The sequence below is a fragment of the Camelus dromedarius genome, chromosome 9, assembly GCF_036321535.1.
Source record: "Camelus dromedarius isolate mCamDro1 chromosome 9, mCamDro1.pat, whole genome shotgun sequence".
Lineage (NCBI taxonomy): Eukaryota > Metazoa > Chordata > Mammalia > Artiodactyla > Camelidae > Camelus > Camelus dromedarius.
The window spans coordinates 19592850-19737028 of NC_087444.1; the positions used below are offsets into that span (position 1 = coordinate 19592850).

General features: G+C 44.9%; 1 protein-coding gene across 2 annotated transcripts; it reads right to left on the reverse strand.

Moving 5' to 3' along the window:
• Positions 1-68886: 68886 nt before the first annotated feature.
• NGF (nerve growth factor) lies at positions 68887-119962 on the reverse strand. Of its 2 annotated transcripts, none has more exons than XM_010980705.3 (3): positions 119876-119962; positions 76241-76364; positions 68887-69784 (listed from the first exon to the last, which is right to left on the reverse strand). In XM_010980705.3, exons 1-3 carry the CDS (start codon positions 119926-119928, stop codon positions 69044-69046), a joined length of 918 nt encoding a protein of 305 aa, XP_010979007.2. In that variant the 5' UTR covers positions 119929-119962; the 3' UTR covers positions 68887-69043. The 2 variants fall into 2 exon arrangements, with proteins under 2 accessions (XP_010979007.2, XP_031313737.1); XM_031457877.2 differs by lacking the exon at positions 119876-119962 and adding an exon at positions 119712-119785.
• Positions 119963-144179: the final 24217 nt, after the last annotated feature.

Genomic DNA, 144179 nt, shown 5'->3' on the forward strand with positions numbered 1-144179 from the left:
GATCTCCCATTACCTATGAAGCTCCAGCTACTCTGGTATCCTCTCTGTTTCTTAAACACACCTTGGGGTATCTGCAGCTCCCTTTTGCTCCTGATTTTTACATTATCTAGCTCCTGCTTTTCATTCAGATCTCAGCTTAAATGTCACTTTCTCAGAGAGGTCTTACCTGACCACCCAACTTAAAGAGAACACTCAGTCATTTTCTATTATATCATCCTTTCTGAATTTCTCTTTATATATTTGCTTCCCTCTATAGAATGTAGATCTGGACTGGTCTTTCTTGTATATCTCTGACACCCAGAATAGTTGTTTTCAACTCTAGAATAATCCTGGCCCATAATAGGCACGTTATGAACATTTGTTGATTGAATGAATGAATGCATGTGAGTAGCAGCAAAGGCTAGTTTCCGTCAGAAGATCTTTTGTGGTGTTCTCTATGACCCAGTCTTTAAGGGTAGAGATGTATACTGTTTTGTGTTATCCATATCCAGATAAAAAGAAGACAATTCTAGAGATTAATACTGCATCCAAGGATATAAGTCTAGTCAGTGGTAGAATTACAACTAGACCAAAATTCTTTTTTCATGAGACTGCTATCATCTTTCTCATCTTACTTTGCCTCTACAATGTCACTGGCTTGCTTTGTGAATAGTGAAGCCCTCTTTACCCTCATCAAATAGAGATATTTCCTTCTTTGTTTACTCTTAACTCTATTTAATTTGCCATGCAGTCATCAAAAATATATACGCAGTATTCACTATTTGCAAGCACTCTGCTATGATGGTGGAAGAGGGTCTGAGAAAAAAAAGTCACTGATTGTAGCTTCTTGGAGGTTTCTGGCCAATCAGAACAAACACTTGACCAAAGAGTTGAGTCAGCCCCCATGAGACTGAGAGTTGGCCTTTGGGGAGAATGCTCAAAGACCCCACTGCCGTACAACATCTCCCTCCCTCTAATTATCCCCAGTGTTATGTGGCTCCCACTGTGTGTGTGTATCCCCATGGGACTCATAGTCTGGGACTCCTTCCCTCCACGAGTCCCCAGCTTGGCAACCAGGGATCTAGTTGTAACTCTACAGTTGTTTATAGGTGAAGGCAAATGGAATAGCCAGGGCAGACCTACAGTGGAGTTGAACTGGACTCTGACCTTTTTAGTTACCTATTTAGTACTTTTTCCCAGTGTCCTGCCCTCCTCCCATCTTATATACCCTGAAGAAAGAAATTGAACAATATACTTTGAGCAAATGACACATAAGGGAGGCCTTTGCTGACTATCTTAATTACATTTGTAGCCCGGCTCCCCACCCCAGCACTCCCCATCCCCTATCCCCAACCTGCTTTACTCCATAGGGCTTATTACTCTCTAACATAATAGATAATAACTTCTTCCTTATTAAAGCCTCCCACTAGTGCAATGTAAGCTCCTCCATGAGAATAGAGGCTTTTTGTCTGTTTTGCTCACTGCTTTATCCCCAGCACCTTTAAGAGTGTCTGAACCTTATAGGTGATTAGTAATATTTGTTGACTGAATGAATCAGTCAAGTAATCAGATACTTTGAAATGTTCAGTATTTCTGACCCAGAAATTTTATTTCTAGGAATCCATTTTTTTCACATATGATCTTGAATAGGGTGGAAAATATGTGAACTAAGATGGTTCATTTCCTCATTATTTATAAGCATGAAAAATGAGAAACAGCCTTTTAGCAATAAGGGATTATTTAAATAAATTGTGGTATATCCATACAATAGAATGCTATGAAACCATTAAAATTCACATCTTAGAAGAATATTTACTAACATGGGAATATGTTAAGGTTGTTACATTAAATGAAAATAGTATTACAGAATTTGATTGTAGCTATAACATGACTATGATATATATGTATTGAAGAACTAGTGGATAGGTAACAGTATCTGTGGGAGATAGAATTATCTAGTTATTTGTGGGAGGGAGGAGTACGGATAATTTTAATTTTCGTTTTTTGTGTTTTCCTCTGTGTTGAAATATTCTGTGAGAAGAGGAGGCTGGTGGTGGTGATGGTGGGATGTCTCCCTGGAGTCTGGGGGTTTGGAAGAAGCGGCTGCCTCCTAGTTGCCTCCTGTTAACCAGGCCCTCAGGTAGATCCCTCCCACATTGACTCTGGGTTAGGTCTCATGACTTGCCTAGGACAATGGGAGTTTAGCAAAATCCAGGGGCAGTTTACACTTATAACACGTCTCAACTCATACTGGCCACATTTCAAGTGCTCAGTGGCCACTGTATAGGACAGTGTAGGTCTAGAATGACCTCACTCACAAATGTCTGAGGTCTCACACGGGGTGGTTGGAATGGCTGGAATGGCTGGAGCTCCCTCCAGCCCAGATTTGTTTGTGTGATAGAGGAAGAGTTTCTATCAGTGCTAGAACCTCAGTACACAGGTGAGGTCATTCTAGACCTGCACTATCCTATACGGTAGCTGTTGAACCCTTGAAATGTGGCCATATGAATTCAGATGTGCTGTAAGTGTAAAATGCACACTGGATTTTGAATACTTGTATAAGAGAATGTAAAATATTTCATTAATATTTTTATATTAATTACATATTGAAATAATAATATTTTGGTTATATTGGGCTAACTTATATTATTAAAATTAACTTCACCTGTTTAAGTTTCTAAAATGTGGCTACTAGAAAATTTCAAATTACAGACATGGTTTGTATTATATTTCGATTGGGCAGCTCTATTCTAGACCATCTAGCCACAGACAAGCCATCCCAGACCAGAAGAACTAGCCAGCTGACCCACAGAATTGGAGCAAATAAAATGGTTGTTGCTTTAAATCACTAAATTTTGCCATGTTTTGCTATGTAGCAAAAACCATTTGTTGCCGGAAGCATACTGTGATTTACAGATCGTACCAGCTCAGCTCCTTGACCTTTATAGGAATGAGCCAGAGTCCCACAGAAGTTTGTTAAGAAAGCAGGATATGATGGAGACAGATGACCAGTGACCTGGTGCGGGAACCGGGAACGTCGGTGAGAAGGTTGCAGGGCTTGGAGGGGGTGGGGGAGGCTGAGAGATCTTCACCTTCTTAGAGTCCCAGTCTGGAAGGCACACCTCCTCAGCCTGCTGCCCTGGAGAGCAGGGGCTTGGGAAATCCTAGAGAAACTCTTTCTCCTCTTTCCCACTACCACACTCCTTTCGTATCTGCTCTCTGTGTGCTCTGCCGTCGTATCCCACAGAGCTTTGTGGGAAAAACACTACATCAACAACAACAAGATAATAAAGGGCATGTCAATGAGAGAACAGGAGGTGGGGGGAGAGGGTGATTTTGGCAGCAATACCCCATCATCTAGGGCCTCTGTGCTTCCCTCTATTCCCTCCTCCCTGAACCAGATGGGATTGGCCGTCAGAGCTAGAGGAAGCCTTAGAGATCATCCAACCTAGCCCCTCTCTGTTACATACGAGGAAACTAAGGCCCAAAGATGTTAAATGACCTGCCTAGGGTCACACCAGAAATTAGTGGTGGTCAGATCCAGAATTCAGTTTTCAGACTCTCAGTCCAGTGCTCTCTGCTGCTCCCCATGATACTGACTCATTGGGTATCAGTCATGCTACACTCAGCCTGGGCTTTTGGAGGCACATTCTTGCCTAAGAGCAGTGTGAGTGCAAGGGTTTCTCTTTGCCTGAGCACCATGTCTCTCTCTGAACTCATCCCTCCCCTACCTCTCAGGCTGTCTGCTACTTAACTTTTGCTCTAAGACCTGAGAGGTTCAGAGGCATTTACTTGAGAGCATTCTTTCCTCCCTGTGGTCCTCTTTTGGATGGAGTCATACTCATGTCCCCCTTCACCTTCTGCTGAGTGCTGATGGAACAGAGCTAGGAGCTTTTGAATATTGAATGTTCTGATCTTTCTGTAGCCAGAACACAGAGGCATATCCTGAAGCATAGGGGCAAGGACTAAGAGCTTTCCCGGAATCTCTCTGGTGGTAGGATACAGGAGTGGGATGGGTTGCAAGTGGTGGGGAGTAGGGTGAGAAAATCCTAAGGCACCACTTCTCTCTCTCTGGGTGCCTGAATGATGAGCTTGGCCGGCGTAATCCTTGCATCTCCTCTGCTTCTAGACCATTATTCCACCATCTTCGGAGTATAGCATCTCTTAGGAAGGCCAACCCTCTCATACTGCCCCATTTATTGCTTTGTTGTTTTCATCATTTGGCTTCTTGTGGACAACCTTTGGCTGTTCTCCATGATTTGAGCACAGGTTTATATGTGCTAATTATCCCTCAGACTTTGGCATCCATACAGAGACATCTTTGCTCTCTCAGCTCTGTTCCTTGATGGAGTCAGTACCAACGACCATTATCTCTGTTCTCTTTAGTTACTTGTCAGCCATATCTTGGGACTGACTGCTACCCCGTGGCTGAACTCAGAATTGCTTATCTTCAAGATTTCAAACTCTCTAACATCCTGTCCATTGTCTTCTCACCCTCTGCTTCTGGGAAGTGTTCTCCTATGTCTCCTCTGTTCTGGCTTGATCCCCTTCTAAGGTGAAGGCACTCAGTTCTTCCTTCTAGGGGCTTGCCATCCTTTCTTGGAACAGAAGAACACTCACCTGGAAGGCTGCTTGTTTTTGACAAAGCAGCATGCAAAGAGATGTTGAAACCAATAAGCCCCCAAAAATATGAATTAAAAAAAAAGTCTGTTATATGTCTGGAACCTTGTTACCATGATGCTAAGCATCATGATTTTCTGAAAAGATTTTCTTCTTTTCACTCAGATGTTTAAAATCAGGAAGATGCGTCCAATATTGTGTTACTACAAAGGTGCTCACTCTCTCAGTATCAGGAGGCAAATGATGAGAATGTGGCCCAATCCAGGGAAATCAGACAATGGCAGATGACGGCCATCAGTGATCTAACAGGCTGAACTTTGAGTTACTTCTGATCTACATGACAAGCGTTCAGCTGAGTGTCTTAGTCTGTTCTGGCTGCTTTAACAAAATACCACAAACTAGGAAGCTTATACACAATGGAAATTTACTTCTCACAGTTCTGGAGGATGGAAGTCCAAGATCAAGTTACCAGCAATGTCAGGTTCTGGTGAGGGCCCTCTTCTGAAATGCAGCCTGCTGACTTCTTGCTGTAGCTTCATATGGTGGAAGTTGCAAGGGGTGTCTCTGGGGTCTCTTGACCTAATCCTCTCCCAATCACCTTGTGGGTCAGGATTTCAGTGTGTGAATCTTGAGGATGGGCACAGACATCCAGACCATTGCAGTGAGGAGGAGCAGAAAAGCTGCATGAGGTAATGAAAAAGTTGAAAAAAGTATGTGATACTATCCAGGAACCATCTAAGGAAAAAACTCTTGTGAAGCAGATTGAGAATTTTAAAACAACACTCTCCCACCCAACTGCCCCATGACATCTGTTAACACAAGAGGCAGAGCTATTTCCTGGAAAGGCTCCTTGTGTTTACAAGGGTGAGACCCTCTTGATGTTTTTGCAACTTTAATTAAAGAGCTGAGGGATGGATTTACATCCCCAGCGGTTCCCATGGGGGAACACACGGGCTGGTTGTACACAATGCTGCACAGTCAAATGAAAAGAGAAAAAGTCAATCAATTATCCAGATGTTTTAGAATTTTACATAAATGTAGCCACAGGGGACTTGATCCTTGATAATAACGAATTATTCTTGCATAATGGTGGAGACAAAATGTTCTCGAAAGGAAGAAGAGGATGTTTTCCTAACAGTCTTTTATTCTTTCTTCTCATTTTTGAGTTTATATTTAACAACGTCAAGCACAACAGAACATGGAGACCGAGGACAGAAATCAGAAAGTAACATAGAACATGCCCCCTTGCCCAAGAAGGCAGTGGGTGCTCCTGGTTGGGGCAGAATAGTCCTGGGGTGGAGGGTAAGGTGGGGAACGATACTTTGTCAGAGTCTGGCTGCTCCCGGCTGTGCAGACCGTGGTAGTGCTCAGAAAGCATTAATGGCATTCAACATAAGCATTTCTCAAATAGTCCTTTAATCTTTCTTTTTCTGAAGTTTCGCCATTAGAAATCTAGTTCCTTGACTTAAGGAAAAGGTTCTCAGACATTAGTGCGCGTAAGAATCATCCTAGAAGCCATTGCAGGCTTCTTGGCCCCTCACTCAGATTCAGATCCACTAGGCTTGGAGGTGGTACCCAGGAATCTGCACTACGAACAAGTACCCCCAGTGGTTCTAGCATCTGGTCTCTGCCTTGTGAAACAGTGAAGGCACTGCCTGCTCCAGCTGTTCTCTTTCAAAAGGAGACACAGAGGCTGAAAAAGCAACTGTCCAGCCCCAGTATGGGAACCACATTCCGGAACATTGGGATCTAGTCCCAATTCCCATCCTTCTAGCTCTGTGACTTTGGGCCAGACATTTAAACTCTGAGGTCCTCAATTTCCTCATCCATCAAACGAAGAAGAAAATTTCAGCCTTTCTAACAAATGGGCCAATATATGAAACACTGTCAAGTGAAATGGTTAATGTAACAGCCTTGAACACTGTTCAGTGCTTTGATAAGTATGTTAGTCTATACATATGTAAAGTGTTGTTATTGTTATTTTCCATTAGCATCCATTAACACATCCTTTTGAATTAGCTTGAGAGATTAAGTGATGGGATGAGGGGTGAACTTGGAGCTCAGGCGATTGCAGGGGAGCGGGGGTTAGTGCCACTGTCTCCCGCCCAAGGCTGCCAGGAAGGCTCAGGAGGGTACCAGGGTGATGAGAGAAGCAAGCCAAGTGTGTGTGCCTGTTGGGGGCAGGAGAAGTGCTGAGTGTGGGAGAAAAACTTCACTTTCTTCACAGTTTTGTTTCGAGTTTCAGATTATTGGGCACTAATAACATGCCTGGAGGGACTTCTGTGTTTTTTATCCTCAACATTTTTTAATAAGCCTTGAGAGTCACAAACAGGAGAGTATGAGAGGATACTTTTTCATGGAAAAATAAATAAAGAAAAGGAACATTATGGAAATCATATGGGAAAAGAATCAACTTCAGCATAAAACTTAAAGAATGTATTCAAACCAGCCACAGATGGCCTCTCACCTTCTGGATATTCTCTCTCTCTTTTTGGACAACAAGAAGGGTCAACTATCTTCATATCCCCCAGGCTGGTTTCAAAATAGCCACTTCCCTTGGGAATGCAAACCAGAAAGAACCCTGCTTTCCAGGGACTAGAACGGAGCTGTGTGTGCACATGCATCTCCTGCAAATGTGGAGGGCGCCGTCTGCATCTCCTCTGCTGTTTGTGATTAGCAGATTTGGGAACAAGGGATTATGCCTGTTCCTTTCTCAGCACAGAACATCAGAGACTGGAAGATGTGATTCTTAAGGGAGGGGGAGAAGGTACAAAGGTGGAGGAGGGGACAGACAGTCACATGAGGAGCCCCTCACCCCAGAGGTCAGGATGTATCAATTCTGGATCCAGTGGGTTCCATCTTGACTGGTTAGACTGCACTCTGAATGGAGACAGTGCTGGCAGCTCAGCACCCTGACTGGAGTTTGTGTGGTCACTTAGCACAGCTCCGTGTGTCCCTGGAGGTCATCCATCTGAGGGTGGGAAGTGGCAAACTGTTTAAGAGTCAGTTTGGAGAGTGAGACAGGAAATTTTGTGGAGCAGGGAAACAGACAGAGATTGGATTATTGGCTCATATTGGGTCTGGAAGGCCGAAGGGGTATGGTCCCACCTGTCTGCAGGACAAAAGGTCAGGGAGGCCTCCTGTGGTCAGTGGGAGTTGGCCCAGAGGCTTGGGCTGATGGGCTGGATGGGGACACTGCTTTGCTAGTGAGGCCCCAGTGAAAAGTCTCTGGTGCATCCTGAGCTCAGAGAACTAACGAAAGGCACCATGCAGGGCAGGAGCTGTTTTCTCATACATAATGCATAACACTTCCCAGATGGGCGCTGCCGAGAGTCAGGTCTAGTTGGGTGAGATTCCCACCATTTGCCCTTTTCTAAAAGAGCCACGGAGTGAGCTGTCAGACCTGCTTCTTGAAGCAGGGTGGTAAAATGTGCCTCAGTGCAAGTGACCCTAGGGGAACAGTAAGGTGGATAATCTCTAGCTCCGGGGTATGTGTGTGTGTGTGTGTGTGGTGTGTGTGTGAACAATCACATATAATTAGCTTTGAAATGTGTGCGTGTGTTTGTGTGTTTGTGTGTGGAGAGTGAGCGGGGGTCGGGGAGAGAAGGAGACTAGCGGTTGAACTGTATTATGCTTGCTTTAGCTGATAGTAAAATGCAGAAGCATTCCCTGAATCCTCACTGACTCATGGCAGGTGCTAGGAGGCCCTGTGGATTTTGGGGCACAAGGAGATGTCACCCTATGATGGCAGATGAGGTGGAAAATTTGTAAAATCACAAAGTTATACATGTGTAATGAAGTGTTTACTGCACTTGAGGTTTTCTTAAAAAAAAAAAACAAAAAACTGATAGTGGTGGTTACCCTTCTGTTCCTCTTAGTTCTCTCGGTGATCTGGGGTGGGGGGGCTTTCTTCTATATGTAAAGTGGGTTCTAAAGCTCCTGAAGATGAGCCCTGTCCTGGGGGCGATTACAGTGATTCGTTTATGGATATATTCCTGGGAAGGGAACCTTCCAGAAAGAAAGCACAGATGGACTTGTGAGAACTTTGGCAAAAGTCCCTGCAGGAGTGTGTGTATGTTGAGCCCTGACTTGAGAACAGCGCTTTCACACCCCCGGGACGGCACGCTTGTTACACGCTACCTGTAACAAGACACATTTTGCAGTGCTGCAATTTTGCTGGACTCCTGGAGGGGAAAAATCCTCTGGCTTTTCCATTGTTTACTTTTTACGTTGTTTTACATTGTGTTAACTTTATCCCTTCTGGGTTGAGTGTGGGATGGAATTTTCTGATCTGTTAAAATGTTCTACACCTTGTTTCCTTGGGCAATTTTTAATGTAGTTCCCCAACCCCTATTTCTTATTTTACACAGTTTTTTTGGTGGGGGGAAATTTCTAGGGAGGTAAACTGAAGTCTCCCCTAAACTTTCATGCAGCCCAGTCAGTCAACCCACCCCGTCCACCCAGTGGGTTGGACGGATTCATGGAATATCTGCTTTAGAGTCTCTGTGGGCAAGGCGGACTCGAAGTATAACCTAAGGCCCCTACTCCCCCAAAGATTATAATCTTATAAAGAGGGTGATATATTTGGTAGACATGCAAATAATTGCTTTAAAAAAATGGTCATAATATGCTGTAGTCTGAGGTGGAAGGTGAGTAAGTTCTGGCTGCTTCCCCTAGGACATAAGTGATCTTCCCACTCATGTAGGAGGTTTTCATAGACTGATGTGGTTACCATACCCTCTGGATGTTCCACAGCCATCAGAATGTAGATTTTGGGTAACTTTTTAACTTTTGGCCCTGATGATAGCACCCTGAGTTGAAGTCCCTGGGACCCTAGGGATACTGGGATAATCATTAGACTTTCCACAGAGCCGCCGATGGAATTCGTTCTCTCCTCAATCATGGAGTGGAAGGTGGCACTGCCGAGATCCGACTCCTTACTCCATCATTTTTATTTAAGTGAGCCTAGCCTTACTGATCTATTAAGTGAGAGCAATACCGTCTACTTCCAGGGTCGCTGTGAGGATTCGAGTCAATGAACGTTAACTGTCCAAACACACGGCTCATAGCAGAGCCTCAGTTGGTAGCAACTATTACCACTACTGTTCAGCCCTAAACTCTTGAGACAGGTACATCTGCTGCAGCCAGTCACGGAAATCAGCTAGAAAAGATGATGAGAAATTGCTGCCGTAGAAACAAATGAATCGTACCATTGTATCACCTAATAGCTCTGGGTCTGAGAATAATACACAGTCTAAGTCCCAATCTCTCATCTGTATTACCTGCTTCACAGGTTTGTTGGAAGGACTGGAACAGCAATCATGAACTTGTTTCCACTTTAAATGGAAAGCCTCCAGATATTATTTGACTCAAATTTGCTCCAATAAGTGTGTTCCTTTAGCAAAGCTGAAGAAATCTCAGGTGTGTCTTCATCGTTCTGAAAGCAATTGTCGGGCTAGAAGGGAAATGGTTTTTGCAATTCTTTTCATAGAAGTAGAAATATTGAGACTTAGCAAAGTTGTGACATGCCCAAGACTGTGACAAAGCCAAATAGGAACTTGGTTCTCCTACCTGGCAGTTTCTGTCAGACAACTTTAAGAGCAGGGGACTGACGAGTGTCACTGTGAGAGTGCCTCCCACCCTCTCCACTCCCAGTATTCCTGAGTGAGGTTTGCCCTCGTGCTAGCCAAGCATGCAGCCCTACTCTAGCAAGAGTTTGTCAAATGGCTCTCTTGTCTCGGAAAGTTGACACTAGATAGTTTCAAGTAATCAACAGGGATTGATTTTAGTCTCACATACTGTAAAGAAAATACTTTTAAGGTTCTTCTAAAAATAAAATTCCTCTGAGATGTTTGGCCTGTGGCTAATGTGTTTGGAAACCTGTTTTCTATAAAACTCAACCTCATTAATCTACTTGCAAATCCAGAAAGACAGCTTTCATTGCACACATCAGGGCTTGTCCCAGTTTCCCCATTCACAGTGAGGGATGAAGAGAAATGAACCACAGGCTCAAGGTGCCTCTATCTTGGCTTCCCTCAAATAGTTCAGCAGTTGAGGATTTGGGTCTAGTGTCGAGCCCAGCCTCAGCTCTGGAAGCCAGCACTGGAGGCCCGGGCACCAGTAGGGAAGCCATTTTTACCCCCGTCTTAGCACTTCCCACCTCCTGTGTCGTAGGGGGAGCTTGGAAGGGACTGAAAGCTGTCACCCTCTTACCAACTAGGTAGAGTCCTTCCTCTCCAAGAAAGGCTTTTGCCTCCCCCTCACCCGTCTACCCAGTGTCTTAGCTATTTCCATGTCTCCTGAGGAATCAACCTGTGATGTTTCAATTATTCATTCATCAGAACTGTCAAACCTTGTGAATCTCTTCTTCCTTCCTCTGGGTGGCTCACTCTAAAACACTCATCCTCCTCAAGTTTTGAAATCACTGAAGAAAGGGAACAATACAAAAACTCAATTGCAACTAACACTATAATTTACTGCTGTGTAATTGGGGGAGTTGCCATTTAGTAAATGGAGGTGACTGTCTCAAAAAGGAATAAACTGGTCAGGTGAACTCAAGCATCAGGACCTGAGTGGTCACAGCCTCCCACTTTTCTTCTCTGTTTTACCAGATTGCTGCTCCAGGGAGAGAGGGACACATTCAGAAGATAGAGATGGGTGTTGTGGGTCTCAGCAGAGTCCCAGCTGCGTCCTTGATGAACAAGGGTTGAGCCTCACATTGGACAGACTTTGTCAGCGTTCATCATCTTTGCTCAATACACTCTCCTTCAATATCATGCCTTGAACTGATGTCAGTACTTTCTTGTAATAAAAGGGTTAAAATCTATCTTTCTTGATCTACCTATTCCACTTGCAGTTAAGAAGGTTGTCTTAGGAGCAGGAGTTTTAAATTGGGAAATCTGAGCCTGGATTGTGTGTTGGGGGAGCTTTATGAGGCATTCCGCAGTGTCTAGGTTTTAATTTTGCTTTTATTTCTGTGTGACAAGATGTGTTGGACTGAGATGTCTTTGGGCTCTAGCCCTGGAATTTATGAAGAGAGAATGCTGCAGGGTTATGGCATGGGTGAGGCTGGAAGATGTCACCCACACACAAGGGTTCAGCACAGTAACATATGTTAGAAGAATAAACTAACTTTGGAACAGTAAACACACACACACACACACACACACACACACACATGTAAGATAGACAGCAAGGTCAGTGTCAAATCCTGGACACCTCTCTTTGGGTTCTCAGGCCTGCCTTTTCCTCTTAGTCTGGTGGAGGTTGGGGAGCAGTTTCACCCATCAGTACTGTCCTTTCGGTCTCCCTCTCATGTGCAGGAATATAAGAGGACAGGAGTCAGAATCCAAGTATTGGCCCCTTCAGCCGTTCTTCATTTCTACTTATTATTGGAAGTAATTCATCACGACTCTGTCCTCTTTCGAATCTCTCTTGAGCCTTCCCCTGAGCTGCCTTGAAGGTGGCAGGTGACAGGCAGCCTGGCCAGGAACAAAGTCAGTTATCCTTGGCTGCCACCTGTCTCCCTAGAGCACCTGCCCTGACTTGCTGTGCTCCCTCCACGCGTCTAATTGACACCACAGGCCCTCTGGGCAGGGGCTCTTCTTCCCTCCCAATTCTCTGCTCTCTGTGGTTAGACGGCTTATGTCTGATGTTTAACTTCTCCACCCCCACCCCCACTCCTCTTCATTCTTAAATAGTGCCAACAGAAAAATCTTTAAAGTGAACACATTTGGTTGTTGTTAGATATACAGAAAAAAAGGGTAAAATGGGTCCTGGGAGGTGCCGTGGGCTGAATGGTTGTGTCCCTCTGCAATTCACATGTAGAAATCCTGCCCCCCAAGATGGTGTTCGGAGGTGGGCCCTTTGGAAGGTGATGCGTCATGACAGCAGAGACCACTTGAATGGGATTTGGTTCTTTTAAAGAGGCCCGAGAGAGCTCCCTCACCCCTTCCACCATGTGAGGATACAGCTATCTATGCATCAGGAGGAGGGCTCTCACCAAACATTGAATCTGCCGACGCCTTGATCTTGGAGTTTCCAGACTCCAGCACTGGGAAATGAATTTCTGCCGTTTATGGACAGTTTATAGTATTTTGCTACAGCAGCCTGAGCTAAGACAGGAGGTTTTTTTTTGATGGCTGTTGGTGGATACCTGAGAGCAGCAGGTGATTGCCAGGGAGAAGAGGGGTTAGTCAAGAAGAGGTCTCCTCAGTTTTACTGAGAGTGATAACCAGAACACAGACCAGAACCATAAGCCCAGGTCCAGGCCCTCTGATAGCTTTGCTCAGAGCAGAGTAGACTTCGTGATTGGGACCTTGATGTTGGCAGTTTCTCGTGATAAAAAAACTGGCTTCATGACCAGAGAAAAGTATCTTTATTTTTTGTTTGTTTGTTTGGTTTTTTAAATAGAAGTACTGGGAATTAAACCCAAGACCTTATGCATGCTAAGCATGTGCTCTATCACTGAGCTATACCTACCCCCAGAAAGTACCGTTCTTAAGTACTTTTTTGAGTACTGCACTTAAGATTCTTGTACCAGATATAGGAATTTAGGGTTAGACAAGGACTGGGGCCTGGTGGATATCACCGTTTTTGGTTTTTTTTAACCCATCTATCCATCCATCCATCCATCCATCCATCCCCTCATCCACCCACACTGACTAACTTCAGTGAAACAAAAGAAAATTTTAGAAGATAAGCATGGCCAACATTCCCCCAAACTTCATTTACCTCCACGTAAGTCACGGCAGTGTGGCTAAAAGATTAGAGGGCTAAAATGAAAGGAGAAAGACAATGATCTGGGCTAGGAGAGGTCAACTTGGAAAGGTTTCCTAGAGGATTAACTGAGGTAGAAGAGAAGGGATATGAAGGAAACAAAGCATTCCAGATTGGGAGAAAGACTTACAGAATGCTTGAGGGTGGGGAAGAAGGGACTGGTGGACACAGTCTGGGGCCTGGAATGGGCTCTTCTCAGGTAGGGCACTCAGTAATGAGTGCAGTGATGACAGCTGGGGAAGAGCTAGCCGAATAGATAAGGATGGTGGGAGCTGCCGAGTGCTGTTGAGAGTCCAATGAAGAGGTCCTGCATTGCAGCTCATTCAGGGAGGTGAAACAAACAGAGAAAAGGTCCTCAGTGCATGCAAGGATGAGCATTACATATCAGGCTGTCTGCCCTACAGCGGAGGCCCACACTTATAGCTGAGTCTGTGTCTGTGATGGAGGAAACAGTCTGTTTGAGATACGGACAATGTGTAATGTGTTCATGCCCAAAGGGCCAGGGGCCACTTCTGTGGCACAATGAAAGCATAGAGAGTCAACAGTCCCAGATTCTAGGAGCTCTAATGAGATGCCAAGACCTAGAGAAACAAGAGTTGAGCACTTGCCATGAAGGTGCAGAGAGCTGTGGTCTCAGCCCTTAGAAACAGCATCAAAAGAAGCTGTTCAGAGCAAAATGCGTTCCATGTGTTGGCTCGGCCCATGTGTTTCTTGTCAACAAGGCTGATCTTCCTGGGTTCGGAAGGATTTCTGTTTGAAATTTTATGAGTCTTGGCTGGGAAGCAGCACTTACCCCTTGAGTTGTGGGAGTTAATGGCCTTTTCTGGCAGCATGACTCTGGGGCCTGGGGGAGTTCCCAAATGCCAGGCAAGGGAAAACCCATAGCCCATATTTCAACTTAAAATTGCACTTTATTTCTAGGTGACCAAGGACCAAAGCCCCCCAAGAGCCCTTCTTCAGCATCAGCTCAGAATCCGATGTGGTATATCTGGGCTCACAGAGTCTTCCTTGGGTCAGCACTCTTATGAGGAATATGCCCAAGTTAGGGACCCTTCCCACTCCCATGCCAAATAGGGACATCAGCCTGCATCCAGCGCAGGAGCTGTGTTTGTTCCTTAGTCTTCCTACTTCATATCACTTAAGTCGAGATGTACTTAAATAGAGAAGCCAACACTAGTCATTGACACACTGATGCCTACTTAATTTACTTCGACCAACATTTATGGGATAGAGACTGGGAGCTGATCATTGTACTGGGCACCGTGGTGGACACAAAGGGACGAGGAGGGGATGGGCAACCCAGAGGATCTTGGTTCGAGCCTGCCTTTCCATAATCTATCAAATTATGTCACTGTGACAAATCTTTGCCCCTCTCTGGGCTTCTGTCTCCTCACTGTAAAACAAGAAGCTTGGACCAATTAGAACAAGTGCTAAAGAAATTCAAAGTAGTGGAAAGATCCTTAGGATATAAGTCTAAGAAGAGTAAATGAAGGAGGCTTTTGGAATTTACTCAAGTATTGGTGTTTTGTCTGAGTGTCACTTAACTGCTTATTATCTGTGGTAGATTATCCACTTGGGACAGCCTAAGAAAGGCTTCTTACTGCTGCCCAGCTTGGCTGTCTGAGACCCCTTGCCATCCCGCATCTTTATGCCAGTCTAATATCTCATATACTAATTCCCTACAGATGAGCTGCTGTTTACGGCAATGATCCCAGACCAGGTTCTTGACCTGTACCCATTCCAGTGTTCTTTCTGCCTGGGCCTGACTCTTGGCCCTGCCTGCTGTTTACTGTCTCCTACCCTTGGACTTAGGGTTGCTCTTTGTTCTTCTTGGCTTGACTCTTAGCTTCCCCTCAAGGTCTTGGCTGGGATTCACCCATGGACTCAACTCTTTCCAAACTACTTCAGGTAGAATTTGAATGTCCTGTTTGATCCCTCATGACTCAACTCCTGTTGCTGGGCAGAAAAGAATGAAAAACAAGGGAATTGGAAACTCTTGAACATAATACTGCTAGCTGGACAATAAGTATTACACCAGAATTTTAGCCAAAAGGAGCATGTATAAAGGAAACTATATAAGGTGAGTTAAAATATGACTCCCTGAGGGTTCCAACCATCAGTCCTAGTTCTCTCTTTTGAGATCACACATGAACAAGTCTAATTCCTTCCTTATCTGCCAACTCTTCGCGTATTTAATTACAATGATCAAGCCCTCAACCTTCTGTTATCATCTCACACCCCTGCCAAGTCAGCTTATCCCCAGGCAAAACATGTCGAAATTTCCAACATTCCCCAGATATTATGGTTTTGAATATTTGTGCCAACCTGACTGCTCTTCCTAATCCTGTTCAACTGATCTCCATTCCTCTTCCTCTGAGGTGCCTGGAGCTGCATGCCACACTCTAGATCAGGCTCTAATCAGCCCAGGGAGCTGGATTCCTTTACTGTAAGTCATGCTTCCCAAAGTGAGTTCCATTCATCCCAACGTCTGTGACATCCTCTGGGGTCACAGATGGGAGGTCAATTAGTTTCTATCAAATACGTTTGGGGAATCTTGCAGATTATCCTCCCTCTTGGAGATTTTGAAATGTACATTAGCATGCTAAAGGACCTGAGTAGTTCTGTTTACCTTTATGCTAGTGTTTCCCAATTTTATTTGACCACAGAGCTATTTGTTAAAGTATCACACACATTAGTCTACCTAGTGTGCCATGAAGACTTCAGAAGCACTGCTTGACTTCTTTTATGTCACCTGAAGTCATTTATTTTTTTCTTCTTCTTTCTCTTTTCTTTTTTCTTTCCCTCCTTCCTTTCTTTTTCCTTCTAACCTTCTATTATGTCATATTGAGTTTAGTATCAGTCAAAACTCTTAGATATTTTTCAAACCTATTGCTGATAAGTCATGGCCAACTCCCCTGCACTTGTTCCTGTATTTGGAAGGTTGTTATTGGCTATTACCCACTTGCATATTAAGCATGCCTTACATACCTTAATTTAAGCCATTAATAAAAATATGGAGCTCAAGAAATATTTGTTGAAAACTTAAGTATCATGCTAAGGATCCTTTGGATATGGTAATTCAATTATTTATAGCTGTCCTAATTATACCATCCAGCTAGTGTGTCTTAGTATCTAGCCCTTGTTTTCCTATGCTTGTTCATGAGGCTGTCTTGAAATGCTTATCAAATGCTTTGCTGCAGTCATATTCATTACAAAGTCAGATTCTCTAACCTGCCAATCTAGAATAATCCTGTCCTAGAAAGAGATGAAATTGATTCGGCGGGACTTTGCACTTCAGGATCCTGTGCAGAAGTTTAGAAATAGAGGTGAGCCTTGAAGGGTAGGTAGGATTTAAATAAGCAGAGAGAATCAGAAAGGGCTAGGGTAAGCAATGAGTAATGCTACCCAGAGTTTACTGCTGTAAGGCTCTATGCAGATAACTGCAAGGAAGGGGATTGATTGAGATGGATAAATAGCTAATAAGTTAGCTCTATATCACCACTTAGAGGATAAAATGTGGTAAGTGTTAAGCAAAAGTGTGAGCAAAGTAACACAGAACTTTTGTTACTGGGGGAACTGGGGAAACTTCACGAGAGAAGTGGCCCCTGAGTTAGCCATAAAGATTGGGCGGTCTCCACCAGGCAGGTATGAAGGGCTTCAGAATTCAAACCTTTGGTGATGGAACAGATTCCCCCTGATGATGAGCTCAGTGTGATTAAGGGGAGACAAGTCTGGGTAGGGATGGAAAGTCACTGGCATGACCTGGCCATATGGCATGAGAAAAGACCCCATCCTGCAGACAGCATAGGAGGGAAGACATGGGTGGCAGGAAGGTCATAAAACAGGTGCAAGAGGAGGAGGGCCTGGGCTGGGGTTATAGCCATATAGAAAGAAAACTAAGAGCAAATGTAAATGTTTTTCAGAGGAAGAAATAGCAGGATATAATGTCATTGGAATCAGGAATAATGGGAAGAAAGAGTAAAAATGCTTGTTAAGCTTTCAGTCTATGAGGCTAGAAGGGGAACCATGGGAGGGGGTGTCAGGGGAAGAGGGGAAGGAGGGCAGGCAACGAATTCAATGACAAGGAGGGGACGTCTGTTGGGAAATGCCCTTGCTACCCTCAAGTGGGTGAAAAACCTGGAATTAAACATTCTGAACGTTTAGAGTTGGTCTAGGGCCAACTGTGATTTTTATTTTGTTTCAAACATTTCTGGATGTGGTAAAGTTAGCTCGTGTCATTTATATGAACCAGTCTCACAGAACAAAACACATTTTGTGTTTGTTGAACATATGGTGGTACAGGAAGTGAATCTGGTATATGTTGCCCTGGAGCCAAATGGCTCAACAGGGTCTTTTCTTTGGGGGTTTTCCACTGAAGAACTTTTCAAACATTCAAACACTTTGACTCGGTTCTGAGGCTGAAATGGGTCCAGGACAAGTCCATGTAGATCCCTAGATCCTCCACACTGGCTCCCTCTTGCTCTTCTCCATTGATGCCTCTGGCGTCAAACTGTTGAAAAATCAGCTGGAATAAGTGCAATTAATTGACTCACTGATTGATTGCTTCTTTCATTCAAGAATGTTCTGCCTGCCAATTTCTTATTGGTCTTTGTGGGAAAGAACAGCTTTTACTTCCTCCTGGTCATTGCTTGCTCTTACCTTCCCCAGAGCCTCACATCATATTTTTTGTCTGTTTTCCCACTTGTTTCCATTCTCTGGATGAGGACTGTCTTAAGAGGAAGCCTGAAGGCGAGCTGTGGAACAGTGATGTCTGTCCACTGTCACCCATCTTTCTGTGCGGCCATATGCTTATCACTTCTCCATGCCTAAATATGCTTCAAGGTCTTGGAGGACCATCAAGGTGGGAGAGGGCAACTAAGGGATAATGAAGAGCTTGTGCGGCTTACTCTGTTCCTCATCTCTTGCAAGAAGTGACTGGCTGGCTCTGTCCAGGCCAACGTTCCATTCAATAGCAGCACCAAGAAACCAGGGGAACCAAGGGACACTGTGTGAGAGTGGCAGACCCCTCATCCATGGTCACAGTGATTGTTCTTTAGGCAGAAAGATGCCCTAGAGTGATGCTTTCTGTTCAGGAGCACTGGTCTCTGTACTCCCACCCCCTCCCAGAACTTCAGCCCTTCTTCCCTCAGGGTCCCTGACTCCATTCCTGCACCCCAAACAGAGAAGCTCAGTTGAAATCTTTGGGGAATCTGGGGACTCTGTGTCATCCATGCCTTTCTTTTTTCTTTTTTAGAGGGGTGGTAATTAGACTTACATATTTATTTTAATGGAGGTACTGGGGATTGAACCCAGGACCTTGTGCATACTAAGCAGGCACTCTACCACTGAGTTATACCCTGACCCATCATGTATTTCTTTTATACAGTAACACAGAGCCTCTCCGATATGTCTGTTTGAAAGAAAGCAAGTTTTCTTCTGGTGGGAAATTGTGGGGGACTCAAGATTCATTTATGGAAACTTTATATAAACTAAGCTGAATGTATTGAACAAGAGTGTAGGCTTTGACGCAGGATTCACCACCAGTTTGCAAAACAATAATACTTATAATCTAATAGCACTTACTAAGTGAAATATCTTTGCATTATTTCATTTAATTCTTGCAAAAACCCTCTGTGACAAGTGATTAGCCCCATTTTACACATGAGCAAAGATTAAAGAGATAGGAAGAGATGGAATAGCTTTCTAGAGGTGAAGGAGTTAGTTAGTGAAGGAGCCAGGATGCAGATCAGGAATGTGCCACTTCGGGGCTGTGTTAGCTTCCACACTGCAGGTCAGCCCCCACACTGAGGGTCAGCCCCCTGTAAACCTGAACTGGTTCCACCCATCTTCCTTAGAACATATTCTTGGGGTGAATCCTGACTTTCTCTCCCCTTTCGCCTAGGGTGACTTGTAATGTTGGGACAGTGAATATCTTTCAGCTCTATTTCCTCCACCCAGGTCTGGGTTGCTGGTGGAATATTCTTAGGTGATTAATTGCCAACACTTGGCTGTGAGTCCCACTTCCCAGACTCCTGACCCTTTGCTCCTCCCAGTGAAGCTGGGGCCCCAGGTTTTGAATTAGTTTGGAGAAAACTAGAGGCATACTTGCCCTCTGTGGAGTTTTCGGGGGTGAGCAGCGTTCTGCAGGAACTGCTCTCCAGGAGGCCTTTGGCTCCTTACAAGGCTGAGTGGATGGGGCTGGGGCTGGGGAGGAGGTGAGGGAAAGGGCCACATGCAGCCCTAGGCCAAACGCCAGATTACGCCTTTCTCAGATCCAAAATGTTTAGGGATTTGGGGATTCCGCATGCTTTCAGGACATGAATTATTAATAACTAAATATCAGAGGAAATAAATAGCAATTAACCTGATTTAATGTTACCCTGGGGTCACTATTAAATTCCGTATTACCCACTTGATTGTTGTTGAATGTGTGGCTTTGGAAAGAAGGAGTGGGCATGCTTCCCAGCGGGTGGGACTGTATGTGTAGGATGGGAGAGGAAGGGGAAGGTGAGAGAATCTACTGGAAAACGAGTTGTGCAGACAGAGCTAGAAAGTGCTGATGTGATGGGGCTAGCAGTGCTGCTTGGATCCCACTGACAAGGACCACTCTTCCCCAGTGCACTAGGCCCTGTTCACACACTGGGTCAGACACCCCCAGAATACAGGCAAGACATGGTAGGTTTTTACCTACCATTGAGGCCACTGTTTCATTTTATCCATGGGGAATCTCTGGCTCCCGGAAGTCTTTTCCAAGGTCACCCAGCTAGTTAGTGGCAGAATAGTAGCTAGAATCCAACTTTCCAAATTTCCAGATTCATGAGCTCTTTCTTGGACCTGGGTGAGGTCCTAGGAACCTTAGACAGAACTGGGTTTTAGAGTCACACACACCTGTGATGGAGCAGTCACTTACCGGCAGTGTAACTTTGGTCTTTGCCCCTCACTTTTATCATTTCTAAAATGAAGATATTAGTACTACAGTGGTGGTGAGGATTGCATGAAAATCGTACATAAATTTCTCACCAACTGGAGGTGTTTAGTGAACCTTCTTCCTCCCCACACACGTTGGCATCCTCATTGTGTGTGGGCTCTATGTGGAAGAGCTGGGAACTGTTGAAGGAAGCTTTCCTTTCAGCCTGACCCAGGGCAGAGACACCTGGGCTCAGAACTCCTTCCCTAGCTTCACCCTGATGAGGCTGCTCTCCACCAGCCTGGGTGGGGCCAGCCTAGTGGCCAGGAGCATCGGGCACCTCCTCCCCATGGACTGCAGTGTCAATGCCATTGCCTTCTGCTCCTGCACCTTCTCCTTCTGGTGGGCGGGCCCTGGCTCCATCCCTGCCAAGCCCAGGGGACACTGGGAGCTGGAAGGAAGGAGGCTTTTTCTCCTTTTTTATATACTAAATAGGTATATAATATATAAAAGAAAATGAATGCACTTTACCCACTCCCTACTAAAAATATCCCAACCACTCCAAAGAAGGAAGGACAAGCAGTGTTTTGATCTGTTGACTGAAAGGCCTGGACCCAAACTCTCTTAGATGTTTCACTTCATTCATCTCTGACTAGTTTATTGGCATATTAAGCCCTTAATAATAATTGGTACTAGTTATTACAACAATAATAGCAATAGTTAACAATTAGTGTTTTGTGCAAGGCTATATGCCGGCGTGAGGTAGGGATTACTATTCTTGTTTTACAAAAGAGGAAACAGGCTTAGAGAAGTTAAGTAATTTGCTCATAATTGTACAGCTAGTGAGCAGCAGAGCCTGAATTTGAATTTAGATTCAGCTGACCCTGGAGGGAGCCTCTCTCAGCCATGGTGGTTGGTACAACACACTTAATAGATCAGTCTCTAAGGAAAGTCTACTGTGAACCTGCCACCCTAGGTTAGGCCCGCTCTGCCCAACCCTAACCCCTGATCTCAGATCTGGAGCAAGCTGGCAAGCCCGGCTGGGTCACCTGCCAGGAAGGACTTGTCTTCATCACTTCCACAGATGCTGCAACAGAAACAAATAAAACATGAGGAGAAGGCTTTCCAAAGTGCCTGGCCTCCCTGATTGATTGGGCTGGCTGTTTTAAATCCTTCAGCCACAGCATGATGGTCATAAAATGGGAGGGCTGCAATTTCCTCCCTTCCGCACTGGCTCTGGCGGCATGAGGAATTGATGAGGCAGAGGAAGCAGCATTCTAGTAAGTTTTGACTCCTCACTTAGCAGGCCTGGCGTGTTTCATTGGCTGTGCTGTAGTTGGGACTGAAATGGCATTTCCATCTCTGGGTTCAAAAGGTGGGAAATGGTGTCTAAAAGAAAATCACCAGCACAAAAACATTTTGTAGAGTTTTCTAACTTCAGAGCATTTGTGCTTTATACCTTGTACCTGTATCTCCTGATAATTTCCCAAGTTTTCTGGGCCACGGTTTGTGAGTCTTTCTGACCTCAAGTATTGAAGTTCTCAATAAAGGCTAGAGAGTTAATCAAGAATGTTGTTAAATTATTTTGGCCCTTTTTCCCTTGAAGGACCACTGGATTAAAAGTCAGAAGGATTGGGTTCTGAGCCTTAGTTTTCTCTTCTGTAAACAGGGGGTAACACTGACCTTGCCTGTTGTACATGGATATTGTGAATATCAAATGAAATGCATGTAAATAGGTTTTGGGAGCTTTAAAGCCCTAAAACTATGTAAAATATTATTACTACTACTTATAATGCATGTATTTAGCTTTATATTCAGGCAACACATATTTTTCACTGTCCATCCTTGAAATTTATCTTATCTATATTTTTCACTGTAATCCGTTAACTTTTATTCATTGTTCAGTGCATAAGCTTTTTTAAAAAACACTTTTATTTTTTAGAGAAGTTTAAAATTTACAACAAAATTGAGAGGAAGGTCCAGAGATCTCCTTTGTATTTTCCACCTCCACATATGCATAGCCTCTCCTATTATCAACATCACTCAACAGAATGGTACATTTTTTGCTAAGGATGAACCTACATTGACACATCATAATCACTCAGAGTACATAGTTTACCCTGGGGTTCACTATTGGTGTTATAAATTCTGTGGATTTGGACAAATGTATAATGACTTGTATCCATCATTATAATATCAAACAGCTTATTTTCACTGCCCTAAACATTCTTTGTGCTCTGCCTTGTTATCTCTCTCCACCCTCCTGCACACCTGTCAACCACTGATCTTCTTATTGTCTCCATAGTTTTGCCTCTTCCCAAATGTCATACAGTTAAAGTCATGCAGTTTGTGGCCTTTTCAGATTAGCTTCTTTGGTTGAGTAATATGCATTTAAATTTCATTTCTGTCTTTTTATGGCTTGATAGCTTATTTCTTTTTAGCATGGAAAATATTCCATTGACTGGATGTACTATAGTTTATTTATCCATTCACCTGCTGAAGGACATCTTGGTTATTTCCAGGTTTTGGCCACTATGAATAAAACTGCTGCAAACATCCATGTGAAGGATTTTTTTGTGAACTTAAGTTTTTAACTCCTTTGTAAATACTAAGAAGTGCGGATTTGTGGATTGTATGCTAAGAGTATGTTTAGCTTTATAAGCAACTGCCAAACTATCTTTTAAAGTGGCTATACCATTTTGCATTCTCACCAGCAGTTCCTGTTGCTCCCTATCCTTGCCAGCATCTGGTGTTGTCAGTGTTCTGGATTTTGGCGATTCTAAGATTCTAATAGGTGTATAGTGGTATCTCATCGTTGTTTTAATTTGCATTTCTTTGATAATATCTTAATGTGGAACATCTTTCATATGCGTATTTGCCATCCATATATCTTCTTTGGTAAAACATCTGTTAAGGTGTTTGGCCCACTTTTTAATCCGGTTGTTTTCTTACTAAATAGTAGTCCTTTATCAGGTGTGTCTTTTGCAAATATTTTCTCCCAGCCTGTGGCTTGTCTTATCATTCTGTTGATATTGTCTTTTGCAGAGCAGAAATTTTTAAAGAAGTCTAGCTTATTATTTCTTTCATAGATTGTCTTTGGTGTTGTGTCTATGTCATCATCATACCCAAGTTCATCTAGGTTTTCTCCTGTGTCATATTCTAGGAGTTTTATTGTTTTGTGTTTTACATTCAAGTTTGTGATCCATTTGAATTAATTTTTGTGGAGGGTGTAAGTCTGTATCTAGATTCATTTTTTTTTTTGCATGTAGATGTCCAGTTGTTCCAGCTCTATTTGTTGAAGAGACTATTTTTGCTCCATTGTATTATCTTTGCTCCTTTGTCAAAGATCAGTTGATTGTATTTATGTGAGTCTATTTCTTAGCTCTCTATTCTGTTTCATTGATTTATTTGTCTATCCTTTCACCAGATCCATACTGTCCTGATTACTGTAGCTTTACAGTAAGTCCTGAAGTTGGGTTAGTATCACTCCTCCAACTTTGTTCTTCTCAATATCATTTTGGCTAATCTGGGTCTTTTGTGTCTCTATATAAACTTTAGGATAAATTTGTTGATATCCATAAGATAACTTGCTGGGATTTTGATTGGGATTGCATTGACTCTATAGATCAAGTTAGGAAGAACTAGCATCTTGACAATATTGTCTTTCTGTTCATGAACATGGGATATCTCTCCATTTATTTACTTTTTCTTTGATTTATTTATCCCTTTTCTGATATCCTATAGCAATAATGTTCATTTAGCAATAAATCATATATTTTTTCATGATATCTCAACTATTATTTTGAGCTTTTATTATCATTTAGTGTTTTATGTAATAATAATTCATTCTTTTCCAGTTATATTGTAAATGCCATCCTGGTGAGAAATGAATTTTTAAAAGCTTTAATATCCTATCTAGTGACACATGTGGCTCACCTAGGTAAGAATTATTTGAAAGTGGCAGCTTTGCTGAGCTTCCTTTTCTTGGCACTACAGCTTTCACAGCAAATGTCAGCGTGGTCAATTTTACATAGTTCCTAAGAACATCCCTCCAAACTCTTTTATGTTGACTTCATTAAAAATACAAGAAGATGAGTTCTTCTTAGATAAGAGCTGGACCTATACTACAGAATGAACCATGTAGAATTCATTAAGCAATTAATTTAAGAACATGGTGAGTGTATGTACCCCAAACTATATACACGTTAAATTAAAAAAAGAGAGAGACAGTAGTACATTTCTGGTTCTGGTGTTTACTATTAAAAAACAAGCCTGTGCTCTGTAGGTACTCTACATATTTCATAATATAAGCATTTTTTTCTGGTGGATTCTAGTTCTGAGCCTCTAACTCCGCTCTCTTTTGGGTGTCAGAATGATTCAGGACAATACGTATACACTGGTTACTTCCTTCAACTGATTCCAAGGGTTTACATTAACTGTGGAGAATGGTCCTACAATTCTCTGCCTACAGTTGATTTAAGGTACAGAATTACCATCCCCTTTATTACTTCAGTCTTAATTTTGGCCCTGCTGTTTATTGCATGCCTCTGTATAATACTGGATCTTAAGAAAGAAGGACTTTGCTTCATAAGAAAAGAACAACTTCAGGACTGAATGATGCTACTTTCATCTTCCCCATTGCTTATGGTTACTTTCCATGCATCGCCAGACCCTCCCTTCTCACCTACTGAAGTGGGCTAAGTGTTTGTGGTTTAACAACTTCATAACTGCTGTCCATCCTGCAAGTAAAATTCCTTCATAAATTTTGTTAATGTGGTTTCTAGCTTGGTTTAATGACTTCTATTTTATGGTGTGTCCTACACAGAATTGACGTTGGGAAAACTCTAAATGTCATTATGTTGTTCTTTGTGCCTTTCTATCTTTCCCTTTCTTTGTTCTTTACCCTGGAAGAGGGTGGAGGGCACAGTTCCAGGTGTCCAGTCGTCTCCTGCCACCTCCTCAGATAATAATCTGGGGCTTAGGACAGCTTTTCTGGTAAATCTATTCTCAGCTAGCTGTCAAAGAGAGAAGGTAGTCCCCACTGATGCAGGCTCTATATAAAATCCTGTGACTCTCAGGAGGAAAAGGCAAAAGGACCTGAGTAATGTGCCATTATGTCCCAACTTATCAGAAAGAATAAATGACTTCTGGACTCTTAGGGTAGAAGCAATAAAGCAAGACAGAAGTCAGAAAGAAACATATTCTGAGAAGGAAGGCAGGGATCAAAACAAATGCTAAGACCTAGAGAAAGACTGCAACATGGGGAGAGAGAGGGGAGATAGAAGCAGTGTCTTTGGAGCTACGTATACATGGCAGGTGTTGGGGGGTATGCCCTAAAAGGTGGTGCTGAAGTGTCTGAAGAAGCAGAACATCTGACAAATTCTAGGTAAAATGAGTTGAACGGTCACTTTGGACTTAATTTTTTTTAATGTATTGTTTTATTTTGAAAAAAGCATGGGAAAATACCAAGAATAATCTACCAAAAACGAATGTACTAACTAACCCCCAGAATGAACAGATATTACTGCTTTGAGATGTTTGTTCTAGACTCTTATTAGAGAAGTAAACCATTTTTAGATCAAGTGTAGCTCCTTTTAGATCCCCACCTCAGTTCAGTGTCCCCTGCCGCTCCCCACAGAGACTGCCATTGTTTTGAATTTGAGAGAGTCCTTCCAATCTCTAGAGTCAAAGGTGATTCATAAGAAACAACTAATTTTGAAGACAAGGAAATGGCAGAAAATTGGGGGTGGGCAGGGAAATAGTCTTAGATGGAAGTAGCCAAGGATGAGAACCTTGGCACCATCCCTAGATTTAGGGAAGCAGGTGTCATAGAAAGTCAGGTGTAAATCCAGGGCTCTGAGAAGCACTGATTCAAAAGGCTGGGAGAATCTAAGAATTATATTTGGGACTGTTCAGCTGCAAATGAGCCTGATAAGGAAGGAAAAGGAAACAACCTTTAGAAATAATTTAGTTGCCATATGAACTCTCTTGGGGTTCAGCTTTCCAAGGGCACATCCAGGAGATGTGGAAGGAAGTGATCTATCCAAGGTTAGCACCTGTAAGAAGAGTGTCACAATTCCAAAATTACTGTAGTGCTGAGAACAAGAACAAAAGGGGCTGCTTTTAGTAGTATGGTCAGTCAAAAGGAAGATCAGAGGAGTCAGAGCCCACTTCTTGGGACAGCTGGTGAAGTATAAATGGGCAATAGGAAGAACCCAGATCTACTCAATTTCTGGTTTTGTTCATTTCTTACGTTGAGGAGGATATCTTCCACATAGAGAGAAAATGCAGACCACTCACAGTTACGGCAGAGGCTGAGGTCTGGAGCTGGTAAGAGAGCACGTGGCACCTCCCAGTGAATCACAGTCCCAGGGGCAGATGAATTATGTCCCGGGGACAGATACAATTGCAGATGTAATTGTAGAATCTGTAGTGCTTCAAAACTTGGAATGGGCAGCTGTCCTAATTTTCAAAATGGTGGGAAAAATATACCCAGGAATTTGAAGGCCAGAAAACATGCATTCTTTCTTAACCAAGGTGTACAAAGTGTGGTATGGAGAGAAGCTTGTTGGGGCAGATCTTTGCGCAGGTTTTCTCCACTTGAGCCCCTTTGGCTCCTGGTGGCAAAGGGAACAGAAGACATAATCCCGAGAGGATAGCCCTGCCTCCAGAGGGAGAAGTTCAGGGTCGGGCTACCAGAACACAGTGAGTTCACCCAGACCTTTGCTGCCCATCCCTTAGGGATTCCTCACCTCTGTACCTCTTTCTGGAGGAGTTTCCAGAAATCTTTACCAGCCCTTTGATTTGGCAGGCACGGAAGCTTGATGGCAAGGTCCAAAGAGAAGAAGCAACCTGGCCAAATTGACACAGCTGTTAATGACTGAGCTGGGATCAGAGCCAAATGAGCTGATTCACCACCTGGAGTTCTGCCCCTTTATGCTACACTTACACTGCCTAGCATGCACTTCTCATCTAGCCCTACGTATCTTTTATCTCCCCAGTAAGACTGCATTCATTCCATACTTACTGAGCATTTCCTGTATGGCAGGCACTGCGCTAGGTGTTCCGTAGCTGCCAAGATGATTAAAATCTGGCTCTTGGATTTGACGAACTTCTAGTGTAGTAAGGGACATAAGCGGTGACCCATTTATGGTGTGATGGGAGGAGGACCAGGTAGGGTGCTATAGGGTGACGGGGAAAGGCGCCGTTGTGATCTGGAGGATCTGGGAAGGCTCTACCAGGAGGCTCGAGCCTTACGGGCAAGGAGACTATCTAACACAACTCGGTGTTCTTCACAGAGCCTTGCACAGTGTGACAGAAGCCAGGGAAGCTGCACTGCTACGGTCATCGGAGACCTGGCAGACCTTCTTACTTTAGAATTTAGAGAACTGGTGCAACCTGCTCTTGACCTCTACTCTGAAGAACACTGGAAACCAAGATACTTCTCTTTTTCCTTTCTCTCTTAGTTTTTGTATTTCTCATGCCACTTAGTTCTTCTGGGCTCCTCTTCAAAGATTCAATGAAGATTAAAAATTGATTTTTGAGCAGGATGTGTCACTAGCTGGGAAACGAGAGGCTAATGAATCACAGGAAGCCGTGAGTTTCTTGCTTGCACTGGCTCTGTGGCTGGACTGCTCCCAGGACTGCCTGCAGGGCTGAGAGGAAGTTATGGGGCAGAAAGCACTTCATCTTGGGGCCTTCTCTCTGACAAAGCATGGAAGCACCCATGGCCCAGTCAGGAAATTCAGAGAAAGGAATGGAATCGACAACATGGATATTAGAAATGCATTCTTTCCCGTTGAGGCCTGCTCCCTGGGGTGCAGGCCTGTGGAGCGGTTTGGAACAGAGACAGCTCCCTGGGTATCTGGATTGGAAATGACTAAGGTTTGGCCTGAGGCTCCATCAGGTTCCAGAGGCCAATGGTGAACACTAGGATACTCTGGGAACAGTCTGTTGGGGGTCTCTGCCCCCAAGCCAGGCACCCATTAACCTGTACTGGGTGTCCACAGCAGGAGCCTGATCTAAACTAGTTGGAGGGGGGTTGAGGAGGGCAGAGCTGTTAGAGTCACTAGGTTTTAAAAGTCAACATTATTCTCTTATTAGGTTGACCTTCATTCCAAGGGCACATACCTAATTCCTCAGGGCTAAGAAGAACTTCATGTTGCTGCTGGATTGTTAGAATCAAAAACCTCTAAAACTCTTTCCATCTCAGAGATTCGGGATTCCATTAAAAAAAAAAAAAAACAACTTTGAGAAAGCCAATTTATCTCTTTTTTGTCTTTGTCACAGTGTTGTGGTCCTCACTTACTAGCTGTGTAACCTGGGGCTCTTACCTTCTCTAAGTGTCAGTATCTTCATTTGTAAAATGGATGCAATACTTTCTACTGCCCTTGGTTGTCACAAGGACTAAATGAAATAATACACATGAAGGTGCGTGATTAATCTTTGAAGGATGAAACTTCCTCTTTTTTTGCTTCTTCTTTCCAATATCTTAAAAAGATACCACTGCAGTCAAGCGTGTATATATACTGAAGCCAGCTTTATACAACTGCCTAGGTGAAAAAACACTAAGAAGATCCACCTTGCCCTACCCCAGACAAAAATTTTATCTCTTATTGTGCCCTGTGGTAATGATTGTGATAATGCTTGGTGAGGTGTCATTAGTCACTTTTTTGGTCATATGGTATCATACTGTACATATTAGTCATTAAAATCTTAGTGGGAAATAATTTTAAAAACATAGCTTCTCAAGATTGGAGGTCTCTTTGTCCAACGCGCACAAAATTATTTCGGGGGTCATCGAGACTTTTCTTGAAGAACTCCAGTGATAAAGTGCTCACTAGTTTATTGAGGTCGCCTATTCCATTGTGGGGCAGCTGAAGTAGATAATCCATCCTTTTCTAAGTTGAATTAAGTCTGACTCCCCAAAACTTCGTTTCATTGGCTTGAGTTTTGTGAAATAGAGCAAACAAGGGTAAATCTGCTCCTTCTTTCATTTGACAGCACTTTAAGTATTTAAAGATAGAGGTCTTCTCTTTTCCAATGTCTATAACATAGTTTAACCAATTGCTTCTCCTGTAACAGTTTCTAGATCCTTTACAACTCTGGTTGCTCTTCTCTGAAGATGCCCTCATTTTCCAGTGTTCTCCAAATGTGTCATCTGAATGCTACCCCAAGAGGGGTCTAACAGAGTGGAGGATGGAAGGTTAAAATCTCCTTGGTCTGGATTTAGGCTGATAGCGTTACAGGTTTTTTTTTTTTTTTTTCCAGTCAGATTGCATAGTTAGTTAATACTTAGTGTTTGATAAATTAAAACCTCAAGACATTTCCACAGAAACTGCTATCAAATTGTGCTTTTCCTGAATAGATTATTATATTAAGCAATTAAATATTTTAATCTGAATGCAGATAATTTTATTCTTAGTTAAGAATCTCTCTCCCCTTTTGTTTGTTTCAGGCCATTGTTCTTGTTTGTTCACTGAAACTTAATTTGTCAATCCATAAAATAGTTCTTTTTAGCTTTGTATCATCTATAGATTTGAATAAGCAGGTCCAATGAGAGAGCCCTTTAACCCAACACTGAAGACTTTCTTAAAACTGGCGCCTATTTAATCATCCCTGCATAAGTTTGCTAAACTAAAATAATTTAATAGTTAGGCCATTTAGGCTACAATCTTGAGAGCTCCCATGCCTGGCCACTTCCACAATCATTTAGTTAGTAAGGGAAAGTTCATTTATTAATAACCTGAGTGGGGTTCTTAATATGTGTATGCATTGGCAAACAGTATTAATCAGAATGAGGTTTCTGGATGCCTGTGATGCTACCTACCCAGATGGACTGATACAGGAATCGTTGCTCTGGCTTGGAGGCAATGTACTCATTCACTGAATAGTAGGAACATTGGGAAATGCACATGAGAAATTCTTAATTTGCCTTGATGTCTCAGAACACTGATGAAGAGCTGACTGGACTTAATTCTGATAGCAAAAGGAATCCTGACCCACCCAAAGGCCAGGATGCCCACTCTTCAAGGGTTTCTTTGTTTTTGCCTTATCCCATTAACCAGCAATTGTATGAGAGGCTTCTGCAAGTGTGAAAAACTGCTGAGAAATTCAAGGACTTGGACAGTAGGGGAAGGAGGAGGTGTAGTCATTGGGAAGAAACCTAAGACAAAGGAAACTTTGCACACAGGGCTCCGTGTTGAGAGAAATAGACCAGGGGCTAAGGGCTGAGGGAGAAGGAGATTGTGCTATATGGTCATTTTCCCAAGACCACAGAGTTAGCTTGGAAAATTAAGTTGATTCTTTTCTGCATCAACTGGTATGCATTATTGTAAGAGACCAGAGCGAAGCAGTCACCACTGTCAAATCTGACCCCAAATATTTAGAATCCCTCAGAAAACTGGGGGAACCAGTTATGAGGGTCCCAGCCTCCTTTAGAAACATTTACCAACTTATCAAAAATGTGAAAGACAGGAACTTTGAGTGAAAGGATCATATTTCCATGTAATTTGTGAAAGCCAGGGAAGGGTACTTCTTGTTGAAAATGGCATATGGCTTGCACTTCCCAATACAGCTTCTCAAAATATCCCAATGACATAAATACCTCTGAAAGACCAGAAAAAAATACCCCAGCTAAACTAAAATAGACTAAAAATGATGGACACCCTAATGCTAGAAGCTAAGAAGAATCTGTTAAGTAAAAGGGTGATGAAACAAAACTGGAGGAATAGATCCTGTGTAGCACACAAGTTTCACTTAACTTCATGGAACAGCACATCTGGGGGGGAAAAAGTCTCACTATAATCCCTTGACTGATCAGAGGCTGAGGGTTTTCACAAACCAGAAAATAAGAAAATATTCCTTTAGGGCATGTGGTGTGCACTTTGAGAGTTCCTAAAAACTGTTCTCCTACACTCAGCCATCTTTCTCTATTCATAAAAAGACAGATATAGTCTCATCAGTTATGAAAATGATATCAGTGAGTGCACTTCGGGAAAGCTACTGAACCCCTAGAAAATAGTTCCGGTGGCAAAAATGGATAGGAACTGAGGAAGAGGATGGAGGGGAGGTGTGGAGGAACTGGTGCTGGAACATTGCATTTAAACAAGTGTTCTCATAAGTAAAGTAGATGCAGGCAGAGAGGAAAAACAATGTTGGTAATAGTACATGCTGGAAAGTATAGACTCTCTTGAATCACATTTGTTTAAAATAAAAGGGCCTTGGACAATGATTAGAGGTGAAAATGCCACTGAAGCTGAATTAGATGAAAGTCTGTTAAAAATTGTAGCAACTTGAGCTGTGAATATCAACTTGCCCTTCAGCTGTAACACTGAGAGGAGGAGTCATTCATTAGCCCAGGAGTCTGAGTACAGCCAAAGATAATTCATACATCCTGTTGTTTGCAAAGATTCAGAATATATAGATCACGCCTTATATGAGAATGAGTGAAGAGAAAAATTGTCCATGGAGACTTGCCAAAAAACACTATAGAACAAAATTTAACATTATTGTGGGAATTCAAGAAAGAACTTTTGTTTCTAATGACATGGCAGGGACCGGAGGAACTCTCCAAGTTTAGAACACCTCAAGATGATAAATAGTTTGTTTAAATGCTTTGCTGGGTTGGTGGGAAAGTAAAAGAAATCTTCAAAACCTAAAATGACAAGAAAGTTCTGGACAGCATTTGTACACGGTCATATGTGGATTCCTAGTTTTCTAGAGCTTAGACTTTAACTGGGCAGAAGAGCCCTTGTAAGGTGAGAGGCAAGTCAGATCTGAGACTCCTGCACAAAGCAAGCATCACTGAAAGACAACATCCCTGGTGATAAGTAAGGGGAAAAAACAATGCCACAGAGATAGTGGGGATATTTTTATGTCTTAGCTTTGATGCTGAGTGGAGGAGGAGAAGGCAAAGTCTTCTGCAGCAACTCCTAATCCCAAGCTTACCTTCACATGTATCTGGGACCAAAATTCACAATAACTCTAAGATTTGAAAACCAACCTCCAGGCTGAATACTTGTTTTAAAGAGATCTCAAGATTAGTTGTCCACCCAGGTCCCTGAAAGGATCAAATAAAAATCCTCTCTGTGGGAATATTTTTTTAAATTTCAGAACTCAAAAATTACTATAGATACATTTTAAGGGCTATGAACTTAAAACCATGCATGCATGCACACATAAAGAAACCACCATGTGCTAAAATTAGAAGACACAATAATAACAAAACAGAAGGACAAAGCTTGAATACATTGGCATTGTCAAAAATAGAATGTAAACTATTTTTAGTAAGCTTAAAGAAAAAAGAGGGCATTTAAAATGTTACAAAAGGGAAGATTATAAAAAGTGACTAAGAAGAAATGAAAAGGAACAAAATAGAATTTCAAGTTGAGATTAGAAATTCGGTGTGTGGATTAAAGAAGTTAAAGAACAGTTTAGAATCATCTAAAGAGAAAATTAGTGAATTGAAAGATAGACTGAAGAAGTTACCTGGAATGCTGCACAGAGATCCAAGAGAAAAAAAAAAAAAAAGAGGTGAGTGTGTGGGATATTGGGAATCATGGAGGTTAGCATGAAAAGGTATGCCCTTATCCTAATCAGAGTTCCACAAGGAAAGATGAGAGAATGGGTGGTGGTGAGAAGTAATATTCAAAGAGATAATGAGTGAGAATTTTCCATCATTACTAAAATATACCAATTCTTACATTCAGGAAGCTAACACAGGATAAATAGAAAGAAGTCCACACCTAGATACATCATAATAAACTACAGAATAACAAAATGAAGATCACTAGATCAATAGTCTGCAAAAGAATGCCATTTAGACTTAAGCAGACTTTTAAACAGGAGCAATGATAATGAGAAAACAATGGAAAAATGTCTTCTAATTATAAATGTAGAACTGCATACCTAGCAAAATTATCTGTCAACAATGAAACCAAAATAAAAACAGTTTCACAAAAACAAAAACTGAGAGTGTACTACCAGATGATTCTTATTAAAAGAAACTCTAGAAACTATACATAAGATGGAAAGAAAATAAATGGCAAAATAAGATCTGAGATGTGAGAAGAAATGGTGAACAAAGAAAATAACACATAAGGGAAAATATAGTCATCAACTAAATAAAACAATTATAATAATGTCTAATTTTGAGGATAAATATGATAAAACTAAACCATGGAGAAAAACACAAGTAAATGGGGGGAGGGGTTTATAATTAGCATTACAGTGTTCTAAGCTCTGTAGTCAGGAGGATGGAAAGAATATTGCTTAACTTCAGACTTTTCAAAGCTATATGTGCATGTTAAAAGTTCTAGGGTAACCAACAAAAGAATAGAAATTGTAAGAATTTTAAATTAAATGGAAAAAATAGAAAAAAAAGAAACAAAACCCACAAAATATGAAATTTGAAATGAATAAAAATATTTTCTTATTGGCAATAAATATCAATGGACTAAATGAAAAGTCAAAGGTTAGATTTCAGGAGATAAAAACAAAAGGAAAATCCAGTTATATGCTGTCTATAAGAGAGACATCAAAATTTAAGGCCACACACAGCAAGATTAAAAATAAGAGAATAAAGAAACATGCTACAGGTAAATAGCAAACAAAGAAAAGGGAGGATAGCTAAAATAATATAGATTTAAAGGAGAAAACATTGCTCAAGGTAAAGATATTGCCATAATTTATAAATGGTTCAATTTACCAGGAAGATAAAATAATTCTAGATTAATATGCATATAATAACTCTACATAACTGTATAACTCTCTCTTTATCATCTACCTATCATCTATCTAATTACTATCATAATGGGAGATTTTAATACATATTCTTTCAGTAATTGATAGTCAAGCCAACAAAAATAAATAAAGATATGAAATATTTGAATAACAATTAACAGTGCACCCAAGGACTGCAGAGTGTATATTTATTTTAAACACACATGAAACATTTAAAGGTTTGATCACAGAAAGCAAGTCTCAAAAAAGTTAAAATGATTAGCATCCTAAAGAACATAATCTGAGCACAAAATAATTTAGAAGTAAGTAATAAATATTATTTGGGGAAAAAAAAGACCCATGGATCAAAAAGAAAGAGGAAATTAAAAGTTACTGAGAACTGAATAATGAAAATATACGCAGTAAAATGTGTGGATAGAGGGGATTTATGGAAAGTGGTGACTGCATAGGTTTAGTATTTTTCTGAATACCCACATAAAAGAGCAGAGAGAGAAACTGGATCGTAAAACCAAAAACCCAGGTATGAATGACATTTGCAACCAAACTAGACAATAAGATATTTCCTCGAACCCTGAAGTACAATTACAAGTACCACGACCATAGCCACAAGATAAACATGGTACTAGTGACTGTCTGAAAAGAAAAATGAGCTCAAGAAGTCCCTGCTAAGGTCTGAAGGAGCTGGAGCAGAACTTTCAAAACAGACCTGCCAGGACTTTCTTCTAAGGCAGGGCCCTACACTCAGGAGGAACGGCTGGAAGTGGAACAAAAACTGAGCAGGATAAAGGCAATGGAGACACAGGAAAGAGATGGTTCAGATAAGAGTGGAGGAGACAAATGGACCTAGGAATTCTCTCAAAGCAAGTTACTGAATTTTTTTTTTAACACAACATGAAATTAATAGAAGAGGAAGCTCTGTAAACTTAGAAAACCTACCCTGAACCACATCTTCTTCTGAAACTGAACAACAGAAATGTATTGAGGTTCAATTCCATACCATAAAAATGAGCAACAGGGAAGTAACCAGGTCAAAACTCATAGAAAGTTATTATATAAAAGAATAGAATACAGAACAGAGAAACAAACCTACAAGCACTGAATGCACAGTAGAGTGACATGCAGGCCCATGAAATGAAACCAAAACTATAACCTACTGTTTCAAAGTGAGCTAATGTATCAGTGTTAATTTTCTGATTTTGATGGTTGTGTTGTGGTTATATAGAAGAGTGTTCTTTTTAAAAGGAAATACAAATTAGCATTGAGTTGGCAACTTATTCTCAGATTGCTCAGGAAAAAAAAAATTCTTTGTGCAATATACACAACTTTTTAATAAGTTTGAAATTGTTTAAAAATTAAAATCTTTAAAAAAAAAGAAGAAAGAGGAAAAAGAATTTCAGATGAAGCAATGGATATTGAAGTTAGGCAAAGAAGATACAACAGAAGATATGAATAATAGCAGTCCCTTAAGAAGAAACCCAAAGCATGGACACAAACAAATACTAAAAACTGTAAATCAAGAAAGCTTTTCCGTTTATGTAGTTTTCTGTATCTGAATTTTATTTTACAATAGAAAGGTTCAAATTTGAAAGAAAGAACAACAATAAAACAGCAGCTTGTGGGGTATGAAGTTGTACCCACAGGGAAATTTGCAATCTTAAATGTTTACATTAGAGGAGAAATTAGGTGATAAGTAGTAAATTGAGTTAGAAAAAAATAAGGCAAAGAAAGTAGAAGGGAAATTTTAAAGATTGGAACTGAAATTAATGCAGCTAGAAACTAAGATAGTAAACAAAGCCTAAGCTTAGTAATTGGAAAGAATGATAAAACTTAAAAATCTCTGACAAGATTGATTAAGAGAAAAGGAGAGATGGTGTATTTAAGTAATAACATAGAAGATAAGAGTATATAGTGAAAAACTTTTTGCTGATAACATTTGAAACTTATGTGAGTGGGAAAAAGTCCTGGACTCAACATTGTGAAAGCTTACCAAAACTGAAAAAAATAGAAAATATTAATGTCCCTATAACTATTTAAGGAATTAAGTATTTAGAGATTTTCCTAAAAAGAAAATGGCACATTCAGGCTGTTTTATAGGCAAGCCCTTGAAAGTTGCCTCTTCCATCACTCTGTTCAACATTTTGCCAGAGGGCTTAGCCAGCAAATTAAGACAAGAATTATATGTGACACTTACAAGGTTTGGAAAGGAATACGTGAAACTATTTTCAGATGTTATTGTTATCAATATAGAAAACTAAACTACATAATCTACAGGCAAATTATTAAAATTAATAAAAGATTTGTGAAGTTTTCCAGATATGTAAATGTCTATTGTGTGTCTGTATAATGGCAACGTCCAGTTAGAAAATGCATTCATATTGAAGTTTAAAGAAGCCCAATTAATAGCACCCTTCTTCCTAGCTGAGTTCTGAACCAGACAAAAAGAGTAGGCAGATAGATGCTGAAACACTATTATCAAAAACATTGATTTTGGAGAATACGGCTTGTATTTATGTATATGAGAGATTCATAATCCTGAATTCCAGAATTAGACAGCCTTATCCAGGGAGTCACTGGCAGCATAGGAACTCCAAAGGCCTCTTCTATAGGGGAAGAGTTATTTCTGTTAAGCTTTCTTCATGGCTTAGGGTAATCAAGACCACATGTTCTCATAGATAGAGCAGCTCCCAAGAGGAAGAGAAGAAAGGTCTGAGAAAAAAGCCAAGTTTATCCTTCCAAACCATTAATCAGATTATGTTGCTTCTTCTCCCTCAGGGCCAGCATGAGTGAGGGGTGGAGACAGGCCAGGACTGTTTCACAGGTGAAGTTCCCTCCACATGGAAGGAAGTCCTCAGCACACAGAAGGAGTTCCTCCTTCCTTCCCACAAAAAGGAATTTATAATATTACCCTTCTCCCACACACCAAAAAAAAAAAAAAAAAAAAAAAAAAAAAAGTTCAGCCCCTAGGAAGAGATTTAATAAAAGATATGAAAGGTATTTATGTAGGGATGTATAATAACTTATTGAAAGACATTGAGAAAGACCTAAATAAATATATTTGTTTGACATGAGACATATCCTGGCCACAGACAAGAAGACTCAACATTGTGAAGCTGTTAATTTCCCCAGAAATCTACAGATTCAGTGTAGTTCTAATAAAATTATGAACAAGGGGTTTGAGGAATTTGATTAGCTAATTCTGAAATTAGAGGGAGGGTGTAGCTCCATGGTAGAGCTCATGCCTAGCATGCACAAGGTCCTGGGTTCAATTCCCCAGTACCTCCACCAAAAAAGTAAATAAACAAGTACACCTAGTTACCTCCCCCTGCAAAAAACAATAACAACATAAAAACCCCTAAACTAAAAAAAAATTAATGTGGGCAAACTAAATACAATTAATGTGAGTCATAAATAGCTAATACACTCCTAAAGAAAAATGTAAGAGGACTTGTTCTACCAAACCAAGTCTTATTTCAAGCTATGAGACGAGCTATTAAGACAGAGTGGTTTGGGTACAGGGATAGGAAAAGAGCCCAAATGGAATAGAATAGAGAGCCCAGAGACAAACTAAAAAAAAAAAAAAAAAAAAAAAAAATTATATGAAAAGATGGCATTGAAGATCAATTGGGAAAAGATGAACCATTTAAGAGATCTCATTAAGACAACTGTTACCTATGAGGAAAAATAATTGGATCTTACTTCATATACACAAATGTAGGACATTGGGGATAGCACAGGATTTCTTAAAAGAGAGTCAAAGGGGCAAGCCTTATAAGAATTAGATTGATAAATTTGACTGCATTATAATTAAGAACTTTTCCTTCGAAAGAAGGTAAAAAGATAAGCCATAAATTGTCAGAAAATAGTTGCAACTTATTGGGCAATAAAGAATTACTATCTAGTTTATATCACAAACTCCTATAAATTAACAAGAAAAACATAAACAGTGCATTGGAAAAAATGGTCAAAATACATGAACAAGCAATTCACAGAAAAGAAGCAGCACTAGTCAATATACATGCAAAGATGTTCAACTGCGTAAGGAGTATCACAATTAGCACCTCTTATTGCCCAGATTTACAAAATTAACAAATCTTACAATGCTAAGTACTGTCAAGGATATGGAACAATGGAAACATTAAGACACTGCTAGTTGGAGTGTAAATTGATGCAACTGTCTTAGAACACCCTTTGGCATTCTTTGGTGCAATGATGTGAATATCCTGCGATGCAGGAATTCCACATCAATATACTTTTCCTAGAGAAATTGCACAAATGAACTAAGAACCATGAATAAGATTGTGATTGTAGCATTATTTGTAACAGCAAAAACTGGAAGCAATGCAATGTTCATCAATACTTGGATAGATAAATAAATTGTAGTATATTCACATAACAAAATACTATGCCAAAGTAAAAATGAGTGAACTACAATTATATGCACTAACGTGGATAAATTCCATGTTGAGTGAAAATTAAGTCATTAAAGAATACATATAATATGATTCAATTTGCATATATATAAAAAGGCAAAACTAAACAACTTATTGTTGGGGATACATTGATATATGGTAAAAATGTAAAGAAAAACAGGAGGTTGATTAACAGCAAATTCAGGACAGTGTTCACCTCAGGGTCAGGGATGAGGCAAAAAGCTCACATGGAGTTTCAAATATATTGATAACGTCCTGTTTTTAAAACGAAGTGATGGGTACATGTGTGCTTATTTAATAAAGATTCTTTATGCAGTACACATAAATTACACATACTCATTTATAGTACTGTATGTTTTATTTAAAGAGTGAAAGAACATGCTCTAAAAAATGAAATACTGAAGGACTCAGAGTAAATTTCAGTAAATTACTTGGCTTCTTTGGTGAAATGCAAGAAGATATGGGTTCTATAGCAAAGAAGTAGAAAATTCTAAGGGGACAACAGGCTAAGACGAAAAGACAGAAGGCTGAGATACAAAGACAAGGGTGTACGGTAAATTTGGAGAGGGTGGGATAATTGAACAATTATGGAAAATTAAATGCAGTAGCTCAGGTAAAATCCATATTGGAAGCAATAAGGAAATGATTTTATGGTTTGGAAAATTAAATAGTGTGAAGAACAAACGTAAGCAGATCTTAAGGTGAATAATGAAACTGATGTGAGAAGATGCTAGCTGTGGGTGGGTGAGGTTTCCTCTTTCAGTCCTTTTTGGACATCTCCAAAACTGGGTTTCTTGTCTCTCCCTTGAGCTCCCATGGTGACCTACATTCTCCTATTGAAGTACTTATCACACTCTAGTGTGATTACCTGTTTGCTTCCCACCTCTCCTGTCTTGGAGGTTAGCTTCTAATATTCAGAAACTCTATCTCATTCATGATTTATTGCCAAATGCATGTTCAGGACTTGCTATGTAGTATTTGTGTCCTTCAGAGTGCACTTAGTTGTGTCTAGCAGAAAGTCCTAGTTAAAATGACTTAAATCAGGAGTCAGAAAACTTCAGCCCACAGGTCAAATCCCATCTGTAGCCTTTGTTGCAAATAAAGTTTTTTTGATACACAGCCACTCATCCATTTATGTGTTGTCTATGACAGCTCATGCTTCAGTGGCAGAGTTCAGTGGTTGCTACAGAGCTCACAGCGTTTGCAAAGCATAGCTATTTACTTTCTGCCCCTTTACAGATAAAATTTGCCAACTCCTGGCTTAGATAATAATGGGATTTGTTATCTTATGTATCAAGAATTCTAGAGATGGTGTGGTTCCAGGATTGATTGAGTGGCACAGTGATATCATTAAGAACCAGGTTGCTTCTGTGTTTCGTCTTTTCCATAATCAGCATGTTGGTTACCTCCCTGGTCACAAAATGGCTGTCATAGTGCCAGACATGAATGTCCAGAGATTAAAAAAAAAAAAAAAAAAAAAAGACTCCCTGGCTCTTTCTCGTGTCTCTTTTAAGGAATTAATACATATATATATATTCCAAAAGTTCCCCAGAAGACTTCCTCTCATGTTTCATTGGTCAAAACTGAGCACAAATCAGCCCTAAACTACTCCCTATCCTAAATCAATAACTGACAAGGTGTATAGAGACGCCATGATTGACCTATACGAAGCAAGATTAATTTGAATCATTTGGGGGAAGAACAGATATTGGAGACAAAACTAGAGTTCCATGAAAATTTAGGAAGAGGGAAATGGCCATTGAATGTGCAATCAACAGTGTATGCTGTAACTCTCAATAAATATTTGTTGAATGAATTAATTCCATTGAAAGCTCTAACATTTGAATAATTGATACTTCTGAGGAGACGAGGAAAAAAATGAGCAGAAGTAGTCGGTGATGTAATAAAAGAAAACAAAAGAACATTTTCCTGCTCTGAAAAAAAGGACTGATGTATGCAAATCTTCAAAGGTTTTTGTGTTCCAGGAAACAAAACAAAACAAAACAAAAAAAATAAAAAGACATTCTTGGTTAGATTTTCTGACTAAAATTTTAAATTACCTGATAAAGAAGTAACAATATGGAAAAATATTATAATACAAAAGAACCAAGATCAAACTGTCTCCAGATTTATACTCTTCAATATTAATTACCAGAAGACAGTGAAGCAATGGACACATACATAAACACTAAAAAACTGTGACTCAAGAGCATTTTCTCAGCCAAATTGCCTTCCATGTGTGAAGATAAAAGGAAACTATTTTCTAACATGCAAGGGCTCGGAAAATATACCTATCTATGTCTTCTTGAAAAATAATTTCCAAAGATGTACTCTTATCTGATTTAAAGATGAAAAAAATTAGGTGATCAGCAGTGATGAAGCCATGGTATAAAGACTCTGATACTTGGTGTTTGTCAGATGCTTGGGCAGCAACTGTCAACCATGGAGCATGTCAAAGTATGTGCCTTCATTCCCTGAGGAGATGTGTCCCTGGCCTCCTTCTACCTCCAACTTATAATCGGTGTGTAATGAGGGGTGGTACTAAATCTAGAGCCATCTAAGGCAGTGTTCCTCAGCACTGGCTGCCCTGTGGAATTACCTGGGGAGCTTCTGAGAAATATCAATGCTTGATCCCTCTCTAGAGATTCTGGCTGGCTTTGGGGTGGGACCCAGTCATGGGTATATTTTTAAAGCAATCCAAATGTTTAGAATACGCAGTCAAGGTTGGGGAACACTCTTCTAGAGGAAGAAAACTTACATTAAGTGTGCCAATAATAACTTGGGCTACCATAACAAGCACCACAGACTGGGTGACTTAAACGATAGGAATTTATTGTCTCAAGTCTGGAGGCTAGAATTCCAGGACCAAGGTGTTGGCAGGGTTGGTTCCTTCTGTGGCCTCTCTCCTTGGTTTGTAGACAGCTGCTTTTGTGCTGCATCCTCGCATGGTCTTTCTTTTGTGCATGTCTGTGTCCTAATATCCTTTTCTTACAAGTACACTAGTCATACTGGATAAGGGCCCACCCTAACAAATGATCTCATTTTAACTTAATTATCTCTTTAAAGATTTGATTTCCAAATACAATCACTTTCTAAGGTACAGAAAGCTAGGACTTTGACATATGAATTTGGGGTGAAAATGCTCAGCCCATAACAAAACCTTTGGCTCTTCCATCTCCTAAGGAGTAGGAGGGATACTAAAGAGTCACCAAATTCTAGGGAATTTGGAGCATAGAACTTATGGTGCTGTCTACTCTCTCCTGCAATCCTGAACCTTAGTAATTCCACCTTCATAGTAACACATTTTTGGCTTCTACTATAGGGCTGATGGAAGGACTAGAACTGACTATTGCCTCTGCCGAAAATTTCTGTGGCAAGAAGCTCTAGACACTGGGACTCTCTCTGTCTTTGTCTAACCCACCCCACTCCTGCCACTTGTGCTGCTGGTGAGGTGCGGAGCCCAGTGGCTCTCTCTCCATCCTGCTGAGCTCTGCTCACTTGCCTTGGCTCTAGTAAGCTTGTGTACTTTTCTCCTTGCCTACTGGTATGCCTTGGGCCAATTCTGCTTCCCACCAAAATAGTAAAATAGAGAGCAGAGGTTTGGCTGTAGATGTAGGTGGAAAGGGGAAAGAGTGAGTTGTTTGACTTGCTTTGGGTCTAGGCCCAAGGCTCTAAGGTGCCTTTAGCCCTGGCAAAAGAACTACATGTTCCAACCTGATGCCCTGGGGGGTCCACACTGGGGTTTGAGGCCAATGCCTTGGAGTAAAAATAAACATTCATTCACTTATTATTGAGCACCTACTCTGGGCCAGGCACTGAGGGGAAAAGTGACAAAGTAGACTAGATGTTTTCCTTATGGATTGATAGGGAAGACAAATAATTATACACTAGATATATAATTTCAAAATGTGGTAAGTGCTCTGAAAGAAAAGCAAAGAAAACTTTGAGAGTGTAATGAGTCCTTCACTGAGGTGTCATTTAAACCACTTAAGTTGGATGTCACTAACACAGTGCCTACCATATCGAAAGCACCTAATGTATATTTTTTGAATGATTCTCTACTTCTACCTTCTCCATTCATTCAACAGAGATGTACTGGGAACCTTCTCTGCGCTAGGTATTATTGCAGGTTCTAGAGATACAGTAGTATCTCCCTGTAGAGGCATAGCCAAAAAACAAAGCAGGTAAATTATATACTACATTCAAAGGCATTGAGATGTCCTGAGAAACGTAATGTAGGAATGGAGGAGGGGAGAGTATTGGGAAGGTGTTGGAATTTAAAATAAGGTGGTCAGCAAAGGCTTTGTTTCTTTAAGACTGTGACATCTGTGACATTGGAGTAAGACTTGAAGGCAGTATTGGAGCAAGAAAAAAAGGGTTAATCTACAAAGGTAAGCACAGATACAGTTAAGGGGAAATTGAGGCCCAATTTCAGTAAGAAGAAGCAGTTACTTCCAGTTCAAATGTCCAAGTCCAGAGAACACTTATCCTAGAATACATATAGAATCAATCCCACTAAAACAGAGTCACATAAGTATCTGTCTTTTAAAAAGTAAGAAAACATAGATTCTGACATTGACCAACTGGTTAGATTTCTCTGTATCCTTGGCAGAATTCTAGAATACATCAACAAACAGGTAATTTGTGAGCATTTAGAGAAGGAAATAGTTATTGGTGCCCAAATATACCCTACTATATAATATGCCCCAATATCCCTTTTTTTTTTTTTTTTGGTTTATATGTGCAGCACAGATTCCACGGTCAACTAATTTGAAATTCTACATAGAATATCACTCTAACTAGAGCTTCATAATGCACATTAGCATATTAAGAGTGCCACAGTAAATGAACTGGCTTAATTTTTTTAACTCAAGAACCACCCCCCCAAAAAAAGAAAGAAAGAAAGAAAAACCGCAGAAAACTATTATCTGGAGAAAGGATTGTTCCATAAAACACACTTGTAGGTACACTCTGTGAGAAGGATCAAAGCTGGGATTAGAATGCCTAGGAATTAGACTAGGCTGTGGAGGGTTTTTGCAGCAAGACTGGACTGGACTAGACTAGAATAAGCAGAACAGCCCTCTGTGAGAACCAGGAGCAGCTGAGGGTGGTGTTGTAGGGGAGCCAGGCTGGCTTAAAGGGCCAGAGGGAGGGCAAGCAAGCACTAGACAGCATAGATCTTTAAGAACAGGCCATTCCAAACGAAATCATTTTTGATGAGTTTATTGAACTTGCAGATCAAGAGAGTGTTATAGACACTGTACATTTTGGCTTCAGAAAGCATTTGACAGAGTTCCTTACAATATATGTATGGAAAGAAAGGATGGAGAGCGGTTAAATGATAGCACAACTGTTCGACTTCTAGCTGGTGAACCCAGTTATTCCTGAAGAACATCACTTGCTGGGCTAATGATGCCAAACTGGCAGGAAGTCTCTTGATGTCTTCCAGCAGGGGCAGTGCAGAGCAGCGGACAAGATGATGGGCTCCGGAGCCACGGTGCCTGGTCTCCAATCCTGCCTCTGCCATGTGTTAGCTGAATGGCCTTGGGCAAGTTACTTAACCTCTCTGTGCTTCAGGTTTCTCATCAGTAAAATGGGGATACTAATTATAATTAATATTAGAATTGATAGGAGGATCATATGTGTTAACTCATAAGAAGGGTTTAGAACAGAGCCTGGCACATGGTAAACATGCAGTGAATGTTGTTAACCGTTGTATATTCTGTCCTGGGCTCTCTTGTATGCATACTTTAAAAAAAAAATCTTAGGCTCTGATTAATATACCAAAGTCACTTTTCTCCTCAAGCTGCAAGAAACAGATGATATGTTAGATGACAAAATCAAGATTCAAAAAGATTTCATTAGGCTAAATTAAGCCTTTAAACTGGGAGAATAAAAATGTCAGAGGTCAAGGTCCAGATCAGCTCTATGCTTCAAAAAAAATCAAAGTCCAGGATGAGGTGAAAGTAACTTAAGAGCCAGTTAATGCAAACACACACACACACACACACACACACACACACACAGATAAACCATAGAATGCTACAATTGTCTCATTTTTTAAAGAACAAAGGGTAAGAGCGGTAATGATTCCAGTGTCTTGAGTATTCGGCAGACCACATCCAGAGGATTTTCTTCCTCTCTTGGAGCTCCCTGCCTGCATCTTCAAGCAGGAGCATGTCCAGTGGGGCCGCCTGAGTGAAAAAACCCTGACAATCCCATCAGGCACGGGCCGCTTTCAGGGAAGTGGGATTAGATAGCCCAAAGAAATGAAGACCCGAAGGAAACCCGGCAACTGTTTTAACGTATTTGAATGTCTGCCATGGAAAAGAGGGACATGATTTATCCTTTAAGGCTTCACAGGGTAGAACAGGTCTGATGGTTTGAGTTACAGGGAAGCAATTTGGGGTGGGATATGGGGAATAACTAATAAAAAAGAAAAGGCCTAAACTGTCCCTTTAGGTGACAAGTGCCTGTCATTGGAAGACCCCCCTCCCCACGCCACAGTGGGGAGAGAGCCCCCGACCGGAGGGCCTGGGGACAAGGAAATTGCTGCATGGAGAGGAATGTCCCGCTAGGTGGCCTCTCAGGTCCCTGCTGATTCTGAGACTCGCCCTTCTGGGAACATAGTCTGGTAGGTTTAGGAGAATTTTCTGTGAAGAAAAGCATTTTATGATTTTCCATCTGCAGGGACATGCTTGGGGGCCTGCGGGAGGTGGTCTGCTGGGTCCTGGAAAGACGGCTGTGAGAGGCCACTGCCCACCTTCATGTCCCAGCCCACTCGCCTGGAGCCCATCTCTTCACATCATGATGCCTTGGAGACAAAACCATTTTTGGAAGAAATGAAATAAAAGAGGAATGAAGCAAGTGTGTGAGCCGTAGAAGGGGAGCACTTGTTTGAAGAGTTTGTTTCATTCTCCTCCTTTGGTTATTTTCGAAGCAGCTCGGTGGCAGACCTATCGGAGATGGACGGCTTCTATGCTCTGGAGTGTGAGTTTCCAAGCAATATAGACACAGATGTTTTGGAAATCTAAACAGGCTGTCTAAAGCTGCTTTTTAAAGTGGAGAACTGTTTTTAAGTAGTGTGGCAATCCACTTGAACTGGGTATTTTAAAATATTCCGTGTTTGTATAGAGAACAGTTTTAGCTCCATGGCCTGGACATAACTTCTTCATGGAGATGATGGGAACTTCTGTGCTATTGAAATTTGGGGCCACAGAGACTGATTTTACAGCAAAAAAAGAATGACCCCCAGCAACCCTGTGTTTCCGCCGTGGGGGACTTTTCTCCTGCCTTCTCTCATTTCTGGGTGGATTTAACAAGGCTTCTGGGTCCCTGGTCCTGAGTGATAATACAGTTAAATGGAAAAATGGGACCCAGGTCTTCAGGAAGCTTAAAATCCAAATTGGGAAATAGTAATACCTGCCTGAAGTGACTTGAGGATAATTGTAAAGCAATTAACAGATGAGCAGTTCTGGCCATGGCCAGGAAGGAGGCAAGCCACGCTCACTACCAATGCAATAGATTGGTAGAACAATTCTTATTATGGTAGCTTCTTAGGAAACACAGTTCCAGAGAGGGGTGGTTGCAAAGTCTGCTACATAAATCTCAAAGAGCCATAGCTAATGCAACTGCTCCCCTTGGCCTCTGTTCTTCAGGAGGCAAATTAGAGGGGAGTATCAAGGAAGAACTCGGTTTGAACTTGCTGGCAGCAGAACATGTGTGTCTTCCACTTGGCTTTGAGCAGAGATGGAAAGTAGGAAGGGTTCTGACAACTACATTCGGTAGCCCTGTAATTCATGCTCGTCAGGTGTGTTGATACATATTGTCATTCAAGATTCATTTTCTGAGTATCTCTTATGGCCTAACATCTGTTAAGTGTGTACTACCTGACTGCAGGAGAGATCTCATTCCCCTGGAGGAGACATCTTTGTGAACAAAAATTCCAATATCCCGGATATCAAGAATTAACCAATGCATCCTGTTTTCCAGCCATAGGCCAAAAGGAATTCTCTAGGACTACTTTGCTTGTCAGGTGTTCCAAATGGAACCTTAAAAGTGTCTATTTTTTCAACTTCTGATACATGATGATTTTTTTTCAAGGACCAGAATGAAGGGGGAAAATGATAGGAAGGGGTAAACACTGTTTATGAAGAATATGTCTCTTCTTTTTCTAGGAAGAATTACCCATGTGAAGGGATTATGTCATTATTTTCCCAATCCTCATGAACTTCACTAATGACAATGCTTCCTGCATAGTGAAATTATAAAAGGGGAGGTAAACTGAACATAAGTTTCATCCTCTTAACTCTAAAGTCTTCCCTGCTATGTCTCTTGCTTGAAGGATGGAGCTTGCAGAAAGGCGGTTAGGTTTGGTTAACCAACGATACATAATAGTTACATTTTGTTAAAGATTGCAACATTATGCAGCCATTGTCCCTTCTCTGTCAGGATTTTCCCCCTCATGACTTTCATTTCTTCACAAAGTGTTGGGACCATAGTCCCTGGTTTCAAGCTGCATTGTATCCTTCTCTTAGAGCTTGCTGGTCTGTGTTCTAGAGGAGACTGTCCATCTGACTGCTAAGTATGCATTAGCATTTCATTCAGAGTCTTTAAAAGGGAGCTTGAGTTATCTGGTTCCTTGCCCCAGAACTTTTTCCTTTAATTTAATGAGCTATACCTGCTACCTCAATTCCTCTGCTCCCAGCTGTCTGTCTGCTGAATGAGAACTGACTATCAAAGAGAAAAGAACTTTGATGTGGATGATCCTTATCCAAGACCCTGTTAGTCTTTGTTGTCTCCTCTGTAAAATAGATTGAAGGAATTTAATGGATGCAACTTAGAAATGGTAAAGGGCTGTAAAAATACAAGATGTTATTATTAAATGTGCCCCTAGAATATTGCAATGACAAGAAGTTTCTTATCAAATTCACATTACCTGGAAAACTTGGAGCCATCTTTGACTCTGCCTCCCCCTTGTCACCTCTATCTAGTTTTCCAGCAAACCCTCCTGGTTTGCCTCTGTAGCACTCGGCATTTTTCTTCCCACTGTTGCCTCTCTAGTCCAGATTCTCATCCCACCACCATATGTGTCATCGCATTCCCCTCTTGTCTTCTTACATGCAGCTGGAGTGAAGGTCCTGCCCTGTTGCTCAGAGAACCTCTGTGCTGCTTACTTCTGATCCCAGCAACCCCACCTCTTCTTTCTGGGCTCCATCGCCTACCATCAGCATTTCTTAGAACCCTTCTCACCACCTCAATTCTCCTGATCCATTATCATGCCCTCCTCACTCTTAAAAAGAAAATATATTTGCCACTATAGGAATCTGATTTCAAATGTATGATTTTGTATGCCTTTAACACTTTCAGTAAACACTAATTTTTTTTTCGTGTGCCAGGCATTGTGCTCTGTGCTGATGAATCAAAGGTCTATAAGATGTAGTCTCAAGGCAATACTCTGGAGTAGGAAAGTTCTGGTTTCGATTCTTGACTCTGACATTTACCAGCGGGGTGATCTTGGATAAGATGCGCAGTCTTTGAAGGTAAGATTTCTCATACGGTGTTGTAAGGAGTAAGGGAGATAATGTGCGTGACTGATCCATTTTGTTGGTCTTCTATAAATGTTGGATGTGTGTTGCTATTGTTGTTGTTGTTGTTGTTATGCCAGGTCAGCCAACTCCTGGGATTCATCCCCTGTAAATAATGCAAGAAGGAAGGAGCTGGCGGCCCTGCCTGTGGCAGACAAGAGGTCTGCGTTTGAGACAACGGGTGAACTACTCCCTGGTGACAACATGAAACAACTGAGAAGAATTTGGTGGGAAAAACCAGTTTATTCTTGTATTAGGTCCTGTTGAAGCTGGTGTGGTTGGGAGGCACTTCAGGGTGTGGCCATTCTCCTAGTCACCTGAGAACATCAGGCCACCGGTCTCCCTTTTTTTCCCTTGCGACCTCCACCTACCTTTACAGTGTGTTTCATATCTTGACGCTTTGTACTTCTGTTTCTGCTCTGAGACAGCAGAATCTGCCTATATTACAATGTAGCTCTTTAATTTTATAAGGTTTTGTCAACTCCTAGAAGACGGAATATTTTACTAGTATTTACGCCTCCTGCAATATTACAGAAGTAAGTGCCCCAAAACTATGTTGTATATACTTAAACTGAACATGAGTGATTCCCCCATGGATTATCTTATCACTTCCAAACTCAGCCCACAGTCAAAATCCTTCTTCAGCTTCATCTTCCACTATTTCTGGGGCTGCTTCAGACAAGCTAGTCCCTTCACAGTTGTGGGAAAACAATGCTTCTTGCTTTATTGGGGTAGAGTAGAAAATTTCACAAGCTTTGGAGCCAAGGACACCATGTTTGAAGGCCAGCTCTGTATTTATTGGAGGTATGTTTTGAGAAGAATAAAATTCAAGGTCAATCTGAGACACAGTCTCATCTAGAGTAGGGATGATGAAATGTAAGTCTTCCTACAAAATACTCGGAACCTCATAGATGATTCATAAATTTTTCTTCCCTTCCCATTTTTCTCTGCTTTTCTCACCTTTTCTGGAAATGCTACTTTCCTCTTTTTACCTCATACCTGCTCACTTCCTCACTTTTAGTGGTGTGTTCATGTCCTACCTCTGCTCTGAAATCTTCCTTATTGTTCAAGTCACTAGAATATCTCATTCATTCATCGTTCATTTAGCACTTTCTCATTTAGCCCTGATGACATACTGTGTTACATTGTTGTCCAGTTGTTGCATGCATTTGTGATGTGATAGACATTAGTCCTGCTCATCAGTACTTCTAGTTCTCCTCCTTGTGGGCACAGTAGAATTGCACTTCCCAACCTCTTGTGAGTCATGCACGTGACTTGCTTTAGCCAACCGGGTCAAGCAGAATTGACAACAAGCATCACATGCAGGCAGAAGCTGAAGAGTCAGTGTACGACCCTCTGCCTTCTCTTCCCACTGTTGCAGTGACCCGTGACACTCCACAAAGTTGCCCCTCTGTCAGCCTGTATCCCTGAGGAAGACATGGAGCGGAGTCCCACCTCCAGGACTTGCAAAAGACATGCAGCATGTATGAGAATGTAAGCATTGATTGTTCTAAGTTTCCAGAATTAGCATAACTAGTTGATCCTCACCAACACAGATGTCTTGTTTCCCAAGTGAGGCTGAACACAAGGACTGAGTCTTCACTTATTTCTACATGTCATGGTACCTCAAGGAATGTAGCACACATACCAGGCTCCAGCATCTGTTACATCAATCCAATCGCAGCACTTTGGAATTGAAAGGGATAACTAGGGTCACCTAATTCCAGCATTCATTGTTTGAATCTCTTCTATATTTTATGCCTGGTGTTTAGTCTGTTTAAACAATTCCAGTGACAGTACTCACTCTATTCAATGCAGATTGTACTTTTTACCCCCCAGAAAATTATGCTAGAAAATTCAGTCTTATGTTGACCTAAAATTGATCTCAGTGCAACATCCTGTCCTTGGTCTGAACTACTTCTCAAGCTGTAAGGAAAACATTAGCCCATGGGCCCTGTTCCTTACCATGTTGGTGCAGAGGAGAGAGGTGGCTCTTACCTGGGAAAATTTATGGCAGTGATTTCTATGACCCAGGCTGAATTTTCCTCCCTGTTCCAGAAAAGCCTCAAAAGCCCCCAAGTCACTCACAGAACAACTTTCAAACATATTGCTATGGCAGAACCATCACATGAAGGAAGAGCTTTTCTGTGGCCACCCTCAAGTTGCGTGACACATTGGTGGGGGTTTGAGGAAAATCGGGAGTGCTCTGTGATCATGATTTGTGAGGACAGATAGTCACTACGTGGGATTCCACTGATCTTTCCCTTGGAAGTGATAAAGCAACCTCAGCTGCTGGCCACAAAACCAGGCAGAGACGCTCATCTCACCAGCCCTGACCTCATCTGTGCTATGTCTGGCCACAGACCCTACGCTTTCTCTAGGGAAAGTTCCATGATTAAAAAGCTGCGGAATGGTCCACTTGCAAGGATGCTGCTGAATGGATCTGAATAGAAACTTAGGGGACAGTGATTTATTTCTCTGAGTTGCATCTCCAGTTCTGTAGCCAGTGGTGGGCTCTGCAGAGAAGCGAAGCTTTATCCCCCCAAGAGCATTCACCACCCTGGAGCTCTTCCAGCCTCAGAGGAGTTTAGAAAGTTGAAAGCTCAGCAGAGGAAATAATATCACAAATGAAATGGTTTTGAACCATAACAAAATGAGTTTTCCTTGGAAACTGTCTTGTTTCTTTAAATAAAAAAAATAAAACGTCTCAGACTGCAGAAAAACACGACCCAGAGACTGAGGCAATTTGGAGAGCTTACGCACTCCTTCCCGCCCTGCCTCGTGCCCCTCTCTCCATTTGTTGGGTCAGATTGAACATTGGTGAGAAGCAGCTTCTTTGACAACTGGACAGTCCCCAGAAGAGCCTGTGACCTTCTCAGGCCAAGAGATTGAGTTTTCTTCAGGAGGATAGAAAGAAGGGAATAGAAAACTGTGATAAATTTATTCAGTTCCCCCAAACAACTATTTAAGCAGTCTACTTTCCAGGCACTGGAGATGGGAAGAGGAATAAGACTCAGTCTCAATTTTCAAGGTGGGAGAAATACCCATTCAATAAATAATTGTGTTTTCATATATATATATATGTATGTGTGTGTTTATATATATGTAACACATAATATATATCATTTTGTATACACACACACACACACACACACACAAACAGCCTAGTACGTGTAAAACAGCTTCCTTAGGAATAATTAACATTTGTTGAGTGCCACTATGTATCAAGAATTCAGCATTTCTCACTAAAACCCAATGGAGGTAGAGGTACCATTACTAGTCTCTCCTTATAGATGAGAAACTGAGGCATAAAGTATCTAAGTAACATGCTCAAGGCCACAGAGCAAGTGAGAGGTGACACCAAGACTAGTACCGGGTCTGCCTGTTTCTGTCACCAGTGGATTTATCCTTGGAGTTATAGACACACATCTCCACAGACCTGATAGGTAGGAATAAATGGCCTTGCTTTACTCAATGAAGACATGGAGACAGGGAGATTAAGTAATAACTTGCCCATGGTCTCACTCTGTATAATAACTGGTACTCTAGTGAGTGGCAGAGCCAGGGCTTGACCCCAGGTTTGTTTCTAGTAGTGAGCTCTGGAGGATGGTCCTCAGTACCCGGTCAGGACAGACCCATTCTATCAGATGTAGAAGAGCTTTCCATGTCAACCAGCACCCAGCATGGTGTCTGGCACTTGCTCTCTGGAGGTGTTTGTTGAATAAAATTTAACTTAAGCTCTACATCAACATTCTTATAAATGAAGAAGCTGAGATTCAGAGAGGTAAGTGATTTGTTTGCATAACTAGTAAACACAATGAACAAAACTGGAGTATAAGAAGGCTTTTGCAAGAAGAAGACAAGAGCCTGGTTATTGTAACTGAGATGAGGCAGTATTTATCAAGATAGGCTAAGTTATTGTATGCGTGTGTGTGTGTGTGTGTGTGTGTGTGTGTGTGCTGTGTGTGTTTACAGTATCTCCAAATCTCAATGGTTGAAAGGTTTATAAAACAAACATTTATTTCGTGTTCATGCTTCAACCCTGTAACCCTGTAGGTTGGTAGGGGACTCAGCCCAACCTGGTCACTCAGCACCTAGGCTGACAAGGGCTCTGCCATCTTATGATTTCACCATCTGGACAGAAAGCTTTGGAGTTCACTGCAGCACAGGAGGAGAACACGGATAATTGCACACTGGTGCTTAAATGCTTCCACCAGAACATGACCCACATCACCTCCACTCACTTCTCATTGACGAAAGCTGGTAAGGTGACCACTCTTAAATTTAAGGAGGCTGGTCAGTACAGTCTTTCCTTATGCCTGGAGGGAGCAGAGAACTGGGAATACTCATGAGTACTAGTGATGTCTTCTTCAGTGGCAAATGGTTAAGTGCTTAGGCCCTGGAGTTGGACAGTTAGATCTTTGAATTCCATCTGAAACACTCACTGGCTGTGTGATCTTGACTCGGTCTCTCTCAACAGTGCATTCCTCTTCTGTTAAATGGGGACAGTAATAGTAACACGTAAAGCACTTAGCCCAGGGTCTGGCACCACATCAGCCCTCGCTGTTGGCTACGTCTGTGAGGTCAGAGCCACTTGGGAAGTATTATAGTAATATTTGAGTTTTAAGTAGTGTATGTGGGGAGGGAGAGGAGGGCAGGAATGAGGGCAGTGGGACAGATACATCAGTGAGGAAGCTCCTGCAATATTCCAGGCAAGAGAAAATGAGGGCCTGAAACAGGGCAGTGGTTGAAGGGAGAGAGAGAACAGATCTGAGAAAATAAGAAGCTAAAATTGGCAGGATGATTGGTGATTCTGAGCTGAACCTTAAGGTTGCTTAAATTCTTTCCACTATGTTGGCAGTCCATAGCTGGTGACCATAAGGAGGAATGAGGCTCCATGGCAAAGTCCTAAAGGGAAAAAGACTCTTACAGGAGATGGCAGGAGTGACAGATTGGAAGTAGCTGTGGGAGCCCAGGGCCACTCCCTCTGCACCCCCACTTAGCCTGGGATGTACAGGGACTGGAAGAATGAGAAAGCCTGGAGATAGTGGTAGGGGGCATAGGGTCCTCAGAAAGTGTCCGAGTTCAGCTTAGCCCAGAGGAAAAGAGTGCAATGAAATGAGGTTTCCTAGGATGCAAAGGGATGAGAGGAGGGTAACTGTGCTGATAGGAACCAGGGCTGAATAAGACAGTGCCATGAATACTTGGCAAAGGATTGGAACCAGTACCCATTGGGCTGTTGACTCCTCCTAGGAGAGCCAGAATCTGCAGGCATGAGATCTGAGGGCTGGCAGTGCTGTGACCACAGGATCTTGTCTTTTCCCTAGTGGTCCCAGAGTCCTGCCCAGGGCGCAGTCACTGTCTGATTAGTGTTTATCAAGTTGGAAGGGAGACTACCTGCAGAGAAGAGAGACAGCCTGCAAAGCCCTCTCCCTGGCCAGGCCTGAGATTGTCCTGCCAGTAATGTTAGACTGAGGACGTCAGACAGTAAGTGACACCACTGCCCTAAAGCTGGACTATTCCACAAGTCTATTCTTGTGAATTCTTCAGACATTAAGTGCTGTCACTTTTGTCACTGTTTGTCTTTGAGCAGGACAGGGAGTGTTCCTGTGAGTGAGCTGAGGGTTCCTTGCACAGCTTCCCCAACATGGAACTGATAGAGCTTCTGTGGGTGAAACCTTGGGTGTGAGCATGTGGAAGGCTCTGCGTGTCCCTGTGTTCTGGAACAGCTCTGACCAGACCCCCCACACAGCTTGGGTCAGGGTAGGAGAGTGACTGGATCAGCTCAGCTGAGCATCAGTCAGCCTTGTGGGCAGTGCAGAGATAGCTCTGCCTTTCCACCCAGTGGTGGCCCAGGTCCTGTCCGTCAGCTCTGCAGATTGTGTGTGGCCATTGGTGGCCCTGGGTCCTCTTTTCAGAGTACTCAGTGCCCAGCAGCACTCTCTTCTCTTGTGTTGAATGGTGTCAACTGGATAGGAAATGTATCTAGAAACATTATCAGTCACACACACGTTCCTAAGTTGCAATTCAAAAACCAAATAAAAATATTATTGGATCAGCTGTGCCATTGCTCCCCTCCCTTGTGCAGGTTATAAAGAATCAACTTGCTTTCCATCTCCCTTCCCTGTTTATTTATAGAACCTTTATTCTATTTGCTCATTTAAAAAATTATTATGGTAAAATATATGTAACATAAAATTTACCATTTAACCATTTTAAGCGTAGAGTTAAGTGGCATTCAGTATTCACATTGTTGTGCAACAGAATCAACTTGCTTTTACTTGACTGCCAAGAACCCTGGTTTCTATCTTTTTCACATTCCTGCAAATGCAAAACTGTATCTAGCAGCCCCTCAGTCCTCCCTGTGTATGCAGACCATAGGAAGGCTGGCACCATGGGAATCACGCTGAAACACCATCCTCTGCTCGGCAGGCAGTGGGCACTGTTAGATTTCCTGTGCTCTGGGACCTCTGGCATTTTGCATGTTGATTACACGCCTCTTCTCCTTGGAGTGGATCCCCCGCCGTGTGGACCATATACCATTCAAGATGTAAGACGCCTCCCCTCTTCTTATGTGAGAAGATAATCACACCAAAACTCATAGTTATGGAAGCTGGGAAAACAAAAAGCAGCTGAGAGTAACACAATATAACACTACTGTAGCTTACATTTCTCTAACAAAATTGATAAGCCTGAGTTAATATTATCATTAAAAATTTCCGAAGGCCTCTTTTTGGGAGGCCATCCTGTGGGTCTGTGGTTACTGTTCACTTGGCTTCCGAGTAGTTCAGTCCAGTGTTGTAACGAAGTAGAAAAAGGGAGAGGAAAGGTTAACATGTGTCCGTTTTGGGGTTCCACTGGGGTGGCTTTGCCAACTGGTATCATTTCTCTGTTGAGACTGGCAGTTGACATCTCAACGAGCATAAGGTCTTCACACCGTGCCATCGGGCTGTAACACAGAGGGTCATTTGGCAAAGATATTCTGTATCCACATAGAACTTCCTTAGGAACCCGGAGGTCAGAAAGATTGGTGATGTGGAGGGAAGCTTAATTCAGAGAATCTATTCAGCCATTTGTTCAGAAAATCTTGACTGAACACCTATTGTGGCGCCAAGTTCTTTGTGAATCGCTGGAGTAAGTAAGATGAATCAGATGATTCCTACCTTAGAGTCCAGGGGGAGGACTCAGTTTATCTGTGTGTGGATGACCTTGACCACCCATTTGCTGTGCTTCAGTGCAGAGTGACTCCCTACACTCTGGCACCGCACAGCCGCATGTCATAAGAAGATGCTCTGAGCTACCCGTTTCTGTGTGTGGAGTAAGGCCTAGGGCTTTCTGTTTCATTCATACCTTGGTCCCAGCTTCCTGGTCTGTCTGTGCATTTATTTTGGGACCTGATCCCCTACTGGATCCTCCTTTCAGGCCCAAACTTGATGCTGGACTCAGGTTCTTTATCCTGACACTCGAGCACTCTGCTGTGGTCATTGATCTCCCTGCCCCTCTCTGCCCCTGGCCACTCCTCTTTATGACCTAGCCTGGCTCCTTGAACCTCCTCTTTACCTTGGTCAGGCCGGCTGGTACCACCTACCTCACCTGGCCCTTTCTCCAGGGGAGGGTTAGATAGTGGCATGGCCAGTTCTTGAATTATAAATTAATTCCTCCCTGCTGCCTGGCTGCAGATGAAACTGCTTTCTTCCTACTATTTACTTGCTGTGTGCTCGGAGAGTACCATTTTCAGCCCATTTTAACACTAGTCCAAGGAAAGCATCACAAAAAGAGAAGCAAGCGGCTATATCTGTGTCTGTACCTACCTGCTTCAGACCTTTGATGCTTCTTGAAGAAATACAGAAACGCCTTCTTTGCTTTATCTCATTTGGGTTACCTAGAAGGCCACTCTACTCCCTATGGGTAATAACCTAAATATGATTGGCAGATATTTGCCCCTGTTTTGACGTCTACTAACACTCCATAGAACTGGTGTTCTGTACAACACACTTTGGGAAAAAAAGAGCCAACTCCAGCTGTCTTTTTAGAGATTCTGTGATCTTCAATAAGGTTTAGGTTTTCTGTCAAATAAATCAAAGTAACACCATATATAAACCACCAAATATATATGGACTAACCAGTCATTGATGTCAGATGTGTTAAAATTCTCGTTGACTCTTCATGATTACAAATTATCCTCCACGTGACTGTCTGAATGATCTGTCTAAAGTACAGACCGGAGCTTTATAGGCTCACTATTGCCTCTGAGATAAAATCTAAATTCTAGACAACAGTGTTCAAAGCTCATCATGAGTGACTTGTACCTGCTTTCCAGCCTCACCTCTCTCCTGACTCCTAAGGACATCTTGGATTCTGTCCAAGCCACCTTCCTGCAGTTACCCACTATTCCGATCTTTCCTTTGCCTCCATGCCTTTGCAAATGCTGTTTTCTCTGCCGGGGACTTCTTTTGTCCTTGTAGTGTGTTCTTACTTATGTGCCAAGCCTCAGCTCAATGCCCCTCCTGTAAAAGGCCCCCCTTGCATCTGGAGGCAGAGTTAAGAGCTTTCTCTCATCTCATGTTACCATTTTTCATACTCATATCTATTCCATTACTCACTAATTGGATCATGTCTGGTTTTCCCACTTGACTGTGAGCCCTCAGAGGGCAAATACTCTTGTCTTACTCATTTTTTTATCCTCAGTGTCTAGCACATAGTAGAAACTTACTTTGAGTTTGTTGCAAGAGTGATGATTAAGTAAAAATAGATTGGTTACAGATTTGTGGCCAGTGTTCAATAGTCCTGGAATGAAGAGAAATGGGTTTACAATTACATGGTCACTAGTTGATTTCTTACCAACAAGGAAAAACATTGAACAAACGCAAAGCATTGCTGAATGATGTGACCCTTAGGGAATAGTGAAACCATTCAGAGAAAGGTATCAGGGAAGCCCCTAGTGTTTCCTCATGAAGGACTTTGTTTTTCACCCACGTCAAATCTTCTCTAGCACCCACAGTTTCTCCCTCTTTGCTTCCTTATGGTTTTCAGAAGGTTCAAAAATTCCATGTTAAGCAAGAATATCAAACAAAAACCCTCTACTCATGTTTGAAGTTCCATCTCTAAGATCCATGATAGACCCAGTCAAGGTCACCATACACGCAAAATGTGTTTTTATTCCCTCAAGGCATTGATGATGTAGCGCATGAAAGCCTTGCAGACAGGAAGGATAAAGTAGTTATTTGACCATCAAGTTTGAAGAAAACTGGTCGTAGATCAGACTTAATCTGGAGGCAGGATTTTGTGACAAGCCAAGCAGCTCTCTTCCGTAGCTGCATCCTCTTGCAAGCTCCCTCTTCTGTGTTCTGTTCTAGCCATGCTGGACTCTTTTCAAGTTCCAGGACTCCCTAGGCTTTCTTCGGCACCAGGTCTTTTGCATAAGGCCACTGTCTCTGCCTGCAAACTTCTCCACTTCCGTCATTACCTGGTTAATCCTGCTCTTCCCTCCCCTCACATGTGACTTTCTCCTCCCCAACCAAGCCAGATCCGTCTGTTGTGGTGCTCATGGTCCCACATACTTCTGTATGTAATACTCATCATGGCTGCAGTTTCATTTATTTGTGGGCTATCTTGCTCCTTCACTAGACTACAAGGAGATTTTTCTTTTCCCATGTCTGATTTTTCTCACTAGTGTATTCCCAGCTCCTATACAGTCCCTGGCTTGGATGAACAAATTTATGCATAAGAAAGCTAAAGTCCAAGTTAAGCAAATGCAAGACTTGGAAGTCTGTGGAAGTGTGCCTGGAATCCACAGCTGATAGGAGCAAGCAAATAAACAAGGTGAGGGAGGTAGTGCTCAGGCGAAGCAAGTTTGCAAAGACCTCCTTGCACTAAGGTCTCATTGGTTGGTATTTCTTTTGAGAGTTCTGGGTTGGCCTGATCCTTCCTCCATGTTTGAGAGGATCTGTCAGTATGTTGGATTATGAGATTAAGATTCATAAAGAACAAAAGATCATTCAAGTTATTGAGCATCTCGTATAAATCTCATGCTGTAACCTCTAGGGGGAGCTCAAGGCTTCCCCCTCCTCTTACAAGGTGCCCAAAATAGAAAGGGGTGGGGCTTTTAGCAGGAGGAATAATGCAATTGTAAATGGAGCTGGAGTGAGCAAATGCTCTTGTATTCACCCCTTTCCACAGTTTGCTCTTGTGTTCTTTTCTTTTCCCCTTTCTTTTCTTATTCTTCCCTGCTGTGTTTACTATCAGATGGGCTTGTTTGAATGAGTTCGCAAAAGTCCTACTGAAGTCAGAGATGCTCCTGTTCAGGTTGCCAGGGTGGGAGACGTTAGAGGGATTGGGGGCCAATGTTATAATTAGGAGTAAAGATCAAGTTTTTGCCTGGTGCACTCTTGGTGCCTTTGTTCCTTAAGCTCTTATCACAGTGGGAGACAGTTGGTAGAAGATACAGCTAACGTATGAGCAAGCCAGGTGCTGTGCTAGGCTCTGAAATACTGTGATGAGTTAGACATAGTTCCTGCCCATGAAGACTTTAAGTCTCACCATTTAGTCAGCCACACGCCTGTGTTTAAGCTAAATAATCACTGGCAAAAATGGGAGATGGAGGAGTCCTGGTTTAATGATAGTAAGAAAACAACAAAACAAAACAAAAAACCAAGCAGTTATAATTTACCATAAACTCAAAAGGAAAATCTAGAGTGATGTGGCAGATGAAAAAGTTTTGTAATTTTAGGCTACATTAATAGAAATATACTGTGTGGATCAAAGGAGTTAATAGTCCCATTGTAATTAGTGCTGGTCAGTCCACATCTGGAGTATTGTATTTCATTCTGGACACCACATTTGAAGGGGAACATGGACAAATTAGAGTGTGTCCAGAGAGGGCTGACCAGGATAGTAAGGGGGCTGGAAACCCTATCATACTGGGATGACTGAAGGACCTGGGAATGTTTAGCCTGGAAAATAAAAGACTTAGGTGGGGGACATAATAGCTGTTTTCAAAGATTTGTCATATGGAAAGGAGCATGGGCCAATTCCATGTGTTATTCCAGAGAACACTTCCTAGGGACAGTACTTTGGGGAATGCGTGAAAATGTTGGGGAAAGATTTTTAGTTCACTATGAGGAGAAACTGTCTAGCATCCAGGCTGTCTAACAGTAGACTGGGCATTCTCTTTTCTAAGCATTTCACTTTCTTGTCTCTTTTTCTGCCTCTCCTTCTCAGAGTAAGAACTGTTTTCTAGGTTCCCCTTTCTTCCCTATCTCAAACCTCTGGTCCTCCTTGGTCACCATAATGGAACGAAGCCCTAGAATTTGCTTCTCTGTGAGTGAAACTAGTTCTCAACAACACCATGCTAAGCACTTTACAGAGGTGATACTGGATGCTTAATGCAAAGGTATAGGGTAAATATAATTATCCTTCCATTTTACAGTGAAATAGAGCTTAGACAGTTTGCTCAAAGTCACATACCTAATGCTATGGACTAAATGGTGTGCCCTAAAATTCATATGTTCAAGCCCTCACCCTCAATGTGACTATATTCTGAAATGAGGACTACGAGGAAGCAAAGTTAAATGAGATCATAAGGGTGGGGCCCTGATCCAATAGGATTAGTGTCCTTATGAGAGCTCTTCCTCCCCTGACTCTGTCTCTGTCTTTCCTGCCATGTGAGATCACAGTGAGAAGGCAGCCATCTACAAGACAGTAAGAGAGCTCTCACTAATGGGCCAGCACCTTGATTTTGGGACTTCCTCACCTCTAGAATGTGAGAAAATACACTGCTGTTGTTTAAAGCTGGTCTCTGGTATTTTGTTATGGTAGCCTGAGCTGACTACTACAGCCAATAAGTGGGAGAACCAAGACTTGAACCCAGGAATTCTGCTTCCGTGGCCTGTTCTCCTAACCACCCAGCTATGCTTGCCTTTCCCCTTCCAAAATATAAATTCTTAGAAAAACAAAACAAAAGAAACCAGTAGATTAGGAGTTTGGATCAACGTGAACTAATGGGGTAGGTTTTTTTTTTTTTTTTACCTCCTTGGTGAATAAGGAGCAGAAGTGTAGGGCAGGGATAAATATGTAGCTTGTGTGTGTGTGTGTGTGTGTGTGTGTGTGTGTGTGTGTGTGTGTGTGTATAAGGGCCGTGGAGCTCAGTGTGTTCCCCTTGGCCTATCACTATTTGCCACCTGAACTGTGTATAGTATCTTTGTTAAAAGAAAACAGTCCTTTGATCCACCCCATAGTCCAGATGGTCTGCACATGTCACCAGGCTAAGAACCCTCTTCATTCAGTGGCACAGTCAGGATTCTGATTTAAACATTGCCTTTCTTTCTCTAACACTCTCCCCTCATTCTACTGGGATCTGAATATTCCATTTCCATTTCATCTTTATTGCTTTACATAGGACAAAGCCTTTTATAATGAATAAGAAAATTGAAAAGCTTTTTCCTCCTAAAAATCTCTGTGACTCACCAAGTACACACAAACCACAACCCAATAAAGCCATGATTAAAGTCTATGTAAAATAAATCTCTCAATGAGTAGAGTTTCAAGTTCTGTCACCACGAGTCATCCAAACCCTTTAATGTATGTTGGGCCCTCTTGCTCATAGACCTGTGTCCTATCATCACTTTCCCCAGCCATGAATCTTATGCCAGTGTGATTTCTCAGTGGAGAAGAAGTCTTGTCTAACAGGAGGCTCAGAGGGATGGCTTCCTGGAACATGTGGAGACAAATCAGGAAAATGACCCAAGTGAAAGATAAATCCAGAAAAAGAAAATCAGCAGCAAATGGATAGCTTTCCCAGCTGAAATCCTTGGCTGTACTGAATCCATCAGCTCCTGGCATAAGTGAGCAAGACTGATTTAGAGGGAACTTTGCCCACATTTCCATCTTCTGGCTTGTGTTCTGTATAGAATCATGTTGTAAAACAAAAACAAAACAAAACAACCTTCAAACAATCTCTAAAACAAGATATTTTCCAGAGATAAATGTATATTTACCACCTGAAGCTGAAAATCTGTAGCACCAAGTACCTAGATGTAAACCAAAGAACTTCACTGAGTTACCTAAATATATGATGTCTGGAATACACATACAACATTCACCTTGATTTTACTGCCTCCAAAAGTTATTAATCCAGAGAGAACTAACTGGCTATCTGTCCTGATAAACTTTAGGTAGCCTGAATTTTTCGCAATTTTTTCCAGCAAAGCCTCTGTTAGGGGTATTGAAAGCCTCATTTCTTCGGTGTGTCCATGATATTTTACTCAGAAGATGGAATTTTTACTTAATGGATAAAAAAGAGGTTGTAATAGCAGCAGCAACCATTGTAGATCCAGAAAGGGGCCAACTCAAGAGAGAAGGAATAGAACTGGTTGTTATTTTTAAGTGACATTCTTCAAATATAACAAACTGTAAATAAACTGTATACTGCCCTTTAAGGGTGGGAACTCCACATATGGCCATCAGGGGATCTGCTTTGAGGTTTCCAAATGCTTCAAGTGACTCCCACTTTGGTTTGACTGAATTCATCTACTTAAAGCTGAAGGGAGACAAACTCTGAGGCCAATGGGAGCTACTTGTTTTCACATTTAGCTGTGACAGTTTTCATTTTTACAGCCACTGGTGATAGTTATATCAAGTGTTATGTAAACTGTCCCGGGTGCAGTAAAAATGGCCCCTCTGGGAAGTTTCAGAACAGTCCACAGTGTGGACTGATGAGAATGACTTTTCATCCCTCTGTTATCAAGAGGAAGAAACCGAGGGTCAGAGAGGAGAGGAAGCTTGCTCAGATTTGAGAGCAAAAGACTCTGCATCAGGCCTCCATTGTGGTGCTTTGCTTGTCCCAGATTCTTTTTCACAACTAGGACCAAGCCCGATGCTGGGTGGATCATGTCTTTCTCTCCTTCTGTCTAGCTACCAAATACACCTTCAAGGCCTGACCCATGCGACCCTGTCTCCCCCTGGGGCCTCCCTCTGGGATGAGTTTCCACCTCCTTGAGACTTGATTGTAGCTCCCACCATGCTCTCCCTAGGATTATATAAGTGAGATCTGCCCCTTTCTGACTTCTTCCCATCAAGGGAGGACGGCAGCACTGACCTCGTAGCCCAGGAGCCTAAGGCAGAGGTTGGATTCCCAGTGGCTGGAGCAGAGCCAGGACTGTTGTACTCAAGGAGAGTTTGGACTCTGAGAACCAAGGAGATGAGTCTGGTCAAAGTTCCAAGTGGGAACTGAGGTCTGCACCACGGGGAGGCTGTGTGTGATCTATGACCTGCTACTCAAATGTGTGGTCCCCAAGTGCAGTATCAGGAGCATCACTTGGGGGCTTGTTAGAAATTCAGGATCTCAATCTCCCATTTCCTACATATTGAATCGGATTCCCAGGGGACTCGGGTGAACATTGAAGTTCGAGAAGCACTTCCCTGGAGAACCCAGGGCAGGGTCAGGGGCAAGGGCATGGGGCCAAGAGTTTGGAGCTCATTAGGGATGAGAAGGGAGTGAGAGCAGGTCAGGAACAAGCAAGTGGAGGCCAAGGCGAGGGGGCAGGGTGATTGCTGCCTGCCTCCAGGTGCTCTGGGCATGTGGTATGCAGATACATCTAGAATAAAAGCTGGAAGAAGGACAAAGATCCACAGTGGGGCCTGGAGGACAGGGAGCTCCTCTTATCCTCTGTCTACTCAGGGCCTAGCCTGGCACCTGATGTGCAGGGATATGCAGTCGGTCCCTGCTGAACTGAACAGGTCCCCTCAGCCTCTGCTGTCAGTCACACGGCTCAGGTGATTGTAGTGGAGAGTAGCCATTGATTCTGCCTTTCCCTCAGGAGTTTCCTGCTGAGATAAAGGCATTTCGGTATTTTCTTCAGTAAAAACCACCCTGCTGGATCAGAGAGGAACCAGCATCATATCCCTTGAGAGTCCAGGCAGTGCCCTGGAAGACCCAGGCTCCTACTTGGGTGTCGAGCCATTTCTACAAAAAGGAAAATGGACCTGCTGATTCTCGCTATTGCTGCTGAAAAGTTCCTGCCTTGCAGCCAAGTCCAGAGCCCTGCTGTGTACTTGGGACTCATCACTGCCAGCCCCTGCAGAACATTAGGAATGAGCTCTGCTTGCAGCAGCCTTATCCTGGCAAGAGTTAACGCTAAGGTGCAGCTGAAGGAATGTAAAGGCTGGAGAGCCAGCTCGGGAGATTGCTGTTGCAATCAGAAGATGGCCCAAGTCCGAGTTCCAAAGTCCTTTGAAGGGATGCCAGCTCAGACACATGTTTCCAATTATCATATGCAATCTCGAGTCAGTGTGCAAGTTGCACTTTCATTATGTCAAAGTGAAAGGAATGGTGAGGGCAAGATAAAGGGGGAGAAGCCGCTAGGCTGGAGACCGCACGTAGCTGTGGCACAGACTGTCAGCCTGGGCGTCGAGCTGGCCTCCATCCCGAGTCCGCCCCTGGAGCCAGGCGTGCACAGTGCCCGCCCTGAGGGCCTCTCTTTTTCCTGCTTATTTTGAGAGTCAAGAAGAGCCCATTGATAAGGCTGGAGGAAACCCCACCTTCAGAAGCTGTTTGAACAGCTCTTTGGCATTTGGTTGAACACAAAGATTCTAAGGATGGCGTACGGGGACTTTGTGTCCACCCACAGGACTTGACACTGTTATTCTCTGAGTTTCTCCAAAGTCTGTATTTGCAGGAGAAGCTGATTCCTTTGCCAGTTTGTAGCTCAGAACGAGATGAGAGACTAGGGGCGGTGCTTCTCTCTTTCCCATCCAAAGCTGGGCAACCTTGTCTTTGGGTTGTACCTTGTTTGTAAATCTGAAAGTCCCAGCACAAACAATAATTTCACTCAACTTCTTTGTGCAAACACAGTTCAGAAGTGGTTTCCTTCGGGAAGTCTTCCCGGGTTTACTCTTTCCACCTGATTGCTTCTTCTCACGGTGGTCATCGTTCAGAAGGTCTATTTGCACTAAATCATCTGTTGCTCTGTGTTTTTAAGTCAGTGTGTGGGTGCATACGACTGTAGAATGTACACTTCCTGGCTGTTTCATAGCTCTTGGGGGGCTCTGTGTGTATTTGTGTATTGTGTCTATATGTGGGCATGCAGTGTATATAGCTGTGTGTGTATTTACATATGTTTTATATACAAGAAATTACCATGTTTTTATATACAAGAAATTACTGGACTAAGAGCCTTACAACTCGACAAAGTAGATGTTATCATCATCATAATCATCTACTTTTCCTGTATAAGAAAACTGAAGTGCAGAGGGAGAAGGTAGTTTGTCTGCTATAACTCAGGCCAGGGTTTGACTGTGGCGGTCTGATCATGCGCTGCGTCATGACACCAGCCCCAGAAAGCTGTTCCAATGGCTTCCATGCAGTGGCTCCGGAAGGTCCTTGCCTTCAACTCATACCATTCACTCATTTACTGCTGACACAGGGCAGGCAAGGACTGGGAGGGGAAAAAAGAAGGAAACTAACTTCTGTCTTTATCCTAAGACAGTGGTTCGGTGCCTGCCACATCCAACATTCGGCCAGGTGCGGAGGGGACGCAGAAAGAGCACTTCTTTGATTGTAAAGAGCAGCCCTTGGGTTGAAGGGCTTCTCCTCAGGAGACGTGTGGGAGGGCCCCCCCCCCTGCCCCCGCCCCCACTGCCCAACTTCATCTTGGCCCTGGGCCCCCGGAGCCATCTCCACAAACCCAGGTGAACTCTGAGAAGACCAGAGCTTTTTAGTTGCAGACCCAAGTGAATTGAGGCAAAACAGAGCCCACGTGCTTGACTCGTGGAAACTCTCAAAGCCAATGGTTTATGAATGTGCCAAGGGCTCGGGGAGTAAACACATCCCAGAGAGCCACAGGGCAGTTCCCTGGCAGGGATGCATGCAAACAGAAAACCCAGCCTTCAGGTGCTCTCCTTAAAGTGGTCTTAGTTTCAGAACCCAGACCTGATGCACGTGAACTGCTTAGTGCTGGCCTAGGGCAAGCTCTTAGTAAACGCTAACAGTCACCATCAGCGTTGCTTGTCACAGAAGGAGCCTGCAATGCCTCTGTAAAGCTGTCTGTTCACAAACCTCCTTGCTTTGTTGAAAGCTATGCACCCTGTTCTAACAACATTTCAGGCTTTCTCAGCCAACTCTACTTTTCAAAACTGAAATTCATTATACACTTCTTAGGTGCCAGGTACTATATATATATATATAAAATCATCCCTATTTTACAGATGAAGAAGTTGAAACTCAGAGAAGCAAAGCAGAGCATCTTGCCTAAGGTCACACAGCCTAAGTAGAAGTACCTCGCTTGTCTGATTCCAAAGCCCGAGCTCTGATGGTAGAACCCCTAGAATCCTGGTGGCCTTCCTGAGCCCAGATTCAAGCAGAATCTGAGGCTGAAGAGGTGCTGTTCTTGCTCTTACCCTTCTGAGACTGGCTATGCCACATCTGTATTCCAGGATGTCCACTAACCAGATTTCCTTTACCCAAGCTCTACCTCTGCCAATAAACAAATATTTAGTAAGCCCCTGCATAGCTGCTACTCTCCTACAATTGACAGTTTAGAGCAAATTACTTTGCCTTACATTTGCATAGGACACGACTGTACTTTCAAAGACATAGTTTTGCTTCGTGCTTACAACTCTGGGATTTGGAATGATTATTTTCATTTCACAGCTGCAGGAACTAAGGTCAAAGAGGAGCTTGCCAATGCTGCCCAGACGGGAATCGGGGAGCTAGGCCTAGAACCTAGCTCAGCTGACGCCAAGCCCAGTGTTCCTCCCATCACACTGGGCTGCTTCCTCTGCACCAGGGCCCCGGGGGCTACCACTGCTCCTTGCAGGCCTGGGAAAGACAGACCGAGGTCACTGCTGGGTTGGGCCCCTGAGCTCTGGAGAGCTCTCACCCCCAGGCAGGTCTGCTCCCCTGCCTCACTGTCCCCTTTCTCCAGGGAGAGGAGAACACAGGCCCTGCCGCTCTGTCCTCTGTGCTCCAGGTCTTGGCCAACCCCCTTCCCCTAATGCGATTATGTTGAGGGGAAAATGATGAGACTTAGGAGGAACGTTCCCATGTTTCAAGGGAATGGAAATAGTTGTTTGGTTGTTGCTGAACATTTGTCTCCCCATAGTAGGTTTTCTGTTAGGAGGGAACTGCTGCACATCGAGGGGAGGCTGGTGCAGTGGCTGAGGTAGCGGGGTGGTCAGAGGGGCAGACTTGAAACAGAAACTAGAACCAGGCACCATGTTGCTCTTGTCTCCCAGAACCAGGAGTTTTGCCTCGAGCTGAGGGGGCACAAGAGTTGTACGAGGGCTGGGGGGCCACGTCAGACGGCAGAGAGCCCTGGGCTGCCCTAGTTCCTGGGGCGGGCAGGCAGGCAGGCGGGCAGGCGCGCAGTCGGAGGGGCTTCGGGAAGGAAGCTGCCGAGGGAGAGGGAGCTGGGCTGTGAGGAACCCTGGGAAGTGAGGCCAGTGAAGGGAAAGCTTGCGGGATTTGCAGCTGCTGCTCCTCAGAAGAATAGAACGGGCAGTTTTGAGCTGTTTTTCCAACGTGTTCAAGGGTCTGGGGCCCTGGTGACCCAGGCCGGCCTCTCGGGGCAGCCGAGGTGGGTCTGGAAGCCACAGCTCCCTGCCGTGTGGGGGGCAGGGGACAAGCTGTAGAAGCCACCAGGCTCTGGGTTGTTTTTGGACTGCTCCGACTCTGTTCAGCCAAGCTGATATCCCATGCATGGTGTGAAAACTTTGGCTCCCACGCTGCGACTCCAGAGCTCAGCCTCGAGCAAATGTTGCCTTTGGGGAAGGCCACAGTGTTAGTGGGGAGAGGGGGACCGCCTCCTACCCCACCATCCTTCCATCCTTCCTCAGCAGTTAGAAGCCGCCTTCCCTCCAGGCGGGCAGGGGGGTCCAAGTCACGTTTCAGATGCCCCAGTGTCCTGCAGGGTTGGCAGTAGCTCTCCAGACTCTCCATGACTATGTAGCTGCTCACAAATGACGCTGTCCCCACGGAAGCTTCCTGAATACCTCCCCAGCAGCCCTGTCTCCCCACATCCAGGACCCAGCAGCCTGTCCAGCCCTAAGAGGAAGGGCCCCCAGGACTTGTTTGTAGGAGGGGCCAGGAAGGCCAAGGCCACTGGCACTGGAGCCCAGGAAAAAGCCACAGACACAGGTCAGCGGGAGGGCTCTCTCCCCACAACCTTTATCTGACCAAGTATCTCAGCACAGAATGTTCTGGTTGGTGTTTCTCGAACATAAATCTTTATTCCAATTGCAGTGGCTTTGATAGGAAAAGCAGGGTCCATTTCATCGTGCTTTCACCCTAATCAAATGTCTCTCATGCCAGAGCTCTCTATGTTTCTAATTTGCCCTGTTTGGATTGGGTTGTGGGGGGCTGGGCAGTGGAACGGGGGAGTTACAGATGAATGAATACCACCGTTTGCTTTTTTTTATCAGAGGGACAATTTGGACCTGTTCTTACAAAAACTAGAGTAAGGCATTTACCCTGGGGGGGAAGGGTGTGGGTAGGAAAGCAAAATTTCCATCTCAGTGTAAGTGCTTAAGTGCTTTGTGTGTGTGTGTGTGTGTGTGTGTGTGTGTGTGTGTGGTGGGGTAGGAGGGGGACTTGTGCCTTCTGGGAAAATACAAAGGACAAAACAAAAACACAAACAAAAATGTTGCAGGGGAAGGTAGCAGCTTAACGCTGCTCCAGGCTGTACCCTGGAGTCCCTGTAACCTCCAGCTTTAAGACTCTCCTTATACAGTCGATGTTGGTGAGAATCCCCTCCCCCCACTCCTTCTCAGAAAAGGGGAAACTGCTCAGGGTATTGGATTTCTTGGAGGCCCAGGGATGCTGATGGTGGTAGATGACACACCTTCCACCTCTTTCTACTCTGTGCTCCCTGTCCTCTGCTCTCCTGTCTCTCCCTTGTTTAGTGTCCTCCGTTTGGGGAGGAGCAGAAAGTCGAGTTCCCTTTTGGCTTGGTCCACCTCTCCTCTGCCCTTCCCCGGTTGTTGGTTCTCACTCATCTTTGCTTTTTCTCCCCCATTTCACCCCCCCTCCACAGATCCCATGACCCCATCCACCTTTGGCCATTTGTGACAATCACTCAGTTAGGAATAAAAAAGTTCTTTTTTGCCCTGTCTCTGTCTTCTCCGATTCTAGGCCCACGCTGGGGCCATTGGAAGTTGCTGTGGGGCTGTTAATGGGTGGCAAGAGTGTTGGAGGCCTTTATGTTTTCTTGGGTAATGAAGTCTTTCTGCAGGAAGCCACTGGGGGATAAATTGAGGGCCAGCCGTTAGAACTAAGGCAATCTTAACATGAAATCAGATCTACCGTGACAGGCCTCATGGGATTATTTTGTTACAACTCTTTCACAGAGCTTTTCAGCAAAAAGCAGATCTCCCCCTGAAAAAACGGGCCAGCCTCGTAGGTCTTTGGTATAAGTCTCCTCCTAGCTATCTAGTGAGTCCCTCCAGGACCCAGCCTGGGCTCTCTGAGGTCGGGGCAGCCCTGTGCCCAGCAGGGATCTGCCTTCTGATGTGACTCCACAAGCTTCCTGGAGTGAAGCAATCAAGGCTCACAGACCCAGGCTGTGGGGCAGGTAATCCAAGGATTAGGTAGCTTTGCCTCTGGAATGCAGAACAAAGTTGCAATCCAGCCGATTTCCCTTCCTAATCACGCCTGGCTTAGGCTAATATCTGAACCCAGTTAGCCTTCCCTGAAGTTGCAGGGCGGGCTGTGGGGGTTGGGAGTGTGAGGGTTACAGGTGGCCCTGAGAGGGAGCCAGCGGATGCTGTGGACCATTCTCCCCACAGCACCCGTCCCAGGACTGGCAGATCGTCACACCGGACAGAATGACTGGAGGGCTGGCACACAGGCTGCTTCCAAAAATTTAATAAATAATGATTTTTTTAAAACTGTATAAACTATAAATTACCATGCAGTTTTTATAATTTAAAATAATTTACAGGTTGAGGTAGGGAGGGGCGCAGGAGAGTGGGTGGGGAGCTGGGGAGGGTGGGGGCTGTCGTGCAGGTCAGGCTCTTCTCCCCGCCTTCCTGCTGAGCACACACACACAGGCTGTGTCGATCCGAATAAACCGCCAGGCAGCCTGCTTGCCATCCATGGTCAGCGCCCTGACGAAGGTGTGGGTTGTGGTACAATACGAGTTCCAGTGCTTCGAGTCGATGCCCCGGCACCCGCTCTCGTCGGGATTGGGGTCCCGGCACTTGGTCTCAAAAAAGTACTGTTTGAATACACTGTTGTTAATGTTCACCTCTCCCAGCACCATCACTTCCTTGCCCTTGATGTCCGTGGCGGTGGTCTTGTCCGCAACCCACACGCTGACGCTGTCGCACACAGAGAACTCCCCCCGGTGGAAGATGGGATGGGATGGTGCTGACCGCTTGCTCCTGTGAGTCCTGTTGAAGGAGGCAGCACGATTGGCCTCCAAGTCCAGATCCTGAGTGTCTGCAGCCACGGGTGGGGGCTGGGTGCTGAATAGCACGCGGGGTGAACGCAGTCGCCTCTTTTTAAAAAGTTTGGGGTCCACGGTGATGTTGCGGGTCTGCCCTGCCACCCTGGCGGCTATCGCCCCAGCCGGGGCACTGTGGGCTCTGCGGAGGGCTGTGTCAAGAGAATGCTGAAGTTTAGTCCAGTGGGCTTGGGGGACGTCGTGTCCTGCTGGGACATTGCTCTTGGTGTGTGGTTCTGCCTGTATGCCGATCAAAAGAGCTGTGATCAGAGTGTAGAACAACATGGACATTACGCTATGCACCTGGAATGAAACAGAAACGAGGATTATTCCACGGAGTGCTGAGTGTTGGACAAAGGCAGTTTCTGGGTCCCTCAGAGTTGATCTCTAAGAGGATGACAAGGAGGTGCCCCTGGTGGCTAAGGGCAAGGTGATCCTGGAATTGACCATTCAAACTGGGACACTTTTGAGAGTGAAAGGCAATGCTACAACAGTTACACTGGGATGACAGGCATAAACAGGGCTGGCTCAGACAACCCAGATGTCTGCACATCACAAACACGGGATGGGACAGAGCCCCTGAAATTCTACCCTGTGACGTGGTATGACCTGGCAGTGCTGTTTACAGAATTCTTTGAGTTCTCTGCCTGTGGGCAGGAGGTATATGCATGTAGTCTTGGCACTGAGATGGCCAGGGGGTGAGTTTGACACCTCTCCCAGCACTGTGTCCTGCCCGGAAGCTTGACTCCTCTGGGAGGGCAGTGGGAAGGGCTGCTGGGGACCTATCTTGAAGCCTCAGCACTGAACACACCCTCTTCAGCCAGCAGCACTGGGTTAGCTCTGAGATCTGGTGACTGAAAATCCATGAAGCATCATTTTGGGGAGAAAAAAAAATGTGTATAGCTCTGGGACCATCTTAGCCAGTCCATCTATTCAGCCTCTAGTTCCCGCATATACATGTGATACTGATAATGGTTCCTCTTTATGTGGGTGAAGTTTTTCAACTTTTCAAATGAGTTTACTTCTAGTGTCTCATTAGTCTGTGAGTTAGGTTGGGATTATCATCTCTCTTTGATATGCAAGGAAAGCGATCCACAGAAGATTAACTGACAGGCCTAAAGTTACAAACAAAAACTAGACCAGAAATAGAATCCAAACCTGACCCCTTACTAAGCCAGAATACCCTTCCATCCTTCCTTCCTCGCCCACTTTCTCTTTTATTCTTAAATGTTTCTTTTTAATTAAAAAAAACCATTTGATCATACATGAAAAGAGACCGAATGGCATAAATCCATCTGACCCCACAAGGTAGTGCAGTCCCTTCTTGAGCATGTGCCAGACGGGGCTCTGCACTGCACTGTACTTGTCGACCAGTGACCTCCCCCAGGTTAACTAGCTGGGAGACGAGTGTTGTTGAGCTCGCTTCCAGTGAGCTCCTATGCACACCTACACATCTACATCAGATATCACCTCCTCTGGAAAGCTTCCCAGATCTTCCTGGTAGGGTTAGAGTCATCCCCTAGAAAGGGTGTTAAACTTTCAATTCTGTCCCTTCCCGTCTCTCTCCCCACAGCTCCAGTCATTTCTGCTCCCTGCCCATTTTTCCAGCCTGGCACAGGCACCACCTCCTCCTTGAGGCCTTCTCAGATCATCCCAACCAAAAGCCATCTCTTCTCATTCTCAACTTCGGAAGTGTGTGTGTGTTCTCTCCTACTAAATCAGTGTCATGAAAAGAACTCTGCACTGGATCCAAACCTTGTTTGGACTCCTGGCCCCGCTACTTGTTAGCAGAAAAAAGTCATGTAATCTTTCTGAGCCCTGGTTTCCTTACTGATAAAAAGCAGGCAATAAACACTATTCCACAGGGTTGTTATTAGGATTTAATAGGTGGTCACACACTTATTTAATTCTGAGTCATTCCAATGTTCTGTGGCCAAGGACGTTGTTTTCTTCACTTAGATTGCTGCTTATTCACTCTCAGAGCTGACTCCATCCATATCACCTCATAGCTCATTGTTTGACCTCTGTCAGGCCTCTTTTTAAGCCCAGTGACTTCAGCCTGTCCCGCCACTGGCCGCAAGGTCCTGGAGGACAGAGCTGAGCCTCATCGACCTGCACAGCTAGTCACTCCACCCCTTAGCGTGCATTCCCTTGTCTTCTGTTTGTGCACAACCTTCTCACCTCTCCTCATGCTGTGTATAATCTTTCATGTGTCTGTCTCCCTGAGAGTGCTTTAGAAGCTGTGCCCTTTGAATTTACAACTTTCTGGGGCTGTGTACAGTGCCTGGCTTGTAGTAGGTCCTAAAAAAATCTATATGGAGAATGAATGAGAGTGTGAGTGGGGATGGTCAGGGCAGCTTCTTTCCACCGTGGTGCCTGGTTCCTTTTGGCTTTTGTGCCTGTGACCACATGCTGCATTCCTAATCCGTTTTAAAGTGATGCATTCTTCTCAGTAATGTGCTTTTATTCAGCTGGAAATAGACAGCTCTTTGGTGAGACACCAAAAATAAAACCGCAAGATTCTTTTCTCTTTGGTTACTTTGAACAACGTTTCTGTTTGCTCCAGTTCTCCAGCCAGCCGTGCAGAGGAGGCAGTGACACATCTGCGTGTTTGACCATCACTGGTTTTGCTGGCTAATGATCTTGCAGATAAGTAGCCAGCTGATTAGTCAGCTGGCAGCCCAGTCAACTCCTTGACTTTTGCTCCTTTTCTTGTTTCACTCCTTTCTGCTTCCCAGCACACATTATCTCTCATCAGGTAGATAAAGGGAGAAGAAATGACATGGAAATTCATCCTTCTATATTCATATTAGTAACACTTAGAATTTGGATAGGGAGCTGAAAAAAGACTCAACTGTAGGAGTTGATGGTAATAAGGGACATACTGCTTCCGATTTCCCATTACTAGAGGTTACCACCTCACCCTACAGTCTCCCCTTCAGTGAGCTCATCCTCTTCCAAGGGGTCAACTGAAATGTCTATGCAGTTCATGTCCACGCGAGGATCTCTAGCCCAGCTTCTCTTTTGAAAGCCAGCTTTGAACCCCCAGCTTCCTGATGGGCGACTCCCCACAGATGTTGACATCTTAAATGCAAGACATCCAAAACAGAAGTCTTCATCCTCATAATCCTTTCTAGGGTCATCACCCCCCACCCCCCGGCTCCTCTTCTTTATGCAGTGGCCACTGCCCCATTTGGGGCCGCTTGATTTACGAAGTAGTTCCATAGCTACTGTCTCTTGCGAGCATCTCTCCCCATCCTCCTGAACATGTTTCTCTACATTTCCTTTTTCTCTTCCTGGAATTCCCACTCTTTCATTCACCAGCTGCAGACCTCAGCTCATCACTGGACTCTGCTCTTTCCTCTGTGCCCTCCATCCAGCCTTTTCCATTCTGCTTCAACAGAATTTCTTGAAATTGTACTTTCTAATCCCACCTCTATGCTCCTGGTTCAGGTCATAGAACAGCCTCCCAACCTTTGTCCTGGCCTGTTCCTCTCTCTTCTCCCAATGCCCACCATCCCTGGCTGCCCCATCTAACTTCCTAAAACCCTGCTCTGATCCTCTCACCCTGCTCAAAGGATCCACTGGTGAGCGGTTGTCCAGTGAGCCACTAGGACAGCTCAGCCTGGCAGACAGATCCTGCCCTCCTTCTCCTCCCTTCGCATATTTTGCATTCCAGGCAAACTGAACTTCTCACAGGCAGTGATGGCTCCGTGCTTCCCCACCGTGGTCCTTAGTTCAGACTCTTCCGTGCCAGGCATACTTCCCCCTGCCCCTCCCCAGGCCTTCCTTGCCCCCTACCTATGCCGGTCAGAGTCCTTCCTGTTGTCTTTTAACTCCCAACTTAAATACTACGTCCGCCGGAGAGCGTATCCTATTTCCAAAAAGACAAATTCTCTCCCTTCTCCATCTCTAAAAGGATTTCCTTAATGCTCTCTTAGGCAGTGTATTCTCCCCTTATCCTGCCCCCTACAGGGCAAAGTTCCCAGAGGCAGAAATGCATCCTGTGCATCTTTGTCGTGTGCAAGTGACCTGACCTACACAGTGAGCTCCACCTCTGAGAGTCAGTGAATGTGTGGACAAGTCTCCTTCCTTCTGTGCCCCTTCATTTCTCCATCTGAGTGGTGATGTTTAAAGTATCTTCCAACCCTCACATCCTTTGAGCTGAAGCAATTATAAAGATTTCTGCTCTGCCTGGCACTCTGCTGGTTCTACTCAGTTGACTTCACAGTTTTTCAAGTCTAATGCTGCTCCTCAGTGCCCTGTCCAGATAACACATGGTACCTGGTGGCATTTAATCCCAGTGGAGATGTGCATCCTGGCCAGATTGTTTCAGTACTGTTGGAAGATGTTGTAAATATATCTCTCATTTGGGTCTTAGAGAAAAGGTTTTTTTCTTCTTTAAATTGACCTACTCATAATTGTGTGCCTCTATAATATTTTTAAATTTAAAAAAGCCTTTTATTTAAAAAATTCATGAATAAGAAGGAAAAGAAAAAATAGTGTTTTCTATTCTAGTGATTTCAAGCACAAAGCAAAGTTTACAAAAGAACATTTTCTCCCCAGTTGATGTGAACCAGGGGAGGAGTTTTATTTCTTTATTTTTAAAAACAACCTTGGAAGTCTATCTCCTAAAGAGATGACAGTTCTCTCTGGGGCTAAGCTAAGCCCTGTGAGAGGAGTGATTGGCTGCGGAAGATACAATTCGGGACTCACATGAAGGAACATGTTCTGTTTAAGGTGTGAATGTTCTGTATTTGTCCCACTCCCATCAGAACGGAAGATAAATGACTAAGAGTGGGGAGACCTGTCAGGGGCCTTTTATCCAGCAACTGATGGGCCACGCAGCAATCCTGCCTGCTCCTGGGCTGGAGGTACATCCTGTGGCTTTCCCATGGTTCATACACTCCAGTCATCAGAGAAACTCCCTGCACCAGGTGAATGAGTTCACACAGGTTCTGGCCCCACCTGAATAGCTGATGAAGCTCCTAGACTGGGCCAAGTGATGGGTCCACCTCCGTGGCCAGGACGGCCTGTGGCGCTGAGAGGCACCTGCCTTTGGAGGTGCATTGTAGAGGGAATAAGAGAATTCCTGCCTTATAGGGAGGGATGCTGAGAGCTGTTAGTGATTCTCAGGCTAGAGATTAGATCGGTGAACTGGGGTCACTCTGTTAGCAGAGAGGAAATCCTTGTGGCTGAGGAAATCCAGCCTTCTCCTCCTCCTCCTCCATCTCACTCGCCACATTACGAGAGCGGGTCAAGAGTCATTTCTTGTTTTACATGTGGCCTCCGCTCTAAACGTAAACTGGCTGCTGCTTTCAGCTGTAAAGACTGGGATACTCTCAGGGTTGGGGCTTGCATAGAGTGAGAGAGGAATTCTAGGGCCCCTCCGCTTCCCTGGGAGGTATTCCCCGGGAGGCTGCAACAGAGAAAGGCATTGACGGAATAAAATCCAGTTCTTCTGCGAGCATCTCCCAGGGTGGATTTACTAGGGGGAAGTCTGGACTGGAAAGAGCTTCGGGGTTGATCAAGGCGAGAGGTTCAGTGCATTAGGATCACCTGGACGGCCTGTTAAACCACAGACTGCCGGGCCCACCCGCAGAGTTTCTGCTTCAGTAGGTCTGGGTGGGGCCCGAGAAGCCGCACAAGTTCCCAGGTGATGCTGATGCTTCTGGTTTGGGGACCACTTTTGAGAACCACTAATCCAGTCCAATCCTTGAACCTTATGGAGGAGAGAAATGGGCCTTGGGGAGGCTCAGTGCAGCTGGTGAGTGGCAGGCTCTGCACATGGACGCCTGGCACTGCTCAGCCTTGGCTGATCTAGAGCAGAGAGGCCCGAGACAGCACACACTGTAATGGATGGGTCCTGGGCTGCGCTTCCAAGCCTCCACCATCAAAATAAAAATTCCATTCAACAGACTGTAAGTTTTACCTTCCCAAAGCCATAAATCAAGAGAGCAGGGAAGAGTTGGCTATTTAATTGTTTTATATCTGGTTTATCAGGTTTCTAGGCATCATGCAGACTTGATTCAAAAGCACTTAAGATGCCCATGATAGAAATATGTGGCCAGAAAGCAGTAGCAGGTACAGGCACCTGTGGATTCATTGTCTACTCCAGAGTGGAATGGAAAACAGAATCTACTGGTCTGAATTCTTACAGACACATCTTAAAATGAGTGAGGAGAGATCATAATTACATCATTATCATTTATTGGGCATAACTGTCTCGTTACCCATCATAACAAACCTAGGAGGTAGGTCTTACTCTTCCCATTTTACAGAGAAGGAAACAGGAGACACAGTAAGAGTAAATTGGTGGAAGTGGGACTCCGAGCCAGGCCTCTGTCCCCAGATCTGGGTCTCTCCCCACCCTCTACTCCATGGCCAAGGGCATAAAGAGTGATCAAAGGCCTTCAATCCCATAAGGTCGCCTGCTCAGACAGACCAGGAGCTATGTGGAGGGAATGAGTGATGCTGACTGTCTGTTGGAGGCCCTGTGTTCTGTTACTTTACAGGTGGGTGGCTCAGACCCTCCACACGCCCCTGGAAGTCATAGGGCCAGCCTGAGAGCATGGGCGGCTTGCTCTCCCAGACGGGCTGGCAGGGCCACATGCACTGGGTCACTAGGAGCCACCTGGGCCCCCACTGACCAGCAGCTGGAACCGATGATGCCGATCCTCACCCTGGGGCTCACTTCCAGCTGTCCTGGCAGCTCTAGAACTAGGAACCTCGGTGAGCAGATGCCCCTCTAGTGCTTACCTCGGTGTGGCCAGGACAGAAAGCTGCTCCCTTGGAAAAGCCGTTATTGGGCCCGGACACTGAGCTGAGCTTGGGTCCAGCATGCCATCCAGCCCCGTGGACTGCACGACTCCGGGCCAGGACTCTGTGGGAGGAGAAAGCTGGCATTAGATGGGCACTTCCCCCACAGTCTCTAGCAGACGGATAGCTGTGCCCGAAGCAGGAGGGAAGGGATGTGCCAACTAGACAAGCCCCATTTCCCCAAGGGCTGGGACTTTACCAGCCTCAGGGCCCAGGAGGAGCTAGAGCTCAACTACTGAAAAGGCCAGGGGCTGAACCTGTGTGGACCTGGTTTCTGCCTGGACACAGTCTATGGCTGATCTTATACCCGGTGTAGGTGCATCTAGCCCCATGTCAGAGTCCGGCTCAGCAGGCCCCTAAACCAGCATCAGAAATGGAATTATTCTGTACACTACATGCGTAGATGTACTAGACCCAACTCTGGACCAGCGTAACTAAGGTAAATTATACAGAAGAAGAAGTCCTGACAATTGAGAACAAGTTGGTGCTTTGATGAAAATCCAGATGCCTAATGGCGGCAAACAAGACAACCTGACCACTTGATAGATACCAAGAGCTCTTGCAGAACTAGGACGTGACTCTCAGAGAGCTGTGCCAAGAGTCACATGTTCGGAATAGGAGCTAGGGAGCTGATATGATGAGAAGAAAGATTCTGTCCAATTTTAGGTTGTAGTTCCTAGAAGCAATGGTAGGTTTCTGTTCTCCATTCAATTCTATAAGTCTCATATATATAGATGTTTCATTCATTTATTCAGCAGTATTTCCTGAGCAGCTACTGTGTGCTGAGTACTGATCTAGGTGTTGGGGACCTGACAGAGAGTGAGACCAACAAGGTCTCTACTCTCCTGGAGTTTATAGTCTTGTGTAAGTAAACAAGTTCTCTTCAGATTCCTGACATGCCCTGAAGGTAAGCAGGGGATGATGATAGAGGTGACTGCAGGGTGTAGTGAGGGCCACTGTAGATAGGCTGCTCAGTCAAGAGTTTATAAGGAAGTGGCCTTCAAGTTGAGATCTGAAGGGTGAGAAGGAATGGGGGAGAGAGTATTCCAGGCAGAAGGAACAGCAAGTGCAAAGGCCCTGAGGTAGAAACAAGTCAAAGATGCTGCGCATGTAGGAAAGAGACGTGGGAAATAAGTTGGAGAGGTAGAAGGAGCCAGTTGTGCAGGGATGTAGTGTGGGACTGTGGTTTCACCCTATTGCCTATGGGAAGGAAGTGGAAGGCTGTAAGCTGGAGGGTGACGTGATATTTTTTATGAATGAATAAATGAACTATTATGTCTATTGCAGAACTTGTTGTAGGATGGGGTAACTCCCCTGTACCCCCTAAAAAAATTCTAGAATGGCATCCTTATCCTTCCTGTTTAGATTGTCTTTTCAACTCCCCAAACCCCTTTCCCCATCCTGTCTTCTCCCAGTGCGGAACCCTCCCGCCTGCTTATCTTCCTGCAACACTCTGTCTCATCCTGTGCTACAGAAGCAAATGTCAGTGAAGCTACCATGGCCCCAAATCACAGAGGAGGACAAGGAGGTAGATTGGGCCTGGAATGGTTTTCCTGCTGCTAGAAATCATGAAATTAAGGATTGGGATGTTTCCATTCCTCTTTCTTACCCACTCTACTCAAAATACCCTTTTTGCTTCAGAACTGTCAGAAAAACTTTCCGATACTCAATTGGGCTTCAGGGCTAGAGATGAATACTTTTTCAAACACCCTAAAAAAGTTAGATTCTATAGCAAAGACCATTTTTAAATCCTCTCAGGGTTGGATTGAGCACAGGAGAGGGAGGCTGTCTGGTCCCCATGGTAGATGGTGGGCAGCCTGGGGTCTGGTTCCATCACTTACAGGAGGAGGATCTGATCTGGTCCACAACCCTGCAGCTGGATGTTTGGCCAAACCTGACTGATCGCTAGACTGGAACCTACCGAGCTGTGTCCTGGTCCAGTTCGCTTTCAGTGAGTCACTGAGTATCTTTGAGCAACTCTGAGCCTCCTCCTCCACAGGATGAGGAACTGGTACTGGTGATAACTCAGATCCCCTCCAGCTCTGATTGCCTGTGATTCTGTGAGCATTAAAGTTCCCTAGCCTGCATCCCTGCTTTGTGCTTAGAAATGCTTTCTCCCCTGCTTAAACACTGGAATTCATTTATTTCATTTATTAAGCACTAAACTTGGAAGTGCGTCACCAGCCACTGTGCTAGGTGCTAGGGATCCAAAAAAGAATGAGACATCGCACAACATCCAAGAGCAAATAAGCTAGAGGTGAGGAAAGCCAGCACACGAGCACCATTTAAAGCACAATGCGATAAGAATGGTGGATATCTGACACGGGATGGAAAACATAGTGGGGGAAGGAACTGATTTTATCTGGCCAGATTAGCCAGAGACATATGTTCACAGAGGAAGCAGCATCTGAGCCAGGTTCTTACAGATGAACAGGAGCGCATCAGGGAAGAAGAGAAGGAAAGGCATCCCAGAGCCCCAGGGCTCAGTAACTGGCTGGAGGTCCAGCATGGCTTAAGATGGGGTCTTGCGGGCGGGTGGGAGGAGTATGTGATGGGCTTATACAGCAGCACATGCTCGTGAGCTTGCAGAGCTCAGTGCTGTGGCCTGTCTGCTGACTGTACCTTCCAGTGTGACACAAAAAGCCTCCACCATAACCTATGGGACAACTAGGGAAGTAAGAGTGACTCTCTGACTATATTCTGTATATTTCACTATCAGCCAGGATGGCCTCCAATCTAGGTGATTAGAAGGAGAAAGAAGGACTATCTAAATGAAGCATTCCACAGCTCCTGGGCAGACCTGCCTTGCTGGGGCATCAGCTGTAGACCAGCCACAATAGGTTCCCTGACTGTATATCTACAACCTCGGGCCAAGCTACCTTCTCATACCAGGGTCCTCTGCCCACCACATCTAGATGCCTGATTTATTTGAGACCCTGTCTTGCATCTTTTATGCCTTTGGCCTTTCCTTGTTCAGCGTAGGAACAGGTAGTTGCTACTGGAGAGAGCAACTTCCTGTCTAGGATACGGAAACAGTAATTTTCATAGATATCGTTTTCATTGTTTTTAGTCTCATGCTAGCGAAGGCTGGGGCTCTAAAATTAAATCTGATTTAAATGTTACTAATTTCTAATGGAAAGATATTAGAAACAAACAACGCAAATGCATATCTATTTTTAAAACCCTGTCTGTTCTCATGTGGTAATCACTTCATCAGTCAGCTTTCACACTTTTATAAATGCATAGAAATAAGTCCCAGCTCATCTCAGGACCACGTTCCCATTCCTTCTCTTAGGGCACGAAGGAAAAACTATTGAAGTCTGGTGTACCCCTGCTAGACCTGGACAACGCTGGCCTGGCCTGGGCCTCAGGCTTCAAAGCAGTGTTTCTCAAAGTGTGCTCCACTGTAGTACTAGCAATATCTTGGAATTTGTTAGAAATGCCAATTCGTTGTCTCCACCATAGGCCTAGCGATGCTGAGTGAAACCCAGCAATCTGAGTTTTAACAGCCCTTGCAGGTGATTCTGATGCACACTTAGGTTTGAGAAGCACTGTTTTGGAGGGTCCCACTCTGGCCCTCCTCTAACTGCGGCCTCCCCACGGTGGGAGGGATCCAGCACAGAGAGAGTGACAGCCCAGAGTCAGTTTACTGCCGTGGGCTGCCTGCTTGACTATAACTTCCCTTAGTACAGTCAACTTTATGTCTAGACCACACCCCAGAGCCCCTGACCAACCAGCCTTGAGTCAGCTAGAGCTAAAGGCTCTTCTGAAGGCCCCTGAAGTTAAGCCTGTGTATGTGACCGTCTCTGTGGACTGCGGACACTTGTCTCAGTGGCCCCTTCACTGTCATGAGGTCTCAGTGATATTTTGGTCAATTTCAAAATACAAACTGCATTATGTAAAGCTCCCAAGATGACCCCAAGAAAAAGCCAGGGCTAAGAATCATGGCTATACAGGATGAATGGGAAACTTGACGCTGGCTTTGATGAGCTAGCAGGTAAGAGAAATTATCAAGAAATTAATATACCTCAGGAAATATTAAGTGTAGATTTGGTCACACTGTAGGCAACAAACAGGTGTGAGACTATGCCCTGCAGAGTCGCTGGGGGATGTTGTCCCTGTCTCCCCTGCCCACCCCACCCCACCCCCAAATTGTCTAGATGTAATTGACATTTGTCAATTGGGAAGTTTTCTTTTTACTCCTTGCATGCCACTTAAAACATTCTTTGGTACTGAAGCTATGGTTAGCATTTTATTATGCCCGAGGATTATTTGCTGACATTTTTAATACCAAAAATTGGAGGATGCTTGACTAAAAAGAATTCTTGGACCACTCACTCCTTGCATATGCTCAGACACAATGGCTAGTCCCGAGAGTAGCTTACACCACATCAAATACGCTAGAGCAGCTGGTGTGAGCTGCAGCCTCCGTCCTCCTAGATGAGTTGGGAGAACTCACGAGGAATGTTGGGCATTAAGAACATGTTCCTGAGGGCGTAGGAATAACTGGTGGCACTGCTGCTGTGGCGTTCGTTCCTGTGACTCTTCCCCTTAACTCGCCCCTCTCTCTCTTAGTGCTTGCTCCGAGCCTTTCCACAAAGAAAATGTGAAGTCTTTTGTGCTGAAAGTCTGTTTTCCTAATTTTTAGCCTAATCAGACATTTTCTAATATGGAATATGACCATGATTTGCTGACTAGGAGCTCTTCTTTGGGGGAAAAATTCAGTTTGGGCCATCTTGCGACGATCTGACGTGTTTTAACTATTTGGTGGTTTTGGCACATCCAATGGGAAAACAGTGCATCTGGCAACAAGGACTTAGGAAGACATTAAGGTTCAGCAAAATCGCTATTCTTTTAGACTGAAAGTTTCAATACTGACAATTTTAAAGGGCCTTGCTGCATTTCCCTAAAAGAGGGGATGGTCCAATGGCTCTTTTGGAGCTTCTGGGATAAATTACAAACTCTTCCCAGCATTTCCCCAGAGAGTCAGGCAGCTCAAGGAAGAAACCATCATGATTGGTTGACCTTGAGCTTCAGAATCAAAGCATTTGCTACAAATGTGCGTGGCCTTCTGGGCCACAGTCTGCATGATATTTCCCCAACTGGATTGATGAGCTGTGGATTCACAAGCTGTGTAATGCCGATGCCACAGAGGGGTTTCCATAACTTGGGTAATTACAATGACATGAATGCGGTAGACATGATAAGACATCTAAACACACAGCAGCCTCCCATTACAGAGCCGAGGGCAGTATATTTTTGCAAGAATGTGCTACTAAATAACAGTCCTTGTAGCATAGCCCATCAGCTTAGTAATACTAACGATATATCTATAATCTACATTTGAGTGCCAAAGACAATCCAACGGTTTTTCAAACTTTTCTGCAACCCTAAGAAAACATCTCCTGAGTTCCAACTGGCTGATCCTTAAACCACAAGAGAAAAGATCCATTTCAGCTCTGCTTTGGGCCTTTCCCGGCTGTTGTTCCCATACTTGGGACTAAGAGCAGACAGAAGTATTGCGGGAAAAAGGAGACTCTTGGGTTGGTTGGAATCAAAGTTTAGATCCAACAGTACCAGCACCTCCAGCCCATTGCAGACCAAGATGACCACCTGGGATGGAATACGTGAATGAAAACAGAACGTTGCCAGTGAATGCTAACTGGGATCCAAGCTCACTCTTCTATTTGCTTTATAGGATTAAATGTCTTCAGCTCGTCTTGAGCTAGCCTTTTCCTCTCAGTGTGTGGTATGTTTTCCAAGCAACAGGTCAAGCAATGTTACGACACATAAGTCTATAATGCAATTCAGATGTAACTTCAGAAATTAAGACAAGCTAAACCCTGAAAAAGACCCAGGAAAAATCTTGGCGAAACAGACAAGCAGTGTTCTCCGGTTTTTGAAAAGTCAGGCATTCTGTCCTTCAATTAAAGAGGGATAAGCGACAAGCCATGGGACTTGAATGTAAAGGTCCCCGTAAAAGGCCACCCTGACTCGTTAAAGTGTCCATGAGATGAGACTACTTCTGTTGAAGCAGCTGGACTTCAATTTCGCTGCAAAAGCAGCTGCACCCCAACTACCCCACAGCCAAGAAAACATGGTTCCAAAGGAGCCAACAGCAAACACATCCTGGGGAAACTGAGTCCTGAGGGCATGTCAGATGCTGCCCCACTCCACACCCCCTGGAGTGACAGCTCCCTCACTCTTCTGAGCTGACATTTCCTGGCTTGTCTGCTGACTTCACATGCAGAAAATCTGACTCCAGGCATGAAAGAGATAACAGCCCAGCTTTGCCCAGGCATGTGGCCCATGCAAATCCGAGGGAACCCGAGGCTAAGATAAGAGCTGGAGATGAAGAATTTATTTCCATGTGTGTGCTTGTCAGGGGGCTCTGGGCTGTTTGAGCTACTTCCTGTGTGTGGCTTTAACCTTCCAGTCCCAGTGTCATATATGCCTGATGGGGAATGTCAGAATGTCAGCGGCTGGTTAACTGTAATGAGGGGCTATTTGATGGGCGTTTTAAAGCTTATTTTAAGGGGTTTCATTTAGCTCTTTCATTATCTCAGGAGGAAAGGTCAGGGGAGATGAAAACCTGCTGTCCTCCTAGTCACGTGATTCTCATACAATTGTATTTCAGAACATTCTCCATCTTCTAGTGTTTCTTCTTTTAAGCTTTATTGGACCATGACATCATGAACGAAAGCAAAACTCTGTACTGGGGAAATTTACTCCAGGGCTAACAAGAGACCCACAGAGTGCATCATCTCCAGGGACCCAGAACATTGTGGCTAATGAGAAATTCCAAAGATAAGGGCAGATTTCCCTGCTCCATCACGACACACACACACACACACACACACACACACACACACTCACTCACTCTCATACGCACGCACACATGCAGAGAAAGAAGAAACCAGGCACTCAGCTACTCATCCTATTGCTTTTAAAGAAGTTTAAATGTTTAAGATTCAGAGAAATAGAACTATTTATTTTAGAATCTTGGTTATTACTTTACGGAATTGTAGGCTGTTAGAACTGTGAGGAAAGGGCCACTAGTGACGCTGCATTTCCCTTGATGGCTGGTTACCCAAGGCCCTGAGGCCTGGGGCTGGTTGCATTTCAACCCTACCGCTTAACCAACTGTGTGACCTTTAGTATGTGACTTAACCTCTCTGTGCGTAAGTGTCTCCTCTAAAAATTAGAAATAATTATACCTTCCACCTTGGATTGTTGAGAGGCTTAAATAGAATAAGCATTTAGCCCAGTGCCTGGCACCTAGCTGATGCTACATAAATGTTAGCTATTTTTATTAATGCCATTAAAGACATTGAGCTATACTGAGTCTGGGTGCAGAATAGGAAGTGATGCCTCGTGTCCATCCCATGTCCTGGTCGGGCTGTCTCTGGCAAGAAGAAATCCCGTTTGTGTCGCAGTCCTTGTTTATGTCCCCATCTTTGTGGACTGGCTGGCCAGGCACATGCTCAGTGGCCTCCGTCTGCGCAAGCGTAGAGCACAGTCTGCAGCTGCAGGACGATTATCTGCAATCATTTCCCAACAAAGATGCTGAGTAACGAACTGAAATACTCATTTTTGAAATGATCCATTTTCTTCAGCCTTGTTGCAGTCAGAGGCAGGAAGCTGCCCTGCCCCAGCTATGGTGAAAACTTGCCCAGCCCTGTAGAGTTAATCGTATCCTTGCTCAGGGTGATTGCTGCCTAACAGGGCAAGTGAATCACAAGAAGAACACAACACGGACCATCTTCATGGTCAAGGCTATGCTCAGTTGTCCAGGGATTTGGGACAAATTTAGGCATCTGCTGAATCACTAACGTCTTGAGGTCTTAGGTGTTTTCCTCTCCAAGAGGATGTGCCAGGGTAGGCACGTGATGAATGTTTATCAAACAGAATTGAACTCTTCCCACGGCTGCACCAGTTTATTCAAAGGCAATCATTAGTTCGTATTATATTGGTAAATAACAAGTGGTCCCAATTTATATTCCTGGATACCTGGGAGAGCCCCCGTTTCACTTCGGCGATGTAGGGTTTTATTTCAGAAGAAGAATGCCCCATTGCCATGCTGACAGGTGCGCTGCTGAGGAACCAAGTATCAGCTCTCAGCAGACCCCGTTCTGCGTTCCTCACAAGCGCTGAAAAGCATACACAGGTGTTGTGCAAAACAAACTCCTTATTTCCAGCTTGCTTATTTTTCTTGTCTAAGAATTTCCTTGGAGAAAGTTATGCGCCAACCCAGCCGCTGGTTGTGTTGTGCAATCCACTGGGATGGCAATCACCTCATTGTTTAGTTACAGCCCACGAAAAGATGAAGAAAAGAAAGGGAAAAGCCGAGCACACACATACAGAACAAGGGTGGAGGCTTTGAGATGATAATGAAAACCATTTGTTAGCAGTCACTCTTTCTTTGAGAAGCAGCTGAGCTCCTGGCACCAGGCCTCTGTCTGTGAAAGGGAGCTGCTCCTCCGAGACCTTCCAGGGACTCATCCCACCATGTCCGGTCTAGAGTGTCACCCTTTGTCCCTAGGAAGGTGGGTTCTTGACAGACTGCCCCAGCTCCCCTTGGCCACAGCCACCAGGCCTGGCTCCAGCCCTCACCTTCTGTCCCAGGACACCTACCCATCCTCTGGGCACCTGGCCTTAGGGACTTTTAAGCTCTGCCTAAAGCTGATTTAGTCCACTCTGTGTACGAAGGGCTCTCCTCTTTGCCTGCACTGTGTCCACCCTTCTGTGTCCAGGACTCGCAGCCCCCGCTTTCTGTCTACTTTTATTTCTTTCCTCAGACCTAATTTTTCTATTCCCCAAATATAGATTCAAATATATTTTTAGGAGGAAAAACAAAAATAAATAAAAAATTAAAAATAAAACAAACAAAAAACTTTGAACAAACAATCCCACCTAATTTACTGCCAGTAAAAGTGTGTATCTGCCTCAACCAGTTTGTTTTGCTTGCATTGATCCCAAGAGAGGAATCACCTCAAAAGGCACATGTTGTAGTTACAGGCAGAGCCTGGTACCCAATGCGCATGTGCTAATGAAGTCCTGGTACCTAAGTGCCCCACCTCTCTCTGCCCACTTCTCAAATCTATCACAGCATTTATACAGGCCTCTTTTTCAGATCCATACAGCATGGCAGCATTATCTCTAACCACCTCCTCCACCACCACGTCCACCACGAGTGCCACCTGCATTGCCAGCACCACCACCACCCCCTCCATCATCATGACCATCACCCTCCTGGCATCACCCATCACCACTACCAGCATCACCACTTCCTCCATTTTACCGTTACCATTACCACCCCCACTATCAATACCACTACAACTATTACTACCATCACCACCATCACTAAAGGATTAAAAAAGACCTTCTTGGAGTCAGGCAGGGAAGTCTGACCAGTGTTCCCCAAGTCCTGCTATTAGGCTGTCAGTAGAATCAGCAGAGCCAGAAGAGGGCCATGCCTGGGGGATCATTTAGTCTGTTCCAAGTACTCAAGTGAATTATTTAGGTCCATATAACTTCCAACTGGGTAGTGAAGAGAGCTGAGTCTATAAATCAATATGCCTGCTTTCCATAGATGTATTCCATCATACTGCTTTCCAGCGCTTATTCTGGAATCTGTTTTTTCCTTGCTTTCCCCTGAGTTTTGTTGTTATTGTTAACTTTGTATTTCCAGTAATGTAGATGACAACATTACTCAGTTTAATCATTTTTTTAACTAGTTTTATCATCTCAAAAGAAGACTATCCATGGCTGTTACAAGGACATTATACACAGACAAACACACACACACGCACACGCACACGCACACGCACACTCCAAAAGGTAGGTAAGGAGTTACGGATCTTGGTCCTCCCAGAAGGAGGTGGGTTCCTTCACTTGTCTGTGCAATGTATTGAGGATAAGTGCACCATTGTTGCTGCATCTTTGAGTTTTTCTATTTCTTCACAATCTGAAGACAAGAGGACTTTGTGTTTAGGCCCCTACCGGAGGGAAAGCTCTCCCTGACTCCTCCTCTCAGCCTCCAGAAGGAGACTCTCCTCTGACTAGTTGGACTCCATGCAGTGATTGGCTCCCACTCAGAAGAGGGGAGTTCCCTGGGAGTCAAAGACTAGCCGGAGAGTGGCTCTCTCTTGGCCCCTCTGTGCCAGAGGGACAAGGGCCCCCAGTGTCCCCGGAGGAGGCCAGCTCCCTGGCATGCTTCTTCCTCAGTCACTTGTTCAGATCCTGGAAGTTGGAGTCTGGGCTTGGCGGAGCAGAGGGCGGTGTAGGATAGAAATCCCCCGAAGAGCCCCTTTGGGCCTCTCCCTTGGGCTGCTTAAGAGGCATCGATAAGGGTGGAATTACCTATATTTTAGGTGTAAGTTAAATGCAATATAATATGATGTATTAAAATATGTTAAATAGTTCACTAGCATAAACCATAGGTTAACAGTGAATACAACTACTACCGCTAATGAGCAATATTTACTGTGTATTATGTGCCAGCCACCCTACGAAGGGCTTTCTAGAGATTGTCTTATTAAATGCCCATTAAAAATCTTCTGAGATCAGTCTCACCCTCATTTTACACATAGGGTAACTTGCACACGGCATGAAGTGGGCAAGTGCAAGGTTGCCCTGCTTAGTGGATGGCATGGCAGACAGCAGCCCAGGTCTTCCTTGTCACCCTTCTCCAGACTGCTCACAAACCTGGCCATCCAAAAGGGCAACAGCTTTGTCCTCTGGGTTTTCTATTGAGTATCGATCTCTGCTTCTGTGATGTGGATAATGTATAGGTGGGATCCGGCATAGCTTCTATTCTTGAATTTACCTAATTGCTTTTAAAAGTCTAGTGCTGGTTTTCTAATTCCTAGAATACCTGGACTTCTCTACTTCTCTGTCATGAGGCCCTCCTTGCTCACCACCATGAGGCGGCCCATAGACACTGAAATTCCCTCCCCACTGAAATACTCTAACCACCAAGACACAGATTCCGGATGGACCCGCCATTCTGACAGAAATGTAGGCACAGAAGATAGATGCTTAAAATGTGAAATTGTTTCTCCCTGAGCAATTTCGGAACATGAGAATGTGTCTATTCCATGTGCTCTCATACATTTTCTGGATAAGGTTTACTCTTAATTGTGAGACCATGAAAAGCAAACAAATGAAACACAGGCAAGACAGGAACTACTCACTCTGGGCTGGAATGCGATTCTCTGTTGGTTGGCTTTTTGGGTGTGAAGGGCAAGCCAGAGACGGATGGAGCCGGCTGGAGTCTGTTAATATTTCCATTCATGGACACGCAATAGAAACCCATCTCATACATTTACAGGAAAACATCAAATATAATATCTTTGTTGCGCTTAATCAGAACCAGAGTAAAATTCCAGTCACCAAGAATAGAATCCTACCCTAATGATTTCATTTTTCATCCAAAATATACAGTGTTTTCTCTGCCTGCTCTGTTTGTCACTTTCTAAAACAAGAAATTACCAAGCTATGACTTTGGTTTGAGGGGTGGGGGAAAGCAGTAAACACTGAACAGAGAGGTGGAGAGATCGAATGTCAAGGGTCCTTCGTGGATGAGCATCTATGAGTGGATTCAGTTTGTGAGTTGTTGAGTTTATTTTCCAGAACTGTGTGAATTACTCAGTCAGGGTTCAATTGTCCAGGCTTCACGCTCTTAGCAGTGAGTACTTCACATAACAAGAGTGAATCAAAGGCAAAGAAGAAGAGGTTGAGTTACCATCAGTGTTTTCGTGTTTGGTTTTTTGTTATGTTTTGTTTTTTAGGAAGACACAGTTATTTTCATTGTTCATGAATGAAATGGTCTTTTCCTAGAAGAATGAGATTCTCGTGCTATGAAAAACAGGACACCTAAACAGAACAGAAACATTTCCTTCTGATTTGCCACATTGAATTGAATAGATGGTTTAATAGTAGAAATCTCACTGCTATGTGTGTAGCAGATGATGGTTTTCATTTTAAGTTGTGGGGTGAAAATGAGGCAGTTTCTTTAGCCCACCAGCTTACAGCCTTCAGAAACTCTCTTTGAAAGAGACAGGGCTGCTGTCTTCTCCTAACTTCTCAAGAACAGCATGAGCAGGAAAGGTGAAGAAGAAAGGAGAAGAAATCACAAGGAGGCTCTTCACCCATGAGCAGTGGCTGTCACCTACAGGCTAAGAGTGACATTTTGGCAGACACATCAGAAGGACACGCATTGGCCGTGAATTATGTGGCTTGGCCCCATCTCCACCAGGCACCATGGGGGATCTGAGTAATGCTGGCACTGAGGATGGACCTGGCTCTGGTGCTGGATTTGCTGCTTCCAATTAGGGGCCAGCCTGGGGCCGGGTCCAGGTCAGGGACAGAGGGAGAAACGCCTCTCTCATTTCCCATCAGCTTGGAGCTTGAAGAGTGTTTGTGGCATGAATGGATGAGCCCTGAACAGATGGAACCAGACCAGCCCAACAACTGCAGTCACTGACTGGGACAGAATCATGAGCTGGGATTCGCCCTGCCCTTAGGAAGTCTGATGTCATCATAGAGGGAAACTGAAGAAATGAAGTGAGAAAGATGGAAATAAAGTAAGAAGCATTTGAGAGAGAGAGGAGTGAGCAAAGCAGGAGGGGAAGGGGGGACCCAAAGGGCAAAGGAGCAGCAGCAAGGACAGGAGAGTGGGCTGAGGCGGGGCCAGGGGAGAAGGAAATGGAAGAAAGGGACACCAGTTGAGAGAAAACTTTGAAGATGGCCTTGACCTCAGCTCCAGTGAGGGGCTAGAACTCCCCACAAATCACAAACAGACTCACACTCTTCAGCCTGTGCTGGCAAGATGTGGATTTCCTTGGGGAAACAGCTCAAGCAAAAGGTAATCAGAGCCATTTATAATTAGCGTCTCCCCCACAAAGAACCCAGATTTCATCAAGCTGGCTTCTGGTAGTCATACAAGAGAATCCTGATGATGTTTCAATTAACAGTCTATTAGAATATGATTTTTGCTGGAGGAATTCCAAATGTGAGCCCAAACTCAATGATAACATTGCCTTGGCAGAATGACACGGTGATTTCATCCCATAGCTTAGGATAAGGCCATGTCCCAGGGTACACAGCACCTTCAACACAAACGTCCCTCATCACAGAGCCACCGTGCCAGACTGGCCCTTAAACATGATCGAGTGACCTCACCATTATCAGAGCCAAAGAAAATGCCTTGGAAAAGAAATGGTGAGTGAAAAGGACAAGTGGACAACAGCAGGGGACCTGGGGCTTCCCACTGAGGCCTAGATCCAGCTGGAATTGGTTATAGTGTAAACTTTGTTTAATCAAGTCCTCTGTCATTAATAAAAGCCCTAACCAAATCCAAACACAGATAAATGATGATGTGCTTGGATTTCACATTGGACTTGCATCACTGCTTCACCAGGTGCCATCCATAAATCTGGGGTGCAGGCTGCTGGGGCTGGGGCTGCAGAGAGGCTGCCTTGGGGTGTGCTTCCGCCTTTCTGCTTGTGCCACTGCCGTTTCCCTTTACAGCTGCTCCGCCAGCCAGTGAACAAGCTGAGGGAGACCACGGGCTCTGCCCAAGACCCACAGGCCTTCTCTTCTCAGTGTGGCAACAGTTAGAAGCAAACCAGGAAGATGGGACATCTAGAAACTAGCCCTTAGTAAAAATGATGGGCTGAATTGGGGATGTCACAAGTTCAGGAAAGCTTTCACCGGGGGGAGAAGAGCTGCTGTCCATTGTTCCAGGAGACACAATTGGGATGAAAAGGCCCAAGTGGAAGAGGAGCAGGTCCTACCTCAACACAAGGTTGCTAATGATCTCCAGCAAGGGAAACGGGCTGCCTGCTGAGGTCCAGTCCCCTGTCATGAGCCATGTTCAATTCAGGCTGAATAACTATAATGGCCTCTCATTATAAGAGCGTTAAACGTGTGCAGATTATAAGCAACTAGAACAAATAGAAGGAAGGGAGGGAGGAAAGAAGGAAGGAAGGACGGGAGGAAGGAAGGAAAGGAGAGAAAGAGAAAATGAACAACAACGTACATAGTGAGGGTGATTCTTCCTGGAGTCCCACCAAACGAGCAGGGTGGGAGGCAGGGATGCCCTTCTTCCTTCAGTGTCAGTCCCCATCACCCTCTCTCTCATTTTGTGAGCCTGCGTGGACTTACTGGGAAAGATTCGTTTGTTTTAAACAACATGGCCCCTTCGCAAGCCAACTACTTCATCTGGTGTGCCACCGAAGAAACAGCAGTCTGTTCCCACACTCGGGGAAAAACCAGCTGGTTGAACTTATTGAGAGGGATTGTTATTGTCCAATGGGGGGCCGTCCTGAGGGGTTTATGAAGGTGAACTGGCCCTCTTACACACTACCTTTAGAACACAGCCCTGCATGAGATCAGCCAAGCTTCCTCTGTTGGGAACACTAGAGGGCAGATAGATGGCCTTTAACAGGAGGTGGGTGGCTGGAGGAGGCTGCGGGTGTCCTGAAGTGCTCATGGTAGCCCCCAGCCATCCCCTGCACTTTCACAAGACCCCTTGTTGTGCAAGCTAGAATTACTCATCTGACTGTCTTTGTGGAGCCTAGTACCATATACAGCGGCTCATTTAGGAATCCTAGTCTTAATAATATTACAACAGAACTCAATTTAGATACATGCATACATTAAAGATAGACACGGGAAAAAAGGCTGGAAGGAAATACAGCAAATGTTAGCAGTAGTCAAGTTAAAGGATGATGGGTGAGTTTGTTTTATTCTTTATACTTTTCTGTATTTTCTAAATATTTTGCAGTGAGCCATGAATAGCTTTTGCAATCAGAATAATGTATTTTAAAACAATTTGACAGCTGTATATTTAAAACCGCAGAAATGTCCATGGAGTTCACCTCTTAATCCCACTGAGACTTTATGCCACAAAAATAATCCTAGGAGGGAAAAAGCTGTACTCCTGACATTTTTTTTTCCTAAATTATTTATAATTGCAAAATCAGAAGCCAAGTGTTCTTCAGAAATGGGATAGTTCATTAGTTCCTTGGCAGAAAATCTTTTTCAAGGACTTCTGTGTAGCTGTTAAATATGAAAACTGTTAAGACAGTTAAGAACAAGGAGAAAGCTTTGTGTGTTGACTTGGGGTGGAACAGGGGGCAAAGCAGGTTCAGGAAGACCATGTATGGAATCACTGCAGCCAAGGGAAATCACATGTGCACAGGAACCAGGCCTGGAAGTAAGTATCTAAAGTGAAAACAGTTGTATTGCATGTTAGAACTTTGGGTGATCTTCCCTTCTCCCCCGTTTTCCAAATGGTTCAGAATGTTGTTATAATGCCTTTATAATGAAAATAAGGTCTATAAATCTTTCCATATGTTCTTTCTGTAAACCCTTCAGGTTTCAGGCAATACCAGATACATTCCTGTGTTAGTGTTCCCCTCAAGGTGCCTGGCCTGGGCTTCCACATTCTGCAGGGGAGCAGTCGGTGTTGCCGACTAAGCCACCAGGTTTATTCTATGGCTTTAGGTGGCTGCAGGTGGGGGACGTGCTCAATCTGTGAGCATCCTCTTTGTTGTCAAGTTACAGCTTTGTTGCCTTGAGCAGAGAATAAGAAACTGATGAATGGTTCCGATGGATGTGGATACACTCCCTATACTTGGGCATGAATGCAGCATGTTGGGGACTTGGATTCTCCTCCATCTATTGTTGACTTAGGCGGTTTTATCCCCCAAAGCTCACATAAGGTTTGTATATAATGTCAGCTCCTGATGATCTGTGGAAGGAAAAAATTGGAAACAAACCACCCGGCTATTTGTAGTACATATCATTTGGTGGTGTTAACCTCAGCTCTGGGGGAAACAGGATGGGAGAGCAGGAGGAGTGGAAGGAGAAGGAGGAGGGAACCACTAACATTGAGTATGTACCTGTCCCTCTCCAGGAATAATTTTAGGAGCTTGTTCGTGTGTGGCTCCCAGACAGACAAGGGAACTGAGACTCTGAGATGTTAGGTAACTTGTCCCAGGCCACACAGGCTAGGAAATAGGAATTATCTAGTTTCAAAGCACAGTAAGATTCCATGCTCTGAGCACATGCTAACAGATAATCCACAAAATGAAAAAAGGAGTCTAGACCTGACTTTAATTGCCAGGGTCTTCTATCATCAGTGGCGATTCTGACCACCATCCCCTCCCCAGTGGATATTTGGCAACACCTGGAGACATTTTGGGTGTCATAATGGCATAAAGGGTTGCTACTTGCATCTCATAGGTAGATACTGCTAAACATCCCATAGTGCACAGGACCACCTACCACAACAAAGAATCATCTGGGCCGAAATGTTAATAGTGTTGAGGTTGAGAAACCTTGCCATAACTGAATAGAACCCAGTGTAACTTATCCCCGCCACATTCACTTCCTTGTTCACTTACAAAATAAAGTTTCTGTGGTTCTGAGCAATTCTCAAATATATAAAGCAACTGAGGTGCTGTCTGTCTACTGATCATAGGATTAGGAACCACTCAGCATATGTAAATCAAATTAATGTGCATAAAATCTGGATGACAATGCCAAGTTCAAGTCTGAAATTTATGAAGGGAGTTTACGGTGAAATTGCCAGCAAGAAATTAACAGCTCCCCAAGTGTTACCAATTGTGGCTAACCCTAATCTGTATTACATTTTGCAAAGAATAGCTACACATTCACTTAAGTCTCAGGATTCCCCCATATAAAATCAAAAACTTGGCTGTTCTCCGATAAAATAAGGTCGAATCCCTAAGTTTTAACACTTAAACTGTGTCCATAAGCAGAGAGTAAATTGCTTTGGTTTGCTGTGGCTTGCCTATCTGGGGGGGCAGCAGATACTAATTTTGTTACTTCTATGGCATTAAGACAGCTGCTGGATAACCAGAGCTAATGAATTACTCAGTAATTTTGTGGTTCACCATAGTGTTATAGGCATAGGGTTGTACCAATATTTGAGAAAAACTCTTAGAAACTCTATAAAACTAAAAACGACTCAGGGATCATCTAGTTTAGTCTTTAATCAATCAACCCGTATTCACTGGTGACCTACTACGCATCCAATTCCATGCTCAGTATCAGAGAGAACACTAGACAAGCATAAAGCACGAGTTTTGCCCTCAAGTAAGGTTAAACAACATAGAGGAGGAGATGAGACAAGTGCACAGGAAATGTTTAGTAAATAACGTGGGTCTAAATTGTGTTGTACAGACTGTTAACAATGACAGGTTCAGATAAGCCTCAGTCACGTGAAATTGTTGATGTTTGTTCATATGTTTACCTCCCCCATTCCACTGACAGCTACCTGTGGAAGCCAACAAATCAATGTCCATTTAATAAGTGAATGAATGATATCAAAAGGAAATGGACCTTGATCTTGGCCTTGAAGTCACAGGAATGTCTAAATCAGTGTTTTCCACCCCTGGAATTTCAAAAGAGGTTTGGTAAAACAAGAGTTCCACAGTCAAATGCATTTATGAATTGTAAGGTTAGAAACAACTCGCTTTAATCGGAACTTTCCATATACCAGTGTGCACTGAGAATCTGGAGAAGGATTCACTAATCTGGGGTCAATCTTATTTGATCATGGAAACATTTTTAAATCAAGATTTGGTAACATAATTTTGAATCAATACACCAAGAAATTCACTTGTGAGAATAATTGGTTTAAATTATCCAAAGAAAATGGTTCCTTGAATTGACCAATGCTTAAAACCCAGTATAATGGAGCCCATAGACTTGTGACTTGGAGATTTTCGAGAGAGAGGGAAAAGGAAGTCCTGTCCTTCCAAGCCAAGCTGTGTGAAGGAAAGGCCAGAACACTTTTTTATGCCACCCTTGAGAAAGCTCTCTTAAGTGGCCTCTTTGCAGCTCTGGTTTAGAGAGTCCTATTTTGACTGTTGTAATGGATGTACATTTTTAAAAAATTTGAATGAGTCTTTTCTTAATATTCCCAATGGGCTTGTACTTTTATTTTTTAAATGTCTTTTGCCCTGAACTGCTCAACTGGGCTTGATAAATTCTCAACAGACTGCTGGCCCCAGCGCCCCAGATGATCTGGGACAGCTGCTGTTTGTTTTTCTGTAAATCTGCACTTACTTTGATTTTGGTGGGTTTCCCTACATAATTGCAATTATAAGGATCACTTATGGGCACCAACCCACTCAAAAGGTAAAAGCAAAAATGCCTATTACATTAAGTTTCTTTCCTTATTAAAAGCTTTTTTTTTTTAAACTTTAATATAGCTTTCAAATGTACAGTTGCTTTTCCTTTTCTAATCAACGTTGGAAACAAGTCTTCCAGATCCCAAAGGGCTTTTATTAAAAGACAAAGCAGTTTAAAAATAATTGATGGTGAACTGGGGACTTGAGTAACATTCTATTGCCATCGGGAGAAAATACAGGCAGACAGTGACACATTTTGTGAATTACTTCATTTAAACATTTGAGCCTGAGGATACAGTTGAAGGCAGAGCTAAATCCATTTCTGCAAGTAGCTTTGCTTTTAAGATAAATTTATAAAATGATTCCTAGTACATTGGGTCATGTTCTAGTCCAACGGATAACCCTGAATTCTGTACCTGGACTCCTTCCAAAGGAGCGGGTTACTGTGAATGGGCCTCATAATAGCACATCCTCATCTATCCCAGGACCTGGGGGCCTGGGGCCTGAGGATAACACTGCAGAAAGACCCCAGATCATACGGCAAACAAATGGATTCAATTCCCAAGTCAGGGAACAAAGTTGTCATGTCCTGTAGAAGTGTAGCAGAATCAGACAGGAGCAAAAATCTGGATGTGTCCGACTCACCAAGGCTGGTCTACATGGTGCTGTGGAGGACATATGGTAAACTCTTCCCCTCCAAGACAGACCCGTGACCCTAATGGCCCATGGCCAGTCAACCCTTTGGTCACATTTGCTTCGGCTGCTTTTCCCAGAGCTTGGCTCTAGAGGCTCAGTTCTGCCGTGACCGCACCTCCCCATTTTCTCCAGCACACAAAGCTCCGTTTGTGCTGCTCCTTCTCTGCAAAGTTGCTGCCTAAGTTCTAATGAGACACTCAGACCATCTCTCAGAAAAATGAACAAACCCTTTGGGCACAGTGCCTCTTGTAGATGATATGAACTGGATTTAAGCCACGTAATTTGTGGCTAGCACTTAATAATTGTTCAATTTAATTCGGCACACATTTGATGAGTACCTGTCCCATGCAGGTGGGCCATGCTAGGACTTGCAGGGATTACAGAAAGGAATAAAACTGGTCTAGCTGGAGCAATAAGAAGAAAACAAATGGCTAAAATGAAACACACAATGAAAGTATATTGTTGATTCACTCGTTCAGCAAATATATAGAGAGCCCCTTCTACCCGCCAAGGCAGTATTCTAGATTTGGGGATATAGCAGCGGACAAGGCGGAAAAGGTCTGTGCTTTAAGGAGCTCAAGTTCTAGTGAGGATGGATAGAAAACAAATAACCAACAAAATGTCAGTTGGTGATAAGTGCTAGAAAAAACAAAGCATGGTAAGATTTTAGGAATTACAAATTGGGGAAGTGCTAGTTTGTGACAGGAAGGTCTTTCCGACGAGGTGATGTTTACAAAGAGATCTGAATAAAGTATGGGAGAGAGCCATGCAGAAATGTGGGAGAAACAATCTAAGCTGAGAGTATGGCCAGTGTAAAGGTCCTGAGGCAGGAACATGCTTGGCTGAAAAGAGCAAAGAAGCCCCTGGGCCTAGGGCAGAGTGATCCCTGGGGAGAGCTGCAGAAGATGAGATATGAGAGGCAAATGGGTCAGTTCTCATAAGACATCATGGACCTTGGTGAGGGCTTTGGACTTATTCTGAAGAGGAGAAGAAGAGCAGAAAGGTGACATGATTTGATATATTCTAAAAGGAGCACTCTAACTGAGCAGAAGCAGGAAAATCAATGGAGCGGCTCTGTATTAACCCAGCAAGAGGTGGTGATGGTCAGGGTTATGATGGCAGTGTAGGGGAGGTGGGAGGACACTGTAAGTGGTAAAAGCTGAAGGAATAGAGTGAACAGGATTCCCTAATGGACTGTGATGTGGAGAAGTGAGAAAGAGGAGAATCAAGAATGACTCCAAGGTTTTAGCATCCAGCAAGATAGAGCTGTGATTTGCTGAGATGGAAACCACTGGGGAAGGAACAGTTTTCAAGGACAGAATCAAGAGTTTGGGTACAGACATGTTAAATTTGAGATCCCTATTGAACATACAAGTGGAAAGTTTGAGTAGGCAGTTGATACAGCAATTTGGAGTTAAGGAGAGAGGTCAAGAGTTGTAAACATAAATTTTGGAAATACAGAGATTTGGAGCTTGTCTGGGATAAGAAGCTTGGAGAATTAACTCTTGAGGTTTACTATGTGATGCAATTTCTGACCTTCATTCTTCTGTAGATGAAATTAAACAAGTGCCCCCACTCCGAGACCCCCTCATCCCCTTCTGTGCCTTCCCTGGTCAGTCTCTGGAAGCTTCTTGAAAGCAGACCCTGTCTTATTTAGCCTCCTATCCTTTATACTGCCCAGCATGCACCTGTCACATCAGAGACTACAGACTGCTGTTGAGTTGGATTGAGCAAACCATTTATCAAATACTTGCTATACACCAGGGCTGTGCTATGCGCCGTGTGATATTATGGGTGGAGTAAGGCACCACTGGGGAGTCAGTATCATTATACATCAGCCAGTAGAGAAACCAAGAGACCATCTGTGAGAGTGCAGAGATGCACAGTCAGGAAATGGTTGGAGACCTAGGATCTGGTCCGGTCTTGGTCACTCTGTGACATTGGGTAAGTCCTCACACATCCGGGCTTGGTCTTCTCATCTGTAAAATGATCTGGACCGATTATTTCTAAGATTACTTATAGGAGTATTTCTAAGATTACTTATAGGAGTATTTCTAAGATTACTTATAGGAGCATTACTTATAGGAGTAACTGGGAAGATATCTAAGACCTGATGGGGGCTATAAAACTTCAGTTGGGCCCTAGATATTTGCTTCACATTCACCTATTTCAGGTAAGTTCAGAAAAGGAGACAATTGATATCTTCTCATCACCCACCTATTCTTTTGCAGATCTTGATGTCATCTTTAAAAGAAAATGAAAAAAATATATATATAGCTAATGAGAGCCAAAACTGGTCAAATATCCATGTGCCAGGTATTGTGGTAAATACTTTAAAAGGATTATCTCGCTTAATGCTTACAGTAGCTCTATGAGTAGTTGTTTGTTTTTTGCACAGAGGAGGAAACCAAGGCCGTATCTATATATTTGCTTCGGTAAATCTCAAAAATCAACCAACCAACCAACCAACCAACTCAGTCTAACAATGTTTTACTCAGATTACATAATTTTAACCTAGAAAAATCTCAAAGTCAATACAATTTAGATTCAACTTTTAAATCTTAGAGCAATTGAAATAGTTTATTAACTAACTAGCATTTTAAAATATATTTTTCTCAAATGGCACTGCATATTAAGAAGAAAAAGATTTCCCCATAACCTCAAGATTTATTTATATTAAATGGAATATAATTTGAGGATTGAGTGTAATTTTCTTGAACCATTATGTACAATTCCAGATATGCCATTGTGCTTTTTTATCCCAATCCCACAACTCAGAGATAACTAATGTTAACATTTAGGGCACACCCTCTGGAATTGTCTTTGGTATTCAAATTTTTATGTGACTTTAGCTATTTGGAAGTACTTTATTTTGACACATGCCCCTCAGAGTGTGATGGAGAAGGGAAGGCCTTTCTCTTGCCCAGTCTGTAAAACTGGAGTTTTGCATGGGGGTGAGGAGATGGAGTCATGGCTCTTGTAATTTTCCAATGTGATGGTGCTTGCGTGGAAGCAGCATCTGGTTGTAGGGCAGCTCCAAGGACTGGGCATCTGATTTCAATAAGCCCAGAGAGCAGCTCCATCCCACAGCGCATTAGCAGGCAGGCATGTCTGCTCTGTCTCCACACCCCACAAACCAACGGAAAGTTGGTCTCGTGGAGCCCGTGGTCCAGCTTGACAGCAGAAGACAGTAGTTGCTGTTGGAGCCTGTCCAATCCCTGTGGAGGTCAAGTTTTGACCCAGAGCCTTCTGGAGCTTAGAACCAACCCAAGCTGGTATTGTTCTTTATCATTAGTTGTGTTGTCTCAATTAGAAAAAAAAAATCTACGAAGTCTGGATGCAAAATTCTCAAGTCTGGAATTCCTCCCACATGTGGAAAACAAGACTCAGGGAAACAATACCACTGTGTTTGTCACCCACATACTTCGGGATCTGACCGCAGAGAATAATTTGCACTTTATCCAAGCTCTCTTCACCTGGGACTGATAAAGAGCTTCCACCGAGCGGAACTGCAGTCAGAAGACCCTGGTTAAGTGACTATGTGGCAGCAAAGTAAACCCTTGGTGCTCACTGTCCAACTGGAAACGCATCCCTGCCCCTTGCAGGAGTCCTGTGGTCACGGAAATGTCTGGTTAATTATCGGTACTAAGATGTTTTATTTAACAATATTTAGACAATGCACATAATAACATAAACTGCTTAGTCGTTTCAATGTTAATAGGGAAGACATCCCTTGATCTTCAGACCTTGTGCGTTTCAGCAGAGTAAACAAATAACCCTGGGCTGGCTCTAGGAGATGCTGCTAAGTGCACAGCATCTGTCTTCACCTTTCCCTCCTGCAAATGCTGCCTCTTCCCTGGTCCCCACGGTACACGTCATCCCTCTTCTCTGGGCTTCCCATCGTCTCTCGAGGTCTCTCTTCTGGGACCCAAGGGGGCTTTCCCAGGGGCAGGCTGCAGCCAGGTCTGTGGAGGCTTTGTGTGAATTAGTGGAAGGTGCCCTTTCCTCAGCAGAGCCCCAACTCATCCCATTGGCTGGTTGCCAGATACAGAACACAAGCTGCACAAGTGCAGTGGAGAATGGAGGCTGCCCAGTCCTGCTGCTGATGGCTGGACAGGGCTCCGCTCTGGACTTCCTCACTGACTTACAGGATGTGGGCCAGGACCCTGGACTTCCTGCGCATTGCCAGAAAGGTAAGTAGGTACCCTCGGACTCCAAGGAAGCGTCAGGAGAGGACAAGGAGGGGATGTAGCCTCCCGGCAGGGTAGCCGGGAGCTGTCTTCACATCCACCCACCTCTTGTATGCATTTCTGTGGGCGCCTCACCCTGTGCCAACCTCCTTCTGCACATCTTCTGTGATCCCCAGCCACTCTCTCTCCTTCATCGTCACCCCCGTGCTCTAACTACACAGCACCTACAAACAGCAACCACTCCAGCATCACCACGTCCCACCACCCTGGCAGCCCACCTGCTGGTCTCCAGCCACATCAGCTTTGGGGAACCTTTCTCCCTCAGCACGGCCCCTGTACCTTGCATGTGCAGTTTGATAATCTGAGAAGTGAACTCAAGACTAGGTGTTAGTATTGCCGCCCTGGTCGCTTTTGATTTTGCTTTTAAGGGAAGCCTTCGGGAGACTCACTGTCAGCCCAAGTGAAGATGCCTAGAATGCGCTATGGGCAGCTAATGTTGGGTAGCTTCGTAGGACCGCTGCATGCTCATGCCCGGCTCTCACTGAGAATCCTGGCTGGGAAGCTTTTGGCTGGTGTCACCCAGCTTTCAAATCTGATTAGAGGTTAAGCTAATAAATGGTTGCTCTTCCATAGCACAGGGGGTGCCCTCCCCAGGATGGGCCAAATGTGATCATCACTGGCTCCCATCCAGGAGCCGGGAGATGATCAGAAGGAATTATCTAGAATGTCCAGCTCTTTTTTCCCAACAAAACCCTAAGGCATTTTCCTCCAAGAAGCTCCCTCTCACAGCCCTGCCTGACTGCCTCATCTGCACCTGCATCCACGGCCACTGTTTGTTCCCCCAAATTCTGTACACGCAGCCAACAGCACACACACACACACACACACACACACACACACATACACACACACACAGGTGCACACACGCCCTGGAGACAAAGGCACGTCCACCTCTGTGATGTCCACCCACCTTGCTTCCTGCCCATCTTCGTAAGAACTCAAAGCTCACTTTTTCTTTTGGCAAATCTCTTTAGAGAACCGGGGTGACAGTGGGGGTACAAGGGTAGTAGAATCAGTTGTTTTAAAAACTTGATGAAATCGTATATATCGTGAAGTCTGACCTGTGCTCCCCTGGTGTTTCCTGTGCCTAGAAACAGACTGGGAGAAACAGCAGTGGTGCCGTCTCTGAACCCCATGCCCTTGGTAGGGCTTTCAGCCCCCCGGTTCTTGCACCCCAAGCAGGCCGAGTTTTCTAAGGAGGAACAATGTCAGCCTAGCAGCCTCAGCCAGGCCCCAAATTCCTGAGGGGTCAGAGCCTGACTTGAGATCTGCCTGGCCGACTGTCTCATGCAGAGCGGGGCAGGCGTGGGCGGTTGATAAATATCATTAGATGGCAAGGGGGTGACGAAGACCACAAGAACGGGTTCTTTCTTAGAAGCCAGATGGCCCAGGGTCTGACATAAACAGCCCCGAGCCCAAGTCACTTGTTGACAGTGCCATTCTGGGAACAGGCTTTGGTAGAGTCTCTGCAGGAAGGGGAAGGCATTTGGCTTAAAGGGCAGGGTCTCTGCTGCCCACCGCTGGGAAGCAGGTGGAACATATATGGAGCCCTTGGTGTGTTGGTAAAACCGGTTCTCCAAAGCAGGGGGCATCTGCTGCTCTTTGGGGTGTCAATACTCCCACCATGGCCAATTTCAAGCTACCAGTGTGGCCTCACTGAATGTGGAGTTGGGAAGGCGAGCTTGGGTGGGGCAGGTGCGAGCCTGTCCGAGCCCGCTCCAGCACTCCACTGTCGGAACAGTCTTCCTGGGTGAAGAAGAGGGCTTCCCTTTATCTTGGGAGCGTCTCTCCTTCTCTTCTTCCTGCCTACCTTTCAGATCTCAAATGAATCATGCCATCCTGCAGGAGTCTCCGCTGCCTGCCTAACACCCCTTCTCTAGCAGCAATGTGGCTCTCACACGTGGAGCACTTCTCAGAGTGGAAATTGCCCATTCCTCTGTGGCATTCTTGGCCACTGTCTTCCTGATGAGTCTGTAAGCCCCATTAGGGAGGGAACTTTGCACAATTTTTGTCCACCTGGTATTACAGGTCCCCGGCACAGCTCCTGGCACATAGTGGGTACTTATGAAATAGCTGATGACAGAGGGAAAAAAGAAATGAACTGAGACCTGAGTAGGGCTTGGCTGCTAACCCTGATTTTAGACAAGGCACTTCACCTGCTAGCTTTTTGGCTTTTTTCCTTCTTTTTAAAATTTATGTCTGTCTCTCTATATAAAGACTGCATGATTTCTCATGATTCCGTCAATGCTAGATTCTATGGATATTGGAGTCAGAAACGTAGTACAGTTTTTGAGTATTTGCATCTGCTTCAGCAACATCTCCACTTTTTGTGTGTGATACGTATGGCGTGTACGTGTGTGTGTGTGTGGATGTGGATGTGTGGTGTGGAGGGTAGACGGGCAGGCGTCAGAAGCAGGAGGAAGGGGAGAAGAAAATCTCATAATGAAATGTTTTCATTTCCTTTTCATGTCCAAGGCCACCGGGTCATAGAAAAATCATTCTGACAGCCAGCCCTGTGGTATTAGATTCATCCCAGTGATTTTTTTTTTTTTTTCCCAAGAGGCTGAATGCTTCATTGGCATTAAAATCAAGGAAGAGCTGCCAATCAGCTCCTAAGTCCCTTGTGGGCAGCCTTAAACGTCCTCACGTCCTCTAAAGCCCAGAAAAGCACAGTGCACACAGTGAGAACCCAGGGACACCTGCTGAGTAGTTCGCTTTAAGACAGACCTCACCATGGTAATCAGAGTTAGTCTTAGTCCCCAGTTTTGTTGGGACCAAAATGCTCCTCCATTTTTATATGTTTGCTTAGGAGCACATGGTAACTTTGACCATAAATGAGGCAACCTACAATTTACTTCTCCTTGAGTCCAAGGAAGCTAGAAGACCCTTGTCTCTGGGATTTCTTTTCTGTCCCCGTCCAGCACTTTCTGGCAAGACCAATGGCAAAAGCTAAGTTCTGGGCCCCTTTTACTTTTGCTGATGGCTGCATGCATTCATTCAGGGTCCACAGCTCTCTTGCTTTTGTAACCATCCCAGGAGGGAGAGGTGATAGCCAGGTGGGCCCACCTCCAGGCTCTTCATAAGAAAGGAAAGGAGCTGTCCCCTGCCTGTACATAGCATGACCCTGCCTTTTTTTTTAATTGAAGTATAGTTGATTTACAATCTTGTGTTAGTTTCTGGTGTACAGCACAGTGATTCAGTTATACATACATGTGCTTTTTCATTATAGGTTATTGCAAGATATTGAATATAGTTCCCTGCGCTACTCTGTAGGACCTTGTTGTTCATCTATTTTACATGCAGTAGTTTGTATCTGCTAATCCCAAACTCTTCATGTATCCCTCCCAACCCCCTTTCCCCTTTGGTAACCGTAAGTTTGTTTTCTATGTCTGTGAATCTGTTTTTGTTTTGTAAATCAGTTCATTTGTATCATTTTTTTAGATTCCACATACAAGTGATATCATGTGATATTTATCTTTCTCTGGCTTACTTTACCTAGTATGATAATCTCTAGGTCCATCCATGTTGCTGCAAATGGCATTATTTTATTATTTTTTATGGCTGAGTAGTATTCTGTTGTATATATGTACCACAGCTTCTTAATCCAGTCATCTGTCAATTTAGGTTGTTTCCATGTCTTGGCTATTGTAAATAGTGATGCTATGAACATTGGGGTGCATGTATCTTTTTGAATTGGATATATAACAGGTATATGCCCAGGAGTGGGACTGCTGGATTGTATGGTAACTCTAGTTTTAGTTTTTAAGGAATCTCCATACTGTTTTCTATAGTGGCTGCACCAAATTACATTCCCACCAATAGTATAGAAAGGTTCCCTGTTCCCTACATCCTCTCTAGCATTTATCATTTGTGGACTTTTTAACAATGGCCATTCTGAGTGGTGTGAGGTGATACCTCACTGTAGTTTTGATCTGCATTTCTCTGATAGTTGGTAATGTTGAGCATTTTTTCATGTGCCTATTGGCCATCTGTATGTCTTCATTGGAGAGATGTCTGTTTAGGTCTTCTGCCCATTTTTCAATTGAGTTGTTTGGTTTTTTGTTATTGGGTTGTATGGACTGTTTGTATATTCTGTAAGTTAAGCCCCTGTCAGTCCCATCATTTGCAAATATTTTCTCCCAGTCCACAGGTTGTCTTTTTGTTTTGTTTATGGTCTCCTTTGCTAGGTAAAAACTTATAAATTTAAACCTGACCATAGAGATGAAAGACTTATATGCTGAGAACTATAAAACATTGATAAAGGAAATAAAAGATGATTTAAGGAAGTGGAAAGATGGATGGGTTGGAAGAATTAATATTGTTAAAAAGGCCAAACTACCCAAAGTGTACTACCCAAGTGTGATCTCTATCAAATTACCCAGGATATTTTTCACAGAAGTATAGAACAAATAATCCTAAAATTTATATGGAATCATAAAACACCCAGAATTGCCAGAGCAATACTGAAGAAAAAGAATAAAGCTGGAGGTATAACCTTCCTAGACTTTAGATAATACTACAGAGCTACAGTAATCAAAACAGTGTGGTATTGGCACAAGATGCCAAACATATGGATCAATGGAACAGAATAGAGAGCCCAGAAATAAACTCACCCAATTGATCTTTGACAAAGGAGACAAGAATATACAATGGAGAAAATACAGTCTCTTCTGCAAGTGGTGTTGGGAAAGCTGGACAGCAGCATGTAAATCAATGAAGTTAGAACACTCCCTCACACCATACCCCAAAATAAACTCAAAATGGCTTAAAGACTTAAACGTAAGACAGGACACCATAAATCTCCTAGAAGAGAATACAGGCAAAACGTTCTCTGACATAAATCATTGCAGTGTTCTCCTAGGGCAGTCTACTCAGGCTATAGCAATAAAAGCAAAAATAAACAAATGGGACCTAATTAGACATTGCCTTTCCACATGATGATGCCACGTGGTGGCAGCGAGGAATGAAGCCCAGAAATCTGTGGGAGTGATTTTTAGCTGGCTGTAAATGCCCTATTGGGGAACAGACCCCTGCAGGTGGAGGAGAGCTGCTCCAGCCTAAATCCTGGAATAATCCTTAGGAGCTCAGGCTGCACCTGTCTATACAGAAGCTTGACCTGAATAAAGAGTTGATAGAGAAAGTGGCATGGGGAAGCCAGGTTGTGATAACAACAATCAGAACAATAAGAATGTGAAACTTTTTGTCACTTATGTGCCTGGTGCTATATTAACTGTTCTATAAGCATTATTATATTTAATAATCACAGTGACCTTATTAATACTCCCATTTGACAGACGGCTTACCTGAGGCTCACCCCACAATTGAACGGTAATCACAGTGACACCATGACACTGAACTTCTGCCTTCCTTGTCTAGGGATTTCCTCCCAGTGTTTTAAACTCCATTTCCTTTCCCTCTCACTTTTTGAAGAACTTAAGCTCCAAAATATTTCCATGAGTCATTGACTGATGTCTGAAATTTTACTTTCCAAGATTTTAATAATATAATGAGAATAACTTCTGTTTGTTGAACAGGTTTTATGTGCCAAGCACTGCGCTAACTGCTACATATATTCTCTCATTAAATCACTGCTTTTTAAAGAAAGTATTATTATTATTCCAATTTTACAGTTCAGGAAACTGAGAATCAAAGGGAGTTTTTGTAATGTATTTGAAGTCCCACTATCGGTGGGAAGGAGGGACCAAGGCCAGCCTTTTGCTTGCTCTGTTGTCTATGAGTGGTTCACTGCCTTCTGATCAAGGGAATTTGATGGCTGCTGAGAGCCCTGGCCCCTAGAATAAGCATCCATCTGAGCCCTTGTCAGCCACGTATTTCTCACTATGAATGAAGGGTCAGAGGTCACCTTTTGATGGAGTAGAAGTCTGAGAGCATCAAACCTCTGTATACCAAGAAGGAGACCTAGTGATGGGAGGGGACCCCAGTGACAAGTTGGCAGATAGATTTTGTGACCAAAAAGTCAAGTGGAGGGCCAGCAGCTTTCTTAGGAAGCAGGGAAGAGATGGTCAGCTCAGGGGTGTTTGATGACTGTCAAGGCTGTGTGACAGATAAACTCATCACCTTAGCCCTACGAGGCACAGCGAGGCCCAGGAGGCTATGAGACTACGTCTGTGGGGAAATTCGTATTTCTCTGGACTGAGTCAGGGCTAAACTAGACATTAGGGTAATGCAACACATCTAAATTTCATCACCATTATCTCATTCTTTAGACCTTGTAAATGTTCACAATGATATTTTTGGTGGTTGGAGTAAGCTGTCTACATTTGAGGTGTATTATTTTAAACCTACGTTAACAGACTAATAAAATAAGGTGTTGGCCGGCTAATTCCCCGTAGTCATATCCTCAGAAGTATCCAGGCAGCAAAATGAGCCAGAGTTATGAGTAAGTGCCTGAGGTGGCACACATCCTGCCCACACGGTGGCACTTGGAGGAGATGCTGGGATGACCAGAGCTGTGTCCCTGGGACCAGGCCTTCCCCTTCCATAGGAGGCTCCATGAGCTACATATGCTGGAATCCTGAGACCTTGGAAAAATAATCCATGATCTGAACCCACCCTCCTCAAGAACTGGACACCAACATTCTTTTTGTGAGATGGCACAGGGGGCTGACCTGGGGTGGGGGGACAACCACTCATCCCCTGGCCTGTGCTGAACACGGACTTTATATTGGCACATTTGGCATTATGGGAATTGAGTTTTTTTAACTGAAGCATAGGACCAGCATTTGACAATGGGTCAGAGTGTTTGAAATCAAGACTATCCTGGAATCATGATTTTCATAATTATCTCATGTAGGACCAACTAGCTATAGGTCAGTATGTCTATTCAGGACACAATCTCTGCCTGGCTGCATGAAAGGTCTGATTTTATCCCTCACCGGCCTTCTAACACCCCAGGTCTGACCCACAATCATCACACTCAGCTCCTAGAAAATTGATAGCAAAAGACCCCCTAGTTACTTCTCAGGAACTACTGTCAGCCCCTCAGGATGAGCTGCCCGGAGATTTTCCCCCGGAGATGACTCCTCCTCCCTCCCAGCCCTCCCCCTGCCCCCACTTTATACTGAGCTCTGCTCCTGAGCTGAGCCAACTTGAGCTCACACTTCTCCTTCCTGCTCCTGCTTTTTTCCCACTTGCCTCTCGTTCCTGACTCCTCTCTTCAGTCACACCTCTCGGACCCCTGAGTTCTCCGGCTTTGCTCTCCATCCTATTGAATGTTAAAGTCCACAGCTGGCTCTAATCTACAAGAGGTGCCCCCAGGGACATTCATGCTTCAGAGGAGCCCAAGCCTCCAAAAGCCCTGCTCTATTTGGGGCCAGCTTAGCGGAAGGGGCGGGACTCCACAAACTTGCAAAGCAGCCCATGTCATGCCTCCTCCAGGAAGCCTTCCCCCCCCCCCCCGCCCAGATGATCTGCTTTCCTAACCTTCTGTAGCAATCCCTGTCTGTGCCGTACTCATCAACCATTCACTCATTCAACAAATACTTCTTGAGCTCCTACTACGTGAGGAAGCACCTGATGAACACACCTAAGTCCCTGTCCCTAGTCTTATATTTCCTTGGAGAAGAAGGATAAACAAGAAAACAAATAATAGAACTAAGTACTGTGAGATAAATAAGGTCAGGTAAGGGAACAGAGTCTACTGGTGGCAGGGTTTGATGGAGTGGGAAGAGCTATATTAAATTAGGGTGCTCAAGAGGTGACCTCTGAGCAGAACTAAATAATGAACAAAAGCTAACAATATGAAGACGATCTGTGGGTAGAAGTGTCCCAGAAGGGGAAATAGCAAGTGCAAAGGCCTAAGATAGTAGCAAGAGTGGTGTGTTGAAGACATGGCAAGAAGGTCAGAGAGGCCTCCACATGCAGGCAAGTGGAGGAGTGATACAGGCTGCTGGAGGCCACACCACATAAAGCAATTCTCCACCTTGACCCCACTGACATTTTGAGCCAGATAATCCTGTGTTGTGGGGGCTGTCCTGTGCATTGTAGGATGTTTAGCTGCATCCCTGAACTCTACTAACTAGATACTGGCATCACTCCCTACTCCCTCCACTTGTGACAATCGAAAACATTTGCCATTTGTGATGTTGCCAGTGTTCATTGGGTTAAGAACCACTGAAATAAGGCCATGGCAAGAGTATGGATTTTATTCTACATGTGATGGAAAGCCATTGGGGGGTTGAGAGCTGGGAAAGAATGTGACATGATTGACATTTTTAAAAGGGCACTCTGACTGCTGCTGGGTTAAAAGCCTGCAGGGGAACAAGAATGGAGGCAGGGGATCTTTAGTCAGCTGGTTGAGAAGTGATAGGGCTTTGGACTAAGAGGCAGTAGTGGGATGGTGAGAAGTGACTGGATTCAGAATTTATTTTGAAACCAGCAAGACTTGCTGATGGACTGGATATAAAAGATGATGAGGAAGGTAGAATCAGGGATGCTTTCTAGACCTGGAGTCTGAGCAACTTTGGGAATAATGATGTCATTATCTAAAATTGGGAAGACCAAAATAAGGCTTGGAGAAGAGTAGTTCAGGGGTCAAAAGTCCTCCCTTGGACATGTCCATTGGATCTCTGAGTGGACATGACAGTAGAAAGTAAGAGCCTGGAGCCTGGGGAGAGGTCCAGATTGGAAGTAGACATCCAGGAATTGTAGATCATATTTAATGCCTGGAGAGGATGCGATCATCTCAGAAGAGAGGGACACAGAAAAGAAAGGATCCTGGATGGAATGCCAGGGTGCCCCCATATTCAGAGGTCAGGAGAAGGGAAGGCCAGCAAAAGAGGACCAGTGAGGGAGAGGGGACATGTCCTTGAGGCATCCTGGCCCTGAAACTGCATCTGCCTTGGACTGTCCTCGGCCAGGTCACCCTTGGGCACTCATTTGTGATCAGCGCCAAGACCACTACAAAACCAGGTTTTGGACAACAAATGCCTCGCAGGAGTCATCTTGTTTAATCTTTACACTGAGAAGTAAGTGCTAGTAGTCCCATTTTACAGCTGCGGTAACTCGCCCTCGATCACGTGTCTTCAGCCCCACCCCTGGGCCTCGAGGCCTGGAGAGTCTGATTCCACGTTCACGCTTTTTCAGGATGCCCTTGGCCTCTGCCTTGCAGGGGCCTGCTCAAGGCCTGGCACGGGCCTCCGTTCCCCCCACGGCGGGGACAGCTCGTTTCTGCCCGGGCTCATGTGAAGTGCTTCCGCATCTGCTACTGCATTTGAAATGGGCAAGCAGGAGCTGAGGTTGCTCACGCGGGGCAAGTGACTATCGCGGTCCCTCACCCAACTAAAGTCAGAGCCAGCACTGGTGCCTGGAGTCTCACACTCCTTGTCCAGGGCTCTCACATGTTGCCTCTTACACCCACAGCCAAGGTGTTTCCCCAGCTGGCAACCATATTCGAGCAAGAGCCCTATCCAGTGTGCAAGGGCAATATTAATATTCTCATTTTACAGATTAAGAAATAGAGGCTCAGAGAGGTTCTGTGGTATGCCCAAGTTACACAGCTAGGAAGAAACCAAGTTGGAAATAAGTCTCCAGTCTCCTAACTCTCAGTATTACTCAGTTGAAAGAAATAATCTATATCTAACTTAACCATTTTTCTTTCTTACATAACAACTTTCCCAATCCATAAAAGAAATCAGCTTCAGACAGGTTTGTGGAATTTTCCCAAGCACAAGTATTGCCAGTCAGAATTCTGTAATAGGGCCATGATCATTTAAGAAGTTGAAATGGCTAGAAGGTGGACAGTCTGTGTACTGTGCCAACTTAAAATTACTTCTTTTGGTTTAATCATAAATACGCTTTAAAAATAACCTTTGAAACATATTTGTTGCTTTCCGAAGCCCTCCACTTTCTGACAGGTCCCACTCCTTTTTAGAAAAATTCAAAACAATACTTAAAAGCTCCACTCCCAAAATATTTTCTTTCATTTCCAAGATACAGAGATGCTGACACATGGGCATGAAATCTGGAGTCGGGCTGGGGTGTCTGACCTCCTCCAAAGAGAAAATGAAAATATTTTTAAGGGTTCACACTTTCTCCGGGAAAGGACAGACACAATACCCTTGAACCCAGATGAAAAGAAAGGTAATTCGTTGCATGTATGAGAAACATTCTTGGTGGTGTCATGTGCTGGGACAATTGATTCTATTTGTCATTGCAAGTTTCAGAAAGGGTGGAAATATACTTTTTTTTTGGTTCCTTTTGGGCACAGAAAAAGTAAGTCAGCCTTTGCTTTTTCCTAAAAACCGAACAAAACCAAACCAAAAAAACCCAAGTGCAACAGCGATGGAGTTAAACAGCTCTTGGCTGCTTTGCTTACGGTCCTGTCAAGCTCCTGGTGCTTGGTTCAATATAACTCACCTGCTTAAGGAGCAAGGGGCTGGGTAGGATGTGACAAATCTCTCTTCTCTGTGATAAATGTTATTCAGAATGTGCAACCGGCCTGGTGATGTTAATTTTACAGGGAATAGTGGAATGAGTGGTGGAGAGGCCAGAAGGAGACTCTTACAGAGCTGAAAATGATCCCAGAAAGTTCTCCCCTTAGGCCCCAGCACCCTGCCACCTCAAATAGAGATGTCTTCACTGCCTAGAAAGGAGCATTAAATCTTTAGTCTGGACAGGAATTCAGCATTTGAGGAGATGTCACTAATAATCCTCTCTGAGTCTGAGTGGTGAAAATGGGGCCCCAGGGGAGGAATTTCACCAGGAGAGGGTTGGAATGAGCCCCCGGGGAGCCCAAAACTGAGGAGGGGGAGAGGGAAGCTTCCGCCTGAACAAAGAGGCAGCCGTTTGTCACTGCCAATCTGTCCTCGGGGGCCGCATTAGCCAGGCTCTCAAGAAAATTGGGACACGTCACCTTTGCGGCCCCAAAGCGGAACCTTAGTGTGGGTCATGCTTTCATGTGCCCTCCATGGGCAAGGGGAGGGCTGGGGTTACTGACAGATTGTGGGCCAGGTTGAGGGCTGGAGCCAGGATTAGGGCTGGGTTTACCCGAAGGTGTCAGCTCCAGCGCCCGCACTAGGAGCCTTCAAGCTGTTTATACCAGAGGAGAAACTTAAATCCTCCGCACTCGGTTGGCCTGGAGTCTCCCTCACAAGAAAATGTTAGGCTCTCGGCTCTGGGCAGGAACCTCTTAAGAATTTGACAATGTCAACATTTTAATGGTATCTTAGCCCTGTTGTCCTTATAAAAATATACTGAGAAGGAAAGATGTGATTTGTGGGAACAGAAGCTCCTTCCAGAGTCACTGTACCACCACATGAGGACCAAAGCATTTGTCCGGGTCACAAGGCCAGGAGAGTCCGTGATACCCCTCCAGTGGTTCCCAGTAACTGGGAGGAGGATGTCTTGGGCCCCTTGGACTATTAGTGTCATGATCATGTCTAGGAATAAAAACATCTATGGAATTACAATGTGTCCATTTCTGGTACTCCAATTAAAAAAAAAAACCCACAAAAAACATCTAGGGAAGTCATAGTTCTGAGGTTGATTAGGCCGAAAGAAGAAGACAAAGAGGGAGGAGGAGGAGGTGGGGGTCGGGGAGGGGGAAGGAGAAGACAGATGATGACAGCGGCTTTTGCTTACTGAGGCCTGCCTGGTGGCAGGCCCTGTACTGACAGACACTTTAGACATCTTTGTCGCTTCATCTACACAACAGCCCTATGAGGAAGCAATTATTCTGACCTTACAGATGAGGACGCTGATGCTCAGAGAACTTAAGTTACCCAAGATCACACAACTAGGAATCACAGAGCTGGGATTTAACCCCCAAGTTTGTCTGGCCTCAGGGCTATGCCCTTTTCGAAACCATGCTGTTGTCTGTACCAGTAGCTTTTAAATTTTTTTAACCATGACTCATAGTGAAAAAATACATTTTCCATCATGATCCAGTTTGCACACATATATGTGGAAACATATACAATTAAAAGTTTCAAGAATACTTTCCTTTGCTACATGCAGTGCATACTGATTTTTTAAAAATGTGATGCCACTTTCATTAGAGAGAGAGAGATCGCTGTACCACTAGACTGATTTCACATCCCACTAATGGGTCTCAACCTGTAGATTGAAAACCACTTTCCTTTCCTCTACTCCAGGGCAGTTGATTGGAAGTGTTTTTCAACTTCCTGCTTGATCTTGTTGGATGCTGGGCAGCATCTCTGCTTCTGAGGCATGCTGCTAATTAGGCGCCCGGGACCATCCCTCTGGTGCGGGGACATCATTAATGAAATATTTCAGAAATTACAAATATCTGACAGAGCTGTTTGCTTGGAAAAGAGTCAGTCCAGGAAAACATCCAGGAAACATAATCGCTGATCTCAGGCACTGACTGGTAACATTTTAAGCAGTTGATGCAGGCTTTTGCAAAAGAAACTATTTTCTCTGCTTTCAGAACCTAAAGGACTCATGTGGCCTGACGGGACGATGTACAGTCGAATGCCCAAGGAAAAGGAAAATGCAAGGCGCTGTGGGGCCTGTGACTGCCACTCCACCATCAAGAGCGGTGTTGTCGCTCTCAGTTTTTGGAGAGTCCCCCCAGGGTCTGAAATGAGACTCCTTTTCAGGGGAGTGCACGTGTCTCCACCGTGGCTTAGGATTTGGGGGGTGATTTTGTTTCAGCAGCTAGGGGCAGGGACAGGGTTGGCTGAATCAGATTTAGATCGTGGAAAGTGAGGTCCCCATCAGGTGGCTTCGGCACAAGCCAGCCCTGATGAGCCGCGGACTCGGTGACTTCACTCCAAGCAATGTGTATGTTAATTGAGAAAACATGTTCCTGTGACGGCCTCATGCAAAACTCCAGGTTTACGTTTTTTTTTTTTTTATTCCTAAGAATTCCTTGAATATTTGCCGTGCGTGTCTATACAGCCTCCCGGAGTACTTTTCCTTCTTACCGAGGACAGTTGTGTTTTTCTGCTGCGGCCCAGGTCAGGCTTTTCAAGGGTGGGAGGCTGACAGAGAGCAAGTGGGCACACTGTCTCAGGGCTTAGGGAGAAGCAGGAAGAGGGTAGGAGAGAAGAAAAGTGGCAACTGAGGCCCAAGTCCTTGGAAAGAAACTGTTCACGAAGCTCAGTGAGGGGCCTCCTTCATGCCTCTGGCCCTTAACGCCCTCTGGGCTGGCCAAGCCGCACCCGCCCAGCCCAGCCCTAGGAACAGGACTCAGGCTCACCGGGCACCCGCTACATTCCAGACTTCCAGCCCTCCCTCCTCTCACCCTCACAGCTGCCCTCCCAGGTCAGCATTATGAGTCCCTTTCACAGATGAGCAAACTGAGGCTTAGAAGGATTAAGGAATGTGATTGTAGAGCCAGCAAGAGGCAGAGCTTGGATCTGAAGCTAGTTCTATTTTGTGGCAGGGCTGCTTTTATAAAATCCTGCCTGCCCGCAGGACATCCCCTCCCCCAGGAAGCCTCCCAGGAGGGCACTGCCCATCCAGCCCTCTCTGAGAGCCACGCAGCTAGCACTTCTTCAGCTGGTCCCCGTTTTGACACTGCTCTCAATTGCTCCAAGTGTGTTAATCTAGAAGACAAAAGAACCTACAGGCAGGTTTTGTTTGGTCTGCCAGGATGTTTTGAAAAGTGAAGAAACTATACATTCAAACTCAAATGTTGACTCTTGGAAAAGTTGGATGATCTGGCCACACTGGACCTACAAACTTGCAAAGCAACAGACTGCCTGTCCCCTTCTGCTGGGGCAAACACTCTCTAGTTCCTGCAGTCCCGACCAGCTCACAGCCTTACCTCATTTACATTATCTGATGAGCCTCTGAAAGCCATTTACATTTTGACTCTAGAGCAAGCTTCTTGGGCAGGATCAAGATTTATATTTATTATGACTCTTTACAGGGCCCAGGCCCCTGGTTAGCATATGAATCAAGGTGCTAACTGGGTGAAGGAAAATCAATCCAGTGGCCTGCTATGCGGTGGATCTGAGTCTCCAGAGGGGAGGGGACTGTTCCCTCTTTAACCACAGGTTATATGCAATTCAGTAACAGCTGCTCAGCCACTGACCCTTGGGGTGGGAGAGCACAAGTGCCTGGCTGCCCTAGAAAAATTCACTTCCTCCTCTTCTCTCTCTGTGAACTTGATAAGATACATAAAATCCTAAGGAAACGAGTTGTTGGAGGAGGAGGAGCTGTTATGTGGGGTAAGGAACCAAAACACTCTTAAAGCTGCCAGTACAAATGGCCATTCTCAAGAAATGCCTTATTTAGAGAGCATTACATAACATTTCTGAAATACAAGTCTGAGGAGAAGTTGGCTCCTGAAAGAAAATTACAGAAGAATATCCACAAGCTTTTTTTTACTTGGATATTATGAGGCCAGGATAACTCTGAGGATGAAATATTTATTTAAAATTCTATCCAAATGAGGATGTTGATTACAGAAGGTCAAAATATAGGCAAATAAATTCCTAGAGAAGCTTCAAGGCTACCGGAAAGATTTCTTCTCCCAGTGCAGCAAAGCTTTACACATACAGAGGCATGAAAATTGCAAAGATGCTGTTGTCCAGCTGAAGTGTACAGTGTGAAGGGAGGACTCCCTCAGATCTCTGCCACCAAGGGAGAGCGTGAGAACATGATGGAAGGGGACTGGTGTTGGTTGAGTACCTACTGTGTGCCAGGCCTGTGATGTGCCACCAACATCATCCCACTTAATGTGCACTACAGCCCGACAGAGCAGGCAGCTCTGTGTCACAGAAGAGGAACACCGGGTCCAAGAGACGCCCTCCTGCATCTCTGCATCTCTGCGCTACTGGTGCTCGTCACCTTCCTCCCTGCTTACCCAGTCTAGCATCCTTCAGGCGGTGAGAGCCCAGCATGATTGCGCCTTCCTTAGAAGTCACAATCTGAAGGGAGCCTGCCTCTCTTGGCATCTCCTGTACAATGTGGGGGGTCAACACATGGTTATTGACAAGGGCAAAGTGGTACCCCAGTGTGTTAACATCTGAGCCAGGTCTCTCAGGTCCAAACACGGGATGGCATTTCACCAGACTGGACCAGTGAGAAACCCAAGTAACTTCAACCACACCTCAGAGCCACAGTGATGGGGGGGGCAGAGACAGGACGTCCCTGCCAGCTGGGCTGAGCTCTCATGGGTTCCAGCAGATGGCCCTTCCTGGGCAAACTTGGAATAGCGTGCAGCGTGCAGACAGACAACACATTCCACCAACCCTGGCTACCGAAGGAACAGCCAAAGGAAATGGGAAAATCAGCCCATTTGTACCAAATAGCAAATACTTTGTGGTTATTGGGAGACAGTTCCAGTAGTAGTGGATTCTAACTGCCCTCGATGTGGGACAGCTTCTGTGGGAAGCTTGGACCATTCATTCCCACCGACTTCAGAGCCAGCTCGTTCCCCTTGCAGAACTCTCCATCTGCAGCAGCCACCACAGGCGATGCCAAACATCTCCATCTGCTTACCCCAGTGGGGAATTTTCAGGGAAACCCTCTCTGACTGACTAATACTACTGCTAATAAAAAGACTTTCTGCATGTGGAAGAGGTTGGCCACACTTGGGCAATTCAAACAGCACTGTTGGAACATATGTAGGTATACATACGACTGAAACATTATGCTGTACAGCAGAAATGGACACAGCATTGTAAACTGATTATACTTCAATTAAAAAAAAAAAAAGCATTGTTGCTAGTCCCACCTGACAGACTGCATCACCAGACCAGTCTCAACCTCCTCCGGGGATCTCTTTAAGTCTCTTATTTCCTTTTTTTTTTGGCCTCATTAGGAATCAACTCCAACTCTGCCAGTCCTACTGTTCAGTAGTTTTCTCTCTTCCACTTGAGAGTGAGTAGCAGGCAATAATATTTGCCAAAGATATTATTCATTTTAGCTCTTTGCACTATGAATATCCAAATGGTCCTATTTTCCATCCTCCAGTGAGACCTTGGGGCAGAGGCAAGGATGTACGAGCTGTTCTCCTTGAGAATAAACCCAGGGCTACAAGCGCCATCCCTCCAGCGTAGCATTCCTAGCCTGCTTTCAGTCAAATGTCACATCATTGATTTCCATTTATTCTCACAGCTTGGGCACAGTTGTATTAATTTGATGTCAACATGTGCCCATGCTGTATTAAGTGCTGCCAGCGCTGGGGAGGGTTCTGCTTCCTCGTTCTCTCATTCAAGGAAAGGCCCTCCTGGTGCCAGAGTGTGATCCATTCAGTGAAAGAGAGAGGGATCTCCCCTCAGTGCTGGGACACCCGGGGCAGGCAGTCTGCCTGTGTATTTAACAGCATATGGCCAAGAAGGAAGCCGCCACGCTCTAATACCGCCTGTCCCTTCCCCCCACCCTTTCTGCTTTCCTTTTCCTGTGGGTCATTTGTAGTCACACTCCATTGACAAAAGCACAGGACGGTGCCTGGCGGGACCACAGCACTGAGGATCCTGCCAGTGGTTTCCTGGAGCCTGATATGCTGGCTCCTGAAGAATGACGCCCACGGCTGGACATCTGAAGCCCCAGTTCAATGATTAAATAATGGATGACCCGACTGTAGGGCCTGAAAGAAAGGCCCTTATTGGTAACTTCCAAGGGAGTTCTCAATCGAGATCAGTATTACCTTTTTAATAAACATTTAGCCATATATGGAGGGGAGGAGGTCTTTGGTTGTCACCGTGACCTCTGACATTTTAGTGGGCGAGGTAGGGATACTAAACTTCCTGCGTCATGTAAACAAAGAATCATCCCCAAATGCCACTAGACCCGCTGAGAAACACTGTTCACCCACTGCCCTTGTTCTATAGACTGCGAAAATAAAGTCTAAGAAGTTTAGTGACTCGCTCAAGGTCGCAAAGCTACTTTCCCTCCTATCTCACAACTCAGGAAACTACTACAGGAAGTTTACCCAAAACACAGGAGTGAAATAGCAAGACATCATCTTAACATTTCAATCTGATTCCTACTGTGTCATAGTCTGAGGTCAACAACCTATAGAAACTCCTGAAAAACATGTAAAGTAACCCATAGAAGAATAATGAAAAAAATCACACACCATAAGACCCTTCTTTATTGTAGGTTTTCATTATTCTGGTCTTGGATGAATTTTGTGGCTCAAGGTCTACCCTTTCGGCCTAAATAGTGACATTTCCATCCTTGGGCACACCCAACCGAAAGGTCAGTGACCCCAAAGCCTCCATTTCTCCAGGGGCATTTCTGCCTCAGGGCCATCCCGGTTTTAATGCTGTTCGGAGTTAGGATGTTAACTGTTTCCCCACTGTCAGGAAGCAAGGTCCCTGGCAGTGGGTTGAGGAAGGATCTTTCATGTCCATCTATTTGCTAGAGGCCACCATATGCTGTTGGGGGAAACCGGTCCATCACAGAGTTAATTTCTCAGGATCAGCTAAGCCTGGGAGCTCAGAGTTTAGCTGATGGTTTGCAAGACCAGAAGTGCCAGTCAAGAAAGAGAACCTCTGGGAACATGTGTTGTCTGCTCAGGATACTCAGATTTTCTGTGACTCCTCAGCACGCCTCCCGCTGCCTGCGGAGTGCACAGAGCAGTTTCTCTGCCACTCCAGAGCAGTTGCCACTGCAATAGGGCACTCCACGGATGTGCAGCAGTAGTGCTCAGCTCGCATTTAAAAGTAAAGTTGTACGATTTTCTCATCTGTTTAATCTCAGTAATGATGAGAAACTTCCCTCGGGCTCCAGCCCTGCCCTGCCCTGCCATGCCCTACCCTCCCTGCTGATGTCGGCAGCTGGGGCCCCCTTCCTGGCCACGGCACAGATTTCTCCATGGAAGAGAAGGAGGGTGTGAGGCCTCATCCTCTGCTCACTCTGGCCCTCTGGGTGGGGGAGATGTGGAGTGGGCAGTAGGAGAAGGTGAGAACCTCACTTCTTGATGAAGGCTAAGGGTGCAGAGTCACCAGTACCAGGATGGCTGCCCTGAGTGGACCCAATTTTCCAATTCTCCAGTGGGCCTGGGCTGCTTTGGCGTAAGATGCTGCCCCAGGGGAAGGCGTGGCACCAGCAGCTGGCTATAAAATCCTCCGAGGGACTCCTACAGTCCTATCAAAACACATCTCCCCCAGAGAAAGACAAATATCAAATGATGTCACTTATATGTGGAATAAAATAATAATACAAATGAACTTACTTACAAAATAGAAAGAGACTCACAGACATAAAAAATAAACTCTTAGTTACCAAAGGGGGAAGATGGGGAGGGATAAATTAGGAGTTTAGGATTTGCAGAGACTAACTACTATATATAAAATAGATAAACAAGAAAGTCCTACTGTATAGCACAGGGAACTACATTCAATATCTTGTAATAACCTATAATGAAGAAGAACATAAAAAAGAATATATATGTATAACTGAATCACTAGGCTGTACACCAGAAACTAACACTACATTGCAAATCAACTCTACTTCAAAAAAAAAAAAAAGTCAAAAACAAACGTGTGTCCTTATGCCCCAGAGACCTTAGTTTCCCAACTGTGGTACCTCCCAATGTTTTTCGCTTCAAGACTGCCTTTTTTCCCACCTGCATAAAAATGTGGGAGAAAGCATGGGGGAGGAGTTTGACAGCATGTGATAATAACCCCAAACCCTGAGAACCACCCACGTATGAGGAACATTCATTTCCGTCTCAGCCCCTAGACCACTCTCACTCCCCGCACCTGAGTCCCCAGTCACCTCTGAAGGGCTGGGAATACCACCCACAATGGATTGACATTTGGGTTGCTCACACTGACATATGACTTCTGCTACAGAAGAGACCCATCCAGACCTAGTGTAGCCTTTCTTCAGTGGCTCTGCAGAAGGGGAAAGTTTCAGACACTCGGTAGGAAACTGTAAACACTGCGCAAGAAGGGCTGGCAGGGCCCTTCTCCACTGCCTTGAGAGGGAGAAGTTGTACCCTCCAGCAGACTTAACTGATAGCTTCAAGAGTTTGAAGATCCTGGAAAGAAGTTACTGGTGGGCCCTCCACTGCCATTTGTGAATTTGAGAATGCAACCACACTGGCGGGGGAGGTGGGGGCTGGCACTGACAGTGGGTGCGCCCAGCGGCTGGAGCCAGGACAATTAATCAAGTGCCTTTTCTCCAGGATTTCCATTGGCCTCAGATGACAGAGGGGGCAGAGGCACCCAGGAGAGCCCTATTTTGGTTTCCAGCTGGGAACGTGCACTAAGTTTTCTTTAATACCCATAGCACCCAAAGACTTTGCTGTAATACACTTTAATGCATGAAACACCCATAAATTATCCGACAAACTGTTACAACTTCCAACCTGGAACAACTTGGAAAAACCAGCCTAGCAAGCAGGCTCTATTTTAATCTCTCAAGTCACTAGAGAAGAGAAAGTTCAAGCAGAAAACACCTTCCATGAGAATCTCAGAGATTTTAAAAAAAAGAAGAAAGAAAGAAAAGAAAAGGGGGAGAGTTGTAATCAGAGTGGAGTCGTTTGTTTACCATGGCTCGAAGATGCCTCTCCCTGACCCGTGTGTCCTCTCTCCCTTCCCTGAGTCTTTGCCGCCTGGACCCAAGGCGCAGCCCAGCCCCACCTCTCCGTGTCAGCTTCTCCCACACCTGGCAGCAGACAGCTGGAGGTGAGGCGTGTGACCCAAATATGCAGGGCCGAGCCTTGGTGACCTCGGTTCAGCGCGGCTCTGTAGAGGTGCTTGGCGAGCAGGCTTCCTCTATCAACCCCTGGGGCCCTCACTCGGAACTCCCAGCCCTCCAGCGTCAGGCGGAGGCGCCGGGAGACCCTTACTCCATTCCCTGCACCAGGTCCAGAGCCCTTGTCCCGCTTGTCCCCTTATCTGGGGGCAACTTAGCACTCGCAGGACTCTGCGCACAGCCCAGTCCGCGCGCGCCGCGCACTCGCCCTCCGCGGTGCAGACCACCACTCCTGCGGCCGCGGTGCGCTCGCAGCCCGCGCATCCCTCTCGCCACGCTCGTTCGCTCTCTCTCACTTGTGAGCTGTCCCCTTCTAGCCCTCGAGCTAGTCCCTGGCACCGCCGTGCGGCGACTGCAGGCGCCAGAGTCGCCTCCCAGACTTCGGGCCATCTGGAGATCGAGAACTCCACGACCTGAGAGAGCGCTGCTCCCCACGACTCGCCCGCCCGCCGAGGCTCCCGCGCTCGCGCACCCACTCGGGACACTCCGCTCACGGCCGCGCTTCAGTCCGAGGGAGCCTCGGGGGTGCCCGGAGATCTAGCCAGACCAAGATCCATGCATACTCTCCCCGGGAGCCCAGCCACGCGGGCCCGCGCCCGTACCCGCGCTGCGCCCCTCTCCGGCTCGGCTTGGGGCAGCCTGACTCACCGCTGCGCTCCCCTCCGGCTCCCAGCGCTCTCTGCTGTGCCGGAGCGCCGAGCTGCTGCTCTAACACAGGCTTCTTGAATTCTTAGCCCCTCCTCCCGGACTCCTGAGTCACCCACTCCAAATCCTTTCCCCCACTCCAACCCTCCCCGGCCCCAGTCCCGCACCTGCTCTGGCCAAGCGGAGGTGCCAGCCCGTAGGGATCTTGGGGACCAGACATCGATCTTTCCCGTGACAGGAGGGGTTCAAACCTCCAGAGGTCAAAGGAAACGCACGGGGGTTGGAGGGTCCGCGCTCAAAGCCCGGCTGGCTGGGGATTTTCTGGAGTACCAGGAGGGGGTGTTGGCCCCCGACGCCAATGGGCAAGCAGGCTGTGGGTGGGCGGAGTTGCCCGGAGCTCCTCGCACTTCCCCGCCCTTCCCTCGAGCCAGCGCCTGGGGCGGGGTGGGGGTGGGGCTGGGGGGGTCTGCCCGGCTCCATCCTCCGTGCCCTAGGCTTCAGCTGCTTCTGCTCCTGGCAGCCAGGGGAGAAAAGCCCAGAGACCTTTTTCTCCCAGGACGCCTCCCGTCACCCTAGGCGAAAAGAGCACCCAGGGTAGCTCCGCGAGATGCAGGTGCGGGGGTTCCTCCAACACAGAGCTGTGGCTCCGAGAACCAGAACCAGCTTGAAGGTCTCTGGGGCAGAGACAAATCCAGCGCAGGAATGAGGGGCAGAGGATTTAGGCTTCAAGTCCTAGAATCGAAGCCTTAACTTAAGGCCCTTTTTCCAGAAGCTTCGTTCCTGGGGTCCCTGACCCCTCTGAACTTGTAGGCAGAACTGTGTGTGTGTGTGTGTGTGTGTGTGTGTGTAATGAGTGCATTTTTCTGGGTTGAGGGTCTGCAACTTTCATCAAATTTGCAAGAGTTTTGTTGACTCTAAACTGACCTAGACAGAGAGCCTTCTGCCCCACCCCAAGCCAAATTCTTCTTTTTCTCCACCATCCAGACTTTCAGTGAGGTGGGATCTCCTGGCCGGCACTCCAAGATTTCTTGGGTTCCGTGGATTCAGAGCCTGCCGGGGGAGCTTGTCTGACCTATGGTCCATACTAGCAAGACCCAGAAATACCTGTAAAGTCTGATTTCCACCAAATGTGCATCATTAATTGTAATAATGTTCTGGGGGATTCATGGGTCTCTGAAAATCCATACCCCCACCCGCTCTGGTGCTGAGCCTGAAGATGTCCTCACTTCGTCCTTGAACAGATTACATGCTGAGCCCTACTCTGTGCCTGATGCCACAAGGGAGGAAGACATGTAGGGAGAGACAGATGAGGGAGAGGTAGAGTCTCCCATTATGGACAAAGCTAAGCCAGCACAATTAAGGCAATGGTCACCCTCAGGTGCTGGGATCTAGTGAAGTACAGAGGTTCCTAATATAAGTCCATGGGTGACTGTTGACTCCAGTGGAGGGCACTTGAGCAAAGTGAGGTCCTGCTCAGGCACTTGACACAGACTGGTCTGAAGTTGTCGCTTCTTCCTGTCTTCACCTTTGCTCCCATAGCCAAGTTCACCCACTTATGCATCCTCTGAGAAGGAGGAGGTAGGAAGAAATCCCCAGACTTCAGCTTTAGCTAAAGGGAAAGGGAAGGGAGCTTTAGCTTTGATCTGACCTTGTTACTTCTCAGCAAAGGCTAGTCCATTTCTGAGTTGTTCAGATATAGACTGGTGGAGGAACACACTTTGGAGATGGGTGCAAGCCTCGGGGACCACCACGAATGGCCCTTTCTGTACAAGTCGCGTCAGAGTCAGGGTGATCCATTAGGAAATTTATCATCATCAATGAAACAAAGGAATTTCCAGACAATAGGACAAATTTGTTCATCAGCCATGCCATGTATAAACTTGTTTGAAAGCACCAGCCCCTAAGCCTTACATAATAGCTGCCTGAGAATTTAGGGATAAAGTTGAAAATTTTGAAATAACAGAATTTGAAGGTTGAATCCAGAGCTTTTGGATGTGTCCTTGTGGCGTCACCCAGAAGGACAAAAGGATTTGAGTCTCTTGTGGTTCTTTTTCATGTGGTGTATAAGAGGGAAATTTTAAAATGATGTAAGCAGGATATAAGACTGGATGCCCCGCCCCTCAAATGATTGGTCACACACTGATGGCACATGTTGGTTTAATAAGAGCTCCTTTCCATCCCTGACTAGCTCTGTTTCTGTCCCTGAGATTTAAGGATCTTGAGTAAATTATAGCATGGAAATAACACACATACACTCCAAAGACAGATTTTTGAGCACAGACTATGTGCCAGGCACTGTGAGATGGCCATGATCCTGATCAGAGAGCTTGTGCTCTTGTCGGGGCTGGATTATCAGATCCCGGCCATGATTATCACCATCTCTCCTGGTCCTTGCTCAGGGTCTGGCACACAGTAGGTGTTCAGTGAATGCTTGTTGAATCCAACAATGATCAGAGCCATTTGTGGCTGTCAGACAACCCATCCACACACACTGGATTGGTTTCCAGCAGGTTCTAGGTCAGACCAGCCTTGGCATCAAGTCACATAGCGAGGTGTCTTCTTCCCTTGCCTCTTCCACTTTCACGAAGGGCCCCCAAAAATGTCTCTCTCCTGGGTCATTGAGACAGGGCCCTTCAGGCCTGGACCAGCTTTGTTGAGAGGAATGAAAACAGCTGAGAGGGCAGTGGGCAGAACGAATGGTGCAGACCAGCAGAGGATAAGCATGTTTTTCTGTACTCGATTTTCTCGAAAGAGCTTTTTATCCAGGGTATCAAAATAACCAGCAGCTGATACATTTGCTGCCTTGGAGGACAGATTGTGGCGTGCACAGTAATTGTCATTATTTCTGAGGATTCAGAAGCCTGCAGCCATTGAGTGCCTCGTCAACAGCACCACTCAGCCTAGCACAAAGCTCCTGCCTCTCCCTTGCTTCTTTCCAGAAGGCCGGGACAAAGTGCACATGCTATTTAAAATACCAGGAGGCTCAGCAGTGATCTGCCAGTACTGATGGAATCACCGGATCTGCTCACAGTACGTGTGAAATAGAAATATTGTCCCAGTTGCTCGAGGAAGTGATAGCTTCAGCTCAAAGCATTTTTTCCCGTCCTTTTAATCAGCGTGGAGAAAAACTTCAGAAGAAGAAATGTTTTCTAATGCCAAGTAAAATAACATGGTTACAGAATCACAGACACGATCACTCCAGCCACCTCTTTTATGCAGGAGAACACAAGTGTTCAGGAAGCCGATTACGAACAGCCAGGATCAGCACCAGAACGTGAGCCTCTTGGCTTCCAGGCAAGTCTTCTTTCTGAAAGAGGCTGAGGAAAAGGAGCGAAGGAAGGTGGGGTGCAGTCAGGGGGCTCCCCCTTCTCAGAGGCCATCCCTGCCTTCTTATGGGGCTTGCTCCTGGCTTTCCCCCTTCTCTGATATCTTCAGACTCTCAGTCTCTACAGAGGGAAGCTTGTGTTTACGAGCACTCACTTGCCTTTTCTCTCTTAAGGAAACCACTGACCGTCCTGCTGCTGGACCACTAGATTTCCCAGATCCTTTCACTACCAGATTCCTCAACAAAGTCATTGACACCCACCATTTCCTTGGATCTCCTTAACTTCCTGCTATCTGGTTCCCATCTTCTTCCCCTCTCCTTCCCTTCTGCCTACGGAACTGATGTTTTCTTCTCCAAGGTCACCAGTGGCAATAACAACATTGCCACCAACATAATAACAGTAGCATGATTGAGCACATCCCTCCTTTCAAGCCCTGGGCAAGGCATCCTATGGCCTGATCAGTAGGTATCATGTGTTTGTCAACACGGAAGCTGAGGACCTGAGAGGGAAGTCTTCTACTCAGCGTAAGTCACTGGTAGCCAGCCAATGGCTGAGCAGAGATTTGACCCGAGCCTGTGAAGCTCTTGCTGTTCAGCACCATGCTTCTTCCTCCTTTCAGCCAAATTCAGCAGACTTCGCCAGTCCTCGGCCTGCTCTCCGATGGCCTCCTGCATCTAACGCTTTTCTTTCCATGCTTCTATGACTGTCCTGTCCCAACTTGCCATCTACTGCTCTGACTTCTCCTTCTGCCCTCGGGATGCCCGTGCCTCCCGTGGCTCCGTCCTGGACCTCACATTCCTCCCCGTGTACCCTCTCCCGGGTGTTCCCTCCTTGCTTTCTGATTCTACCCCCAGCTTCAACTCTGACCTCTCACGCATGCTCCCTCTGTCACTGACATTTTGAATGTCCCTATGTGCCAAGGGCTACCTGGGTTCTTGTTTTAGCCAACGTGCACGTGCACAGGCACCATCACTGACTCTGCTGTCATCCCACCTGCACCCTCAGTGCCTCCACCCAGAGTCCTTGTTCTGAACTCAGCAGCCGCCATGGATCTCATCACTGGAACCGGTCAGGGAACCGAGTGGGACTCAGAGCAGTTCAGCCCTTCTCCAGCAGGGGCACCGCAGCTCAGGAAAGCCACCGGCTTGGAATCGGGAAGACTTAGCTCCTCAAAGGTGGTGCAACCTTGGGAGAAAGATCTATCCTCTTGGAGCCATAATAACTATAGTGACTTGTAATTATAGAGTTACATATATTAAATGAGTAATTTCTGAACACCCGCTACAGGCCAGTCCTGTTCTAGGTGCCAGAGATTCAGCAAGCAAACACAACATCCTCTAGCCACATGGAACTTAAATTCTAGTGAGTTGCTTCACCCACTTCATAAATAGTTATTTAATATACATTATACACCAGGTGTGTGAAAATAAAATTGTGATTTGGGTGGGCTTGATTTGGAAAGAAAGGTGAGATAGATGCAGAAATCAGCCACATTGATAAAGGCAATGATCTCCTTAGGTGCAGACAGAGGCAAGCGGGTCTCCTGGCAGACTGGAGTCTTTCCTCTGCTCTCTTGATGCAAATAGCTGTGAGCCTCCAAGTTCTCAGACTGGTCCAGCTCTGTCCCTACAAGGGCCTCCAATAACCCTACAGCCACCACTCGGACAGCCCAGGTAACACCTTCGTGGGTGCTGTGTTCAGACACCTGAGGCTCTCCCACTCCTCTCCCACTAGGGCCAATCCTCAGCACTCTTCAGGAGCCCATTCCTCTTCCTCTGAGACTCATTTCTTAGAATCTAAGATGACACTTCTAAAAGGTGCTTTCCTCAATCCCAAAAGTCAAGACTGGGTGCCCTTTCTAGGTTCTTCTATAGCTCTTTGTATTGCACAGAGCAAAGGCTTAAGAAATATATGTAAATGAGTTATTGCCGGAGCTAAGCTTTGAGGCGTGGGTAAGAGCTAGGGAAGAGCCAGGGAAGAAGTGCATCGTTTCAGACAGAGGGAACAACTTGAAGTAAGGTGTACAAGTGTGAAACAGCATTGTGCGTGCAGGAGGCTGCAGCCAGCTCAGAATTAATGGGGCACAAAGTGGTAGGCGGTGAAGCTGGAAGAGTCACAGGGCAGGTCAAAGAAGGTGTGAATTTCGGAGGGTCAGACCAAGTGCAGGGAGACCATCTGGGGTCTAGGGTCTTTCCCAGGCAAAACGGTCATTCCTCAGCGGCATCTCTCATGAAAAGTAACGGAGCTGGGGTATTTATCCACCAACTCCCATCCAAAAATTGGTTGAAGGCTGTTTTGGGGGAAGGGAGACTAATCCTCCATCACTAGTAGTCTGCTTCCTGTACTTGTTGAACACACTCTTGCAGCCAGAGAAAGCCCCCAGGTGCTTGTAAAAAAAAAAAAAAAAAAAAAAAAAGTCCATCAGCACAGTGAGATCAGAGGGAGAACGGGCAGCACCTTAAGCTACACTTTCTTAGCCCAATGCCCCAAAGTCTTCCATTCTGTCCTCCCAGTTTGCTCTACTTGGATTGAAAAATAAAGTTCACATCCAAGTGAACAACAATGATGATGGCCCAAGAGGGGAAGTGGGAGCTAAGCATAGCGAGGAGATGCATTCAAAATCAATGTAGGGGGTGAATTTGTCAGGACATGGGAAATGGTTGGATGAGAGGATGAGGGAGAGACAGGGGTCTCCTGGATGTCCCCTGGCTTCCTGATTTGCCTGACCAGGTAAATGTTGGTGCCAGCTATGGAGATGTGGCATCAGTGGTGGAGCCTGTGGGTGGGCTGAGAAGCAGAGATCTTCAGTTTAGGATTTGAGGGGACCTATGGAGCATTCAAGCGCTTATGTGCAACACAAAAGTCTGGAGGTCAACAACGTCAGGGCTAGTGGTCTTTGCACACTGTGTGCAGGCTACCAGGAGCCAGCCACATCCTCCTAAAGTCTCTACTGAGGACCCCTCCCCACCAATGCCATGCTCTCATTCCTCCGCCATATTGGCGCCAAACCTACTGTGGGGCATCTCCCAGAGGCTGAGCCCAGGGAAATAGGCCACTAGCTCCAATATTCTCTGGTTCTCTCCTACCTCTCTGTTTCTATAATACTCACTCCCACCTTTAGGGGTAGGCCCGAGAGTGAGGGAAAATGAGATACTGGCCAATGATCTCCTTCCCTGTCCTGTCTTTCCCCTCCCTTACTCCCCTGTGGGGTTGAAGGGGAGAGCTTTTTCCTCCTCCTTCCCTGTCAGGACTCCTCTTATGTCACACCCGGAGCCCTCCCCACCCCAGGCTTATCCTGAAACTCTGTGATCAAAAACTCCAAGCCTGGCTCTTGATATTTTAATGGGAGCTTAAGGAATTCAGAACTGCCCTTCCCCCACCCCACCCCAATGCCTGGCTTTCAAAACCATTGTCTTGCAGTGGACTCAAAAATCCTATTCTGGATGTGGAAAGCTGAATGTTGACTCTTTCTTTCTCTTGGCATTCAGGCTACAAAAATCCCAAAAGTCTCCTATGGAAACCACATGTCTCTGGAAGAAGAGGGGGAGGTCAAATACTGGGAATGCAAAAGAGCTTGTACGTATATACATCCTTATTACATTTATGTAACAGGCAAGAGTCTACCATGCCCACTAAACCGTAAAATCCTAGGAACTGTAAATTCCCATCATAATACCAGGAATGTAGTAGGTCCTCAACAAATGCATGTTATTGAATGAATCAATTGAAACTCAGAGAGTTTGAATAACCAGGCTGAGGTCACACGGCTAGCAAATAACTAACCTAATCTGTTGACCAACAAAGCCCATGCCTTCAGCATCACACCTTACTGACTAATATTTGGGAAAAAATCTTAAAGAACTAAGTCTTAGGTCTCTAAAGTCATTTTTTTTTTTGGTCAGTATGATGGAAGCTAAGAAGACTGTAAACCAGTTGTGTGCACTGGCTTATTTAATAATTTAATTCCACCCTGACCTTGGCCACGGTCCCTTAGCCCCGCTCAGTCCCAGGCTGTAGTCCTGTTAAATAGCCATCAGTTTGGGACCAGCAGGGAGTTCTGGGGATCCCTTTTGGGGATCTGATGGTGCATCTGCTGATATGCTGCAGATGCAGCAGATGTGAGACACGCATCACCCCTGAAGATAGCACCTTTTTGACAAGGGTCTTGGTACCAACAAGATTTCACTTCTGCCAGATTGTGAATCTGGCAAAAATTGCCTCTGTTTAGGGGACCAGTGATCACCCTCAGGTCCCAATTCTATTCTTGGAAAATGGCCTGGCACAGTCACTAGCAGGGCTAACTTGTAAACTAGGTGAAGAGAGTATTTGGGGGAATACAGAATCTGGGGGTGGGGTTTGAAATCACGTCTCATTTGTTCATGAACAGATTGTGTGGACATCCCTGGATTATGCTTTTCCTGGTCTCTGGGCCTTTGCACATGCTCTTTCCTCTTCCTGGGACATTTTCCCTGCTCCACATCCCCTTCACTAAGCTGACCCTGCCTTGTCTCTGAGACCTCAGTGTAGACATGACTTCGAAGGCAGCCTGACTTCCCTTGTGGCCCCGTCGCCCCCTCTGATTGGGCCCCTGAAGCATGTGCACTAGGCTGTAAGTGTCTGTCTGCTTGTTGGTCTCCCTTCTCTCCCCTGCAACAAGGTTATCTCTTGGGTATCAGGGGCCAGGGCATTCCTAGCACCTAACACAGTCCCTGCACACAGTAGGTGCTCCATTTTAAATCATTGCTTAACTTTACGTTTAGGCACATGCTCCTCAACTAGTTATTTGCCTTTCCATGGACGTAAGTCAAACATGCGTAGTTTCTTTCTTAGCTTATACCGCTCCCCAGAAGAAGCAAAAAAAAAAAAAAAGCCCAGGATTTAGATCCCGAAAGATCTGGGTTCTTAATTCCAGTTTCTTTGCTTATTGAGCCCAATACCTGTAAATTAAAGCAGCCCCTGACCATAAGGCATAGCAGAGGCTCTGTTTAGCAGGTGCTCAGCACAGACGCGGGCACTTCCATGCACACATGCCCCATGCGTGCACACCCCCATGTGCCCTGCCGGGGCTGAGCTGGATGCATTGTAGCAGTACGTGTGCGGGCTGAGGGAGGTTGGAGTGACCGCCACCAGGTTAGAGAGTGGGGGCTGCCAGATGCTGGGGGACAACGAGGTGAGGCTGCAGATCTGGACTTTCCTTCTCCAGGCTCCCCACTCCTCTGGGCAGTGGAATGTCCCCCTCCGGCTGTCTTTCCTCCCTCATCCCGCAGGCCTGCAGAGGGCTTTTTTGTTTTTTTTTTTTCCAGGATGGAGATTCATTTCTTGGCATTCTAATTTTAAAAGTTCCCCATGTGCAGAGCTGACTTTGAGCTTCAGCGGGAGTTTATTTCTTCCTATTAGCATCACATTATACAATCTCTGACAGATTAATCACAGCTATTGTTGTGCTGTTTATTCTACACACTGTATAATTTTACTTTCAAAATGTTATTTTAATTAAAAAGGAAGTACATGAGGGGAAGGCATTTTCCTGACAGACAGGTTTCTCCGGCCCCACCGAGCAGGTGTATACCCTCACTGCCTGCAATGTCATGTCTCCAGCAAGGAGTTCAAGTCCCAGCTGCAGGGAGGAAGACAGTGCTGGGCTTATATGATGTCGTGGGAGGATTGGGAAGGCCTTGGTTGAAGCCGAGTTAGATGTTTTTATAAGAAATTTTCTTCTTTGTCTCTTTTGGAAAGTAGCACACCTTTGTATTATGTAGCATAAAGAATATGACTGACGTTTGATAGAAGACTGTATTGGTATAGGGGTTGGGCCTGTGGCCTTCAAAGTTCCTTTATCCAAGGATGGAGTCCAGCCTGCCTTAACTACTGACTGTCTTTGTGACCTTGGGCAAGTTGACCTCTCTGAGCATCAGATTCCTCAGGGGAGGAAGACCCCCTCTGGAGGAGGAAGATTGGAAGGCTCGTGGAAACACTGGGAGATTTAAACAAGACAGTGGAGATAAAACACTTTGGGATGTTCCTTTGCATCGAGTGAGTACTGAGTGGAGGGGTTATTATTTGATTCCGGGGATGCATTTCCTCCTACTCAGATCAAGCTGAGGTGACAGAGGAGGGAAAGGCAGACCTCGCCAACTTGACGGTTTCCAGAGGGCCCACCCTGGTTTGGAAAGAGTAGCCACTTTGAAACCACAGAATCCAGAAACACATTTCACCCTCACCACGTACCCTCAAGTTCTGAACCCAGAGCCAGACACCAAGCCGGTTGGAGCAGCAAATTCATTTTTTAAAAAAAGAAAAGCATTTTGTGGTGAGGGAAAAAATGCTTGCACAAGAGGCCCAAGAAGAAAAGCTCCAATGTGCGATGTCGTCCCACTGCGCTGAGACGGAATAAAGAGCTGCTTTGCTGCTAAGATCTCAGGGTGGGGCAAAGAGCTGGGTTCCGCTCTGCGTCTGGTGTGTGCTTTGGGGCAGATAAATCCCTGTTAAGCCACCTAGTGTCAATGCCAGTATCATACTGTCAGACCTGATTGGTGTGAGTAAGGAATGAGTCTGTGTTGTCACAGAGCAACGGCAGCTGCTAAAGGACTTTTATCCCTGTGGTAGAACCTCAGAGCCCTCAGACCAAGAAGGTCTGAAGTGAAGTGAAGTGAAAAAAAAAAAAAAAAAAAAAAGAAAGAAATTAAATGAAAGAGAAATGAAAAAGGGGGGAAAATCCCCTTAAAATCCCGATAGGGTCGCAGCACCATCCCCACTTGGAATTCTCTATTAGGTCCCATCAGGATAAAGTTCAAGGGGGAACCACCTTTCTTTTGTTGTGTTGGGAATCTTGTCATTTCAAATATTGAGCCCACTGAGATCGGATATTCAGCTTTTCTCCTGTTTGCGTTGGTGGATCTGAATACATACAGTACGTGGCAGAGACTGAATTGAGTAAAATTATTCCAAGAAATGGGCCATTTGCTTGGGATCATCTGTTATAGAGGAATCTTTGCTGTAATGGGACCTAAATACTGTTCTTTAATAACAGCTGGGATCTGTTAGGGGGAATAAAGGTATAAATGGGGGTGAAAACTGAAGACAGCACATATGGCATTGTCATCAGTGGAATTCAGAATGCGGTTAATATATGAAACAGGCCGTGTGTCCAGAAGCAGCACACAACATCACACGGTTCCAAGTGTGGCTTGAGCGAGCTTTCCAAACTCCTTGCACGTGTGCAGGGAAAGAAAAAAATTGGTTTGCATTGGAAGAAAGGGACGTTTACCCAGGACATCGAGTGCAGAATCTGTAGATCTCTCAACAGGGGAATGAGGCACAGATTATGCCTTTTTATGGGGACATTTCTTTTCCAATGAAAGCAAAATCATTGGAAACACCGTCTTAGTTAACATTTTTATAGGCTTTGATGTACTTTTCGGCACTTTTGTGTAATATAGATAGATATTCAGTTAAACTTCAGAAGGAAAAAGTAACACAATTTCAGTTTATGCTACACATTTTTCTAATACGGGGGCCTGATAAACATTATAAGCTGTCCCTCAGCTGCCAATGGCTCTGAGAGTTGCTATGTGGCCTTGAAGCCTGTGAATCTCTTCTGCAGTATTTCTCTCTTTGGGTTATTCTTTACTTCCTTTCTAGAGGATGAGATTCTGGTCTAAAACTCCTTGTTACCTCTCCCTACTCTGCCACTCATGGGAAATTGCCGGTCGCTAACTACCTAAAAAGGTTGTTTGGCTTCCCTACACCCCAGAGTAGGTCTAAGACAAAAGTCACTAAAAATGGCCATTGTCCAAGATTTGCAAAAGTCAGAGAGGAATTTCAGTATTAATGGTTTCAAATAGCTGTTTTAAAAGGTACAACTAATAATAAAAAATCTAATAAAAATTACAGTCAGGCGCTTTGCAAATTTAAAGCCTGACGTAAAAATGCAGAATCAAATGATTCTAGTTAGGGTGCCAGGGTACAATGTGCTAGGATACTAAGAGGAGTGTTGGCACTGTCTGCTTTTAGCTGCACCCGGCCCATGGGGAGCAGCTCACAGAATGCTTTGCAGGAAGAGTGGCACAAAGCTGGCAGGGCACAAGACATCTAACAAGACGGAGGGGAGAAGGGACTTGAATGTGCTCCATGCTTGCTAATCATCAGACACAATCACAAAGTTGAACAGGATGCATTTTTTTTTTCAGTTCCTTTTAATAATTTTTCTTCTCAGCTTTGGTTTTTGGCTCAGGACCAACCAAGTCAAGGTTAGCATCATGGAAGGATTTGCAACATTGAAGGAAGATGCTCCTGAGTCCTGCTTGGGACTGGTCCACACAAAATAGTGAAGGAGGTGATGCTCCTTTATGTGGCTCCCCTGCTTTTCCCTGCATCCTCTCCAAGGCCAGTGCTTGGCCAGGAGCACCCCACCCCACCCCACCCCACCCCACCCCACCCTCCTGCCCAGGCTGGACAAGAGGCCAGGGAGAAAGCAGGGCACTGGGAGTCAGTTCTTCTCTTGGACTCTCAGCTGGACTTTAATTTCTACATGACCTTGGGCAACATTATTTACCTTTTGGGGCTCTGGTTCCTTCAAATGAAATAAGAGGCTTGAACTAGATGATTTCAAGGGTGTCTTTGAGTGGCTAAAATAAATCCATCCACATTAAACAACTGCTTTTGTGGGTATTTTAATTTTAAAATAAGCTGCCCGAAAGGGCAATGCTTATCCAAGAGGAATGACTCCTTAATGGTGAAATTTCAGGCATTCTGCCTGCCGAATGAAAAGCAGAGTTCTTTTTTTGAAAAGTGTTGTGTGTGTGTGTGTGTGTGTGTGTGTGTGTGTGTGTGTGTGTGTGTTTCACGAAGGGGGTGGTTTGGAGGGTTGAGGGCTTTTTTGTCCTTTTTGTTGCCCATACCAGGAAACTTGAGGTCATCTTGGACTCCTTTCTCTTCCACCCAATATCCAATTCATGAGCAAATTCACTAGCACATTCAACTCAATGTATCTAGAATCTGATCACTTTTCATTATTTCCAATATTAGTGATGATCGAAAACACCCTCATACTCCCTCTTGGAATCTGTATTCATCAGTTTGGGCTAAGTTATGTGGAGGTAACAAATGACACCAAAATCGAAGTGGCTTAACCCAGCAAAGCTTATTTCTCATCCAGCGTTTCTGCCTCAAAGTGACCACATCCCCTCTGCTTCCATTTTGTTGACTGAGAAAGTCACATGGCTACACCTAGCTTCAACGGGACAAGGAACAGCAATCCTATTGTGAGGTCAGAAGGCAGGAAATACGTAGCAGAAATCATGACTACCACTGCTTTTATCTCACTCAGAAAATACCCCATGTCTTCATCACACTCTCCACCACCCCACATGGCATGACATCCCAACCCCACTACCTCTGTCTGTCTTATCTCCTTCCACTTCCCTTTCTCCCTTCACTCCAGCCACTCCACGCTCCAGGCAGGCTCCCTGAGATTTTGTGTCTTATAATAAGAAATATGTATTTGGTCCTCAGCTCATTTCTAGCACAGAGCTCCTTGGAATTGCCTATTATGAGAGTCTCTTGTTTCATTAAGGAGATGGCCTTTGGACCACATGTAAGGACCAACCTTATAATTAGAGGGTTGGGACTTTTAGCCCTACCACCTGACCTCTGCAGAGGGGAGAGGGGCTGGAGGTTGAATCAATTGCCAGTAGCCAATGATTAATCAGTCACATCTATATAATGATGAGTCCATGACGACCCAAAAGGATGGGCTCGGAGAGCTTTCAGATTGGTGAACACCTGGAGATCTGGGAAAGTGGTGTACTAGGACGGGATGTGAAGGCTTCACACCCTCTCTTTATATTTTGTCCTGGGAATCTCTTCCATTTGGCTGTTCCTGGATTATATGCTTTTATAATAAACCAGTAATCCAGTAGATAAAATGTTTCTAAGTTTTGTGAGCCTCTCTGGCTCACAATTAATTTAATTAATTAAACTCAAGGAAGGGGTCATTGGACTCTCCAGTCTATAGGTGGTTGGTCAGAAGCATAGGTGACAACCTGGATTTGGGCTTGGCATCTGAAGTGGAGTGGAGTTGCTGGCGGTGGTAATTCTGTAGACACGAACCCTTAACCTGTGGATTCTGTTGCTCTTTCTGCGTTGATAGTGTCAGAATTGAGTTGAATTGGTGTCAGAGATGACTTGATAGTGGGAAAAGCAACCCCCCCCCGCCAATTCCTACACTGAAATTGAGTGCAGAACCTTTACTCCTCCTCAGGGCCTTTGCACTTGCTGCCTGTTCCTCAGAGTGCTCTCCCTCAAAAACTCACTTCCTCACTTCTTCCAAGTCTTTGCTCAAGTGGTCCCTTCATACTGAGGATTTTCCCAAGAACCGTAATTAAAAATATAAACCACCCTCTCTCACACAGACATTCCAGCACTTCCTGTCCTGCTTCCCTGTTAGTTTTTCCTCCTGAACTTATCACCCCCTAACATAGCACATAATTGACATGTATTTTATGGCAGAATGTGACTGTTGAAAGCGTGGGCTCTGTATCACTGAGGCTCAAACCCATGACTCCTCCACTTCCTAGCTGGTGACCTGGGGGAGGTTACCTGCCCTCTCTGTGCCTCACTTTCCTTGTCTGTAAGTGCTGGTTCACGCTAACTAGTGTCTACCGCAGGGAGTGGTGACGAAGATGAAAAATACGAAAGCCCTTAGAACAGGGACTGGCACACAGCAACAGCATTTGCTAGTCTTTTATTATTTAAGTATGGTTGATTGACAATGTTGTGTTAGTTTCTGGTACAGCATAGTATTTCAGTTATACACATATATACATAGACAGATGTTTTTTCATTTTTTGTTTTATTTATTTATTTACTTACTTACTTACTGAAGCACTTGCCACTTTTATCAGTTGTCTGATTGGCTGCCATGGGCTGTCAGCTCCACAGGGCAGTGATTTTTGTCCTTTTTCAGCACTGGGTCCAGAGCAGTGCTGGGTAACGATAGGCGCAGCATGAACATTGGTTGCACGAGCGAGAGAGTGACCGCTTGAACAGCTGCCCCACCGGGCAAGCCGCCCAGCACTCCCGCTACCCTGGCCCCAAGGTCCTCAGGCCTCAACGTGGGCAGGCCATCCGCAGGGCCAGCTCCCCCTGCCAGGCCAGACTGCACAGGTTCAGGGTCTCTAAAATGCCTGCATCCAGCCCTGCTCAGGACTTCCCTGGATGTAATGATGTGTGGCGGGTGGCGTGGATTCATTTGCCCAGGAAGTATCCTGCTGCTCTTTGAATCTGGCAAAAATGGACCCTGGAGCTCAGAGCGCAGAAGAAAACTGAGCTGCTCTGTAAAGGCAAACACTTCATCACTGGTCAGCCTCACTTGTGGCCTCGAACCCTGTACTTTGCTCCCGCAGTGCCGGACGTGTCTGTTCCTACTGCAGATTGGTCACTTGCCATTGTCGTGATTTGTCTCTGGTGTGTCCCTGTGGGGAGCTCTGAAGGCCTGGCCGCCATCGCTGGGTCAGGTACACCATAGGAGCTCAACAGAGGGTTGTCTGATGAATGAGTCACCAGGTTCGGACACTCACGGAATAGAAGTCAGACTATTCAGATCCTCTGCGGTCCGTGGCAGGGAGCTTTCATCCCTCGGAGTGTGGGAAGCTGTACAGAGCTGTCAGAGCCTCTTTCTCCCCTTGAAACTGGACACATTAGTTCAGCAGCATGAACTTGAAATGTCTTAATAAGGAGCATCTGGATTCTGAGGATGTAGCGCTTTTCCGTCCAGTTATCAGACCTTCCCAGGTGGGTCAGCTGCCTGAGGGAACTCAGGGCAAAGTCAGCGATTTCCTGATCTGTCCCATCTAGGATGCACCCAAGCTTTCTGTGGTGGGACTGGCTTAGGATTGCAAAGCACAGTGTAGATACGGAGAGAAAATTCCTGGCAGTGAAGACACGTGAGGGTGGTTCATGTTCTTAAATATACTACACGTGGCAGTCTTGGAGGGTATAGCTGTGAGTGGAGACCCAGGGAGAGTTCAGTTACCGTGAATCTTAGTTCTAGACTCGATTGTGTTTCCAGCATCTGATGCTGTGTGGGGCCGATGGGACATCTCTTTCCTGTTTGCTGCTGCTGCTCCCAACCTCCCCCATGTGTAAAAAGTCAGTGAGATGGGGAGCATGTTCATAATTGACAGGATGTAAGAAGGGAGAAGCACACGATTCCTTTCTTTTCTATCTCAAAACCTGGTACGGGAACATGATAGAGGACATGTTTGCTCAGATGGGTACGTGGCTGGACCTTCCTTGCGGGGTATCCCACCCTCATCCCACCCCATGCCTGTTCTGGCCCCATTTTCTTACCGAGAAAATGGAAATACTGCTGGGGGCCTGACCCGAGGAACAATTGTGAAGCAGGTGAGGCTTACCTGTCCTCATACTTTTCTATTTCCTTTCCAACCCCTTTGCTGCACAAAAGCTTGTGGGACCCAGGCAAGTTCCTTATCTTGGTTTTCAGTGTCAGCTTCCTCATTGGTAAGATTAATAATACTATGCCTGTCTATAAAGTTGCAGGCTGGATTCAATGAGAGTTCCAATGATGGGTATGTGATATCATCCATACCACCTCTCAGGAAAGGCTCTGACATCACTAATGTGGATGCTTAGAAGTTTAAGCTAACATTTCCCAGAACCATTGCCTCCGAACTTGAGGAACCGAGCAGTGTGGCTGCTGTGGAAAGAGCTTTGGCATCAGGAGAGCACCTGGGAGAGCTGCTCTGGAGGCGGTGGGAGGGGGGCGAGGTGAGCCGCAAGTGCCCCGTGAAACACACTAGGGTGAGAGTTACCTGCTCCTTCCAGGAAAGACGCGCGCTCTGCTTCCCTCCTGAAAGGGTAGCGAGGGAGGGTGAAATAGGACCAGCAAGCACGTCCAAGTCCTTTGCCATCTGCCCTCCCCTGTCTTTTATGTTTGAAAAAGAGCCTCTTATCAAAGGCAGAAGTTGTGTCCCTTGTTGCCCTACTTTCAGATGTTTATGTCATGATCACATTCGTAAATTCATTTTCAGCTGGAAGAGAGGGTTCTTAAAAGATGGCCACACATGCCTCTGGCTGAAGGAAGCCTCTGAGTTCCCAGCCTATTCAAGAGAAAATTCCTAATAAGCACAACTGTAGTTCCAGTACTGATGAAATATCAGCTTTTATCAGCAGTTCAAATAAAATTTCCAAATCAACAAATCAGAACAATCCATGCACAATATATGCCTACTTTGGAATCTGTCCTGATGGCCCCCCAGTGGGGTAGAAGCTGCCAGTGAGAGCTGTTTAACTTAGCCCAAATGTCATGCTAATTGGTAGCATGGAGATACACAGAGGCCTGACCTCTGACCCAACGGAAATTGTATCGAAACAGAATTTTGTTTGTTGGCTCTGGGACCATTGGCTCCTGGAGTCTTTCTGCTGTCAAATCACTGAAGGGCCATTTGTTTATGGAATTTGTTGTCCAGGGAGCAACACAGTCTGGGGAAGTGAATTTAAAGAGATTTAGTCCTACGAGGATGGACTCATATGGAAGAAGATTGTTGGGAAAAGTGTTTTTTTTAGGATCCTTCTGCAGATACTGCTATGTGGTCTGCAGATTTTGGAGTAAGGGGTGTGTGTGTGTGTGTGTGTGTGTGTGTGTGTGTGTGTGTTTAACGAGGCCTCACTTTACAAAAACCCAATAGGCCATGATCCAAACTTACAGAGAAAATTAGGGAGGTTTTTCACACCATAGAAGCATTTTGCAATGCTCTTTTAAGTGTTTCAAATTTGAAAAAAAAATCAGTTTAAATGTTCTATTTCAGGAATAAACGCACAGTGAAAAGTGAGCCATATCTGTAATGATTGCATTAGAAAACATTTCTATAGGATAAACCAGCTCTTCTGCAGGGCCCTGTGAACTGAGTTTAAGATGCGTAAGTTACGGATATTCATTCTAACAAACTCTGCCTTTTAACTTACTATTTGGGATAAAACATCGCACAGCTTAATAATAAACTCAGTGTACAAGGTTACTGAGACAAGTCACAGCCTTTTCTTTGCTGGTATTTATCTGCTCCCTGGCTGAATCCTTCTTTTCTTGGTCCTGGAGGTTTGTTTCTGAGGTCTAGCCTGACCCCTATCCAGGCTCCGCTAATCTATTTTTGGGCGTGTGTTCTTTGTGTCTTCAGCACCCCGACCCCCACCTCGGTCTGTGTTCTTTGGGCGGGGCTAGGCCCAAAGAATCAGGATGAAGCCCGTGGCCCAGGCCAAAGGCAATCAGCATGCCACATTCCCTGGCCGCATAGACTGGTTCAGGAGTAGGCATGTGGCCCCATCAGAGCCAGTGAAAGGCAGTGGGACTTTGCTGGGAATTCTGGGATAGAAGGAGATGCCTTCCAACTTGAACCTGGCTGCCAGTTTTGTTTCACGGGGGCCTGAGCTATTCTGAGAATGGGGCCTTGAGAGAGTAAGGAGAACCAAGATACTGGGAGAGAGAAACAAGGTAATAATGACAGCTCCAAAACCCTGCAGCCAGCCAGGCCTGAAGCGAGACCCGTGTCCTTGCCAGCTGGGGCTGCTGTAACAAGATACCACAGACTTTTGTTTCTCACAGTTCTGGAAGTTAGAAGTCCAAAGTCAGGGTGCCAGCATGGTCGGGGTCTGGTGAGAGTTCTCTTCCTGGCTTGCACATGGCTGCCTTCTTGCTGCGTCCTCACATGGCGAGAGAGAGCTCTCTGATCTCCTATAAAGGCCCTGTTCTCCACATGAGGACCCTACCCTCATGATCTTATCTAAACCTAATTAGCCTCAAAGGCGCTACCTCCAAATACCATTACAATGAGGATGAAGGTTTTAACATATGCATCTGGGGGGACACAGACATTAAGTCTGTAACAACCAGCCTCTAGACTTGTGTGGACCTATGAATCAATGTCTTGCTCTAGACTGATTTTGCTCTTAGTCACTTGTAGTTGAGCCTTAACTGATAAAGAAATACAGCTTGGAAACAGATGTATTCAAGCCCCAACCAGTAAGAGTTTTCATTTGCTCCAGGATTAAAGCTGTTTCTTCCTCCTCCACCCCACTTTCCTTCACCTCCTCCCGAGCACAGGTGTGCCCCATATTGGAACATTCTGCATCAGAATTTTGAATCCTAAGTTGCTTTGTACACCTGCTTCCTAGCTGGAAGTGAACTCAACCAATTACTCAGATAAAAAGGCTTGAAAAGACTACGTTTTGTTTTCATTTTCCTCTCGCTTTTCCTACTCTGTGACCTCCGCAATAAATCTTCATACACTTTGTGTTTATCTGGGGCCATAAATGCTTCCATAGGGCCAGTCTCATAAAGGTTACCATTACCTTCTGTTTTTCAGACTGGGTGGAATAAAAATTCTGGGCCACCAGGGAGCAATTTGCTGATCTAGGAAGTGGTAGTGGATAACCATGCTTTTGGCCAAGATATTCCAACTTTGCAGAGTTGTTTGTATGTATTGGTCAACAGTTAAACTGGCAACTGCACAGGTGGCTGCTTCCACTGCAGTGCTAGAGTCTCAGGCAGACATCGCCAGTCTGGTTTCCAGGGTGGATAGGGAAGCTGGGAGTTCTCCAACTGTGGATTTGGTGTGAGCTGAGAAAAAATACGGCAGATGGTGGAAAAATTGGATTTTGAGGTTGGATAGGCCTGGGTGCCAATCCCAACTCCACTGTGGAACCTTCAACAAGTCACTTAACTTCTCTGAGTCTTAGTTGCTTTATCTGTAAATTGGGAATAATAATAGCACTTAACTTACAGAGCTGTTATGAGGATTTTAAAGTCCCTAAAACACAGCTTGACAGACAAACGTGCAGTAGTTTCCTCCCCTCCACCCCATAAAGCGATGGAACAAACAATGGACCAGGAATCAGGAGACCCCAGTTCAAGCCCCGGCTCTGCTCCCAATCTCTGTGACACTGTGGCAGCAGACATGATATCATTATTGCTATTTTATAGGTGAGAGAAAAAGGTTTAGCGATTTGGACAGTCACACACTAGTATGTAGAGTTGGGAATAGAATCCAGCTTGAAAAACAAAGCAAATTCCAGACATCCACTCATCCACCCATCCACCCATCCATCCACCCCTTTATTGAGCAAATATTTAGTTGAGTATCTACTCTGCAGCAGGCAGCATATCAAGTACTTAGGTTACTTACAGTGATGAACAGAACAGTCTAGGCCTTCAAGGAACTTAATGGAGTCCAGTCATTTCCTTTCGGCCTCAGTGGGTGATTCTGAAACCCACAGGAAAGAAGAGACATGAAAGTGACGTGTTAAGTATAAAGCACAGTAAAAATGTAAAATACTATCCTTATTCTCTATTCAAGCCCATTGCCTTAAGGTTTCCCCTAATGCTGATTTGAAATTGAGAAAACACCTAATGTACAGGTAAAAGGAGTTCGGAAAGTTGAAAATCTTGTTCAAACCCTCAAGCTCTGAAAAAAGACATCAGAGCTGAACCCAGAGGTGGCCCCAGGCAAACCATAAAGAGGTCCTGGCACCTGAACCCAGTGCCTGAGGAGACATTCCGGGCTGTGCTTCGCCTACAGCGTCTGCCTGCCATGGAGTCTGGCGGGAGCAGAGCCTGAGATCTGATGCTCACCTTGCCCCCGACCTTCACGGACCGTCTGCTGCTTCTTGCTTCCGGCATCTGCTTGGCCCCGTCTCTGACGTCTCTTTGGCTCCTCCCTCGCCCAGCCCTGGCACCCAGAACCAAGGACGGACACACTGAGTCTGCTTGTCCTCTAAGGCAGTTTAAACATGAGGAAGGAAACCCAATTGTGCAAAAGCTGCATTTAAAAAAAGCACCTTCCATCTGGCCACTAGTCACTTCATTGGCATCTGACCGACTGCCACTGGGCTGCCGTGGTGGAGGAGGTCCTGGACTTTAGGATGGCCGCCCTGGGTGGCGGCTTATGGATGCCAGGCTCCCTCTGCGCATCAGCGGAATGATTGGGAATGATTTGAGGAGTGAGAGAACAACAGGGCATGGCCTCTGTCTGGCCAAGTGGGACCCTGGGGTCACTTGGGTCTTGTTGTCAAGTTCATGCCCTAGGGATCCTGAGGTGAGCCATTAAATCTGTCAAGTTTTCTGTTTCTGACAGGTGGACCCCATCAACGCTCCCCCAATGCTATCCTCAAAGGGGACTGCATGCCCTCTGCTTTCTGCTGGGTCTCCAGCAGGCGCCACGGTCCTGTGAGCATCTCCCTGCAGGGAAGGAGAATGGGCAGAATAAAGCCTTGTTGCTCCCTCCAGGGCCCAGAGCCGAGGCCTGTGTGCGGCCTTTCCCCTTTTGAGTTCCTTGAACATGGAGCCTGGGGAGGGCTCTGGGGCCCTTCCCTGCATCCGGCTGCTGCCGCTTGCAGAGCATACCAGCCCCATCCTGCCTGCAGGCCGGCCCCAAGGGGATCTTCCAAGTTGGTGAAGATCGCATCGCCCCAGGCGGCTGCGTGCGGGGCGACTCCTGGTGTTCCACAGAGTCCTCGACTGGAACCTGTGCAGCCTTTTAATATACGGCTGGGAAAAAGAAAAATGAACGTTCCCAGTGTTTTCCCATCCCCGTTCCCTCTTCTACCAAGAAGACCTTAAATGAAGAGGGGAGGGGAGCTTCATACCAGAGGCAAGTTTGCAGTGAGAATCTCTGAGTCTATTTTCGTCCAGAACCATCTGGACACAAATCAAGAATCTAATTTTTCCCACTACTTTCTCTCTTTTTTTCCCCGCTTTGTACTTGAGCTGACTCTGAGAGCACAGAGTCTGAAACCGAGTCTGGGCCACAGAATTCCGCTAAAATATAAAGAATAAACAGAAAGGAAATGTCACGGAGCTCCACGGATGACTCCCCCACCTACAGTGCCCGTGGCAGCCGGAGCCCGGAGCCCCTCCTTTGAGGACCTTCTGGAGACATCAGAAATTACCTTGAGAAGTGGCTGATCCCCTCCCGGGGCGGCCTGGCACCTGAGGCTGTGGCTGAAGGCTGTGCTGTGAGCACACTCCCTTAGGGAGGGAGCCGAGTCCAGCCGTGTGACAGTGTGGCCGCCTGCCAGTGGGATGAGTTCAGCCTGCTCCCCGGATGCGGGGAGCCTAGGGACCCTCTCTACTGAGCAGCAGTGCCAAAGGTACAGAGACCCTTGATGGAGGCCTGACATAGCACCCAGTCCCTTCCCTGGCCTGGAGTATTTCCCCTTCTCTCTCATGGGTAAAGGCCTGGTCAGCCCCGCCCCCCGAGGTTTCAGTGCCTTGGATTTCCTTAACATTCTAGAAGGGGAGAGCGTCATACCGGTGAGGTTTGGGTGGAGAGGCAGATTTTCTTTACAGTTGTTTGTGCTGGACAACTTTGGCTTGAAAATGAAGTACCTGATGTTCTAGGCTGGATCTCACGTGTGATGATAAACATGAACTCAGGAGTCTGGACATCGGGAACTTAGCTTTATGCTTTGTTGGTTCATCTCGCGGAACCGGACATACGAAAGTGGGGGCTTTTTTGTGTGTGCTTTTTAGGCAGCTGTTGTTCTGAAAGCAGTAAGGGCTGGCACAGTCTGGTCCTCCATCCTATGGTCATCCATCCCTTGCTGGATGTCTGGGTCATCCTTGTGCGCCTGCTGGGGTGGGACACTGCTTGGAGTATACCAGGGCTGGTGATACGCCCAGTTCACTGGGCTGTCTTGGGCAGGACACTTGCTTCTGCCGGAGTGAAGAATATTAGGGAGCTCCTCATCAGACTGAGCCTCTTGGAAGAGGCGAGGAGCCAGCTGGACGCCTGGTGGGCCTCTGGTTGCCAGCAGGACAGATGTATCAAGTCAGGTTTATAGGAGAAGTTTTCCCAGACTGCTATGTCCAAACTTCTGTCCATCTTGCTGTAACCTCTGCAGTCAGATGGATGAAAACCAGACCAGTCCAGCTTTGGACCAGAGCTATTCAGATAAGAGCTGAAAGAAGAAACTGAAGGATTATTATTTTTCCACTTGAGTGGAAAAACCAGGGACTGAAGGAACTGGAAGGGAGTGGCCTCCGCATGAGATTTGAGGTGACAAGACAACAAGTGACCCAGGGAAGCTTGCTCAGAGGAGCTTCACTAGAATGGCCCATAGTGTACTGGACCTGGGACCTTCTGGATATAGAAATGACCATAAAAAGAAATCGGACGGATTCCCATGCAGAAAAAGTGACCTCTCCTCTGAATTCCATGCTTGGAAAAATACTTATTTAGAGGAAGGGAAAAAAAAAGTCCACACACAGCAAAACCTGGCTTGTTTAGATGACTTGGCCCAAGAACATGGCAGAAGCTGAACCGGAGAACAGGCCTGTGGGGTGCACACTGCTAGGTGGGCTGTTGATTCTTCTGAGGTCCCCGGGCCTGAAAGTGTGACACTGAGACCGTGGGGTGTAGTGGCATCTCTCTCATTCCAACCAATCGTGTTGAAAAACATGTTGAGTCATGGTGGGTCATTCCTCTATGCTAGAGACAGCCGGATGGGTTCTTTGGAACCAAAGTAACCCCAAGGCCAGCCCTGGTCTCCACCATAAACGGCAGGTGAGGGAAGCAGCAGATGGCTTCTCACAGGACAATCATCAGTGGAGAAATTTGCTCTAAGAAACAAGTATCAGATCAGGCCAATTTAACAGAGTGGATTGTAGAGATTCCTCTAGTAGAAAAGTAGTATTGATGTGATATTTAAACTCTAGGATTTTTATATCATAGCTGCTATGGTTAATGGTCTTAAACTTGAAGAAACTTACAGGGAAAATATTACAAAATTACATTTGCCTTTTGTTTTCCTTTTTTTTTTTTAATTTTACTTCCTCTAATTTGCTAGTTTTCCAATTTATGTTTAAAAGGCAGCTATCAGATTTCTGATTAGATAAGATGAAAGGAACTTTTCCTTATAGAACTTTTAGAGTTTTTTAAATTTTGAAATTACTTTAAACTTGCAGAAAAAGTTGCAAAAATAGCGGCGAGCTTTCTTCATCTAGCTTCCCCTAATGTTACTATCTTATATAACAATCACACATTGATCTAAACTAAGAAGTGAACATTGGTACAGTACCATGAACCAAATGCAAACTTTACCCCACTCTAGTGCTTTTTCTGACTCAGCCTGCAATCCAGGCTCTTATATTGCATTTAGTTAGGATGACTCTTTGGTCTCCTTTAATCTGGGACTGCTCCTAAATCTTCCCTTGACTTTTACAGCCTTATCATGCTTTTAAAAACTTCTTATTTGGAGATAACTGTAGATTCATAGGCATTGGTAAGAAATAATACAGAGAGATCCCTGTTCACTTCACCTGGTTTCCCCTCAGTGGCAGCATCTTGTTAACTATAGCACACAATCACGATCAGGAGATTGACTTCTGCAATCCATGGACTTGATTCAGATTTCACCAGTTTTATATGGATTTAGGAATATCTGTGAGTGTGTGTGTGTGTGTGTGTGTGTGTTTAGTGCTATGCAATTTTATCACATGTAGATTTGTGTGACCGCTGCCAAAAGACAGTTCCATCACAAGGACCCCTCGAGGTGCACGGGAGGGAGCCACAGTAACCTCCTTTCCTCTCCCACTCCCTAACCCCTGGCAACCATGAATCTGTTCTCTATCTCTATAGTTTTGCCATTTCAAGAATGCCATATAAATAGACTCTTACAGTATGTGACCTCTCAAGATTTTTTTTTTTCACTCAGCAAAATTCCCTTGAGGTCCATCCAAGTTGTTGCATTAATCAATTGTTTGTTCATTTTTCTTGCTGAGTGTTCCGTGGCACGATGTAACCCAGTTTATTTAAGCATTCTTCCTTTGAAGGACATTTGAACAACCTCAACCATTTTAAAGACTACTGGTCATTTTTCTGTAGAATGGCTCTTGATCTGAGTTGGTCTGACGTCTTCTCGTGATGAGGTTGTGGCAAGCGCTTTTGGTATGAATACCATAGGAATGATGTGCCCCTCTGAGTTTGGCCTATCAGGAAGTACATGAAGTCAATATGTCTTATTACTGGTGATTGTTAACCTTGATCAGTTGCTTAAGAGGTGTCTACCGTATTTTTCCACTGCAAAGTTACTGTTTTTCTCTTTATAATGAATATATGTCTTGGGAACGATA

Excerpts from the sequence above, each read along its gene's own strand:
- NGF (XM_010980705.3), bottom strand. The coding sequence starts at position 119,928 with ATGTCTGGTCCCCAAGATCCCTACGGGCTGGCACCTCCGCTTGGCCAG. Across the intron at positions 76,365-119,875 it reads CCTCCGCTTGGCCAGAGCAG|AGTCCTGGCCCGGAGTCGTG; the intron begins GTGCGGGACTGG and ends CTCCTCCCACAG. Across the intron at positions 69,785-76,240 it reads TCTGTCCTGGCCACACCGAG|GTGCATAGCGTAATGTCCAT; the intron begins GTAAGCACTAGA and ends GTTTCATTCCAG.